The sequence below is a fragment of the Scleropages formosus genome, chromosome 22 (genome assembly GCF_900964775.1).
Source record: "Scleropages formosus chromosome 22, fSclFor1.1, whole genome shotgun sequence".
Lineage (NCBI taxonomy): Eukaryota > Metazoa > Chordata > Actinopteri > Osteoglossiformes > Osteoglossidae > Scleropages > Scleropages formosus.
This window is the reverse complement of record NC_041827.1, coordinates 552,204-674,099: the sequence shown is the minus strand read 5'-3', so window position 1 is coordinate 674,099 and position 121,896 is coordinate 552,204. Positions and strand designations below refer to the sequence as shown.

The 121,896-nt window shown below is 45.0% G+C and overlaps 5 protein-coding genes across 8 annotated transcripts; 2 read left to right on the top strand and 3 right to left on the bottom strand.

Annotated features, from left to right (window-relative positions):
* Positions 1 to 928: 928 nt before the first annotated feature.
* Positions 929 to 20,953, top strand: ppm1j (protein phosphatase, Mg2+/Mn2+ dependent, 1J). Of its 3 annotated transcripts, XM_029247805.1 has the most exons (11): positions 929 to 2,160; positions 12,571 to 12,699; positions 13,526 to 13,538; positions 13,842 to 14,168; positions 14,950 to 15,062; positions 15,387 to 15,471; positions 15,806 to 15,924; positions 16,236 to 16,299; positions 17,270 to 17,377; positions 17,626 to 17,777; positions 20,052 to 20,953. In XM_029247805.1, exons 1-11 carry the CDS (start codon positions 1,889 to 1,891, stop codon positions 20,197 to 20,199), a joined length of 1,530 nt encoding a protein of 509 aa, XP_029103638.1. In that variant the 5' UTR covers positions 929 to 1,888; the 3' UTR covers positions 20,200 to 20,953. The 3 variants fall into 3 exon arrangements, with proteins under 3 accessions (XP_029103638.1, XP_018601266.2, XP_029103637.1); XM_018745750.2 differs by lacking the exon at positions 13,526 to 13,538 and having other exon boundaries at positions 12,571 to 12,685; XM_029247804.1 differs by lacking the exons at positions 13,526 to 13,538; positions 20,052 to 20,953 and adding an exon at positions 18,312 to 18,719 and having other exon boundaries at positions 12,571 to 12,685.
* Positions 20,954 to 23,070: 2,117 nt separating this feature from the next.
* LOC108930482 (rho-related GTP-binding protein RhoA-D-like) lies at positions 23,071 to 46,916 on the top strand. Its single transcript, XM_018745749.2, has 5 exons — positions 23,071 to 23,321; positions 40,810 to 40,967; positions 43,824 to 43,944; positions 44,745 to 44,875; positions 45,444 to 46,916. The coding sequence occupies exons 2-5, from the start codon at positions 40,812 to 40,814 to the stop codon at positions 45,615 to 45,617; spliced, it is 582 nt and encodes a 193-aa protein (XP_018601265.1). The 5' UTR covers positions 23,071 to 23,321; positions 40,810 to 40,811; the 3' UTR covers positions 45,618 to 46,916.
* Positions 46,224 to 62,522, bottom strand: mov10a (Mov10 RNA helicase a). 2 transcript variants are annotated; one of them, XM_018745746.2, is made up of 22 exons: positions 62,226 to 62,522; positions 61,920 to 62,019; positions 60,330 to 60,541; positions 59,909 to 60,150; positions 59,516 to 59,765; positions 58,406 to 58,546; positions 58,130 to 58,292; positions 57,870 to 58,021; positions 56,982 to 57,152; positions 54,613 to 54,760; positions 54,169 to 54,330; positions 53,874 to 53,977; positions 52,517 to 52,614; positions 51,377 to 51,475; positions 50,812 to 50,920; positions 50,599 to 50,716; positions 50,094 to 50,285; positions 49,922 to 49,993; positions 48,700 to 48,825; positions 48,174 to 48,262; positions 47,981 to 48,099; positions 46,224 to 47,689 (listed from the first exon to the last, which is right to left on the bottom strand). In XM_018745746.2, the coding sequence occupies exons 1-22, from the start codon at positions 62,504 to 62,506 to the stop codon at positions 47,628 to 47,630; spliced, it is 3,210 nt and encodes a 1,069-aa protein (XP_018601262.1). In that variant the 5' UTR covers positions 62,507 to 62,522; the 3' UTR covers positions 46,224 to 47,627. The 2 variants fall into 2 exon arrangements, with proteins under 2 accessions (XP_018601262.1, XP_018601263.1); XM_018745747.2 differs by lacking the exons at positions 53,874 to 53,977; positions 54,169 to 54,330; positions 54,613 to 54,760.
* Positions 62,523 to 70,612: 8,090 nt separating this feature from the next.
* On the bottom strand, positions 70,613 to 83,537 carry capza1a (capping actin protein of muscle Z-line subunit alpha 1a). The gene is made up of 10 exons (XM_018745753.1): positions 83,455 to 83,537; positions 77,819 to 77,882; positions 77,047 to 77,098; positions 75,248 to 75,311; positions 74,867 to 75,073; positions 74,255 to 74,334; positions 74,083 to 74,161; positions 73,693 to 73,764; positions 73,476 to 73,538; positions 70,613 to 71,725 (listed from the first exon to the last, which is right to left on the bottom strand). Exons 1-10 carry the CDS (start codon positions 83,491 to 83,493, stop codon positions 71,585 to 71,587), a joined length of 861 nt encoding a protein of 286 aa, XP_018601269.1. The 5' UTR covers positions 83,494 to 83,537; the 3' UTR covers positions 70,613 to 71,584.
* Positions 83,538 to 96,721: 13,184 nt separating this feature from the next.
* On the bottom strand, positions 96,722 to 107,551 carry LOC108930479 (protein Wnt-2b-A-like). The gene is made up of 5 exons (XM_018745743.2): positions 107,247 to 107,551; positions 101,558 to 101,778; positions 98,101 to 98,378; positions 97,295 to 97,559; positions 96,722 to 97,033 (listed from the first exon to the last, which is right to left on the bottom strand). The coding sequence occupies exons 1-5, from the start codon at positions 107,438 to 107,440 to the stop codon at positions 96,804 to 96,806; spliced, it is 1,188 nt and encodes a 395-aa protein (XP_018601259.1). The 5' UTR covers positions 107,441 to 107,551; the 3' UTR covers positions 96,722 to 96,803.
* Between the last annotated feature and the right edge of the window lie 14,345 nt (positions 107,552 to 121,896).

The following is a 121,896-nucleotide window of genomic DNA, read 5'->3' as shown; positions in this document are numbered from 1 at the left end:
CTAAGTCTTAGAAATTCATTGTGATTCCGCTGATTCTTGATTCCTAGTGATTCAGTGATTCTTAGTGATTCATAATGATTCATACTGCGTCATGGTGATTCATATTGATTTGTAGTGATTCATAGGGATTTCTAGTGATTCCTAGTGATTTGTAGGCATTCTTAGTGAATCATGGTGATTCCTAGATATCCCAAGCGATTCATAATGATTCTGAGAGACTGCTTGTGATTCCTACTATTTCCAGCGATTCATAATGATTCCTAGTGATTAATTATAGTGATTCCCAGTCATTCTTAGATATTATGATTCCAAGTAATTCATTGTGATTTCTACTGATTCTTAGGGATTCCTAATGATTCATAATAATTTGTGGTAATTAGTAGTGATTCTTTGTGATTTGTAGTAATTCCTGCGGTCCTAGTAAAGCCAGATGATGGACTAGGTGAGCTTTCCATAAGGGTCTGGATGTGAAATCAGGGTGTCTTTTTTCTACAGAATGAACATACAACACAAGGGCGCTTAATGAAGTAATAATTGTGGATTAAAAACGACCTTTATCTTACTGCCTAATAATATATGTGTATTTTTTGCACTAATAATGGTCATGTTTTACACTTCTGATGCATGTAACACCCATTTAAGGGTGAAAAATAAACTATTCAGTCTGAGATCTGGGAGCTTAACTTAATGACAAAGGGCATGATGCGTGTTTATAATGGTTTAATGAAGTTGTCCGGGTCTTGGTAATATCATATGACATAATTAAGGCATCATTGTGTGCTGGTGAAATATCCCAGTAAAAGACCTTTCCCACTTCCACAGACTTTTTTTGTTGTTTCAGTGCTTTAAAAAACTGCTGACTCACGAGAGCTATGCATAGATTAGGGAGAAAGTGTTATGTATGAAAGAGATCCCCAATGGACCGGCTGCTCATGAAGAATCAACAAAGGGATCATATTCAAGCAAAAGAACCTACTTCCCACAGGACCCGCAATACGTACACACTGAGACATTTGTCTAGTTTTCCAGACTGAGAAGGGAGCGCGCGCCACATGCCGACCCCGACTCCCCCCCATCAAGCTCCAGCCTCGTTTCGCACCAAACACACCGGTTCTGTGTGTCAGTGGTTGATCCTGGATAAATCTCTCAAATGGACAAAGGAACACCCCCCGATATTCACGTTATGCACAGTGTCGTTTTCTTTATCATTGTTATGATACGGGGGCGCAGTGGTTAAGGTTAGTGGCTCGTGGTTCCAGCAACGCCACTCCTGTTGTAACGGAGTTGGTCAAGGTCCTCAAAATCAACTGCTGCAGTAAGAATATAAAATAAATGACATCAATCAATAAAAAATGTAAAAAGTAAAAAAAATGTAATAAACCAATATATAAAGCGGATTGTACAATAAGAAACAGTGGACAAAGGCGTTACGCAAAGAAACGGGGGAGTTTGTGGGAAACGATGGGCGATAATTGAGTCTCATTAGATGCGGAAATTTCAGAAAAACACAAGAATAAGGACGCGTCGCGACACGGCTCCCTTCGGGTTTCTCTGCACATTCACTCGGCGGGTACCTTCACTGCTGTAGCTTTAGGGGGCACTCATGTGGTAATACAGTATTAATGCTGTCACGTTCACGGGGAGGAGAAGAGCAATAAAAGCCTTTCCGCTCCGGCCGCCTCTTCGGTGACGCGCATGTTGCTGTGAGAGATTTTTTTTTATTTACAAAAAAAAAAGACCAAAACATTGTCTGTCAAACGTCACATGGGGTCAGAAGCAAAACGCTTCCTGCATCGTTCGTCGAGCTTTGCCGTCGTTGACTTGGCACACACGCACGCGCGGGCATCTATCTAGCAGCATGCGTGCGTGAGATGGTCGGCGCGTCAAGATGATCAGCAAGGTGAAGAATGCCATGTCCAGCCTGGTGGGGGGCATCATGCCGCACGGATCCCACCACCAGCACGGATCGGGCGGCGCGCACGGTGGGGGCGGTGGCGGCGGCGGTGCTGCTGAGGCTCTCCCGCCGCGCTTCGCTTACTCCCGGCCCGAGTTCCTGGACCTGACGCCGGAGCTGCTGCAGTACTCCACGGAACACGCCTCCCGACCCGTCCTCACGCCCAGGCGGGACACCCGGCTGCCCTGGCGGACCGGATACGCCGAGTGAGTGTCAGTGCGATCCGCTCCCGGTACCACCGGTACTGGCGCTCCGCAGTATAATTAACCGTGTCGTCGCGACCGCTCGGCGGAAGGAGATGATGTTGTGTGTGTATCTATTCGTGTGTGTGTATCTATTCGTGTGTGTGTGTGTGTGTGTGTGTGTGTGCGTGCGTGCGCGAGCGAGCGCGGCCCTTTCGTTTGCACCTTCGCTGTCCTTGGACCCCCCCTCGCGCTCTTCTGTTCCGCTGAGCGCGTGCCGGACGCGGTAACACCCCCGCGATGCAGGTGATCCACACTGCGGTCGTACAGCCCGAGGAGACGCGATGCGCGCGTGACAACACACGCACACACAATGCAGCAAACATCTTACCTACCGGGATCTTTAGGCTGTAACATCTTTACCGTTCGCTTGTGTCCTAATAATAGCCTAGGGACGAACTGTACAACGATGTAACCATTTTTACTCCAGTATATTCTGACTGTATCCATTCAGCCAGGGTGAGTACCTTGATCAGATGTACTGCAGCAGTACTCGGATTGAAACCAGCAACCTACAGACAGGATTAAACGCCACACACAATCTGCTGTCGCCTAATCACAGTGACAGTTTGCACTAAAACCTGTTCAGTTGTGTGACAACTGAAGCAGAGTATACATGTGGTAAAACAACAAGGGTTCAAGTTAACATGTGGTGCTTAAAGGAAGTTCAGGTCGCGTTCACACCCATCTTAGCATGCTTGTGCAACGATCAAGGACTTTCTCTCTCTCCAGAACTGCAGAACAGACTCCGAAGGGCAGCTTTTGACTTCTCTCAGCAAACAGTAAAGTGGTGTCCACTGAGGTGTTACTGTGGTTTACTGCATCTTTTTAGCCTTGCACTGCGCTGAGACAAGGCCTGTTTTGTCTCTGGTGTGGTGCAGCTGCAAACCCATTTTGAAGAGTCTTCAATTACTTTAAGCTGTTTAATATTCATACTGTACTGTGTGAATAATAAATGCAGGCCATATTCATATTTCTTCTTGGAGATCATTTTTGAAGATGCAGATGTGCAAAGGAAGGAAGGAGACATTCTTGAGATGCACAGAGCGATTTCCTCGTGTCCCTCCAGGTCTACGTTCTTGCGGAGAAGGTTGAGATGACAAGAAACCTTCAGTAGAAGCTGCTTGTTGGAGCTCAGTTCTCTATTTGTGTCCTGTCGGGGACCACGTGGTAATCTTGCAGTACATTTCAGTAATCTTACTTTGACTCTGAACGGTTGTGGTGCAGTCAGATCCTTAATTTCCACCACTCTTTGTGTACCGCAGTAATCAGAATACAGATTTCTGTAGTTATTTTCTCCAGTGAGCTCGATGTGCATCTCCGAGGTCAAGGTACGGGGGCCATCACTGTAACTGTTGGGACAGCTGGTAGCGTAGTGGTTAGAACTTCTGCCTTCGGATCTTAAGGTTGCAGCTTTGATCCCCGTCTCTGGCTGTAGTACCCTTGAGCACAGTATGTACCCTAAATTGCTCCAGTAAAATTACCCAGCTGTATAAATGGGTAAATAATTGTAACCTTCACATTGTAAGTTACTTTTGAGAAAAGTGAAAATCAAAAAAATGGATGGAAATTACTGTAACCATCATAGATCTAGAAGACAGTGTAACATTTTGCAAAACTGTGTCACTTCTTAATTACCATTTGAAGCCAAGATTTAAATTAATTTTATAGCTCCAGTGTCCCTTTTGCCTTATATAACTGGTTAAGACTTTTGCTATCATAGCCGAGCGCATGGAGAGAGTTGTTGCTTCCACCCATTGGTGGCGATCTTAGTAGTGTTAAATTGACAAAGATGGTGATAAGCTGCCATATGACCAGCAGGAAATGTTTGTGTGTTGAATGCACACTTTTTGTTAATGTAGTCTTTGCATATCATTGACTAGTACAGTAGTGACACTGCATAAAATGCAGAAAGGAACAAATCAGTGGTTTGTCAGGGAACATGTCACTACCGCTATAGCGTAGACTTTAACCATGTTCACGGGATGGACAAAGATGTTTCAAGAGCCCTTCTTCAAAAGAGGTTAATTGGATCTTAAAATGCCACTTCTTTAAATTCTGCAGGTTCTCTTGGTCTCCGAGATAACTGTCACAAGTCATAGAACTTCAGGAATGCCCAACCGTTTAAGTAAGAACTTAACTGGAAAAGGGTTACAAACTGCAGCTACGCAAGACCACAGCAGTATCTCTTGGGCCCCTTAGGTGTACCCAGGTACCAGGTGTGGCCCTCGTTTGCCTCCAGAATAGCGCAAATTCACCAGCAAGGCAATGGATGCATTCCACAGGGTTCGCAGTGGCCTGATGGTTTCACACAGATTCTTTCTGCTAATATTGTGTTTCACCTCATCCCAGAGATGCTCTGTTGACTTCAGAGGTGGGAATTGTGTTGACGTAAAGGCCCTGTCGTTTTTGTGTACTTTGCAAGATGGTGTATTGTCCTGCTGGCAGTATTAGTGTGAAAAAGGCTGGCCTGCTCGACCCTAAACCTGACCCTGATCCCTAGCACCTAACCGTAAGGTTGCACAAGTTTTCTACCCAGTTGTACTGAGTCACCTCATTCCCCGTAATAAGTATGGATATTTTCCTCTGACTTCTCTCAATAAGGTTTTTTTGCCCATGGAAGAGCTGCCGGCTAGGTGTCCCCCTCCCAAACTGTAGCGTTGCTGTTTCTGATATGCTGTAGCCAGTGTTGCTGGCACCAGTGATCACGCCATGTTCAAAGTACTTAGATCACACATCCTGTTGATTGTAATGTTCATTCAAACACTGACTGAATGTCTTGATCCTATCTACATGATTTATATACTGAGTCACAACCATGTGAGGAGTGGACTATCTGTGGACGGGCAGGTGTACCTAATTAAAGTAGCTGGTGTGTGTGTATGACAGACCTTTAAAAGTTGCGGTGAATATTTCTGCATAATATTTAGAGGATTTTGAAAATAGTTAATTTCACTCAACAATACCCATTAATTTGTTTTACATCATTTGAAAAACAAAATACTGTTTGAGATGACCCCTTTTTACATTTTTTCACTTAGCAGACACTTTTCTCCAAAGTGACTTACAGTGGATACTATGTAGTGTTACCAGCCCACACACCTTATTCACCAAGGTGACTTACACTGCTAGATACACTACTTACAATGGGTCACTCATCCATACATCAGTGGAACACACTCTCTCTGTGTCATTCACACACTATGGGGAGACCTGAACAGCATGTCGTTGGACTGTGGGAGGAAACCGGAGCACCCAGAGGAAACCCACGCAGACATGGGGAGAAACATGCAAACTCCTCACAGACTGAGCAGGGATCAAACCCACATCCTCTTGCACCAACCAAACGCTGTGAGACAGCAGCAGTACTCGCTGTGCCACTACGCCACCCTTTTTGCCCAGACTCTTTGTCTCAGTGTGTTCTCAGCCTGTCCATATGGACATTGATGTTCCCACTTGGTTGGTCACTTCCTTGGGACCTTTTGTGTCTTTGTTGTCAGGCTCCAAAGCCATAGTGAGTTGCTGAGTTGTTCTCTCCATTGGGGATGTGGTGGTGCAGCAGGTTTGGCTGGGTCTTGCTCTTTGGTGGGTCTGGGGTTCAAGTCTTGCTTGGGGTGCCTTGTGACAGACTGGTGTCCCATCCTGGGTGTGTCCCCTTCCCCTCCTCTGTTGCTGGGTTAGGCAATACTGGACTGCCACAACCCCTCTCAGGACAAGTGGTTTCGGCCGGTGTGTGTTCTCTTCGCTAGTGTATGACCAACTAAATGAAGAGCAGTAAAGACTGTCTGCAAGATTCTGAGGTCCAAATGCCAGGAGAACTTATAATGGATCTGGTCTATTAACAAAGAATTAAGTCATTGTCTGGTCAAATTCAGCATAATGTCACTGCAGTAAAGGCTTAGTTGAAACCTTTGAAAGCTGTCTTCAGAAATGTGTTATTAATGATAGCTTAGAAACTTTGCCATCGGGTGACATGGTGGCGCAGTGGGTAGGTTATCTGGTGACTCTAAATTGCACAGTGTATGAGTGCACAAGTAAATATGGCGTATGAACTGCCACCCTGTGTAAGGTGCTCCCTGCACTGCCTTGTGCCCCCCACTTTTGGAATAGGCTCCAGACCACTGCGACCCTGACGGAGACGAGCGGTTGTGGAGAGCATGCAAATAAACTTCCTCATTTCGCTGCAACATGTTCCATTAAAGGCAGTGATAGCACTTGGTTGCGATGAATATATATTCCAGACAAGACAGTATATTTGAAGAGGTACCGTGCTTTATACAGCAAAAGGAACTGAATGGACACAGAAATGACTGATATTTGAGCTGTCATGAGAGTTTTGTGAGAGTAGAGGGTAAGAAGTACCGCATGCGTGCGAGCGCAGGCACACACACTCAGACAAGGGCAGAGCAGAGTGGGGGTAGCGGGTATGGGCGTGACTACGACGACAAGCGCAACCACTGCACATCCAAAGGTGTTTGTAAGAAAAATGACGAGACACAATACTGGTTTCCCCTGTATGGCGGCGCTGGGCGGAACATCCAAAGAGCCGCTTTCCCTCCATATGCTGTCCGTCCACTGCCACTCGCTGCTCCATTAATACAACAAGCAGAAATTGTGCCGCCTGAGTGATTCCGTCTTTGGGACACGAATTATGGGGTGGGGAGGTCAAGCTACTGGCAGGTGCAGCTCAAGAGAGAAAGGGGCTCACTGGAGCCGTGAGGCTTCTGGGCCTGGGAGGCTAGGAAAGTGCTGAGTCATACTGGGCCCAAAAGGTGAACATTTGGGTCACCATCTTAAGGCACAGGGACTCGTAGTTTGGCCAAACCAGCAAAGCCTCATTGTCCCTCTCCCTGTCAGTCTCTTTCAGTGAGTCAGAAGGAAAGTTCTAGAAGGAGTGAGGCGCTCTATTCTTTTCCTGGTTAGACACTGCTTTCTGAGCCCGTCAGGTCCATGAGAACTTTGTTTGCTCAGTCTGAGAGAGACTGGTAGTAAAAAATCAGGGGTGGTGTGGCACTGCACTCCGGCTGGAACATGACTTGAAAGGCATTTCCTTCGTCTTGTTAAGTTGGTGGAGCTCCAGTGTGTAGGCCACAGCACAAAGACTTTAAAAATTAAGTTTTTTTGCTAAGATGATGCTTACGGAGTTTAGCCAGGCCCCTTCGCTCATCTGCTTCTGCTCACTTGGTGGTCCCACCCACGAAAGGCAAAGCTCGGAGGTTCTCGGTTCTGGGTCCGTTGTGGTGAAATGACCTTCCCCTGTCACTCAGAAACTGCGGAAACTCTGTCTGTTTTCAAGAAGAGTCTGAAAACCCACCTTTTCCAGATCCACTTTGCCCAAGATCTCTTCAGATCATCTATGGCGTAACCGTTCACGCATCGTAACTCCAGAAGCATCCCCAGATACAACCTTTATTCAGCCATTACTCTGGTATTGTACTGCTCATTTGTGTATCTTATAATTTTTAATTTAAAAAAAATGGTGTGGGTATCAGGGTTTGTCTATCCTGTGTCTTATGCACCTACTTGAACGATGAACCTTGGTGCAGCAAGTGGTAGGGAACAAACTAGGTTTGCTTGAGACTTTCATGTCTGCAGCTATGTCTCCTGCTCTCAATGTAATGCATAAATTGTACTTTTGCTGAGATGTACGTCACTTTGGACAAAAGCGTCTGCTAAATGAATAAATGTGAATGTAAACTTCCTCTCTAATTTTGAGTGGAGTGACACTCTTCTTGCACCACTGTAACCATGGAGCTGTTGGACCGAATCAGGTTTGCTTCTGACTCTTTACCATGATCTTGTTCGCTGGCTTGTAAATTACATTTTAAATTGCACCTGACAGCAGGCTTGTGTGTAGCTGCCAATAAATGACCTGAACCCGAGTATAAGGGACACAGCGAGCCCGACCTGTGTGACCTACATGTGCTGTAATAACACATCTTACACCATACTTCTGTCGTCTGTGTCAGTGCAGTGAAAGTGTTTGACGTACGCAGTTTCTTTCTTCTCTCATTAGACACCCGGTGAAAATGAATGGTTTCACTCGTCGGTGTTTTCACAGGCGAGGTACACTGATGGAGTGGGTACTTTCCACTTTCCTGCTGCTCAGAGCACTTCCTCTTTCCCTTCCCCTTCTCGAAGCTCAAAAGAGGCTATGCTCGTGGTCATGAAGGAGGTGCTTTCTGCTCCATCCCTCACCCTCTGACCGTTGCCTTGTCCAGCTGCAGCCGGACCCTGAGTGGGTAGAACCGGTGCCAGCGGGAGTCGGCTGCTTCCTGGGTGTGTGTCTGGCGCTGTGGAGTGTATCCATGATGTCAGCACAATCCAGCTGAGGGAGCTACTAATGCTCATGTTCATGCCTCTTACTGATGGACCAAGGAGATCTAATGGGTCCAGTTTGAAGGTTTAGCATATCATTAGTTCATTGTTGTTCCTCAGCCCAGAGACAGTAAATTGCACAGTTTTACATTTTATATGGTAACAATTTTTTTTTTTTTTTTTTTTTTTTAACTGAAGCAACTCAAGAATTGCACCCTCCCCACCCGCTCCTCAGATATACTCCTTCCTGTCCGGTTCCTTAATATGGCTGCAGAACCAGCCCCTGGTCAGAGCGGGCCGTGCGTAGGTGTGTACTCATCCTCAAGTCCTTCATCGGCATGGCAGGTGCACGTCTGTTATGGAATAGTCCGAAATGTGTTGCTGAAATAATTCTATTGTCCCAAGTCACTTTCTGTTCTCGGACTCCATGTAAGGTTATTTCAGCCCTTTACTGCGTCGTACACCGAAACTTTGCACACGGGCTGTTGTCTCCAAATATGTTCACAATCAGAAATATGCGCTGCAGAGCTGTGCAAAACCAGATGAACAAGACCGGGCTCTCCTTTGACCGAGCCGACCGTACTGGCACATGGGTGCGCCCTGCTCCGCCCGAAGCCTATCGGGTTTTACGGGTTACCTTGCATTGTTACCTTGGCAAAAGAGTGCAATACAGTGTCTCCGGCCGCATCTCTGCTCCTCCACGACCTTGTTGGTGTTCGACCCCAAAGCCTTTGCTCTCTGCTGTGTGGGTGACCACATCAGCATCTCTTCTCCAAAGTGCCTCCAACGTGTTGAGTACAGAAGCATGAGGGTAAACCGCGCAGCCTGAGAAAATATGAAGTCCTTGGCACATCAAGGTGACCTCTGACCCCTGCTTTCCGAGTCCAGTGACACAGCAGTGGAGTGAAAGGTCATGGCAGCATTCCAGAATGCATTAAGGGCTTTGCAGCGGATTGTGAAAGAGCAGTGCAGCGATCATCATGTGGCTGGGCCAGCTCACAGCACGACGCCCGACAGGAAACCTCAACGCCGTCAAAGGCAGGAAGTGTGAGCAGCGTGACCATTTCGCTGTAAAACAAATAGATGCTATCGCAAAGCTCTGCATCGTCACAGCGAACGCACTTGTGTGCCCCGAAATCCACATGCCAGTTTCGCTTTCACTGTCTTTGAGAAGGAACCAAACCTGGGAATTTTCGCCACTTCAGGTTCAATGCCCCGTTCCTCTTCAGTCCACCGCAGGACCTTTCCCTCCAGTCCCAATTAAATGTGTGGCTGAAAAAGAAACCGAATCTGTGAAAAGGCATCATTTCATCAATCACAACACATCTGCGCTTTTCATTCCTGTGATTTTGTGTGTTGCAGTCCATATGACAGCAGTCATGCGAGGGCAAGAACAGTCCGAGCCCTGATTTCTCCAGCTGGTTGCCTTCATCCCAGCAGCGTGACTTCAGTGCATCACAGGAACAGGACCACGCCGCCTCTGTCACAGCAGAAAGCACTATGGTGGTGCTCACAGTGTCCCACTGCACAAGAGGGCTGTGTTACGAAGTAGCAGGGATTGTCTTGCTGTTCCTCAAGAAACGCTAAAAACGATGCAGCCGACTTATCTGTACACACTTCCTCCATTTTTCTGAAACCGAGGACAGAAAAGCATGTGAACCACAACTGAGGGCACTTTTCCTTTGCTCTGCATCCTTCAGTACCAGTACATGCAGTAATTTACCATGTTTTGTGAAAGCCACACTTCCTGCTGCTGCACAAATGTTGTTGAACACACTGCCGTTGGAGATCAACTGACTAGTTTTGGTCACATGTGATTGGGGGGGGTACATGGGAGGGACTTAAATAAAAAAATGTATAGTTTACATGTACTCCTTCTATGCACAGCTAGTGTTTACCTCACTCCTTTACCTAAGAAGTCACACTGCTACACAGGGCACACAGAACTCCTTACAACCTTTCAGCAATGTCTACAGCAGTGCAATATACCACGCACGCACAGTAGATTCACCAGTTCACCCAAAACGCGTCTCTGGCCTGTGGGAGGAAACCTACAAAAACACAGTGAGAATATGTAAATGTACCATGCAGATGCTACAGAGACTGAGCTGGGATTGAACCTCCATCCAGTCGCTCAGCCCAGGAGTTAGGAGACACCAGCACCACCCGCTGTACCACAGTCCCCAGAACAATAATGAAAAATATATTTAATTTCTAGGGGGGTCTGGTGGCACAGCGGATTTGACCGGGTCCTGCTCTCTACTGGGTCAGGTGCTCGAGTCCTGCTTGCGACAGACTGGTGTCCCACCCTGAGCATGTCCCCTCCCCCTCTGGCCCTACACCCTGTGTGCTTCTGGGTTGTGCTCTGGCTCATCACAACCCTGCTTGGGACAAGCAGTTTGAGACTTTGTGTGTGTGTGTGTGTGTGTGTGTGTGTGTGTGTGTGTGTGTGTATTTAATTTCTAGCAACCAGAACTGTGCAGAACTTTTTTTTTTTTTCACTACCTGCATGTTAAAAACAATTGGAATTATCTGCACGTTTGCTTTTGCTTTTGCTCACATCACAAAACAAAATCCGAAGCCATTTTGAGCCACACCTCCGACACCCAGAGCTCATAATATGTTATATTTTTTATATATATATATATATAACATGTATTATAATATATATATATATATATATATATATTTATAATTACTTGTTAAACACTGGCTTACAAATTGTTACTTTCTAGAATGCCCAGGAGGGGTGGGCAACCACTGGCCTGTGGACCCCAGAGGTTTTTTCAAGCGCACCGTCCTCAGGAGCTGGTGCTGTCCTGAATGCATGGATTCTTTTCATTCTTATGCATCTCAGTGGTGGTGATCGTGCCCCGGCTCATTGCACTCCACTCCATGCTTTTGGCTCATGGCAGCAGACAAGATCGCTTTTTATAAGCTAGATTTGGACTCCCCCCACCCCACCCCACAGGAGGGTGGTCTTATGTGAGCACCGTGACGTATTTGAACTGGACCAAGCTGTCGCTCCAATGCTTTCTCCTCCAGGCTACAGTGACAGCGCCATGGGTACGAGGGCACGGTCCCAGGCGAGGCTCTCGGTCCCTTGTCTCTTCTGTGCTTGCGCCGTGGTTCTCCGCCTCCTTGGAGCTCTTGACCTTTACCGTGGTATAAGTAACAGCTCGGGCTCTGTTGCTTTGGCAGTGCTTGCTGACAGCCAGCTGACAGACAGTTCATGTGGCTCTAATGGCTGGAAGGAAGTGATGGGACTTGACGACAAGTCACAGTGCCTTTTGCCTTTCTTCCGCATATATTACACATCCTTGCACCGTCACATCCAGCCGTTTGCGGCCCCTGCCGCACACACACGGTGCGACACAATATAGCACAAGCACAAATGGGGACTATTACTTTACAGTGTGTAGCAGAATCTTCTTTTGTGCACTCTGCTCTTTATGAAACATGTACAGTCCTGGAATACGACAAGCAAATGTAGAGGGAGCATTTACGCTGTTGGTGTCAAAGGTCATTTCTGCTCCGCTCTCCTTCGTCTGTAGATACGGTGACGGATGTTCTGTCCCAGCCACAAGCCACCTGATTCTTTTATTAGTTCACTCCTGATTCTCTTCCATTTCTTCCAGTTCTGTCTCTTGTGTTCCACCTTCCCACGTGAACCAGGAAGCTGAGTGCTGTTGCCACCTCCTGGTTCGCACCCCCTGCAGGCCCAAACCAGCACCCCTCAGCCGATTACCATGTACCGCTACACAACTTGCAGTGACAGTCAAACCTTCCACAGAAGCCAGACATGAAGCCCACTTTGCTATGTGGGGTTTGATCCCTGAGTTCATGCACATTGCTGCTGTGAGACAGGTAGCGGAGGATGAAGGAGGAGGAGCGCTGCTCTGATACTGAACTCCTCAGCAGTTTGGGAGCAGTGGAGAAACTGACATATTAGGGAGCTCACACCGTCCACCATCCACATGCTCTGCGCTGCTGTCTGTTAATCGGAGCTGATGATGTTGTCCCCTTGGGGTGGGGTCTGTCCGCTGTCTTCTGAAGGGTCATCAATGCTGGGAAGAGCATGCTGAATGAGGACCAGGCCTGCTGCGAGCGCCTCTTTGTGAAGAAGAGCAGTGGCAAGCAGCGCAACTCTGTGCTGTTGGAGGACCACGGGGTAAGAATTGGCCTGTCTGCATGATGCCACTCCCCTGGAAGGGAGCCCCTCGCTCTTCTTTTTCTTCCATTTATTGACACCACCCCCCTCCATGTAGATTTGCTTGTAGAAAAACGTGCTGAGTCGGGTCTGATGCTGCTTTTCCCTCAAAACACTTGAGATGCCAAAACGCTCATAATTGAGGCCACACACAGTTGATGTTTGTATTTCAAGCAGCTTCATGTTTTTTAAAAATACCTCAGTTTTTCTTGTAATTTGGATCAGTCTGAAACAAACCAAGAAAGTGCTTGTGTTAGTAAGTGATCACCGATCATTTTCTGAGTGAGAAGGAAAGGAAACCACTGGAGGTTATAGAACACATTCTTTGGATGTGACCATTTGTTAAACACACCTAAACTTAAAAAAAAAAAAAAAAACTTTTACTAAAGAATAATTCTGAATTATTCAACTGACCAGAACCTGCGAATGACTGAGTAGACTTTCATTATTTGCTGTGTTCTTATTAAACAAATGATCAGTTAGATCAAGGCACATTTATTACAAGGTCAGTTTGAAGAAAAACCAGCATAGAGTGGGGTCCACAAGCAAATGATGGAGTCTGGAAGGGGGGGTAGCAAATGAATAAATAATATACATGGTTTTACACTGTTCACTTCATGTCTTCACCTGCCGCCGAAACCAATGACATCATCAATTAGCTCTCCAGCTCTGGGGCAGTCGAGGGATAACCCCGGCCCCCGGGGCACCACTAAATATGTTGTTATAGATTTTTGCTCTGTTTCCAGCTGTGTTGTTGCCCCCTGCAGCTCTGTCACTCTTTGCCATGGTGTCCTTTGCCAGAGGGGAGCACAGTGTCACAGGAATTAGTGAAAAGACACACCCTGATGTCTTTGAGAGAAAGAGCAAGGATAACTGTAAACTTTTTGTTTTATTGTATTATTATTTGCATTTTCTTTTTTAATCTAAGCAGTATTTTTTTGTCTGGTATGACTTAGTTACCCCCTTTTTTTTTGCCTGAACCATTTGCCAGTACAGCACCCTGTATTCTCCATCTCCACAAACAATGCTGCTGAAACACTGGGGATCCTTCACCTGTGGTTCGCTTTGTCTTACACAAAGTGGACCTTACACTGTGTGTGTCTGTGTATGATTGAAGGATGGCACAGGCATCCCACTCCATTTCTGGGGAGTCTTCGATGGCCACGCAGGCTCCGGCGCCGCTATCGTGGCCTCCCGGCTCCTGCACCGCCTCATTCGGGACCGACTGTGTGACATCGCTCACCTGCTGGAGAACCCGGCCCAGGCACCCCCCATCTGCTTGACCAAGAACGGAAGCCCCTACCAGGTGGACTCCAAGAAGGGAGCACCACTGGAAGAGGACCCAGACTCGCCAAACGACCCCTCAGCCCACTTCTACATGGAGAAGACAGTCACCCTGGAGTCGCTCGTGATGGGCACCATTGAGAATGCCTTCAAGCAGATGGTAAACACAGGGCACTACTGTAATTCACCATGAAATTTGTCTTTCACATCACAGACTTCTTATGTACAGGTCCAGTTACAGTCCTGTCATTCCTAACGAGCAGCTGTGTTTCATACTAGCACCTTCGCTTCCAAATGGGGCGGTAGGATGCAATGGACAGAGGTTAAAATCCCACTCCTGCTCTGGTACCATTGATCCACATGCACTTACCTGGTATTTGTCCACTGGAAATTATCTAGCTATAAAAATGAATAAATCATTGTATTTACTTTGGAGAAAAGCATCAGCTACACAAAAAAGTGTACATGCAAACTAACTGCTCACATTGCTTGATTCAAGAATTTACTGCATGTCCAGCTTCACAGCTGAGGTTCTGTAGGCCAGCAGATAGTGCTTCCGATGCTCTTGAGAACTGGCTGCACTGGGGGGGCCAAATGGGTTTCGGTAACATGAGACAGGATTGAACTGAATCAATACATTTGCTGAGTATCTGAAACAGTGCTCTGAGTGCGACACAGCCCAGTACAGTTAGCTTTTCTTCTTGGGGTGGTCAGCGTGGAAAGGACCAGAACGGTTCATTGTTCAGTCTCTGTCCAAGTCCTCCCGTGGGTCTAGATCAGTTACTGTTCATAGTGTGTGTTGCTGTAGGACTTGTTCATGAACATCCAGCCTGTTTACCTTGTATCTGTAGCCGTGACACCTGGATACGGTTTCAAGCTGCCGGTGTGGAAAGTCTTGGTCTGTCTCGTCTCATCCATGTGTTTCTTCACCACCTTTAAAGGATGACTTAATTGAAAAGGAGAAGAGTTCCTACAGCATATCTGGGGGATGCTGTGCCTTAGCAGCTGTGCATTTGATGGGGAAACTTTACATAGCCAATGCTGGAGATAGCAGGTAAATGGCTGGATGCACCTCCACCCCTCACCCTGATACGCCTTTTTGTCAACATACAGTACTTACCCATGTACACTGTTTGGTACCATCTGGGTAAATGAACAACAGTATCCAGGATCACAGAGTCCATACAGTGTCAGTCACTGCAGATTCAGTCACCATGGCAATGGGTCAACTGCAGGACGGGCCGTGTTACAGTACCCTCTGCTGACTTGCCCATGTACTACACCACCACTCTCCATCAATGTCTTCTGTCCAGCCATTTCGGGCCCTGCCGCTAGACATGAGCTCTGTGTCCTCATTGGCTCCTGTCCGTCCCCGCAGAGCCATCATCATTCGCAACAACGAGGTCATCCCCATGTCCAGCGAGTTCACGCCTGAAACAGAGAGGCAGCGTCTGCAGTATCTCGTAAGAACTCGTCGGGTACCTCAGAGCTTCCATGGACAACACTGTGGTTTTAACCTGATCGTAGCTCATCGGGTTTATATTTAAGCTCTGAGCACCAACTCTGTTCCCCTGAAGTAGAGATTTAGATGCTGCCAGAACGGGATGATTGTTATTTTAAATTGAATGAAGCAATATGCTGTATGTTGCTCAATGCTGCAAACTATTTTCGGTTTATGCTTAGCAGTAATACCTCACTCTCATGGGATGGTCATGCCTTGTTACTGCAATCTTGTCCTTGCCCCGCATGTTGGCATTTGCTGAAATTATCTGTCTCATTGTCTTCATGCACCTCTAGGGCTTCCTGAGGCCCGAGCTGCTGGGGAATGAGTTTACCCCCATTGAGTTCCCCCGCAGGATCCAGCAAAAGGAGCTGGGCAAAAAGATGCTGTTCAGGGACCACACAATGACCGGCTGGTATTAACCTCCCTGATGCTTTTTGTGTGTGTGTGTGTGTGTGTGTGTGTGTGTGTGTGTGTGTGTGTGTGTTGACCCTGTATGTGCCCTGCTCATGCATGTTAGCCAGGTTGATGTGGCTGCCTGTACCCTTATTAGAAATATGTTTGCTGACATTGTGGACATGAGTAACTGTACTACTATAATGTCTCAGTCAAATAATATATTATGAAAAAACTAAGAAATAAAATAATGTATGAAGCTTGAAATGAGTTGAGAGCTACAGTAACATCTGCTATATTAAAATAACGTGATAATGTTTTTTTCTCCAGGGGTTACAAGACAATTGTTGAGGAGGATCTCAAGTTCCCGCTGATATATGGAGAAGGCAAAAAAGTAATTTTTTATTTTTTTTTTAATTTGTCAAGACATTTGCACACCATCTTATATTGCACTTCCAAAAAACATGGTCAGTAATTAAGAGTAGGGTAAGTGCCATCAAACTGGATTCGGCTCATGGCAACCATGCACTTTTCACGGTAAGGACGGGTACGGAAGTGGTTCACTACTACCATGCGAGTAAACACTGCACATCCTGAGCCCGATTCGAGAATACCCCTGAACACAGAGCTTCAGTGCCGCACTGATTAGTGTGAACCACTGTGCCACCATGCTCATCAGAAATACGTCCCGTTTCAGTAACTAGGATTGCTGCTCTGGCTAAACTGCCTCTACCTGTATAGAACTTCACCTGCGGTATGCTGTCATTATTTTACTTACTTCAGTGACATTTTATCCTAAAAAGAGTATGTATTGAGTATTTTCTTGTCACAGGTAGCTTAGTTGGGGCCTTTTGTTGAATTCTGAGACACATCCAGCTCCTGGTCTGGAACCCAGCACAGGCTTGGTGTAAAGAGGTGCTGGCAGGATGTGAGGTGGGGATTACCTGTTCTCCTCTTGAGACAAATGAATGCTTTGGACATCGAGGAGGGTTTGGGCGTCGCGTACGGACCCCCCCAGTACAACTTCCCTCCGTTTCCTCAAGCCGTTTTCATTCACTGCAGTCCCAATGTTATGCCGAAAGGCTTCCATTACCACAGTTTCACCTGTACACTCATTTTCTTCACCGTGTCACACACAGATAGCACTTAGCTTCACTAAGCCATTAAGGCAAGAAGCCGGCAGATAACAGTGGCTGTCTGTGTGATAGACAGCTGCCGGAAGCATTGTTTCAGGAGGAGAGGAGTTGCTTCGGCACAGCGCTCCAGCCTCTAATCCCTCACAAGTGGATTTTCCTGGAAGGAGGAACACAGCAGTGACAAGTGCACCTTCAGTGACTTACTCGTTGCATATGTGTGTGTCTCAGGCTCGAGTGATGGCCACCATTGGTGTGACACGGGGCCTGGGGGACCATGACCTCAAGGTGTACAACTCCAACATCCACATCAAGCCCTTCCTGTCCTGCTGCCCTGAGGTGAGCCTGAAGGGGCGAGCTTATGACTGCGTTGAGAAATGATGTTCAAGATGTTTAAAAAAACCTGTAAGGCATTTCAGATCATCTCTAATGTTATACTGTAGATATCAGTGCTGTAATTCATGTTTTTGCTTCTCCTTAAGGATAAACGGACATAAGTGTGATTTACTGGGGAACTGTGGTGTCAAATGAGAAATGCACACAGTGTTTTAATTTTCTCCCCCGTTCCTGCTGCCAACCTCAAACAGGTTAAGGTGTATAACCTAACGGAGTATGAACATGGCCCCGATGACGTTATGGTTATGGGTACAGATGGATTATGGGACGTCACCACGGACAGGGAGGTTGCTGATGCAGTCACAAGCTTCCTGTCATGCTGTGACCCCAACGACTCTATGAGGTACGTGTACAGCTTACTGGTACGGAATAATGTAGGCCTCAGCCCAGGGGCCTGATGGACTCATTTAACCCACAGCCTGCTGGTATATGATGCAAGAGTTGATTTTGATTATGTAATTTACACTTTGTGTGTAGTAGATAAACGCAGAATACATTTTTAAGAAATGCAAAACAAATTCATAAAAATAAACAACAGTAAAGCAGCACTTGCAGTGAAGGGTATGTTCTCTATTTCCAACCTCTCATCACAAATCTGAACAATGAAATTAATACTTTCAATCAGGAGCGTTTGCATCAAGGCAGCGGGGAGCCTCAACAGGTAGTACTGGTGCATCTCAGCTCCTGGGCTGTGGCTTTGGACATGGGCTTCAACCACGCTCAGTCTGTGTGGGTTTCCTCTCACAGTCCGAAAATATGTTTCGTGTGGATCAGGGAATTCTGATTCCAAATTCTGTGTGTGTGTGTGACTGCCCTGTAACAGACTGGCATCACGTCCAGGGTGTACCCTGTCTCACACCCTATGCTTCCTCTATAGGCTCAAGACCGCAAAAACCCTACATCACCATTAGCAGTTGCTGATAATGTATGGATAGATGGATCCATCTATAAGTGTCTGCATCGAACACACACACACTCAGCACTGCACTGCACACCTAAACCCAACCCTGTTTCCTGCAGGTGCACATGTGCTGTCAGTCTGTGGTGATTCTGGAACCGCCTTCATTCGTTTCTCATGCGCTACTCTGACCAGTTTGGTTAAACAGCGGTGCCTGTAAACATAACGAATGTGTTTCATGGTCATTTTATTGCTGATGTTACTACATGGCAGAAAAAATTTATTCATTTTGCTGAATTGTGTACCAAACACTGCAAATTAAACTTTTCATGAGTATTATGATGTGAATATCCCCTTTATTCGCTTTAGCGATCAATGTGTGATGCTCTGAATTACACGGTAACTGACTCTGGAGATTTCTCTGACATTTCATTGTCCCGCTGTGTTCGTGCAAGGAGTTCCTCTTGAACCGTGAAAAGGGATGCGTTTTCAGAAGCCCAGTGCAGATGGGACTCATAATTTTGTTATATTCTTGATCTGCAAACTGAGAAGAGGATAACTGTTGCTCGGTGTCATAGTGGCTAGCAAGGAATAGAACAATGTAAGTGGTGGCAGTTTGTCTTCTATCAGTGCTCTTGGAAGTTTAACAAATTCTTGCCAGGAGACCCAGGAGCATTTCAAGTGGGACATAGAGGTGTCTGCAGTCAATCCTTTATTTAAACTTCTTTTGTTTTTGAAAGACTACACATTTTTTTTTTTAATTTTCTGAACTTAGAGTACCATATAGTGTGATATTTGAATGATATTTTATTTCGATATTGTAAATCAGAAGTATCTCTGTCACTAAAATGAGAATCACAGGAATTTTAAACCATTTTCATTCTCACATTGCGTGTATGTTGTACAGAAACAGCAATATTGTTGATACAAAACGTTTTAAGTTTAATGCTGTAAATTTAAGAACTTCACAAATGAAATGAAAGGGACATATTTGATCAACTCATCAAATTAAAGGTACCACTAGGTGGCACAAACAGGTCAGCTGAATCCCACATCCTGCAAGTACAGACACTCCTCACTTAACGACCTACCTGTTTAACGACCGCGCGGACTTCCGACCAGCTCTCCGACCAGTCGGTATTGTATGTTCTATGAGAACTTTGGTCGTGGAAACGGCAGCGTGGCATCTCAGCACGTGAGCACGACAGCACGTGACTTGCTGCAAAATCAGTATCAGCGGTGAGGCGGCAAGCACAGACGTAGAAGCAGCAGAAAAATTTGTTGACCAATTTGATGAAATCATCGAGAAAGGTGACTACTGTCCGGAATAGATCTTCAATGTGGATGAAACTGGACTTTTTTGGAAGAAAATGCCCGAAAGGTCCTACATACACAAAGAAGCTAAAACAATGCCTGGTTTCAATGCTTTTAAGGACAGGGTCATGTTGTTGTTGGGAGGAAATGTCACTGGGTTCAAGTTAAAGCCTTTCCTCATCTATCACTCCGAGAACCCACATGCATTGAAGCAGGTTAGTAAGCGCACACTACCAGTACAGTATGCTTGAAATATCGGTAAGGGGTGGCTCCTCACTTATCGACCAATTCGCTTAACGACCTAGTCGTAGGAACGGAACTCAGTCGTTAAGTGAGGAGTATGTGTTTTGAGGAGGAAATAATTTTTACACCCTGTTTGGTCTTTGCTCCCCGCTCCTTGTCTAGGTACACGCTGGCAGCGCAGGACCTGCTGATGCGCTCGCGAGGAGTGCTAAAAGAGCGCGGATGGCGACTGCCTAACGACAGGCTTGGCTCAGGGGACGACATCACTGTGTTTGTCATACCCCTGGTGGGGCTCCGGTGGGAGACATGACAGACCCCACCGCAGACTGCCAGCTGAGGAGGAGCTCCTGCACACACAAGCCAGCAGTGTATACCCCCTTGCTCCCCTCCACTGGTCATGGAGGGGCAGGAAGACAAAGTACTTACTATTTAAGTGTAACCATCCTAACTGACCTAAGTTGTCCTCCTATGCTCCCCCCCACCCCCAACAGACTCATGCTGCAGGTGTTAGATTACATCATTAGCTGCCCACCCACCCGCATTTGTTGTTTTTTACAACCTTTTCACATATGCAAAATCACTGCATCTCTGAAAAGACAAAACATGGCTCGAACAGCTTCCACAGAGTAGCCACATTGTGACCAGAGTGCCATCTGTGCCGCTATTCCTGTGTTCAGGCTGTATGGAACGACTGTCAGGATCCCAAACTTATGACCAGAAGGCCGTGGCCTCCAGTCACAGTTGGAGTGGCCTTTCATTAAAAAATAAATAATGAGTTCCTTATTAGAGTGACTAAGTGGTAAACCCTTGAACCCAGCTCCAGATACAAGACCCTGATGGTGAAAGGTAATCTTGTAAGAACCTTAAATCAGCTTGGGTTGTTATTAAAATAATGACCATTATTTCTTTCCTTACTGCTGCCTTCAGTTCTGATGAGTGTTTCTCTTTATTCACTGTGCTCATGTTCTCAAATCTGGCAGTCTGTTAATGTGACTGATGAATAAAGGATCTCATAGACAAAAGGCACATGATGGGATTAGCTAATAACTTGACCTGCACGAAGACCAAGACAGCTGTGGATGTGGGGACCATGCTTGCCTTCCTTCATTCCTTCCTTCCTTCCTTCCTCTTAGGATGGCATAAAGGAGTCTCCCTTTTTCCCTTTGACTATCCTGGCAAACCAATTGTCAGTCACCCCACAAAAGGCAGACACTAACAAACACTCGATGCTTTTAGGAAGCTGAAACAGAACAAGAGCCTGCCTTGCACAAGGCACACACGTGCGCATCATATGTGGTACATGCACCCAATAATTTGGAATGCGGTTGAACTATGACGTTGACTTTCTTACTGCTGTCTGACATGGACCTAAGTAGTTAGTTGGGCACTTGTGGGTGTGTGTTTATCAATGGCTAATTCAAGTGTTCTTCAGTGGGGTCGTGACGTGAGTTACGCCAGTATGAAAGTTATGGACCTTTTGTATGCTGCTTTGAATTCTCCAAAAGATGACTCTGGAAGGTAGTAGTATAAACTGTTGAAGGTGATGTCTGTAACATTACACAAGACTGCCTTACTGAGTTATGGAAATATAAATATGACCAGTGTTTGTGATAAGTCCTAAATGTGTTTTGGTGAGGAGGAAAGGAGTATTCTTGATTTTAAGTCAGTATTTCCTTCATCTGTTTTCCAGCCTCACATTTTAGGTGTTTTACATGTGCAAAGAATTTAACCATAGCATAAGCTGTTGTCAGCTGTTTCTCAATGCCAAATTTTTTTTAAATAACTGTCACAACCATTGTATATCTGTACAGTGTAAATTTCAACCAAATTATTATTTGATATTTATCAAATGGTGTAGCATAGACAAACTCTGTAGCTGGAATGAAAAAAAATAAACCTTTTATAAGGAAATGCATTCACGTTTTGTCATTTGCCTTGTCAGCATCTGTAAACATATAAACTTATTCATATTCCTTTTTTCCTGGCCTCCTTCAATGGTTAAGGCTCCAGCAGTTTCACATGTCAGACCAGCCTGTACTGTTAACTGTGTATGCAGAACCACAAGCATTATGATTATTTGTGATATTGCACAGCTGTCCTCATTTAAACACTGTGTACAGGAGGCATGTCACACAACATCAAATATTAATCACATAATGATGAGCTTAGTGAGGTAATGAGTGCATTTCACATTTGTCCATCATCTCCATTTTACCTCTATTGGAGGACAAAATCCAGCTATCATTCACATTTAGTGTGTGGCCTATGAGTTATGTGTCAAAGAGAAATGGGAAAACAAAATGTATCAGTCACTTCATTAATTTATTTTTTTATAAATACTAAAGACAAAAATTGAATTATTTGTATTAAGACATATATGCAGAATTTTAAATGAAGTAAGGAAAAATATTTTCTCCACACATGTAATTGCACAACTGCTACTAAGAACAGAACATATGGGAACAAATTAAAGACCTGTAGTTTGCAGTTTGTTTTGTATGACCTGTTACATTGCTGGTTATACAAAACAAACTGCAAACTACACATTTCTAAAGATATGTGTGTCTAAACGGTACAAACATTCATCTGGAATTTAGATTTTAGTTCCTGGTTCAAAGAAAACTCAGTAACCATGACCAAAAGCAACTTTATATAACCAATGTGAATGGTCTTAATCCGATTCCTTTTCTTCGAGTTAATCTGCTTCCCCAAAGTGGAGAATTTCGAAAAATAGATCCAGTTTCTACACAGGACAAATTTACATTTATTAACTAAAGAACGAGGTCAAGGTGAGATTATTTTTTGGTGTGTTTAAACACGTGCGAGATCATTTTAGGGAGTTAACATATTTAATAACTTAATTATTGTGTTCGGTCGCTTACTTACTCACTTCGCACCTTCCTTAAAAAAAAAATTACTTTGTTTGGTTCCAGTCCTTCCATTAAAATCAAGATATGAGGAGATCGAGTAACAGTATCTATTCATGTTGTTATGCAACTTTAAATTAATGCAAATCAGCGGGCGTTTATAGGAGACATCGACGCCACCCCGCTGACCAACTCCGCGTGATGAATTTAACGAGAAGGGATTTAACTTGTGAAAGAAAGAGATAACGCGAAGGACGGCCGGGTCCGACCGCCCACCCCCACAATCCCCGCCCCCGCGGCTCTCCGCTCGCTCAATGATGTCATTACTTCAGTGGCGGGGAAGGGAGGAGATCCGCGCGGCTCCAGGGATGCACGGCCCTTCCCGGGCCAATGGAGACCGTCTGCGAGCACGTCTAGCCGCCTCTCCGTAGATCTGTGGGAGGGCCTTGCGTGTGTAGTGCCACTTTGGCTTTAAAACATTGACATACTGCAGCAAGCGCGGCACTGCACCTGGAGAAACGCTGGAAGTGTCGGAGTAGGAGATCCAGCGCAGCGCACTGTAACGGTAACACACGCTCCTTCTTACAGTGCTCTGGAATTGGACGCGCGCGGCCATCGTAACCGAGCCCCCTTGCTCGTAGTACTTCGCTGCCAAGGAAAGTGGGTGTTTGTTGTTACCGTGATTCGTCTTCTTGTTGCGCCGACTTTGACTCTTTCAGCTCAAGTCACGTGAAGTTCCCGATAAAGAACGGCAAGTTTATGTAATGTAACGTGCGTCTTTTTCGCTCCCAGTGAAGCTGCAGTTTAACTCGCCGGGAAAAGTGGTGTTTTTCACTAGCACCTGTTTCCTCCGCGTACCTGTGCTGGAGCCACGGTCGGCCGACGTCTTGCAACCCGCGCACCACCGTTACGATACTATTTCTCACCGGAGTGTGTGAGCCGCCCTGCACACACTTCGATTCTCGACGTCGGTGGCCTTAGTTTCGCTCTCATCGGTGCAAACTTTCCCGACTCGTCTCGGGGAGTGGACTCAAGAAGGATGAAACGCGCTCTCATCTTGTGGCCAAGTAGTAGCTGTAATGCAATGGCTAGACGGTTATATTTGTTTAAATAATACCTGATTAAAACAAACGTGTCATGATCTACCTGGCTGAGGCAAGTTTATGTCCTCGGCAGTCACGTGTGTGTGTGTGTGTGTGTGTGTGTGTGTGTGTGTGTGTGTGTGTTCTGGACTGACTGAGCGTTCGGTTTAAAACATTGTTTGCTGCATCCAGCAATCGACTCGTCTCGTGCCCGAACAAGCAGTCTGCTTGTCCTCTTTAACTTCGCGTAGAGAAAAGAATGTGTGCATTTTGCTTTAAGAAATTTGAGTTTCCTTTTCGCCTTTGTGCCCGAGAAGTTTGGCGGAGGGGCTGAAAACCTGTTCGGCTGGGAAGGCGGTTCACCGCTCTCGGCTACAGCTGTACTGACAGACGCGTAATCTCCGATTTGGTCCGAGAGTCTAGGCACAAGTGGGAGCCTTTCTTGTGATTAAGCCCTTGTTGTGTGGGCGTGTGAAGTTTTTATCGCGACTGAACGTGATCGCGGACTCCGGGGCTCCTGTGCCAAATTACCACACCCGTACTGGACCCCGCCGGCCTCGCGCCTACCCAGCACACGTATAAATACGCTCTGGCAAGGCGAGGCCTTCTTTAGTCTTTGTTTTTGAATGAAGTGTGTGTGTGTGTGTGTGTGTGTGTGTGTGTGTGTGTGTGTGTGTGTGTGTGTGTGTGTGAGAGAATTTATGTATATTATATGTACCTAAATTTATCATAAATTCAGAAATGTGTTGGGGAAAGTAGGCTGAAAGACAGTGTACTGAGGTAAATGTGGGTCATGGTGCTGAGATACAGATAGCCGTTGAACCTTTCCTTCCCCAGATTTTTGGAAAGAGAAAGTGAACATTTGTCAAAATTGGCATTAATATTGCTCCATAGTTAACTGATTGATGGAAAAGAGAAGTGCAAGTGTCCCTATTGCCTGTGTTTTTACATGTTCTTGAAAAGGTGCCTTTGTGCTACAAAGGGAGCACTTTTGGCCCCTGTTCTCCAGTGGCTTCTTCCCCTTCGAAGGCCATTGAGGTCCCCACACGTTAACCACTTCACCTCTCGATGACTGGAGCAGCATTCCATTTGCCTACCTGATCTTGCATGTCAAGGAAGTCAGAATTTGTCCACAAAGAATGCAAACAAGACTAGCAGATATCTGGAACAAACATTTGACCATGGAAGTACTAGTTGCAAAATATGCGACTCTTAGGTTTCGCCTCTAGTGTCTTGTGGGCCAAACCCTTGAGGACATGTACAGCCATAAGGCAAACACTTTATTAACAAGCAACCCTTAGGCAGTGGTGATAAGGGGAAAATGCTATCATTAGTGGTTATTTGCTTTATTGGATAATCTAATCTTTCTCTTTGCCACTGGCATACAAAGTCTGTCACTTGTTCCTAGCCTAGTGTTCTAGAATTTCTCAATGCTTTTTTTTTTTTTTTTGCCCTGACTTCCAAGAGCTAATGTTTAGCATGCATTGGCCACCTTATAATGCTAAATATAATACTATAATGGCTTTATACAGTGCAAAAACAATAGTGTGAAACTGGTGCTGGTAAAGTGGCTACAGTCAGTGCTTCTGGGCTTGTTAGAATTATCTGGTGTGCAAAATAATCCAGAGGTCAGGAACTATTTTTCTTCTGTATCAGCAATTGTTTGAATTCATCTATTTATCTGTGCATGTAGTTCCAGGTTTATACTGATTGTCAGTAGTGATGTGTAATTTGTAGAAGGACCTTGGCCTCATGTACAAGGATTAGTTTTTTCTGTGAAAATTGGGTTGCAAACCATAGTTCAATGAAAAGAGACTTTGTATCAAAGTTTGCAAAAGCACTGCAAAGAATCATAGATGGAGGCTCCTTGTTTTGCACATGACACCTACTTTGATTTTTTGGAAATAGATTTAGAAGGAAATTAAGTTCTGGCAGTCTGTGGGTGTGTTTTGGGCCAGTGAGACTGTAAAATGACAGATTGTGGCCCCATGGATCTGGATTTTGAAGCATGTTTGGTACAGAGGTGTACTTGGCTGCCTGGATTTTGTTTTGTAGAGCATCAGGCCACCCCTGGTCTTCTAATGAATTGTATGAATGCCTCAAGTATGTAGTTAGTTCAAAGTATGCATTGTTCTAGGTGTTGCCCTGTTTTCATCAGAATAAATGAGATTATAGTTTCATAATCTTTCATGTTTACTTCTATTACTTAGATGCTTTAGATAATGTAGAAGTTGTACACTGAAGTGTACAACATCAAGAAATCATATTTTGAAGTTCAGGTCCTTCACCATTACACTTCTGCTGCCTCTTATTAAACCTTAGACATTGACATCTATGTTGTACAGTTAAATTATTCATTTTAGTTCACCCAAAAAGTGGTGTAACTATTATGAAACAATACAGAAGTGTGTTACATGAACAGGAGAGATCTGGGTGCAGACCCATTAATCTTGAATACAATCTATATTATAAACCAGTATACACACAGGGATAGCTGTACTTCTGTTTTTTAAATTTTTATTAAACAGACATATTGCACATTCCCCAAACCCATAGATTGGGGACAAGCACATTTAAGAAGGGTCTTAAGTTTTTTGGGTTCACATCTACATGTATTCATTGCTTTTTTCCAAAGTGATGTACAAATTGAAGTTATGCATTTTTTTTTTCTCCTTTGAATTTAGCTTTGGCCAGTCCTTGTGGTGAATTGTTCAGAATGTTTGTTTGTAATCTGTGTTTTTCCTTACCAGTGATCTTTGATTTGACAAATTCATTGTTGCATAATTTTCCAAGGTTACTGCTGTCAGAATTTCATTCATGATTTCTGTGCAAAACATTATTGATGCACCTGGAGCCAAAGAACTGTCACCATTGCAAAGGATTACATTTGGCCTGTTCAATACTGCTTGGCTGACTGGTAACTGCTGTAGCTAACTGGTGAAAGTCAGTAACCAGGACTCCACAGCACTGAGTCATCCAGCTGACTTAAGTACTTTACTGTGACACAAGAATGCAGCAGAGATGTGGTTCTGGAGATGGGAGTAACTGAGGACAAAGGTTAAGCACGTAATAGGACTACACCCTCAAGTAAGGGAGGTCAGCCACTGGCAGTGGGAGGCAGTGATAGTCTGGCAAGAGTCTGAACACAATGAGGGGTTAACCTTATTCAGCTGACCAGCTGGATTTATGGTGTCTGAGAATGTTTTGTTGGGGTTCTGAATTTGCATTTATTCATTTAGCTGAGACTTTTCTCCAAAGCAGCTTACAATGTTACAATTTACCCTTTTATACAGTGGAATAATTTTTCTAGGGCGATTTAGGGTAAGTGCTTTGCTCAAGGGTACCATACCTGGCAGTGGGATTTGAACCTGTGACCTTCACTACCAGCTGTCCTGAATTTGTGCTATTATGAAGAATCAGCACAGTGGTGTGGATCAGTGAGGAACTGTTTCACAGGGAATAGGCTTTACTCAGGCTGGGTGGTCTTGAACCCCCATGTGCCCCTCCAAGTCTTTATTTTTAATCAGTGTCTTGGAAATAATTAGAAGACCTGTGTTTGTCTTGCTGTAGTGTTATGGGTCCTGCACTTGGAGGGTCACAGTTGGAGACTGAAGGACAACCAGCTTGCACAATATCTGATGGGGATTCGATGAAAGCATCCTTTTGTTGGACATTGAAGAACCCCTGGTGTGTGTAACACAAGCAGTCCTTTAGCCCTTAAAGGAGTGCATTGTAAGAGCAAACACCCTGTGTTTCAAATGTCTGTAGATGCCCATTCTGGACATGTAGAAAGGGTTCTGCTAAACCAGGGTGAAAATCAGGTTGTGCAGGATGGTACAGGTTGAAGAGCATTGCAGCATTCTGCAGAGGACTGGCTCTCTCTCGTTGTATCGCTCTCTAGGACTAAAATTCTGTGCCAGTGAGGGACGAGGTGGCTTTGCTGACATGTGAAAGTTTCTCTATGATAGCCTGGCTCCCTCAAGTAGAGGGATATTTATTTCAGGTCATCGTGCACTAATCGACTCTACCCGGTTAATGTGACTCCCAGGTTTCTTTGTGTCTTTATTTGAGATTACTGTATGGCAGTTCTGTGGATACTGGGCTGCTTCCTGACAGGGAGCCTAGGAGGGTGGTGTTGGTTTAGTCATAGCTCTTCCTCAGAATGTAGCACAGGAAATGGGAACACATGGAGGCACTCCTCATGGGTGTGTGCTATTTTCGGGCTTTGTGCTGTGTCTCGGGGGGGGTGGGCATTCCAGCATGATTGATATATGGGAAGCTCATGCGTTCCTGGAAGTTGTCCTTGGCTTGCTTTGGTTTAATGGGCATTGTCACTACACAAATAAATCCTAAGGCTGTGAGGTCCCCAGGTGTAAATGGTGAAATAGGCCATTTCATACTAAATCATCCTGAATCCTTTACTTTGCATTCAAGACCCCAGATGTAATTTTTTGGCGATCTTGGTTTGAGCTTTTTTCCATCTCTTCTCATGGGTTTCATTTGATTCATCTTAATGGGAGTATACTCGGGCTTTGCCTGGACCACCATACTTTGACAGTGACACCTTATTCTATTTTGGTTTGCACAACTGCCTGAGTGGGAGTGAGGGACTGCTTGCTGTCTCCAAGAGCACTGAGTCAAACAGGAATCCTGGCTCTTCCTGTGAAACCTGCTCTGCCTGTACTTCACTGTTAGGAGCCTCAGGTGGTTTATTATCTTGAATAAATTAAGTCACTGGACTTGAAGTTGAATGTTTGAGAAGTTCCCATCAGGATATCTATCATTTATTAATCGGTAGTTTGTCTGCTGCATGGTTGTGTGAGAATGGGTAACCAAGGAAGTAAGACTAGTATAATATTGTGTAACTTAAAATACATGCATAACTTCAAACAGTAAATTGTTGCCATGCATGGGTTGAGCATTGGCTAAACATGTCAATATTCAAATCTTGCCTTTTTTAGGGAAGCAGTGTTGGGGAATCATAGCGTCGTTGCCCTTTGTACAAGCAGCATCCTCTTTTGTGCTTTTGGTAATGACAGACCAGGATAGCTGGTGCATATACTACTTGCCCTTCCACAGGGAAGAATTGCTATGTATTTATCCAGTGAGGTGGAGAACTTTACCTCATTAAGTTTTCTGCTCCATTCCCTTCAGGCTCCAGTTTCATTGGCAAAACTGTCCTTCAGTAGACCTTCATAGGCCTCTGAACAACAGGTGGTAGAGCTTGCATCAATCAAAGCCATAACTGTCATTTAAAACCTGTTAATTGTGCTCTGGGAACCTATAGTGTTTTCTGGGCCTCACACCAGTGCCTGTCCAGAACTTTATTTTATGAGCTTTATGTAATGTGGCAGTGTTAGAGAGATTGATAACGATGAGTTAAAGGCCTCCTGTTGCAGGGCTGTCTTTGGGGCTGTGAAGGTAGGTTAAGAAGCTCTCTGTCAAACAGATGATCATGTGCACCTTCCACCCAAGTAACAATGCAGCTTTTGTTTGCTTCACAGAATGTTTCTTGCAGTCTGTGAGATAGTTTAACACTGCAATGCCAGCATTATACTTTGACCTTCTGGCCCAAGTAGATTATTTTTCTTCTCTGTTCTTGTGAATAATTGGATTTAAGGTTCAAAGATATTCTGTCCTTAAATTCATAGGAAAATGAACCATTCATGCACCCCATGATCAATTTGAATTTAAGTTGTGGCTGAAATGTTGCTTTTTTTTTTTTCTTCCAAGTAAGTGTTGAATTTAGTGTTCACATTTATAATCAAGACTGGTAGGTTAGCAAGAGATGGGAGTTGTTGGGCACTTTCTTAGCTGAATTGCTGAGATGTGGTGTTGAGCAGTCCATAATAGTCAGTTTGTCACTGGTGGTGGCATTTGCATTTCTTCATTTACAGAAGCTCTTCTCCAAAGGGACTTATTTTTGAGAAAAAGACAGTATTATTCTGTCTTTGTATTCATCTGTTCAATAGGAGAGATCTGAATAGATATGTGATTTTATAGTATACCTATAGTTAATTTGTCACATTCCACCATATGAGCTGGTGTACATCACACAAATAGCTGCATGAAGGTTTATTTACATTTGGTTTTTCTCTTAACCCAACTCAAGAGTGGTAAAGAGCATGGTGTCATTTTTTTGGGTATGAAGATATTTTTTTTTTTTTTTTTAAGGGTGGCAGGATGATGGCTGAACTGATTTCATAGTACTTTTACGTATTTCACATTCCTTGTACTACATTTTGTCTGATTTTTCTTTTAGCAAAAAAATTATAGTTGTATAATGTGACAGCACAATTAACCCCTCTTTTTCACACTGCAAGGAGTCCCTTGGGAAAGAGGGAGAAAAAAGTGTTCTCCCTGCCATCTTTGAAGTGTGAAAAGTGATTTAAATGATAAAGAATGGACTGATTAATAAGCACTTTTGGTAATGAGGGTGGGGGACGTGTTCAGTCGTCTCTGGGCAGTTACTTGTCCGATTTTGAAGATGTATATCTATACAAAGTTATTGTGCCAGACTCAAAGGCATTTGATTTTGGAAGTGACATTTATATATACTTGCTGCTGAAGAATTGAGTTTGGTCAAGGCAGACATCCTGTGGCATGAATTTAGTGTTCTACACAAGAAAGAGTAGGTATGGAGAGAAGTTGCTTTACATGTTCTACTGTTGAGGTAAAGTTTGCCCCTTTTTGAGGACACGGCTACATTGTTTCTGCTAAGACAGGAGGTTATAAAGACAAAATGAGGACATCTTTTTATAATCTATATATGAAAATTCTTCTGCAGATCTTACTCTTTATGAAGTCACAGCACTGTCCTGTGCAGTGAAAAATCACTAACAATTCTTTGACATACTGTGTGTATACACTTCATATACTGGGCTATGAACTTCAGTGCAGTGTCAGTATTGCCCTTCATATAGTCATTTTATTTGAATAAATGTGTTATGTGATCCTAAGACTTGCCAGAGTCTAGCCTCCAACACAGACACATACACATGTGTACTCACCATATAGGTGGTTCCTCACAGCACAACTCCTTTCCCATACATTTTTTTTTTTTTTTTGACTGCAGTCTTTCAGCAAAAGAGCAAACAAGTAAACATGAAATCAACTTGCTTACTGGAACATTTTACAAAATCGAAGGGGAAAATGTCTATGTACAGAAGCTTAATTATGCTTAGCATAAGACAACAGGGGAGAAATGCATCTTTACATGCTGGTAATCTCAACCATTGATCAATGAAAATTTACATTTTATTTATTTAGCTGGCACTTTTTTTTTCTCCAAAGCAACTTATAACATTAGGGTGCTTACAATTATTTACCTGTTTATACAGCTGGCTAATTTTACTGGAGCAATTTAGGGTCAGTATTTTGCTCAAGGGTACTATAGCCAGAGGTGGGACTCAAACCTGTAACCTTTGGGTCCAAAGGCAGTAGCCCTAACCACTACAACAGCTGTCCCAATGTATATAACAACTGAAATGACAGGTTATTGTGGCTTCATTTAGCTGACGATTCTCTCCAAAGCGGTGTATGATAAGCTACTTACAACTTATGTATCCATTTATGTAGTAAGGTAATTTTTACTGGAGCAATTCAGAGTAGATACTTTTAATCAGCTGTACTGCAGCAGGATGTTAGATATAAACCTGGATCCCATGCTTGCTTATTTGGGGGGCTACAATAAAAATGTAGCTAACTCTCTACTTCAATCAGTTTCACTGTGTATTCTTCTAGGGAGGGTCTGGGAAGTGTTTCCCCTCACACTATTACACTTTGTAGTCTCATTCTCAGGGTCACACACACAGGCCTAGTTTAGAGAAAGCTTTAAGTAAACTGATAAACACATTGTCCTCTCTCGTTCCTGGCTGATGCCATCCGGATGGTTGTGGCCACACACATCACAATCATAAATGGCTTTAACAACATGAGTATCCTTACCTTATTGTAAATAAAGCCTTAATATTACAATCAAATGAAGGTTGAGCAAGACCAAAGCGAATGAATGAATGGTAGTATAACTTCTCCCTTGATCTTGTAAACACACATTTATCATGCATTTAACTATTAATTACTTTTGTAAGGAAAGTTTGTGGGGAGGGGGCGCAGTGGGTTGGACTGGATCCTGCTCTCCGGTGGGTCTGGGTTTTGAGTCCTGCTTGGGGTGCCTTGCAACGGACTAGCGTCCCGTCCTGGGTGTGTCCCCTCCAGCCTTATGCTGTGTGTTGCCGGGTTAGGGTTAGGCTCCGGCTCCCCGTGACCACGTATGAGGACAAGCAGTTCAGACTGTGTGTGAGTGAGAGCTTGTGTGCAGCTACTTGTGTGATGTATCCTGGTTTATACTGTGGTACATGACAAGTGGATTCTACTTTACAATCACATGTCTGCATCCAAATCTCTCAATCTGTTGATGTAATGAACTTTGTATTGTATTGGAGATTTACTAAATGAATTAGTGAAATGTAAATGTAACATTAAATACAAGCTAGAAGTAATTTTGTTGCAAGATAAATTGTATATAAAATATATATTATACACAGTACCTTTTAGTTAGTATATTTTAGGTGACATTTTAGTCCAGGACCTAATTATTTTTCTCCCATAAGACATTATGTAAATTTTATCTGTCCCCTCACATCAGGAATTTGCCTAAATGAGGTGATTTCCCAGAACAAATTAATCAGGGATGGGTGTAATCCTTTCCGTGTCCATGTTTGTATAGCAGGGCTTTAATGGTGGGCTGTTTTTAGGCATCACTGCTTGCGTTCTGGGCATCGGGGGGGGGTATGTATGTGTGCATGTTCACATGTTGTCCTCCTCTGTCAGATTGTTCTGTAATTCTACTGACCCTGCAGCACGGGTGACGGAAACCTGCCCATGCGCTGCTGTGATCTCAGATGGCATGCATACACCTGCGTCTGCACAGAATTGGCGAATAGTGGTGGGGGTGCTTGCTATTTATCTCTCTCAGATCTTAAACTGAGTCATTTGTAGTGTTACTTAAGAAGCCCAATCTTGCTCAAGGTACTTTTTTTACATTTTTGCTCTTTTTTGTGAGCTGTGCATTCTGAAATTTAGAGTAGCCTCCCTAGCAGTGTTCCCAGTGCTCACAGTTGGGTGGTAGGAGACTGGATTGCGGATTATCTTTGCAGTAGATGGCTACATGAGGGAATGATGTGTGGGGTGGAGAGGTGCTTCAGGTTGTGCAGTTTCCTGTCTTTCTGGTTATGTTGGACAGGTGCTGGGTCCAAATGGATCTCCTGTGTATTGCACATCTGGACTCTCAGCTGCAACTGGAGAGTAAGTTGGAGCAATGTGGGGACATGGTGGTAGGGTGTACGGGGTGCAGCTACGTTCCTTTCAGCTTATCTTCTGCCCTTCCCAAAAGTCCCGAACCCCTCCAACCAGCGACATAGCAATTCGATGAGGGTAATGAATCACCGAAACATAGCAGAGACATGGCACCAAGTGATTCGACCCAAGATAATTGTCGCACTCTGGGGCACTTTGCGTACTGCGGTATCTGGTGAATGTTCCTGGTTGCATTCTGTCGAGCACTGAGGCGTTGAAAAGAATGACGGATGTACTTTGCTCTCAGTTTTGTATTCTGATCAAGTTCTTGATTGCTCAAAAAAACTAGTTGATGGTTCCTGTCTGAAATGTGGTGCGGTTCAATATTAATGCCAAAAAATAAATTTTACAAGAAATTAAGTGTCTGCATGTTCAGGATGTCCACATTGTCAAACTATGTAAAACATACCCTGCTTGTTTTAGTCTTTAATTCTGCTCCTCTAGTAATGGTTTTGTCATCGTGTACAATTTATTTTTCTATTTCTCCCCCCCCCACAACAAAAGTAGGTAAAAGCTTGAATTTACATAGAAGGCTTCTTAAAACTACAAATTTTTGAAGGTCAAAAGCTGAAATTGGTCTATTGGTCCCCCCTCCCGATGAATTTTAATACCCGTAATCCTAGTTTATAGCAAACTTCAAACATTAAATGGTCTGGTAGGGGAAAACCTGACAGCTGCCCCTCCCAATTTCTGTGTCCCTGCAAACATGTTTACCTTTTACTGAAAAATGTTATTTATGGCATTGTGCATCCTACTGCACCCTTTGTTTTAAATCAAATTTAAGGGTGGACAAATAGCAGCAGCTCTTATCTGTCTCAGGCAGCTGTACTTCTGTGTTTTTTTTTTAATTAAATACTCAATTATTGTCCCAGTTTAGCAAAGCCTTATCAGCCTTTGTACAGCATCACCCAGGTCACTGTGGCTAAGTCCTGTCAACCCACCTCTGTTGCCCGCTGATGGGTCATGGCAGGACAGCAGTGGCTCATGAGCAATGGAAGGTTTTGTTTTTAACCATCTTGTTGATAGGAAAGAAGAGAATTGCTGAAGGGAAGTGGTGGTGGCCTTCCCTCTGCCCCCCCCCCCCCCCCCCATGTTTCTTCAACAGCCACTGATAATGAAAAGTTCCAGCTAAAAGGCTCTGAGCTCAAGAGGAGGAGTAGACAGGCATCGCAAGGTGTTCAGGCTGTGTGACACGGCAGACCTCCACATGTGATTCCTGTTCTTTTTTGCAGTGCTTTCAACGGGAAACAGACCCTCCAGCCAGAAGAATTGGTGCCACTTCGTGACATTTTCATGTTAGTGACTTGAGTGTAATGTGGCTTTGAGTGCCATGGTGGCACAGCAGGTAGCAATGAAGACTCAGTTGCTGGGCTGTGCTTTTGGATCTGGGGTTTGATCCCTGTTCAGCCTACGTGGTGTCTGCATGCTCTCTCCATGTCTGTGTTTGTGTTTTCATCTCGCAGCCCAAAGACATGCAGTGGACTGTAGTTCACACACTTCTGACCCCCCCTCCCCCATGGAGCCAACTCCAACTTGAGGGCATTTAGCCTTACCTTGCCCCCCCCCCCCCCCCCCCCCCCCCCCCCCCCCCCCCCCCCCCCCCCCCCCCCTTAGGACTGTATGATGTGGTTGCACAATGGCTTGCAGTGGTATCTCAGTGCCTGGGCTCCCTGATTGGACATGGCTTTGATCCCCATGTTTGTACTGGTTTCTTCTGGGTGCTCCAGTTCCTTCCCAGAATCCAAAGACAAGCATGTCAGGTGAGATGGTGACTTTAAATTCCACTATACAAAATGTGTGGCATGATAAGGGATCCTTGATGTCAAGGAAACTTAATGGACTCCCCAGGAGCCCCCCAACAGTAATGCAGTGCAGCTGTGGAGCAGCAAGGGGTCCTGGGTAAAGCAGGACCCCAAGTAAAGCCCCTCTCATGCTCAGGAAGTGGATTGTTCTCCACTTTTTGCCAAGCGTTAGCCCACCTCCCACTTACGCTTAGTACAGGAAAGAGCAACCAGTGCCCCACCACCCCTCCAAGCACATGGTGGGGGGGGGGGTAGATTTCCTAGCTGTGCAGCCACCCACCCACCAGGAACCCCTGCAAAGATAATGATCTCTGTCTTGACAGAACTATCGGTTGTGTGGCAGCCCCGCAGCACCACTGTCTCAAGATCCTTGGCACTCACCAACTGTGCAAGAAGACTCTTCTCTGTTTTGTGGTGTCAGTGTTGCTGTCAGGCGCCTTCAGCCTTCTGCTCAATATGTTGATGCTCCACCTGTGTGTTTTCCTCTAAGTCCATTTAAACCTTTCCCTGGTGTGTCCAGAGATGTAGTGTGAGCTACTTAAACTTTTGGGGACAGGTGGATAGTTTGAACGGGCCGTCCAGGGTTAAGTGCCCTGCTCAAGGCTACTACGGAGGTGTTGGAATCCAGTTCTTTGTAACTGCAAGGTGGTTTTTCTGACAGCCATGGCACCTGCTGCTCTCAGTTTAACAAGTTAATTTAGAGGAGACATGTTTCCACAGTGTGTGTCAGGTCAATTCTGAATGAAGGTGAACTGTAATGTTTCCGTTCAGTGATGATGCAGTTAGCGATTTACTTTCTATCGTTTTCTGAGATGCTCGTCGCATTGGACAAACAAAGCAAGAAAATGATCTCGTTGTCCACAGATTAGACAACAGTGCTGCCTTTTGGCTCCATATGTTCCAGTAGGTGTGTAAATGCTCTCCAGGAACATGCTGATTATGGGTGTATCCATGCACATACACACAATGTTTGGAGCATGTGCTCCCCTGTCAGAACTCCATCAGCGCACACACCCTATAGAGCTGGTGTGACTGGTTTCTTTATTTTCTCACCTGACATACCACAGTCCGTCCATCCATCCATCCTTCCTCCGCTTTTATCCGGGACCGGGTCGCGGGGGCAGCAGTCCGAGCAGAGTCCTCCAGACTTCCCTCTCCCCGCACACCTCCTCCAGTTCCTCTGGGGGAACCCCAAGGCATTCCCAGGCCAGCCGGGAGACATAGTCTCTCCAACGTGTCCTGGGTCTGCCCCAAGGCCTCCTCCCAGTGGGACAAGCCCGGAACACCTCCCCAGGGAGGCATCCGGAACAGATGCCCGAGCCACCTCAACTGGCTCCTCTCGATGCGGAGGAGCAGCGGCTCTACTCCGAGCTCCTCCCGGGTGACTGAGCTCCTCACCCTATCCCTAAGGGTGCGCCCAGCCACTCTGCGGAGGAAACTCATTTCTGCCGCTTGTATCCGCGATCTCGTTCTTTCGGTCATGATCCAGAGTTCATGACCATAGGTGAGGGTAGGAACGTAGATCGACCGGTAAATTGAGAGCTTCGCCTTACGACTCAGCTCCCTCTTCACCACAACAGACCGGTACAATGACCGCATTACTGCGGATGCCGCATGGATCCGTCTGTCAACCTGCCGCTCCATTTTTCCCTCACTCGTGAACAAGACCCCGAGATACTTAAACTCCTCCACTTGAGGGAGCAACTCCCCCCTAACCCGGAGGGGGCAATCCACCTTTTTCCGACTGAGAACCATGGCCTCGGATTTGGAGGTGCTGATTCTCATCCCCGCCGCTTCGCACTCGGCTGCAAACCTCCCCAGTGCACACTGCAAGTCTTAATTCGATGAAGCCAACAGGACCGCATCGTCTGCAAAAAGCAGACGAGATCTCGCGGCCGCCAAAACATACACCCTCCGTTCCCTGGCTGCGCCTAGAAATTCTGTCCATGAACAGAATCGGTGACAAAGGGCAGCCCTGGCGGAGTCCAACATGCACTGGGAACAGGTCTGACTTACTGCCGGCAATGCGAACCAAGCTCCTGCTCCGGTCATACAGGGAACGAACAGCCCGTAGCAACGAGCCCCGAACCCCATAATCCCAAAGCACCTCCCATAGGATGCCACGAGGGACACGGTCGAATGCCTTCTCCAGGTCCACAAAACAGATGGACTGGTTGGGCAAACTCCCACGAACCCTCCAGCACCCTAGTGAGGGTATAGAGCTGGTCCAGTGTTCCACGGCCAGGGCAAAAACCGCATTGCTCCTCCTGAATCCGAGGTTCGACTATCGGTCAGATTCTCCTTTCCAGTACCCTGGCATAGACTTTCCCAGGGAGGCTAAGGAGTGTGATCCCCCTATAGTTGGAACACAATCTCTGGTCCCCTTCCTAAAAAAGAGGGACCACCCCCCCCCCCCAGTCTGCCAGTCCAGAGGCACGGTTCCCGAACTCCACGCGATGCTGCAGAGGCATGTCAGCCAAGACAGCCCCACAACATCCAGAGACTTGAGAAACTCGGGGCGGATCTCATCCACCCCCGGAGCCTTGCCACCAAGGAGTTTTTTGACTACCTCAGCAACTTGAGCCAGGGTAATGGACAGGTCCCCCTCCAAGCCCCCAGCCTCAGCTTCCTCTATGGAAGGCGTGTCGGAGGGATTGAGGAGATCCTCAAAGTACTCCTTCCACCGCCCGAGGACATCCTCAGCTGAGGTCAGCAGCGCACCACTTCCACTGTAAACAGTGTTTGTGGAACACCGCTTCCCCCCTCTGAGTTGCCGGACGGTTTGCCAGAATCTCTTTGAGGCCGACCGAAAATCGTCTTCCATGGCCTCACCGAACTCCTCCCAAGCCCGAGTTTTTGCCGCGGCGACTGCCAGAGCCGCGCTCCGTTTGGCCCGTCGGTACCTGTCAGCTGCTTCAGGAGTCCCATGAGCCAGCCAGGCCCGATAGAACTCCTTCTTCAGCTTGACGGCATCCCTTACTTCCGGTGTCCACCACTGTGTTCGGGGATTGCCGCCGTGACAGGCGCCGGAGACCTTATGGCCGCAGCTCCGAACCGCCACCCCGACAATGGAGGCGCCTCCATAGTCCATTCAGACTCTGTCCCCCACCTCCCTCGGGACCTGGTTGAAGCTCTGTCGGAGGTGGGAGTTGAAGACCCCTCTGACAGGGGCCTCCGCCAAACGTTCCCAACAGACCCTCACTGTGCATTTGGGCCTGCCAGGTCTGTCCAGCTTTTTTCCCCCGCCATCGAATCCAACTCACCACCAGGTGGTGATCAGTTGACAGCTCAGCCCCTCTCTTCACCCGAGTGTCCAAGACATATGGCCGAAGGTCAGAAGAAACGACTACAAAGTCGATCATCGACCTCCGACCTAGGGTGTCCTGGTGCCAAGTGCCCTGATGGACACCCTTATGCATGAACATGGTGTTCGTTATGGATAAACCGCGACCTAGCACAGAAATCCAATAACTCACCGCTCGGGTTCAGATCAGGGAGGCCGTTCCTCCCAATCACGCCCCTCCAGGTATCACTGTCGCTGCCCACATGGGCGTTAAAGTCCCCCAGTAGAACGACGGAGTCCCCAGTGGGAGCGCTTTCCAGCACGCCCCCCAGGGACTCTAAAAAGGCCGGGTACTCTACACTGCCGCTAGGCGCATAAGCACAAACGACAGTGAGAGACCATTCCCTGACCCGAAGGCGTAGGGAGACGACCCTCTCATTCACCGGGGTAGACTCCAACACATGGCGGCTGAACTGGGGGGCTATTAAGTCCACACCTGCCTGCCACCTCACCTTGGGCAACGTCAGAATAATGGAGAGTCCACCCTTGATCGAGAAGAGTGGTTCCAGAACCCAAGCTGTGAGTGGAAGTGAGCCCGACTATATCTAGACGGTATCTCTCAACTTCCCGCACCAGCCCAGGCTCCTTCCCCGCCAGTGAGGTGACATTCCAAGTCCCAAAAACCAGAGTTGGCGCCCGAGGTTTGGGTTGGCCGGGCACTCGGCCCCGACCGCCGCCCAAATCGCAATGCACCGGCCCCTTACGGTTTCTCCGGCAGGTGGTAAGCCCACCGAAGAGCAGCTCCACGTCATGGCTTCGGGCTGAGCCTGGCCAGGCCCCGTGGGCATAGACCTGGCTACCAGGCGCTCGCATGTGAGACCCCCAGGCCTGGCTCCAGGGTGTGGCCCCGGTGACCCCATACCGGGCAGGGTAAATGAAAGCCTTGGGTTTTTTTTTTTTTTGGGTCTCCCCCCCCCTCCTTCACAAGGGGTTTTTTGAACCGCGCTTTGTCTCGTCTGTCATCCAGGACCTGTCTGCCATGGGAGACCCTACCAGGGGTATATAGCTCCTTGACTCATTCAGGCACTCAAACCCCTCCACCATGGTAAGGTGGTGGTTCACGGAGGGGACATACCACAGTATGACTTTTTTTTTTTTTTTTTTTTTTTTTTTTTTTTTCTCTCCCCCCTCCTCTCTCCTTACCCGGTAGCCAGTTTTAAAACTTGTTGTGAAGTGTGTGCGCAGAGTGATCACCGGACACACGTGTCGTTTCTTTATCATCTTTCACTGCGTTTCCATCTCAGGTGACCTTGCTCTCTAACCCTCCTTCTTGGTACGAAGACTTCTCAGCTTCCAGACATTGTGGTGACAGCAGGAGGTGTGTTCACACAAGGATGTCCCTCTCGTGTCTCTGCCCTGCTTTCCTCGTACCCCAGCTCTTGGTGTCTGGTCCTCACAGCACTTACCCAAAGTCCTCAACCGTTTTTTTTTTTTTTTTTTTTTTTTTCCTTCTTCTTCCCCATTGACATACAGGGAGACCTGGTGAGGGGAGTAGAAGTTTACAATTTCTCTCTACTTTCATTTTGTTGCCTTTTGGCTTCGAGTTGCTTCTCCAACATCTTCCAACTCTTGTTCAAGGGTCTCTGCTCTGAAGTTGGTGTGAAGCTTTAGGGCCAGAATAAGTGATGTGAAGCAGGATGAATCTGGACAGGGGTTGTTGGACCTCTTGGCTCTTAGCGCTACTGTGGTGGTGGTGGTGATGAGGAAGGTGGGTTTCCTGTCCAGTATTTGCTCTTTTCTGAACTTTGGAAGGGAAAGGGTGGGGTTTGAAAACAGCCTGAGATCTCCTTCCTGTTTGTGTGACACCCAGCCCTCCCTCCCTCCCCCAATGGTGTTTCCTTGAGCTCAGGGACTCTTTGAGCTAGTCTACCTCCACATTTGAGAGCCACAGATGTCCAGTGGAGTCAGACACAGAACCAGGGTTGTCACAGTGACTTTCTCTTTTAATTGTTCATCTCGCTTCCCCCCCCCACTGCGTCCAGAAAGCAGGCACCATGTAGACAAAGCTCTTGTGGCCCTCGGGTTTATCTTCTTCCTGCACTTGGCACATTTTCTACCTTCTACCTTTTCCTGGTGACCAAAGCCCTTTACTGAGATACTGAGACAGCAGCACTGACACACTGAAACCAACACCACACAGGACTGGACTCTGCTGTTTTTTTTTTTTTTTATGCATTTATTTCCACTCTAATTTACACTCTCCCCCCCCCACAGCTGGGTAATTTTTACTCTAGCAATCGAGAGTCAGTACTTTACTCAAGGGTATTATAACAGGTATGTACTTTTGAACCTGAATCTTTTGCTGGCAAGGTACTGTAGTACACTGTACTTTATCAGACTGCTATGTATTTTGCTCGGTTTCACTTTACCGTGTTTCGCTGTGGACTGGCGTTGCCCCGCTTTGGTCCCCGAGGGAACTGTGTACCTGTTTGCTGCCCTGACTTGTGCCGTCCTGTCCTATTCCTGCAGGGATGGCAGCCATCAGGAAGAAACTGGTCATCGTGGGGGACGGTGCCTGTGGGAAGACCTGCCTGCTCATCGTCTTCAGCAAAGATCAGTTTCCCGAGGTGTATGTGCCCACTGTGTTCGAGAATTACATTGCCGACATCGAGGTAGACGGCAAGCAGGTGGGTACACGTGTCTATTATCCCAACACTGTCTGGACAGGGACATGTTTCCCAAGTTACCCTGTGAGTGTTTCTCTTGACTGCGATGGACTGACATCCTGTCCAGGGTATGTGCACGTGAGTGCATTCCCCCCCAGGCTTGTGTCCAGTGCTGCCAGGATAGTCTTTAGAGCACCACAACCCTCAGGTGCTGAAAATGGATGGCTAGGGAGATGGATGCCATGGGACACTTTGCGTTAAGTGTTGCATTGGAAAGCAGGTCTGAAAAGATCCTCTGGAATGCATCAGAGCTGTGCTTTCAGTTTGCGTTAGACTTCACCCCCACCCCATCCTTGTCTGCTGACTCAACCCAGGTGTTAAGGGACGGGAGGGTCGAGTGGAACCTGGAACTTGAGCGCAGCAGAGTAACCTGTTTACAGAGCAGTAAACATCAGTGTGTTTTCAGCAACAAACAGCGAACATTTGCCTTGGCATCCATTTGTGTCATGACGATGACGAGTATGTTAGCCATCTTCACAGGATTCAGTCCTTGTGAGCCACTCAGGGTCCCTGTACTTCCTGTTCACTGAAGCAATGCCTTGGAAAGAAACTTCTGGGGATAGGGGGTTGGAGGGTGTCAGTATGATGTTTGGGCCCTGCTGAGACAGGAAATGGCTCTCTGCCCCTGTTTCCTGTGGGAACTTTTAGGCCTGTACCCAGCAAAGCCTGGACTGCGGGGGGGGGGTGTGTGTATTTCCTGTTTGGGAAAGTAGACCCAAACCAGGAACAGCTGCCTGCTGGAGAAACGCCTTAAAACTAAACGGTTTCTTGGGGGTGGTGCAGTGGGTTGGACCAGATTCTGCTCTCTGGTGGGTCTGGGGTTCGAGTCCCGCTTGGGGTGCCTTGCAACAAACCAGCATTTTGTCCTGGGTATGTCCCCTCCAGCCTTACACCCTGTGTTGCCAGGTTAGGCTCTGGCTCCCTGCGACTTCGAATGGGACAAGCGGTTCAGAAAGTGTGTGTGTGTGTGTTTCCTGAGGGGGTGGTGTGGAGGGTTGTCAAGTGTCACTTGATGCCACACAGAAGAGCCAAGTTGTTGGGATTTTCCCCGAGTTCCCAAGAGAGGAACCAGAGCTCAACTCTTCATCCAGTGTCTCGGAAGCAGGCGGCATGTTGGAGTGACTTCACACTCGGGCTCGTTTGTGTGTGCAGTCACCCATTGTTGAACCTTTAACTCTGGGGCACTGAAGCAATGGGATGACCTTCCGTCCTCGACCCTGAAAGGGCATCTAATGACCTCACAATGTAGTGCTCTGATTGGATGAGGCCTCACGCTGCCGCTGTAAAAATGGCAGCCCTCGGGATCAGACGCTTGACCTAGATCTCGTTAACTGACTGGAGGTTTTGTTTTTCTGGATTACACCGTGTCTGGAGCATCAGTGTCAACGTTTCACTTCTCTTGTTGGAAACATTGTCAGGGTGTGACCCCATCTTGTGGAGGTTAAATGTGAAATAGCATTTGACGAGAGAGGGTGTATTTATGGACGGGCACGAGGTCGGAGGTCATATTGGGTGGTGCCCCCACTGTCTTTTGTGCTCTTTCCTTCATATCACTGAAACGGGTTTTAATGAGAGGCGGCCGGGTTGTTGTCAGGCCAGCGCGAAGATGTGAAATGAGTGGTGTCCAAGCACTTTAAAGTATGAAGCCCTCTTCCTGATTGAAATTGTCAGGGTGCTACTCTCTCAATTGCCTCCCTCACTATGCAGCTCCTGTAACCAGGCACAGGTGCCAGCACTAGTCTCCTCGAAGCGGATCTCATGACTGGTTTGCAGTAAATGTTCGGCCACTGCTGAGTCGATGTTGTTCCTCGTGGCTCTTATGTGTTCTTGGAGACATGTAGAGATGAGCTGACTTGTCTGCCCGATGTATGTTTTTCCACAGCTGCAGGGTATTGGGTATACTCTGCTGGTCTTCAATGGCAGATTATCTTCAACTCCGCCGAGAAGTCTTTGTAGTCGAACCAGTGGTGAAACGTCGGCACCAATCTCCCATACGCGGTGTAATCCAGAAGAACAAAACCGCCAGTCAGTTGACTAACCGTGGAAGCCTACGGATTTTGATAGATCCTGTTACTCTGGCAACCATCACTCTTTGGCCCCCCTACTTCTCTCCACGTGGCTCTGAGCAGTTGTCACTGAAGGATGTGAAATGTCGCAGCCAATTGGATCCATTGGTCACATGGCACCTGGTGACCAGGAGCAGTGATGGGTGAGGGAGGAGGACCAAAGGAGGGGCATTCCTGCTGACAGCCACAAGACCCAGTTCTGGACAAGGTTGACTTGCACTAGCTCAGCTGATGAGTGAAGGAGTTCTTCGCCAGGGTGCCACCCACCTTCCTCCTCATGTAACGTAGCCTTGCTGTCCAGAGGTCAGAGAGGAGCAGTGTACCACCTCTGCACAGTGACTCCATTTTTCCACAGTGAATCGGAGCACTGAATGCAGGGGGGTCTCTGAAGTCACTCTCCCATCTGGGTGTTACTGACTGGAGGGTCGCTTTGAAATTTCCCACTTTTGGGAGCTCATTCATGGCTTTTGTTGTTAACACACACATACTGTCTGAAACTGCTCATCCCAAGCAGTCGGGGCAAACTGGAGCCTAGCCCACCAACACAGGGCTGGAGGGGAAGGGGACATGCCCAGGATGGGACACAAGGCACCCCAAGCAGGACTTGAACCCCAGACTGGCCAGAGAGCAGGACCAGCACACTCCCACTTGTTAAGAGTAACCATTTATTTTTCTGTGGTTTGCTGGTTGATGGCTGTGTGGTTTACACAGTTTCCTCCACCTAACCGTGTTTGTGGTACCCCTTTGGCAGGTGGAACTGGCATTGTGGGACACAGCCGGACAAGAGGACTATGATCGACTGCGCCCCCTCTCATACCCCGATACCGATGTCATCCTCATGTGCTTCTCCATCGACAGCCCTGACAGTTTAGGTGAGGCTGGAGGATGGCACCCTTTCCCCATAGTATGCATACAGTATAAAGGTATACTTTGTAAATACTCTATATACTTAATATAGGAATGGAGTGTTTTTCCAAGTTTCATCTTCTGGAGGACCCTCCATCTGGTTTCTCTTCCTGGAACTCAAGTCACTTTCCTGACTGCTGCGCTGCTCACAGCTGTTGTTTCCCGTCAGGCAGAGCCGATGAGTGCAGAGAACATAGTCACTGTTCATCACGGGGAGGGTTCTTTCCTTTCTAGCTCAGAGTAGCAGTTGGAGGAAGAACAATGTGATGCTGGGGGCAAAGTGTCACTCAGTTCAATGAGACTGTGGTGTGAATTGTGGGTTCTGCATGGTGTGCTCTCGGCACCCCGCCCCACTTGTCTGTCATGAGTGCTGACGGTGGCCAGGTGGGGCCCTGCAGTCCAGTCCAAAACGAATAAGCTCCTGACTGTTACCCTCACTATGAAAACTGACTCCCCCCCCCCATCCACTTTTTACACTGATACCTTGAGCACACCGAGGGGACACTCCACATGGACACTTCACAACTACATTGAACTGCGACGGGGACTGAGGTGGCTGTTATTGGACCCTCTACTAGCACTTTTGTGGGGGGGGGGGGGCGCTATGACGGCATTGTCTGTGTCTGTCGTATTACAATGACTCCTTAAGCGGTTTGATTTTTGCATCGAACTTCCCCAAATGGCATGACTAAACTATGAGCCATGCAATGGTGAAATAATGTGATAAACGTAAGAACAGGGCCCTTGACCCTACCTCTCCTCACAGAGAACATCCCAGAGAAGTGGACCCCTGAGGTGAAGCACTTCTGCCCCAATGTGCCCATCATTCTGGTGGGCAACAAGAAGGACCTGCGGAATGATGAGCACACAAGGAGGGAGCTTGCCAAGATGAAGCAGGTATGTGGAGTCCAAGAGCAGCGTTGGCATCATGGTGGGGGTCAGCAGCATCTTGCGCAGAGACACGTGACCTCATGATGCAGACTTTTAGCGTGTAGCTGTGCTGCCACTGTCCATGTCCTCTTGTCTTATGCTGCGTGGTCACTTTCTGTCTCAAGGACCAGCTGACTGCTTAAGGTACCTTGTGACACTTTCAGCAGTGGAGTCCCTGCCCTGGACATCAATCATGGAGCAGAACTCTAAAGGGACAGTTGGGATGCACTGGTCCACAGCTCTGTCACTCAGACCTGTTCAGTGCCCTCCCCCAATGAGACTGCACCTGAGCTCAGAACATACCCCTCCCCTTTCCCACACAGATATATTTTCATGTTTCATGAGCTGGCACTGCTGTCCAGCTCGATACACATGGTTGATGTGATGCTCAGCACAGCCCAGGAACATCGCTTATGAAACAGGAGCTGTGGCCATGTTGAGTTTTGACACAAGTCAGGGTTCTGATATCCAGTGTGGGGAAAAATATGGGGGGGGGACAATGATTGCTGGGACTGTCTCCTCACACCCCTTGCAGGAACCAGTGAAAACAGAGGAGGGCCGGGACATGGCCAACCGCATCAGCGCCTTTGGGTACCTTGAGTGTTCAGCCAAGACCAAGGATGGGGTGCGGGAGGTGTTTGAGATGGCCACCAGGGCAGCACTGCAGGTGCGCAAGCGCAAGAAGAGGAGTGGCTGCCTCTTGTTTTGAAGGGCCCCTGGAGCATGTCAGCCGGCAAGCAACCCTAGAACCCGGATTGAGAGACACCACAACGGAGGAGCAGCATTGTGCTGTATCTTACATTTCACGCCAATGAGATGTAGGAGAAACAAAACCCAAAAGTGGGTTTTCTCAAGGGTACAAGTGGGTGTTTCTTACTACTTTCTCCTCCCCTCCACACTATAGCCCTCCCCTTTTTAAACCAGCATATCTTCCATTTTGTACAGTGAGGAATGGAGATCTGTATATATGTGAATAATCATACATGCGTTCTCTCACATACACCGTCTCCCCCTGTGCTATACAGACCTGTGCCATTTTCAGCGTTTTTGCTGGTAGTGTTTGCACACACACATCCATTCCCCCACAGGCACAAGGTCTATAAACCCCCTTTCCTCTACAGGCCCATTTGTTTCCTGAGAAGGCTTAAGATCAGCCTGAGGAACCTTAGCCAGATCTGTTGCCACTGCATCTGTTAGTGAACCAGCCTGCAACGCCCTTCCCAGAGCACTGTGCCTCAAGACAACCCACTGCCAGTGGGTAGTCTGAAAATACCTTCCCCACATAACACACCCTAGGTGTTTTGAGTTTGTACTTAATGGAAACATGACCCAAGTTCCTCAGTGAAGGAAGTGTTTGCTCTGAAATGGTCATCCTTTCACCAGCACTACACATCATTTGTATAAACATATATAATCAACCTCAACTTCTCTATTGCTTGTTGGGATGGCACTACTGGGGTTTGGGCCTGTGAGGTGACCTCCTGGGGGTACACCCTAGACAAAGATCACTATGCCTCACTGTGTGTGACTGAACACACATGTACCAAGTGCTGGTCAAACCCCTCCTGTGTGTCAGTGCTGTTGTCCTTCAATTTCCATTGTCCCTGGAGGTAACTTCCTCTCCTCCTTCATGCATCACACAGCCCAGTGTAGCTGAGGGGGTCTGCAGGCATTCAGGTGTGTTTTGTATTGGAGTGTGGTGGTGAAGTTGGCCTGAAATGGGGAATTCTTGACCTAGATCTCTTCCCCCCCCCCCCCCCAGTAAGCTCTAAGGCAGGCTATTGGGGCAAGGCAATCCCACAACTGAAACATGAATGAACCTGTGTGTACATGTATACTTTTAAGCTTACAAAAATACACATATCCCTCACTGCTGTTTTGTTGCTTTTGCTAGCAGCTCTCTTAAAGTGAGTCACTATTGTGGAGTCTTCTTATGCTCCTGTTTCCCCCCCCCCCAATTCCTTCCAGCCTCACCAGCTAGCACTGGTACACACCCATGCACATGCTGTGCACCCTTCATATTAAACAGAAGGTGAGGAATTATTTTTGGAAAATTAAATATGCTTTTCAGTATTTAGTCTTTGGCTTTTTTTTTTTTGGGAACCCTATCAGTCATGCTTCACACACCAATGTGGCAGCAGGATAAAGTGACTCGCTACCACCCATCATGCCCGGTGTAGAACTTGCACACTTTGCGCTTACCAGACCTGTGCTCCAGGCTCTTGTTGAAACAGCAGAAATGGTACAAGTGGTCTGACAGTACAGTCACCACGCACCTTCACTTAAATTGTACTAAACCCTGAGAAGTTCCAAAGGTGAGCCAATAAATTGTTCCTGTGTTGTCATGAAATGCACCACTGAAGAACAAAGTTTTACTCAGTTTGAACAGGGCTAATATACTGGGTCTCCTTTAAGATACATCTACAACCTCATGAAGGCAAATGGTGTCTAGGAAGCTAATGAAGACTGTTCACCATGCATGCTGTAAAGGAACACTGTGCGTCGGCTTTTAAATGTGGGCAAGTTCAACATGAGGACTTTGGAAAAGATCGGGAACTCCTCTGGAAACCAGGGAGCAGTCACTTCATCTGTGCTTCAGGGTTCCTCAGTTTATAAATAAAGCACTCCTTTTTATAAAACTCCTCAGCATAAAGGAAAAATGTATAGAAAGTGATTTGATTGAAGAGTTCAGCTACTGCACCAGCAGAGGGTCCTTTGCTCACTGCTCATTCCTCCATTGCGGCTCCATGTACTGCTGTATGAGGCTCTCCTGAGACAGCGCTATAGAAAGGAATGGACACACCACTTAGTGGCTCAGGAGGTGAAGTCCTATACAATTGTCCCCCTAAAGATCTGTTTTTATAACTAGCTCTCGTGATCTAGTTTTGGTTACAAGTAGAGTTATTCAATCAGCACAGTGCCCAACATCAAAGGAAAACTGACCCATACTGAGAGCACTAGGCTGACCAGTAGGTCCATTTGCTGCCTGTCCATGAAGAGAAATAGACACTGACTGACAAAGCAGCATCCCACAGTAGACCTGATGCCCCAAGAGACTAGCAGCACACCCACCTTCCGCATCCTCCTGGATGTTGAGAGCAGCTAATCGGGTCACTAGGTCGTCCTCCTCCTCTATGTCAGCATAGTCAAACCCTGTGTACCCACCCTCTGCCTTACAATAGTGAATGAACCTAGAAGTAGAATGCAAACCTGTCAAGCTTTTGGGCGTAGAGCAACCATCCTCTCTAGACCTTGACAAACTCACCGCTTCCAGATGAGATCCTTGTTCAGGATAACTGGGTTTCCCACCACAATCAGCAGGGCTTTGGCTCTGGTCATGGCAACATTAAACCTCTGAAAGACAGGAGTACAGCATCAGTCACTTACCATATCGATTACCATGTTGCCGCTACAACTTCATTACCCCCTTGTAATGGCACGAGTACTAGAGATTAGACAGAAGCATACTTAACCAGAAAAAAAAAAAAAATTTCAGCTCTTAAGGTTTGCGGAACAGAACCTCACACCAGGAAAAGACAGTTCTCAATTATACACTGTAATAAGGCTTTTATACAATAAGGAGCCCCATTTACATTTCATTTATTTGATGCTTTTCTCCAAAGTGACACACAATGTTAAGATACCTACAATTATTTACCCATTTGTACAGCTGAGTAACTTTTACTAGAGCAATTTCAGGGTAAGTACCTTGCTCAAGGGTACTAGGGCTGGAGGTGGACATTCACCCAACACAGATGAAATGTGTGGACAGTGTGTGCTGGGCAGCAAACCTTCTCATTGGTGAGGAAACCCAGGTTGAATTCTTTGTCCATCTTGACATAGGTGGCACTGCTGCGCACGGTAGAGACCATGATCACCTTTCTCTCCTGGCCCTGGAACTCCTCAACGGAGCCCACCTCGAACACAACACACCACAGAAGTAGTGAGAAGAAAGGCTCAGGCAGACCCTTGTACAGTATATTATAGTGAAACTGGATTATTTCTCGTGACAGATAAAACTGATATGAACAGATGAAACAAAACAGTGTTCTGGCAGATAAACGTCCATCCATCCATCTTCCTCCGCTTTTATCCGGGACCGGGTCGCGGGGGCAGCAGTCCGAGCAGAGTCCTCCAGACTTCCCTCTCCCCGCACACCTCCTCCAGTTCCTCTGGGGGAACCCCAAGGCGTTCCCAGGCCAGCTGGGAGACAGTCTCTCCAACATGTCCTGGGTCTGCCCCAAGGCCTCCTCCCAGTGGGACAAGCCCGGAACACCTCCCCAGGGAGGCATCCGGAACAGATGCCCGAGCCACCTCAACTGGCTCCTCTCGATGCGGAGGAGCAGCGGCTCTACTCCGAGCTCCTCCCGGGTGACTGAGCTCCTCACCCTATCCCTAAGGGTGCGCCCAGCCACTCTGCGGAGGAAACTCATTTCTGCCGCTTGTATCCGCGATCTCGTTCTTTCGGTCATGATCCAGAGTTCATGACCATAGGTGAGGGTAGGAACGTAGATCGACCGGTAAATTGAGAGCTTCGCCTTACGACTCAGCTCCCTCTTCACCACAACAGACCGGTACAATGACCGCATTACTGCGGACGCCGCACGGATCCGTCTGTCAGTGCAATGTGTTCTGGCAGATAAATGTGTACAAAAATACCACCAAGTGAACAACAACAGTGACCAGAACCTCCACTGTATAGGAAAGCAGTGACTGATGATTATACATTTGTTTTATTCAATAAGATGTTCTTATACAGTGCAACACCCAACACAGCAAAGGAATAGTTAGTGCTGCTGTTGGGGGGCTGTGGTAGATTTGAGTTTTTAAAATTTTCCATTAAAAGCATAGTGATGCAGCAACTGGGGAACACGAACACACACACACACACACACACACACACACACACACACACACACAAAGCCCCATAACACAAGATGCTAGCCCCTTTTGTGTTATTGGTACAATTATGCTATACAATAGCCCTATTAACAGAGATAGAACATACTGTACCTTGAGCTCCTTAATGTTCTTCAGCTGATTCAGCTCCTTATCTATTCTTATAGCTTTATTAATTTTCTCAACCTATGGAGAAACGCAACAACACTACATCACGGATCGGTTAAATGCAGCCTATGCTATTCATAAGAGCAAACATGCATGACCTCCATGTTGGTGTTCTCACCTGCTTCCTGTAGGGGGTGATGATGCCAATCTCCTTTGGTGATAAGGTGGCCAATCCTTTCTTGCCCTGTGTCTGCAGCAGCTTCTTTAGGTAGTCCATGAGGATATGAATCTCGGTCACATTAAAGAAGGAGGGGCTGTTGGCTTCCCGCTCATCCCGCCCCATTGCACCATGGAATACCACAGGAAAGTCCTACAAGGAGACCATAAGAGTCAGCAACAGAGCAAAGGTCACAGGTTGTGGGTAACTAAATTGGGGTTAGGGGGACTGAATTGCTTTCATGATTCATTCTCCCCCCTGCTAACCAACACAAATCCTCCTAGCTTTTCTGCAGGCAAGACAACAATTCTGCAACACACAGACAACTTTGCAACTACCCAGAAAAGATCTGATGTTCACACGCAGGAATAACTGACATCAACACAAATACAAGGACATGCAGAGAACTTAGAAAAGCCAGGCAATGAGCAGAACATGACAGATGGACATTTCCACCTCCAGTCACCTTCTTGGGCAGGTGCTCCCAGGTGCAGCAAGACTCACGGAGGTGGTGGTCAGCAAACACTTGCAGCTCTCCGTCGTAGAAGAGCTCATTGGGAATCCTGAGGATGGCTGGGTGGGACCTTAAAGGGTCAAGTGGAAAGAGAGGTCAACACCTGAATTCTTCTCTAGGCAGGATGCCAGCAAAGCAGTGAAGGGATGGGAGATGAGGAAACACCTGTAGTTATGCAGAAGCTTGCTGACAAAGTGCTCATCATAAGCTCCTTTTGGCTTGGCCTTCTGGTACAGAGGATTGTCCAGCATCAATCTCTCCAGCAAGGAAAGCCCTGGAAACACAAAAGACAGACAAATAGTTACTAAACGCAGAAATTGTGACTGTTCTCACCTTGAACCTAGCTAGTGGTTCATTTAATAAATTTATGGACAATGGATGGAGCGACAGGATGATGGATTAAAAAACAAAAAAAAAAAAAAAAAAAAAAAAAAAAAAAAAAAAAAAAAACACAATAGCTTGTTCAGCTTCTACATAAAACAAGCATGAATCTTTTTCACCTCACTGGGTAAGAGGGGAAGCGCTCTCCTCCTGCACCGCAGTCCAAAGAAGTGTCACTTACCTTCTGCACAGTGACACATTTACACGAAGGACTTTCATTCTCACTTAAAATCAACCAAGAAGTGGCCATCATGACCTGCGACAGACCCCTAGCTGCTGTCCCCAAGGAGCACTGGGACAATATTGGAGGCCTGGAAAGAAAGGGACCATTCAAGGCTTGGATCCTCACCCAGTCCATGCTGTATAGCCAGGGGTGACCGCAGAATAGGGCCCAGCTGCTTAGGGTCTCCTGCCAGCACTAGCTGGCCTGTTCCTGGCTGCAGCAACCCTGAAGAGTCAGGAAGCAGTAAAGCAGGAATCATTGCTCTCCTGCTCAGTTTCAAACATCACTATTACAGACTTTGCCAAAACTGATTTCCATATTTCTTACCATTTTACCGGTCTTATACTACGTTTCTTTCATCAGTGATTCTGTTGAGGCAATTGCTATAACTTTCAAGGGTACAACACTACAGCTCACTGGGATCTGAGCTCAAAACACAGCAGAAAAACGTTCCATAGCATGGAACAAAAAATGGTTGTAGCTTCCAGGAAATGTGCTGGAAAAGTATGTTACGTATAAAGGCTACCACTGTCTATGGAAATGCAAACTGCTGTCTTCTATGTCTCCACTCAGATGAGCTGGGCTTTTTGCCCCCCCCCCGTGTCAGCTTACATAGGACACATGATGAAGCAGTAAAGTTGTCCTCAGTCTCCCAGCACTGCTCCTTTCCCTCATCTGAGGGGTGCCACTCAGGAGAGCTGGTATAGCAGTTTATTCTCAGTCAGTTATAGCTGTGACCACTCTTCCTATGTTGAGTGCTGCGCAGTGTGTGGGTTCCACAATTTTACTTATGTTTTTCCAACACTGACAGAATCGAGCCTCGGTCCAGTAATAACTCTCTCTCTCTCACACACACACACACACACACACACACACACACACACACACACACACACACACACACACACACAGAATCCACTTGCCCCAAGCAGGGCCACGGCGAGCTGGAGCCTAACCCAGCAACACAGGGTGCAGGGCAGGAGGGGGAAGGGACACGCCCAGGACAGGCTGCCAGTCCATCGCAAGGCACCCCAAGCAGGATCTGAACCCCAGACCCACCAGAAAGCAGGCACAGGCCAAACCCGCTGCGGCACTGCACTCCCCCCCAATAATAACTGTTATTCTATTTTATAATGTAAGGACACACCTTCCGGACACACAGAGCTAATCTGCCTTGCCTACCCACACATCTGTTCTCCACTCCTGTTCTTTACTCTTTTAGACGTGGACAAGTTAGCAGAAGCTCCTTGCTGATGAGGCTCTTACCTGCAACAGCGATGATGCACTCGGGCTCCATGGCATGTCCAGCTTCATCTATAAATATATGGCTGAAGTGTCCCACAGGAATTCCCCCAGAGACCAGTCTGCAAGGGGGAGGTGACATGACAGCATTTCACCTTCAGACCTCTTAACAGTTACATTTATTTATTTAGCAGATGCTTTCCTCCAAGACAACTTCCAAACTATGTAGTGTTACCAGCCCACACACTTTATTCACCAAGGTGACTTACACTGCTAGATACACTACTTGCAATGGGTCACTCATGCATACATCAGTGGAACGCACTTTCACTGTGTCACACAGTATGGGGGAACCTGAACAGCATGTCTTTGGACTATGGGAGGAAACCAGAGCACTCAGAGGAAACCCACATAGACATGGGGGGGAACAGGCAAATTCCACACAGACTGAGTGGGGATCAAACCCATGTTCTCTCACACTACCCAGGCACTGCAAGACAGCAGTGCTACTCGCTGTGCCGCCTTGCTGCCTGTTACCCACAAATCTCTTGTGCTGACTTTCAGTACTGTTGTTTGGAACTCACACACCGTCAGAAACTGCTTGTCCTGAGCGGGGTCGCAGCAAACCGGAGCCAAACACGGCAACATGGGGCACAAGGCCAAAGGGCAAGGGGACACACCCAGGACGGCACCCCAAACAGGACTCGAACCCCAGACCCACCCGAGAACAGGACCCGGCCAAACCCACTGCGCCACTGCACCCCTCTTGTTTGGAGCTACTGGTGGTAAATCAAGATCAGCACTATTAAGTAGGTAGGGGCAACCTGTAGTGTAGTGGTTACAGCTATTGCCTTTGGACCCAGAGGTTGCATGTTCAATTCTCACCTCCAGCTGTAATACCCTTGAGCAAGGCACTTAGCCTAAAATTGCTCTAGTAAATTTATCCAGCTGTACAAATGGGTCAATACTTGTAAGTAACACTGTAAGTTGCTTTGGAAAAAAGCATCAAATGAATAAAAGTTAACATGAAATCAAGGGTAATGTCAGCTCTAAGTAGTACAGTTAAAGCTGTATTGCCTTTATTTTAGACATGTAGCTCATACATTTGTGAAGGGCCAAAACTATTAGCTAAATTGTTACCAATTTACTTAGATGGTAAATTGTTACTTTCTCAAGAGAAAACCATGGGATCTTTGAGACTGACAGACAGCCTTCTCAGCTGCCACCCAACTCCTTACTTTGTGCTTATTTTTGCCCATCCCGTTTGATCTGTTGCCGATTTTCTAACCGGATCATTTACACCAGAAGGTGACAGCAGTCATTCCCCGGCCATGAGGCCTCCTGGCCACAGCGTGATCTACAGTGTCCGGGAAGGTCCTACCTGCCAGCTGTCACCAGCGTGGAGACCAACACTTTGTATTCCATCAGCGTATTCTTCGAAGGGAGGACGAAACAGCCATTACTCTTGTCCAAGTTACAGCAATTCTGGAGATCAATGAAAAACCAGCAAACACTTAGAAGACAACAACCTCTTTTCCTCCACACCATCCCCACACGCTCTGCACTGATCAACTCACTGATTGTGCAAACAACAACCAAGCCTCTGGAGCAGAAGTTAAGACAAGGTGTCCGGTGCCCCTCGCTGCACATCAAACACACTTGTTGTCTCCTCTCACCAGCAGTGCGGTGGGCACGCTGCCAGGGTCGCGGCTCCCAGCATAGAGGCGAAACACTGTGTGGCCGTCGCCATGCTCCCTCACGCGCTCACACAGGAGATCTGAGGCACTGTTGGAGGGGGCGCAGGCTAGCACACGGGCCTGGGGGTCCAGTTTCCGTACCTGAGACACAGCAATGGAGAGCTTCAAGGCTGCATTCATGCCACACCCTTGGGCCAAGCGATTCTATGAAAGGGTTTGGCAAAGTTATGCAGTACATGCAAGCTGCTTAGAAGCTAAAATGTGCTCAACGAAGATGCATATGGAGCCGCAGCACAAATTCATCTACGCAGCAATCTTAAAACCTGGCAGCATCCATAAAATGCAGATCTAAGGTTCTTGTACGGGGTGCTCTTAGCAGGTGTACAGCAGCATAACAAACCCATACTGAGCAAATTCCAACACCTGTTTGATGGCTTCAACTATGGTGACAGTTTTGCCCGTTCCAGGTGGTCCGAACACTAGGTACGGGGCAGGCTTTGACACACCAGACAAGATGTGACGCACAGCTGCACACTGCTCTGGGTTGTTCTCCAGCTTCCTGTCATACAGCCTGGGGACATGGGGCATTACAGTCGATCACAGCACAGGCCCTTTACAGTCACAAGCTTTCAGACTTCCATGTCTGATGTTAAAGCTTTTCCCAAATTCCTGACAGCAGTCAACTCCGCAGCAACGATTACAGCAGGCATTGGAACACCGGGTAAACTGTCCTACAGATGGACAGTAAACTGTGTTCATAGTAAACGGACTCTAATGCTACAATATGGGTCACCAATAAGGGCCTCACTAACAGAGAGCTGAAAAACATGATCGATACATTGACCTGATGTAACAGCCAATAGGTGGATGGGATTCACAGCATTACCTTCTATCTCTCTCTCTCTCACACACACACACACACACACACACACACAATTTTCTGAACCACCTGTCCCATACGGGGTCGCGGGGAACCGGAGCCTACCCGGCAACTCAGGGCGTAAGGCCGGAGGGGGAGAGGACACACCCAGGACGGGACGCCAGTCCACCGCAAGGCACCCCAAGCGGGACTCAGTAACCACTTTATCCTCAATTTGGGTTATGAGCAAAACCATGTCTGGGGCAGGCAAGAAATTAATTATAATTCAGTGATCAGTGTGTGTGTCTTCTAAGTAGGTTCCTCAGGAAGGTCACAACTGAGGCATCGGCAGTTTATCATGGCAAAAATTAAGTCACACAAACATCTTTGTTAAAACCTTAATTGTTATTCACTAATTTAGCTCACACTTTCAGGTTTTAGGTTTGTACGTTCGCCTGTCTACATTTACCCATTTATACAGCAAAGTAATTTTTATCACATAAATTCAGGGTAAGTTCTGTTCTCAAAGGTCCTATAGCAGGGATTCAAACTCTGTGTCCTTTTGATGGAGGGCAGCACTACAATGCACTACAGTACTGAAAGTTTGTCCAAAGCAGCCAGTTCAATTGCAACACAGCTACAAAACTGAAATCACACCAACATCGCCAAACATGTAGAGCAGCTGACATGTTTGTCCCATGCAGGCTAATTCCACAGGAAAGAGAGAGACTGTTCACAGACAAATGGCTCAGGTGTCAAGTGCAAGCCCAGCAGATACCAGACCTTAGCCCAACCCTACCACAGGCTCATATCAGTTTGTTCTAAAAACATCAGCCTCCCGGTACCCCAGCAGGCCCAGCTCCCCAGCCAGTGGAACCCAGCGTGCTCCACATGCACTGGTGCCTCTGGCTCAGCCGATCACACTGCCCTGTCCACCAGTAGCAGCACAACCCTTTCCTGCACAAATAAACAGTAAAATTGACTGGCTGCAGTGCAGTCCCATCTGCAGACACAACGAGTGAGGATCATGTAGCGCAGCACTTAGAGCTGCAGCCTTACAGTCAAAGGACCTGGGTTTGAATCCCTGCTCCAGTGAGTACATTTCAGGATGACATTATATGCATGTGTAACACTATACCACACAATGACCACTATACAACAGTACCATCTGCTACCAAAGCCTTCTGAGCTCAGGTGAAGGTAAAATTAAAAATAAATATTTATTTATTCATTTATTTATGAGGGGGCGTGGTGGCGCCGTGGTTTGGCCAGGGCCTGCTCTCTGGTGGGTCTGGGATTCGTGTCCCGCTTGGTGTGCCTTGTGTCTCCTCCCCCTCCAGCCGGGCTAGGCTCCAGCTCGCCACAGCACCCCAAGCGGTTTCAGACTCTCTGTGTGTATTTATTTATTTATTACAAACACATTGTGACATTCCTGAAAAACCATCATCGACTTAAATGAGAGCCAGTTAGAGCTTTATTTCCCCCCAGATTATTGTTTCATTGTTCTGTCTATATGAAAGAGCCACATTTTACATTTACAATTATTCATTTAGCTGAGTTTTTCTCCAAAGCGACTTAAAATTATTTACCTATTTATACAGCTGGGTAATTCTACTGGAGCAATTTAGGTTAAGTACCTTGTTCAAGGGTACTACAGCCAGAGGGGTGGATCAATCCTGTGACCTATGGATCCAAAGGCAGCAGCTCTAACCACTACGCTACCAGCTGTCCCCAAAACCTACAGCACCTGGTATTCCCAAGCGGTCTCCCATCCAAGTACTAACCAGGCCGGATCCTGCTTAGCTTCCGAGATCAGCCGTATTCAGGTTCTTATGTTTCAGTTTCTACACTGGTTCTGTGTATAATGGTAAGATCACATACTGGAAGGACAACACACTGAGGCCTGTATGTGAAATAAGTTTAGGAGGCAAACCTGAGCTCTGGTAAGGATGAGCCCCAGCCACTGGTGGCACTGGGAAAGAGTACCGGGCCAAGCTGGTGCCTGATGGCCAGCTGGACCGCACGGTGCTGCAACCGCAGGGGAAAGCAGTTAAGAGTGAACTCCACATTGAACTTCATGTTATCCACAAAGTTCTGCAGCAACCTAGGAAAATAAGAGAGAGAGTAAGGTGACTGCAGTGTTCCAGTTCTCAAAGAGCGTGATCAAGGTGGGGAGACATGAGTGACAAGAGGACTGCAGAACTGCTATGCAGAACACACACTTTGCACAAGGACAAATGGCACACCTCAACTCCACCTGGGGGGGGGGAGGGGGGGATTGCAGTGATGCAGCAGGCTTGGCCAAGTCCTGCTCTCTGGCAGGTCTGGGGTTTGAGTCCCACTTGGGGTGCCCTGTGATGGACTGGTGTCCCGTCCTGGGTGTGTCCCCTCCCCCTCCAGCCCTGCATCACTGGGCTAGGCTCCGGCTCACCACGACCCTCCTCGGGACAAGCAGCTTTGGCCAGTGTGTGTGTGTGAGAGAGAGTGAGAGCTCCACCAGGCCATCCAAACAATTTTTTTTTAGCAACTCACTCAGTGCGATTCAAATGTATTTCCTCTCCAGCACCAGTCCTGGTTTCAGCTTTCAATGGATCACTTTCAAGCTTCAGGGATTCCTCTGCACTACATTGTTTGCTCACTTTCACAAGACACTTGACTGGCAACATCAGAAGTTACAAACGCTGAAAACCATTAAACCATTAAGGACAAGAGCAAATTAAACAACATTTTGAGACACAAACCAGCAAACAGAAGCTATTGTCCAGCAATAATGGACAACGATGGCATGAGGGTATAAACATCTCTATGAGCTTGGTCTTACTTGATGGAGAAACCCAGTTTGACCTGCTCCAGCTCCACTCTATGCACGTAACCCTTGTACATGGTGATGGGCTTGCCCTTGTCCTCAGCTCTAGACACCATCAGGTGGTCTCCTGTTAAGACAGAAGGTCTATTCTCTGCAACGCCAGGAACCTGCGGGGGGGGGGGGTGACACCAGTGGCATTTAGATCCAGACATTCCAACCTGGACCTCACCAGGAGTTTTAGATGTGCAGCACCACTCATCAGACCATGTACTCACCTTGAGAACAAGTAGCCGCTGGTTCCTTCTGTCCCGGGTCATGAGTTGGCCCTGCATATCGTATCTCTTGATGTCCACCTCCATCTGAAGCTTCTCCAGGTGGAGCAGCAGTTCAAATCTTTCTGCATATCTCTTCGCATCCAGGGGTGCCTCTAGCAGGGCTCTGGTAAAGCCACAGAGGTGCTGATCAGTATTTTAAGTAACACACCTCTTTTGACAGACTGCAGAACCATCCAATTCCAGTACATCACCATCATCACTCCGATAGACACTTACTTGACTGATGGAAGCTTTTTTCTCACAGTGGGCTGCAGATTATCAGAATCCTGCAGCCTTTCTTTCACCAGAAGCTTCAGGAAAGGAGGGTATTTGTACAAACCTAAACTGACCATGTCTTTTAACTGCTGTACAACCAACCTACAAGACAGAACAACAGAGGACATATGACCCCATATATAAAACAGACAATTGTCAGAGAGAAACAAGGCATTTAAGCACATAGAGAAAACTAAACACTGCAGTAAATTTCAGCATAAGGACTACCAGTTTTCAACTGAAATACTCCATGTAGCTACAGCTAGTATAGTTTACAAATTCCTAACGTAAACCTGTTAATGACAGTGGGAAACATTTACATTTATTCATTTAGCTGCCACCCCCCACCCCAGAGTAACTTACAATGTTAAGGTACTTACAATAAAATTACCCATTTATACCGCTAGGTAATTTTACTGGAGCAATTTAGGGTAAGTACTGTGCTCAAGGGTACAACAGCTGGAGGGGGAAATCAAACCTCTGACATTTGGGTACAAAGGCAGTAGCTCTCATTACTACGCTACCAGCTGTTAGTTATTTACTAATTAGTTGTAGCTAAAGTACCTTCATGAGGGTTCTTACCCAGAATTGCTGCAGTTAAAATACTTAGTTGTATAAATGGATCAAATACTGTAAATTGCATTGGACACAAGGCTTCAAATAAGCAACAACTTAAGTTTTAGTCGTGTAATCAATTCAATGTGTTTTTATAGAGAGCTCGTCTCACACAGTAACACAGAATGCTGAACAAAGAACTAGAGGCATAACACAAATAAAAGGTTGGCCATACAGTAAAAGCTGCAACTAAGTTTACTGGCCATGGAGGAAAGGAACCAAAGAAACTCAGAGCCAAAAGGCAAGGGAGGAGGAAGAAGAAGGAGGAGAGAGAAAAAAAAAAAAAAAAAAAAAAAAAAAAAAAAAAACTTCTGGGGGTCCATGTGCCAGTGGCTGCCCACCACTCCTTGGCATTAAAGATTTAAGAGAGACTTAAGTCTACTTACAGCTATTTGTAACTCATTGGAATTAGTGTCAGAGAGGTTGCAGTGCTGAGGTCATTCCTGCTCGCCTCACCTTTCTGGAGGGAAACCCTCCTCTACAATGGTGTGCACTGGCTGAGATACTGGGGCCTTATACGGCTTGTATGGGGCTGTGGGTCCCAAGTCCTTTGCCAGCGGAGTCTGCAGAGTTGCCTCAATATCTCGCACGATGTGTATGAGCTTGGAGTTGCCCTGGGTGCAAGGTCTGAACTCGAAAACAAGGGTGGCTGGGAAGTAGCCGAACTGAGACGATCTGAAGTGAACCTCAACCTCATAGCTGTCGCCTATTTGAAGGAGGAAAAAACATGCACATTATAAACAAACTTGATATCAGCAGAAAAAGACTGACAGACTAGGATAAGGCATAGAAAAACCACACCAAGCTGTAAGTGACCAAGACACCTTCTCAGCTGTACTCTTTCGGTACCTGGATTGAGGAGAATGGGGCAAGCAGGCGTCACCTTCTTCTCATCCTGCAAAGAAAAGCAGCACATCCTGCATAGGAATGTGTATAAGGTGAAGTGGATGGAACCGCCAGCCTTGTTCTGAATGTTGAGCTTCACCACATATGTCATTTGGATGGACTGAGTAGTGATCTTGATCTTGCCATTTTTAATGTTATGATCTGAGGTGATCACAATTCCTTCCTTGTCAGAGATGTAGTGCTGTCTGTTGGGAATCGATGAATAAGCAGCAAGTTGATGAGAAAAAGAAAACTGCAACCTATCACACACATTCTGGCAATTAGGGCATGCTGTAAAGATTGAAAGTACAACACAAGAGATGAAAACACATGAAAGGAGACATAGTCCTCTGGGGCAGTCTACACAGTAGGTACTTGTACTCACCTGTTCTCATGCAGCCCTCTGATGATTGCTTTCACCCGCTTCCTCACACTGCGAGAGGTCGGCTCTGATGCAGCACGAGCGGTGGAAGACGGGTCAGGTGGAGGTACTGCAGAAGCAGACGACCCGGAAGATGCACAACTTCTCCCGGGCTCATTAGCAGGCTTCTGTTTGTGACGGGTCCTCTGCCACTGGTCTCCAGAGAGGATGCGCACCTGTAACCGTAGTGACGAACCGCCTGCTTACGGGGAAATGAGCACCAGGCACTTTAAGGAGCATGCCAGCATCGGTGTGGTCATGCCAAACTTCTTAAAAATAATCTGTAGAAAACACTAATGAGTAGCAGCTACCTGATGGAAATAAAAAAATAAATAAAATAAAAATAAATAAAAACCTTTCAGAACTACAGCTTCCTATGTGGTACAATGAGCACTGAGACCTCAACTGCAATTTAAATTTACAGCCGGGGGGATTGCTTCCAAACGTGTCCACAAAATCCACCAATACTCACTCTCTCTCTCACACACACACACAGGCTGAAACTGCATTGTCTCAAGTGGGGTCGCAGCGAACCACAGCCTAACCCGGCAACACAGGGCCTAAGGCTGGAGGAGGAGGGGACACACCCAGGGCAGGACACCAGTCCGTTACAGGGCACCCCAAGGAACCAGCCAAACCCGGTGCGCCACCGTGCCCCCTTTTCACCAATACTGCTGTGGATTTTGTCTTAAGTCAAGTCTGTGAAATTGGCTTTTTAACAAAATTCTAGAATGTGTGGTGTGCTAATTTTGGCTAGAATGTTTGTATCACCTATCATCAATGACTTCTAAAGGTCTTTTTGACCTTCTGCTATGTGTTCTACTCTAGTGCCGGGCTGCTGGTGCTGTCCAACACAAACAGTCCAGTTCTCGAGAGTTCTCGTCCACCGGGGGACAAGGGACACCAGGTGCACTTCGTACCAGAAGACGCAACACTTGCGCCAATGAAGAATACAGACAGAAAACACAAACATAACCTGTCTGTACACCTAAAAAAAAAACGTTATTTAGAATATTTCAGTAACAGTAATTTTCACTACTATACTTTCTGATGTTACCATTGCCCACGTCCTTTCCGTGGGACCCTGAGTTGATGCCCATCCCAGGGTCCCAAGATGTTTCAGATGAACTGTTTAATTGAATTTGCCTGTGGTGGTGTGTGTATGAGCAACTACATTGCAATAATTCATACTGAATCAAACTTATAGGCACTGATAACTAACAATGTAGCCTATGAGGCTTTTAAATGTAGTTCATGAGTAAATCGCTGTGAATGTAGTACCATCAAACTTGTAATAAAAACACCATCATTATTTACGGGGGGGCAGCTGGTACTAGCCTAGTGGTTACGCACTGCTGCCTTTGGACCCAAAGGTCACAGGTTCGAATCCCACCCTGAGCACAGTACTTACCCTAAACTGCTCTGGTAAAATTACACAGCTGTGTGTATGAAAATGAAAGTGGCCAAATAAATGTATGTGCCCGTATTGTGTCTGTTTACTCGGTTAGTGGTCAGTACCGCTGTGACTGTGCGCAAGGAACTCGGCGTCCTTACCTGAGTGTTCAAGTACACTTTCTTGCCCTTTGTGAACACTTTGTCGGAACATTTCAATGCGTAGACAACGCTGGAGAAAGCGGGCTCTTTCACCCCGTTCCTAGTGAGATGAAGAGTGGATTTTTAACACCAGGCTGGCTGCTGCGTAGTAGTGCTACAGCCGTGGGCCCCTCGTTTATCAGCGCTACCTTACCGTACGTACTAGTTAGCTTCTCTTACCCTTACCTTACCTTACGACTTGCTCTATTAGGCTAGATCATGTCGGATTAAGCGTGTGTGCGCACACGGGTCAGTGCACTGACACACCTGTTCCTGAATTCCTCGTCGTAGATTTTTTTGAGTTCGTCCTTGTTGGTATTGGACCTCCTTTCCCCGAGGAACTCGATGAATTCAAGTCCGATTCGGAGACGGGCTTTCAGACTAGCCATTGCTGCACCCGCTCGTTCGCGCGCACAAACACACAACACGGAACACGACACGGCGCGCTGAAATGAATGGGGGACGGACGGACGACGAATGACGGCGCAGGGTGGCGGGTCCGCGGACCAATGGCCGCGTGGCAGAGAGAAGCGCGGCGGAGCCGCCATTCCCGGGAAACGAAACTTAAGCGAAAGAAGCGCGTGGCCACGTGGCGAAAAGATAAGTCTACATGGTATGTAGCGATAAAGAGACACATGGAGCGCCTATTTGCTGGACACTAAGAATACCTGCTCCGCTAAATCGTAATGATTATCTGTAAGTTGTCGTGGGTGTCAGTTAAATAAAAGGAGAATAATCACTTCCCCTCCCCTCACGCATGTACATTTATTCATTTAGCAGACACTTTGACTTTTCTCCCAAGAGTGACAAAGATCTTAGAAAACAATGTGTACATTACATCAGCAAAAAGAGACAGATGTAGACTGTATTCTTAAGTACAGTTAGTTTCTGTCCACCATATGAACCAATATTCATCACACGAGACGAGTAGCTGCATAAAACTATCAGAATATCCACAATTCCTGATTACCTTCCGGTATTCCTAGTACATAAACACGTACATAGATATTCCTAGTACATATAAACACTCCACAAATTGACACTTCAGACACATACCGACCCACACTCCCTGGGGCCTATACACCTGCTCCATTCTTCTGCTCCCAGAACCTTAAGCTCTCTTGCACTTCCACATAGCATGTTTACACACACCTGTGTCCTATATTGTTACACCTATTTGTACTGTAGACATTAGGGTAAATAATTAATCTCATTAACAAAACTCAAGCCACAGCTCAGATGGCTACATGTCAGACGTGCACTGAGAAGAAAATCGTGTGGAAATACAACATGGAGGAGAGGAAAAAGGAGGTCACACAATGCAGTAAAACAGACTTGTTAGCTTCTGGTAAAAATAAAGACGAAAGGGTCCCCTCAGCATTACATAGGCCCTGGGACTAGCAGGCCTCATGGCGCCTGGATGGTATGACTGGGCACGAGATCCATCTCTACTCGGTCTGTCTGGAGTTTTAATGTTCTCTCCATGTTTGCGCGGGTTTCCTCACTCAGCTCTGGTTTCCTGACACAGTCCAAAGGTATGTTTCAGACAGGCTTTTGACTAAGCTACTGTCAGTATGTTTGTGTGTGTAAATGTGTCACAGTAATCTGTCATATAAATAGGTGAGCAACTGTAGGGACTTTGGTGCAGTCTAGCACTGTAAGGATAAAGTTAAATAAAAGGTTGATAAAGCTAAATACTACATAATTGTGTGTCCCTTTCAAAAGTGCCAAATAAGTAAACATGCTTATTCTTCATAAGTACATATGTAAAGATCCATCTTTCTTTGATCCTCCTGTACACAGTACAGCAATGCAACTGGCAGCAGAGCAACAGGCTTAGCAAAACTAAAATCAACACTTCAGTCAGTTGAGTCAGGAGTTTCCTGAAGAATGAAGTGACACAGTAGTGAGGCTGGAATAAAAGCCTAGAGCCTGACGGGAGCCTGGTGGACAGAGCTCTGACAAATGAAGGGTCTTGTGCTGAGGATTCCTTTCCTTAGAGTAGTTTTTAGTGCAGTGCACAATAATGTGCAAAGTAGCAGTATGCCAGCAAAGTTCCTGGTAGTAGAAATAAGTCTCATGTGCCAAGATCTCATATGATTATGACTCAAATCACATGCCTCATCACATGTACACAGTCACAGAAGTTCCAAGCCCTTCCTGTTGCTGAGTAGTATCATTCTTATTTAGTATGAGGAATGAATAAAGTAAAGCAGAAGGAGCTCAAAAAATCTGATGTGTTACTGAATATTTCAATGCCCTCTGGCCTCTAACATTTTCAAACTATGGTGAAACAGACAACCATCAGCTCAACAAACAATTCACTTGCAGAGGTGGGTAGAGCAGTCAGAAACAATACTGAAGTAAAAGCATTAATTAGTGAAGTAAAAGTAGTGCTCCAAAAATCAGTACAGCCTTTAGGGCTGGGTTTGATGAGTACATTGTACAGACTTTAGAATTTTTACTCAATGTGAGCAGTGAGTCATTCTTTCAGGGTTATGGTGTTTGTGTTGCGTTGTACAGGGTTAGGATTATGGCAAATGTGTACACATCTTACCTTTTAGGGTTAGTATTACTGTGGATGTGCGGCAAGTGTCGGCTGAATGACCAATTCAAGACCAAACTATTGCTTCCAATGGGAATAAGAAGTGTGTCAATAATGACAAAGAACAGGAGTGAAGTAGGAAAACAAACTAGTTAGCTTCATTCTAAAATTAATAAGTGCTCTTGTTTGCACCCACAGTCATCCCTTTCAGATAGATTTATGACTCAAAATCACCTGTAGTGTGCATCCATGTGACTGTGTGCATAACTACCCTGAGATAGTCAGGCATCCCACCCAGGGTGTGCCCTGTTAGCCTTGTTTTCTATGGAGAAAGGAATGCCCTGTTTAGCCTCATTTTCTTTGGAGAAAGGAAGAAAAAAGGTTATTTAACAGAGGTTTTTAAATAAAATTAGCCAGGTGACTTGGCGTTTTGTTGTTCTGGAATAAAACCGGGGGGGGCGGAAGCGCAGTGGGTTGAACCAGGTCCTGCTCTCCGGTGGGTCTGGGGTTCGAGTCCCGCTTGGGGTGCCTTGTGGCGGACTGGCGTCCCGTCCTGAGTGCGTCCCCTCCCCCTCCAGCCTTAAGCCCTGTGTTGCCAGTTTAGGCTCTGGCTCCCCCCGAGCCCGTATGGGACAAGTTCAGACAATGTGTGTGGAATAAAACCGTGTTGTGTGGGACACTGGTTCCAGCGTTTCGCTTCTCATGTTGGAAGCATCATCAGGGAGCGGCCACACCTTGTAAAGGTTAGGTATGAAATGGAGTGTTTGACGAGGGTGGGTGTATTTATGGGCGGGAACAGGGTCGGAGGTCGTAGTGGGTGGTCCTAATAGGTGGCGCCCCTGTTGCATTTTCCTTTTGTGCCATTTCATTCGTATTACACGACGGCTCGCTGAACTGAGTTTTAACGAGAGGTGGTCGGGTTGTTGTAGGACTGGTGTGAAGACTCAAAATGAGAGGTGTCCAGGCAGATAGTTTGAAGCCCATCTCCCAATTGAAATTGTCAGGGTGCTTCTCTATCTTGATTGCCTCTCTTATTACGCAGCACCTGTATCTGGGAGCAGGTGCGAGCACTGTGGTCTCCTCAAAGTGGATCTCATGACCGGTCCGCAGTGAGTGTTCAGCCACTGCTGAGTCAATGTTATTGTTCCTCGTGGCTCTTATGTGTTCTTGGCGACATGTAGGGATAAGTCTACTTCTCTGCCCCAAGTTATTTTGTCTGTGGTGCCTTTATGTATGGCAGGTAGGCAATTCTGGCTGGTTTGATCGTTGTGTGTAGGTTAGTAATACGATGCTTCCAACAAGAGAAGCGAAACGTTGGAACCAATGTCCCATACGACATGGTTTAATCCAGAAGAACAAAACCCCAAGTCACTTGACACCAACCGCGGAAGCCTACAGATTTTGATAAAATTAGCCAGCGTTTAACAATTCTTTTCAAACATTTAACTTAATATTCAGGCAGTCCCCAGATTATGAACGAGTTCTGTTCCTAAAATTGTCTGTTGGATTTGTACGTAAGCCAGAACAGGTAGGTATGGTGGGTATCTAACGTCAGTTAGGCAAATGTTTGTCTTAGTATATAGTATATTGTGTACCTTTCTATGCATTAAAAAAAAAAAAACATTAAAAAAACACTTCCAGATATACTAAAACATCTAACATAATACAGTAATAATAAAAAAGTAACTATAGTATTTATAATTGAGATAAATGTTACTACAGTATTCATAATAGCAAGACAGACATCAGGACAGAGCCTTTAACACGCTACATTATTTTTGCATTGTCCTTTAAAATTGTCCCGATTGTTGACCGACTGTAGCCTTTTCAGATGTTTGTTGGCGTCTCACCTTTTTCGATCGCTTTATTTCCACTTTAGTTTAAATCGTCATCATTTTCCTTTTCTTTGATGCATCACCATCACTTGCATCATATTTACACTTTGGGGCCATTGTTAGGAGGGTAAAAAAAAAAGCAATTAAAGCCAAATACAGTAACGCACAAGACATTCGGGCTCATGCGCTGACGAGCCAATGAACTGCTGTAGACGCGCAATGTTTTGATGTGTGTTGCAAAGTAGCATGCGTTTATTATTACGAACCACTGTATGCAACTAGAATTTTTAATATAGTAGGCTTTACGGGGGAGGGGGGTGGTTCTTAACTATGGGTTGTACGCAAGTCAGACGTTTGTAACCTAGGGACTGCCCGTAAACACGCAAATTCGTATTTTTGTTAGCACAGAACATGCTGAAGTCACTGAATAACTCTGCTCAACTAGACAAACAAAAAATACAAAGCTCACAATATGGGGTAAAGCATTAAACTTATCTAAACATTTTTCCTCTGAGTAAATAAACTAGGCCATCAGACAAGGCAGGACAAAATTGATAAACTGATCAACAAACTATGGGAAAGAATATCTAAAAATTGATGGTATTACTAACCTACAGCTCATACCTATATTAAACAAGTTAATCATGACACATTTTTGGGACAGTCCATAGTCATGTGACAGTAAGCAATGTAGGGATGACTATGTACTTAACTGATCACTGCTGTATTTCTGCTTGAGTAATGCACTTACAGCGATCTGCTCCAGTGTAAATTACCTTGTTGTAGAAATTGTCAAGCCATTGTAATTGACTGTGTCACTGCATGAGAAGAGCACTCTATAATTAAATTGAACTCCAAATTTTGTCAGCTGTGTGACAAGTTCAGTTTACATGTATCAAAATACTAAATTTCTGAATTTTCACCTTAAACCACTTGGTAACTCCTCCATGGTTCAAACTGTCTCAAACAGAAAGTGCACCCTATTGCGGAAACATTTCAATTGTCCTTCCATAAAGAGTTGGTGGTGGTTGTGATGACACTGGATTCTTTATAAGGAAAATTGCAACTCACAGCCAACCAGTGAAATTTACAAAAGAAGTCAGCTGACAGTGAAAGGGTCGGTCTGCAGCACAAATACTCAATTAGTTTTATGGAAAGAAAATAAAATGTGAAAAGTTTGAAAGTAAGAACAGTGAGAGAAATGTAAATGAACAGAAGTACATTTATTTGCTCATTAAATTACTTTAACAGATATGAGTAAATGTAAAAAGCATAATTTCACTAAGCTGAACAGGGTACATAAGAGTAATACAACTTGTTACTCACTTCATCTTCTCAGGGGCACCTTTTCCTGCACTCAATTATGGGCAGGATATGACCTGCATACATTTCTCACAGGACCGTCTTACAGTAGTGCAACTACAGCCTTGAATGATTTCACAACCCAGGTGCAAATTTGCACAACTAAACCCAAGTTTAATAGTCATCAGTGCCCAGTATGGGAACTACAAGGTTTCTGACCACAAGTCCCTACAACGGACAGTGAACATTACAGGAAGAATCATGGGTGTCCCTCTCCCCTCCATACAGGAAATCTAGCATATATGGTGCACCCACAAAGCCATCAGCATCACAACTAAGAAAACTTGTGTGAGAGATCTAGCAAGATCTCCCAAACTTTTGCATCAATCCATATAGCAGTTTGCAGTATACAGCTGTAACCAGGGGTCCATTTCATAGCAAATGCACACCAGTAAACTATTAATGGTTCCACTCAACTCACCTACTGGAGAGTCAACACTGTTTCTACAGCATCACCAGGTGAGGACCACCCTGAAGAAAGTTAGCGCAGGCAAGGCAGCAGGCCTGGGTGAGTACTGAAAGCATGTGCCGACCAACTTACAGAGGTGTTCACTAAAATATTCAACCTCTCATTACAACAAGCTACCGTTCCAACATGCCTTTAAATCCTCCACCATTATTCCAGTGCCCAAGAAACCAACTGTGAATTATCTGAATGACTATCACCCAGTAGCCTTAACACCCATAGTAATGAGGTGCTTCAAGAAACTCATGCTTTCATATATCAGAACCACCATCCCACCTGATCTGGATAAGCACCAGTTTGCCTACTGGGCAAACAGCTCTCCACACTACTTTGACACACTTAGATGAACCAAATAGTTATGTGAGGATACTATTTGTGCACTTTAGCTCTGCATTTAACACAGTCATCCCTCACAAACTGGTCAGCAAACTGGAAAGCCTGGGCCTAGGTTCTTCTCTGTGTTTGTGGATCATGGACTTCCTCAGAGACCAGCCAAAGCAAGTTAGAATTGGTAACCACACCTCCTCCACTCCCATCCTAAACACAGGAACCACTTACGGCTGTGTGCTGAGCCCCACACTCTTTACCTATGACTGCATCTCCCTCCACACCTCCAACTCCATAATGAAATTCACAGACACCACACACCCCAGTAATTCCGTTTGAACTGCTGCCCTGTGGCAAATTGTTCAGGACAATAAAATCCCGCACCAACAGACTGAGGAACAGCTTCTTTCCCAGAGCTGTGGCCTCCATCACACCCCTGTGCTGCCCCACCCAACCAGATAAATACTGATTACAAAAGCCAGCTGCCACATCCACTCCTCCACCCCCGCCTCTAAGGCTGGTAAGGACTGAGGACTCAAGTTTCAACCTAATTCTTATTTATTTCAAGTGTTCTTTCTGCTGCTGTCCTTCTGAGAGTTGCCACACAAAATTTCATTGTATTGTATACAATGAGTGTATCATATATATAGACACACACAGTATAACATGTTATGGAAAAGCATAGGGTGACATTACATTGGTGCTATGACAAAGGCTGACAGCCAGTAGGAAGGAGATGAGTGCAGAAATAAACAGTGCAGTGGCACTACACAGTGATGAAAATACAGCAGTACAGCTACAGGTCACATCTGCCAGTTATTTGGGATATACAGTTTTATCTGAAGAATGAGTACTGGTCACTGTAAGCCTTGCCTTCTGTCAGCATCTGCTGCCTCTCATTAAGGAGGCACTTATGAAACCAGATCAGTGAGTGCACTACGTACGTGACATATCTGTGGCAGATGCCAGCTGGGACATGCCTGAGCACGGGGTGCACTATTTGTCAGGGAACAAGGCCTTAAAAGGGAAGACACAGTAGTACTGAGAAGGAAAATGTTGGTGACTCCTTTGTTTGCCCTCAGCAGTCTGAACACAGCTTCACTCATCGTAACCTAAAGAATCCCCTCCCCCCATTTGCTTACCTGTCTGCTGGATGGACTTCTTCCAAAGTGTTTTATCTATTGTCTGAGAGTGATCAATATAAAGATGCAAAAGCACTCCAAGAGGGGAGGGGGGAAACCCCCCCCCCCCCCATCAGCACTGCATAATAAAGGAGAAAATGTATCCTCTTGTGATTGAATGACCCTTCTGGTCATTAACGCATTTCTTTTTTTGCCTATGAGGCACATCAACATTACTCCAGAACAGACCAGTCAATTCAATCATGGCATTAAAGAGCACGAATGAGCCACTTCCCAGGAATTATACATTAAAAAAAAAAAAAAAAAAAGCCAAAGTTACAAACAAGAAGGGACACATGGACCAAGAGTGATGTAGGTAAGAAGACACAAAGAAAATGGCAGAGTAGCAAAGAGTATTGAGAAAATGGTTGTCTCTCAAACATGTACACTCTATTACAGTCTATTGTGAAGCATGTAAAGAAATGCCTTTCCAGTTGTGCTTTAAACCAGTTTTAGAGTAAATATCCATTTAAGCCCTTACTCTTCTAGAAGCTCTCCAGATGGAAAATTGGATGTACACCACAAAGCCACAAGCTCCAAGGCCCTTTAGAAGCACAGGTACACTTAACCCGTTACAAATAATTTGTTGTAATTAAGTACACAAGCAAGTTCAGTGGAAATACTGAACAAATGTTACCTGCTGCTTCATCAAGTAATTTATTTTACTTGCAGGGAGCCTATTGTAACATAAAACCAAAAATATTTGATACGTGTTCTAGCTACATGTTGACTTCCCCTTACCACCACTGGCTCTCAGAGAACACATACATACACTGGACATGAACTGAACACACAAAAGGGTGCCAGTGATTTATATTATAAATTGTGTTTCAGATTACAGTTTAATTTATTTGAGTAGTGATGGAAAAAAGACTTTATAACCCTTAATGAAACTACAGAAAAATTTGACATCTGTTCTACTGGAACATTTTGGTGCAAATTCTTTATTCCTTTCTGAAGTACATCTTTGTTGTTTTGTTAAAAAAAATTATTTAGCAGTAAAAGCTGAGGACAAGTGTCAAAACAGGAGCATCACGGACTAAACCACTGTGTAACCATAATGTGTAATGTCTCCTGTTCACCAGAAGGGGGACCCAACGTGTCAGTTATTGTGACTGTGGGTGCCCAAACCACACCTTGCACCCTTCACTTACCTTGTTGGCTGTCAGTACTGATACCTTCAGCCCGTAAAGTGTCACCCAAAACACAACGGGGAATGTTAGGGAACATTTAATCAAAAACAAAAAGCCCTACAAACATCATGTATGCTCATTTGTACAAACATGCACATTTACAGATGTAACAAAAACATACATTTAGTAATGAATTAACAAAAGCTTATTGGAAGAGAACTTTACCATGGGAAGAAAACTGCTGAGGAAAAAAATTGGCTTGGTGGAGTTTTTGTTCCCTTCCTCTTTCTTTCAAAAGAAAGTGATTTTACAGATATGCAGTAAAGTCGGGTAAATGAGGTCTGGTACAAATACAGACAAACCGACCTTCGTGCAGAATGCCTCCATTTGTTAACTGACAAAACAAGCAGTTGCATACGAGGACTGACGGGAAAGTGTGCAATCTAGAAAACAGGTTTCAGTTGGTCGCTAACATGAGACTGGGGAGTTGCTAGCATTACTACAGCAGTTTGTTCAAAATCCGAGAAGTCAAAGATTTACTGATAAGTCAGTGTCCATCCCAGCTTCAGTAATGGAACACTTGTCAGCAGGCTGAGGGAGCCAAAGCCCTTCCTCTTTTTCAAACTAAATCTGAACCTTGTGCCTTTATCCACAATGAAAAGGAACACACTAAAGCGTACATTCTGGGAGAGCACACCTTCTCTTTTGCCCTGTTTGTTTCATTTTTTTGTTTGCTCCTCTCCTTTGTAGACACTGGGAGCATGTTGGCTTATGCATCTATGCATTTTGCATCTCCTTGCCAATCTTGTAGCTGAGGATCTTGTTCCAGTCAATCTTGGTGCGGGTGACAGGGAGCTGCCGGCGCAGGGCCTTAAACGTGGTGTCCGACATGGTCTGGTAGTTCTCGCTGATCGCTGTCTGGGAGACACAAAGTCAAGTAGCACAACAGGCAACATGAGGAGTACTGCTGAGGAAAATTAACTTTTGAGCGAAAGGTCGCCACATCATTGTATGATAGAGCACTGGACAGGTCATCAGATCAAGCATGCATTTGGCATCATGCTCAATCCAAATTGCTTCAATGACACCATGAAGCTGTATCAATGAATGTTAAAGCTACAGGCGCCTAGTAACCGTGGCACATCCAAAGCATTGAAATCATTTAACGTAAGCACATGCTCCGTTTACTTATCCTGGTACTGTGAGATCTTCCGGAAATGTCATCCAAGGTCAAAGCAAATGGCAGCTTTAGCTCAACCATTTGTGACCTGACAGCAGTTTAAACTCTTCAATCATCCAATTTCCTGCACAAATGCTGCTGTAGTTTTTATGAATTTTAAGGCCTGAAAAGAAGAAGTTGTTCCTTTAAGTGGGACTGAGCACTGTACATTAACAAAATTTGGACTTCAGTTCTTGTAGTGATTACTAAATCACTAGAACTAGGAAGTATGACCATGTAACACTGGTACTGAAATCACTGCATTGGCTCCCAGTTACACTTAGAGTTGATTTTAAAATCCTACTTCTGACCTATAAGGCCATACATGGCATTGCTCTGGGTTACCTGTGTGAGTGATTCTTATATCCCAGGACGATATCTTCGTTCACTGGATGCGGGTTACCTTAAAGTACCTATGTTTAATAAGACCACAGTAGCAGGACGCGCCTTTAGCTATAGAACACCTAAATTGTGGAATAGTCTACCATTTACCATTAGGAATGCCCTGTCTGTCTCAGTCTTTAAATCCAGACTAAAGACTTACATGTTCACTTGGGCATATCACTATCAAATGTCATTCCACTTGACTGTGTTTCTGTTTTTCCACCTCTGTATTAAAATGTATTAAATTGTCTAATTTAAGTTATATGTGACTAAATTTCTTCTTGTTAAGCATTTCCCTACAATAAGACCTGAGGGAACTGGCTGGCCATTGCAGAAGAAACCCATGCTGACTGAAGTTGATGACCAACCATCATAATGGACGAAATGTACCTTGGTGAACTGAGAAATCGACTTACACAGCAACAATGTTATTATTACCACCTGTAAACTGACTTAGAAGCCTCGTTTAATCTAGAATGCCCGGGAGGGATGGGCAGCCACTGGCACTTGGACCTCTAGAGGTTTTCTTTTCCTCCCTTAACTTTCAGTTGGAAGTTTTTTGTTCCTTTCCTCCGTGGCCAGTAGGTATACTTATAACTTTGATAAATGCATTGATAATGTGTGCGTAGTCAACTGTCTTCTTTGTTGTATTTCTTTGCCTTTTGCCTTTGTTCAAGCGCTCTGTAAAAACACCACACACACACACACACACACACACACACACACACACACACACACACACACACACAGGCTGAAACTGCTTGTCCCAAGCAGGGTTGCAGCGAACCGGAGTCTAACCCGGCAACACAGGGTGCAAGACTGGAGGGGACACACCCAGGATGGGATGTCAGTCCATTGCAAGGCACCCCAAGCAGGACTTGAACCCCAGACCCGCCAGAGAGCAGGACCCGGCCAAACCCGTTGCGCCACTGCACCCCCCTCTCTATAAAAATAAATTTAATTGAATAAATATTCAACTCATTCCAGAGTGAAGACATAAAATGATGTGTATATTGCTATTGTCAACAAGCAAGGAAATAAAAATTGCAGGGGGACTTCACTTACCTGGTATTCGTTTTCTGCTTTTTCAATGATCTTAACAAATTGCTTGGATGTCTCATTTTCATCCTAATGAAACAAAAAGATTGTAATCGGAAACACGTACAACACTCCAAATATTCAAGAAGGCTGAAATGAGCTAGTTTTGCACACTATAGCAAAACGACATTTTCTTTCTGGTGTCCAGGCAAGACTACAAGAGCACCGCAGAAGGGAAACTCACAGTCACGGTCAAAGTCTCTTGTACGTCTTTGTGGCTCACCAGCTGAACGTTGCCATCCTCGTAGTAATGCACCTGAGGTGGTGAATGACAAACACTGGTACAATATGCTGAAACTCCCAAGACCAGAAGTAGACACCCCTCTTCTCTAGGTACATTATTACAATGAGAGACTAAAAATGCTCATGTACCACAAATGCTGAAAGGCCTTGAGACAACTGCTGTTACGATATTATGATTGTGGAGAGAGAAGAAAAACTAATGTCATTATCTGACATACATATACAAATACACACCTTTATGCAGGAACGCACACACACATACTATATCGACAGGTAGAGAACTGTGTGTTACACACAAGAAGCCATCTGATGAAGATGCTCGGGGCCCCACCTGAATCTTCAGTACACCCACCACCTGAGAAGATGACTGGCTGATGTTGAACTTCCACTCTGATCGGCAGCGGCCGTTCCTGGAGGACGGGGGGGGGGAAATTACTGCAACTACAAAAACCGCAAGCAAACATGTAACCAGGACTTACAAGGGTTCCCTTAACAAATCTCACCAGAAGTTCTTGGGCTGGAACTGGTGACCCTCAATGCAGGCAATGATGGTTTGCTGGCCATCTATGGTTTTACCATAGACCTGCAACAAAAGAAGTAACCTATGTGAATCTGGCCAATTACTCAGTGACAAGGAAAGTCATGTGAACTGTTGCAATCGATACAGTTGCTTCAGAGCAACAAAGGCATCCTCATGTGAAGCTATGCTGTATACTCTTCAGAACTTCAGGAATAATGACAGTGACTGTGAGGAATCATGGGAACTGGCTCCAGGCATTAAACCAAATACTCCAAAGAGGAAACAGAATTAAAAGTAAGTTGCAGAAGCAGGGTTGAGGATGCTTTCATTTACCAATTAAGGAATTGCTGATTTTCAGTATTTAGTTTAAATAAGAATTGCACGATACTGTGGCTTCATAATGTAATGTACAAGTGTACAGTACCACAGACAAGTATGAATGTGCCCTGTATACATTACAACAAGAACTTGAGAGATAAGGTGTGGCAGAGGTGGCATGAAGTGTCTTTGTGTGTGTGTCAGAGAGCCACAAAAAGGACACAGGTTATGAGAATAAAAGTAGGGAACACAGACAAAGTGGCAGAATGGGACGTACAGTACACACGCCATTGGGATAGTGGTCCTTGACGTAGGCCCGCAGGGCAGTGTCACTGGCATCCCGCCATGGCTGCAGTGCCACCTCGCCTTCGTGGGGCTGTGGGTCACTCGCTTCTTTACGAAGGTGATCAAAGCGGAAGGACAGCCGGTGCCGCGGGTCAAGAAAGCGCCCCTGGCCCAAGTCTCCATGCTCCGTAATCAGAACCTATGATACATGGGGTGTGAGCAGTGAACACTGTGTGTCTGGTAGTCTCTCTCTGCTAACAGATGAGTATACTTAGCCTAGCTGCTGTGGTTTCCATTAAGTATTATATTACAAACATTATATACCATTTAGATATCTGTATCGACAAATGTAGTGTGGATCTTAGACATTTACCTGATCATCATACCCTTCAATTTTGGAAACGATGAACTGATCCATGTTGTATTGGGCAAAGGCACTGGAAACAGCACAAGACAAAACAAGTACAAAATGTTAACTGTGGTGAATGCAAATCATCTAGTTCAGGAAACTGACAATGACAACTCGAGCTTTCATCCGTTTTCACTAGTGAAACCAGCTGCTTCATGTGCCTGCTGGGGACAGCACTGACAAAAAGATTTTGTGATATGATTATTTTTAATTATCTTGAGAATAACAAATTTCTCAATAAACCCTTTTGAAAAGTCAATTCTGTGTATTCTTAAAGCATAAATGGATAGGATTCAGTTTCTCCAACAAGCTACAAAAGGAAAAAAAAAAAATCACAAAACAAACTGGATTGAGCACATGTCCTAAGGAAACGGAACAGAACAGTAGTCCGTGCAGGAGCCATTTACAGTTCACAAACTAAACACTAAGATGCAGCCAAGAGTACAACAATGCACATGGACTACCATTTAAATTCTCTGTTGGGTTTTAAACCACAGCGAGCACATAACAATCCTCCTTCTCCACTGGTTATTATAATGAACTTCACTTGACTCAATTCTTGTAGTAAAATAGAAGGTGCATTGTTTTTAGTGACTGATCGACTGCTTCACTTTTTTCACACTAATAGCATATCTGCAATAATTTGGTGTTGACATTATGTACTACAGACAAATACAGTTTTAGGAATGACAAAGCAGATTAATTAAAAATTACAGAAATCATGAATAAGCTAAGCTGTGTGAATGCTAAGTGTAGTGTTATGCGGTAACTCGTGATTTCTGCATAAAGGTGTACTGAACGATATGGCACACAAAGGCTTCACCCTCAACGGAATTAGCAGAGAGTGAAGTTCCACAATAGATCATCAGACACATGACTAAAAGAAAGCCTAGAAGACCTCAAAGTTATTCCTGTCAAAAATAAATAATGTTCCTGGTGAGAGCGCAAGTGGAGAAAAGACAAAAACAAAGATATCCATGAAAAAGAAAAAGAAAAAAAAAAAAAAAAAAAAAAAAAAAAAAAAAAAAAAAAAAAGCTCAAAAAGAAAAACACCCCTAAAACAAAAAAAGAGAAATGCTAATGGAATGTTAACAGCTCAAAAGCAGAGTCTCACTTCTGAGAAATGTACTGAAGGGTGACTGTACTGCTCCACCACTCCAACTGTGCAAAAGTGTGAAAGAATAAATGATTACATATTTTGAAAATACCTTTGGAAGGATTCACAGGGCACAGACAGGTGCGAGAGAGCAGAAACTTCTATATGCATTCCTGTACATTACACCGCTGTTGCAGCTGCTGCTGCATTTTGTAATATTGCAACTATTTATACTGTTTGTGCACCCTGTCACCAGTCTTTGTGCAGCATCTGTGTGTCTCTGTATCAGCTACTGTGTGCAGCTGAATTTCCTCCCTGGGGATCAATAAAATATCTGTATCAAACTATTCACAGACTTGAAATAACTGAAATGAAAGCAATCACCCAATTGTTACATTTTTAAGTTACCACTGCTTTACTAACAGGACATTTTTAATTTTTTTGTAGCATCATCACAGATATTTCAGAAAACTTTTTACACATTAATACAATTACTATGAGCCCTACCATTTTTTTAAAAATACATTTCTAGATTGTCTTCTAGAATTGAGGATGGAAACATCAAGGACCACCTCCTGAAGTTTTAACACATTTTATTATGGTAGGGTAGAGGCCACAAAGTGAAAGGAGGGTGGTTTCCACAGATGTGGAGCTAAACTGTACTCACTGTGCTGCTCCTTCCCTGAGGAGGTTGTCATTGTTGAGGAGAAGCCGCACATCTGCAAAAAAACAACAGTAGGACAAAGTGTGACTTAGTACAGTACCAAAAACCTAGTAGTATGGTGACCCCTCAAACCACCACAACCCAGCAGCAGAATCCCAGTAAATCTCTGCAATTTGATCATAAGAAGCACAAATGTTTCTATATCCAGTCAAGATTAAAACCTTAGTGTTACATTAAACAAAAGTCCTTGTCACAAGTGAGACTTCTGTTCTCATGAGCAATGCACAGATGCTCATTTTCCAATGGAAACAAACAGCAATACATCATTATTAACCATAACTCATGAAATTACCACCTATTAACACACAGACACACTGGCTGAAACCGCTTGTCTCGAGGGCTTGCAGCGAACCGAAGCCTAACCTGGCAAAACAGGGTGCAAGGCTGGAGGGGGAGGGGACACACTATGAAATATGTATAAATGGATTTATTTCACTACTCAACCATAGCTGGTAAGATTCTTTTTTTTTTTTTTTAATTTAATTTTTTTAAAATATTTGTTTTTAAAATTCAAAAATGTGTAAGAGTGTGATTTAATACAATTAATAGTAAAGAACTGTGTTGTGTAAAGCTACGTGGGGAGGAGGATTCACCCCTCTGTAACATACCACCTTATGTATTGCCTACAAGGGGTCAAAGTGGGGGGGAACCAAAGCATTATTGCAAATGACACACATTTACAATAGCGGTCAAGTTTAATAATAAAAGTTCTTACCGTTGAAGACTTCATTGAACTCTCCAGGGGGAGCACGGAGGACAAAGTTGGCAGCTACGCGCACCTGAGGAAGCCAGAGAAGAAATCATGAGCTTATCATCCTTGTCGCACTGGGATGGTTCTTTTCCAGAGATGTTCAGAGCTCTTGGGTTGATTCTCTATGGTACAAAGGGACAGTTTCTGCCCCAGAGGAGTTCAGGGCTATGGGTTTCAACCTAACGGTCAGGAGGTAAAAGGGAAAATGGACATTTTCCTTTCACAGGACTGGATCCTTAACTAGATGCCACCTATAGGCTAATACAAATGAGACATAAGTGAGTCCAGGTACAGCAGGTTTAAACTGTACCCTTAAGAATAGAACACCAGCAAAGAAGAAGGCCTGGTTAATCACTAGAGGCCCAGTGTCATTTATATTGGAATACAGAGCTCCCCCTTACCTGTAGAGCAGATATCCCCACAATGACACCAGCCTGCCTTCAGGCTATGACCAACTAAAGATGGTGAGCTGTCTTTTCCCGTTTTGCTTTTCGCCATTTCAGGTAAAGATCTGTATCTGAGTGACATCCTGTTTAAAAGATGCAGACAACACCACAGTACAACAAGCTGTGGCACAGAAGAGTGACAACACAGTACAGACTGTTTACTCAGTGTGCAGTAAGCAACGCAGTATTGAGATTTTCTCCAGAATGGTTTTAAAGCTGGAGCTTGCAGTGCTTGTAGTTGTACAAACTGATGTCATCCAAATATTTTTTCTCCCTCATAAAACATTCAGTGCTTTATCTCCTACATGATAGATGTTCAAATTCCTGAAATCCAACACAGAAGATACTGGGAAATATTGTGCCAGTGGCCTTTCAGTGTGACATTTTTATGTTAACGGTTATTCATTCAGTTGTCGCTTCTCCTCCAACGTGACTTAGAATTAATTTACCCATTCATACAGCTAGGTAAATTCACTGAAGAAATTTGGGGTGAGTACCTTGCCTAAGGGTACTACAGCTGGAGGTTGGATTCAAACCTGCACCATTTGATCTTAAGTGAGCTGCTCTAATCACTACGCTACCAACTGTCCCCAGCAGTTACGTACTTACGTGAACCTTCTTTAACAAAAATACGTAACACCACCGACAATCAGAATATATTTAAATTCATGAATATCAGATGCTTTTACCCATAAGATTTTATGAGATATTTAATGTTAAGTAATGGCAATAGCCATTTATGCAGACTATAGAACTATCATTCTCCAAGACCAAAAACATGATTCAGAACTTGAAAGACAGTGTCAGCACCCAGGAAACAAGGAACAGAAAAATTCAGAACTATGACTCCAAGCAATGCATGACTCGCGCAATATTCTTTCAAAACACTTTGCAAGTATGAAGCATTATCAGCATACAGTCTCACTGCAAGTCAGTTTCACTCAGTCAGAATGCCACACCACTTCCTGGAACTGCCTTCCAGGCTAAATATTGCATCCCTGAAGAACACTGCCAGCTCCACTTACGGCCAGCATTCCTCTGCTTTCCTGCTTAAGCAAACACAGTTTGGACTAAAACATCACTGATCATGACCCTAACACTGCTTAGCACTCCAAAAGATTCCTGTCACTGTGTACAGACTCTGCTATGAAAGTGTTCTGTGCATGAGACCGAACAGTTAAGCACTGGAATGCTACATGCAAACTGAACCTTAGTAGTGGCGACCCAGAAAGAGGAGCACTGTCGGTATAGTACTGTCAGCAAAGCTGCGAAAACATCAGTGTACTTGACCAAGTGTCTACAGCAGTCCTGCCCATTGCTGCAAGGGTTCAGAATTCCCAAACACATCAAAGCCATACCAAAGTGATCTTTAGTCCAGGGGAGTTGCAGCATATTACCAGTTCTTCTGAAAATCCCAGTAACCTCAGCGCACACGATCACCCATCAGGACCAGGGCTGGAGTACAGCTCTACTGGTTACCCTTTGTAGCCAGGGACACAGTTTTCACATGCCTAACAGTTCAGCACCTACATTCTGCTCAACAAAGCCTACCCATGACCCTCCCCATCGCCACAGCAGCACAACTAGGTTTCCACTACTTTCATCACCTACCTGCTGTGGTTGAATACCTTTCAAATCTGCAAACTTCCCCCCCAAAGTTTAGCTGGTGATCTGACTGTGTGTGTAGTTATAAAAGACTGAAGGATATGCAGTGTAACAAATAACTGAATTACAGTAACTGCAGAAAGAGAGAACTAAATCTCAAGTCAACCAAAAAACTCAACCAGAGTTCAAGTTGTTTTTATTGTCATTCCTCTATATAGCTTGTACACAGTGGACCGAAATGTAATTTCTCCAGAGACCATGGTGCAACACAGAACAGGAGTACAAGACAGTAAATAAACACACAGGACAGGATGTGGACACGGATATGGGCTGCAAACCACAGGCAGTTTGTAGTGTATGGAGAAGAGGGATGAAGGAAAGTGGATTGCTGACTTCAGGCAATTACTTCACATCACAGAGCAGCACACAAGGATTCAAATGTAAAAAATGCCAAATCCACTGGCAAAAGAAATCACTGACATTAGCAGCAAAAATAAAGTTAAGAGTATAAAGAATAGAATGTGTGACTAGATGAAGTTCACAGTGATTATTTCCATTTACTTCAGCTGCTTCCCACTCTCTCATGGTTTCCTTTCGGCCTGCAATTCATGTTGTGCCCAGTAATAATGCTCAATTTACATTTCATTAATTTTTCCATCCATTAGCAATAATAGCCTTTTCCACTGCAGGGCTGTGGTATTTCTTTAATTTATTCATGGCTTCATTCTTGATAACTGGGAGGGATTTTATAAAAATATTGAATTTTGGTAATGGCAGGTCATTTATGATGGTATCCAACTTCATTCAAGTTAAACCTGAGACTCTAAATTCAATTGCATATATCAAATTTTTAGCAATCTTACAAGAAGATTAAGTTTTGAGAACAATGTGCCTCACAAGTGACCAGCAGTATCAGGTTCCAACATAAATGATTACATTCACAGATATATTAATACACTTTTCTCTGAGTAGTCATTTAATCTGTAGATGAAACATTCAAGTATCTGACAAATGTAGACATCACAGTGCACTGATCAGTGTTCAGTTTGCTGAGGCTGCAACATTTCCCAGTAAACAGAGTGAAACTGGGATAAGAAGTTCTTTCCACCAATGAAGACCCAGCTCACCAAAACCAGGGAACATGGCTATGAGCAGCAGAGTGCCACATCACGGCATTTCAAACATCTGCATTCAACGGAAAGGGCGTGCAGGGGCCACTAAGAGGGAGGAATATTTCACCAGCCCCAGGAATGGCATGGCAGCACCCTATAATGCCATCAACACCACCCTGACCCTCATCAGTCATTGGAAGTGTGACTAGAGCTGGGTGCAGGAACTCCCTCACATACAGGTGGCAACTAGAGGAATTCACTCCATTTTGTCAATATGTACACAGACCAGAGGATGGATGACACAAGCACCTTGAGGACTGACAATAGACAAAAAGAGCTCTGAGAGACCCAGGACACTCCCTCTAGGAACTCACACTGCACAAACAGGATCTCATTTTTATAGACTGAACGTGTGTAAGAACTGGTCTCAACCACAGTTTCACATATAACATGTTTGGTTCCTTTAATGGAAATGATAATTCCACAAGCAGGAAAAAAGTCACAAATAAAAGTTCATGAAGAAAATGTAATGCAAAATTTAAAACTATGTTCATGTCTCTTCCACAGAAATTCACAAAAATTAAGCGTTGCGCCTATAACGTAGACAAAACAAAACATGTTTCAGAAATCCTTGTTGAACAAGGTGCTAGAAAGGTATTTTAACTAAAAAAAAGATCAGTATTATTAGGACAGGAGACCATAATTTACATTTATTTATTTATTTAGTTGAAAATTTTCTCCAGACCGACTTACAAGGGGACTACAGCTGGAGTTGGAATTCCAACCTGCTGCTTTTGGGTGCAAATGCAGCCACTCTGCTACCAGCTGCCCCTAGTTCATTAGCAAGAGCAAAGTTACACTTGGATACCACTACAGTTCCTTTCCTGCAGTTGTATGCTTAAGCAATCGCCCCCCCAGCATTAAAAACATCCGAGTAAAACGGAACACGTGTAAAATTAAGATGTACAAGCTGATCCGTATGAAAGCACAGCCCACAGATAAGCAGATCGGTGTCATGAGAACAAAAATGACAATTAGTGTCCTTGAATTAGAGTAAAACATCATTGTTGCAATGAACTGGAGAAGGGTTTTAAGTTAATTTAAATTTATTAAAAAAAATAAAAAAAAAAAAAAACCACACACACAGACTGAAGCCGTGTGTTCCAAACAGGGTTGCAACAAGCCGGGGCGCAAGGCCAGAGGGGCAGGGGACACACCCAGAACAGGACGCCAGTCAGTCACAAGGCACCCCAAACGGGCCTTGAACCCCAAACCAACCAGACAGCAGGTACAGGCCAAACCCACTGCGCCCCACACCCCCTACCAAAAATAAAACATCTTAAATCAATATTAAGTCAATGCCTTTGTCCAAGGCAACTTACTATGTTAGGCTTGTATACTGAGCTACTTAAAATGATGTATACAGCATTTCTACTGTAACAGTTCAGAATGCTACAGTAGGAACAGTTCTTCTGAACACAAAGCAATAGCTACCGTTTGTCCCAAATAAAAAAAAACACATGACCATTTAGACCCTCCTCTATGAATGCAGAGAAGAAACATGGTAAAGGCGACTGGTGTATGCCAGTGCACACTCCTCTCTCAATCAGTGTCTGCATGCTGCCACGGGAAACTGATTGCAGAGCACTTGTGACAGTCACACACACACACACACACACACACACTCTCTCTGATCTCAGCAGTTTCAGTAGGAAATGAGCTTCACATTCCAGTGTGTAACATCATGTGTGACTTACTGTGTCACCAAGCTGCCCTGGACCAACACGTAAACTCACCAAACCAGTAATTATCATCATCTTAACATGCCTTACACTTTGTACAGTAATGTGCTGCATATGTTTACACCCCGTTACACTGAGTGAATATGACAACAACATAAGCGGGGGATGAGTGGAACACGGTCGTGGCGTGGTGAGACGAGTCAGTGCAACTCTTACTATGTTTTACGTCACTGCGAAGTGCAGAGTAAGTCAGGACACCCGCCACACCGCAGGGGAGCAACACAACACCAGCGCAAATAAATACACACAACGCTGCTGGTTCGAACCCACGTTACTAGAGAGAGTCGCCCTGCTGATACGCGGCGCCGCGCTGTAAATCAGTAAAGTGACGGTGAGTAGGAGTCGCTGTGTGATGGAGCGAACACCAGGTCAGGAGACTAACAATCGCTCTGCATCCGATCGCCATCCTTCCAGCTGACTTTTAGTTACAAATACATTAATAAGTATAAATAAAGTTAAATGAATCATTGAATGAGGAACAAAGCGACTGAAACTACCACATTCCACTTGAACAAAGAAAATAAACGTACGACACAAAATGCTTCGTCACTCAGACGGACTTTGCCTCAGACTAAGAGCGCAAACAAGCAAATTCGCTTCCTTGCACGGATTCGGCTAGAGAACACAAAGTGTACCTTCTCCTCATCGGAAATTGGCTCCTCAAAGTCCGCCATCTTGGCTCTTCTGGACCAGGATGACGGCGCAGTGCATCCTGGGTGCGTCCTTCGTTTCTTATGGCACTCGGACGAGATGTCGTGCCCCCTGGCGGCGCACAGTTGCACTGAGTCAGAGAGGGAGCGTTTCAGGCGCGGCACTTTATTTATCAACAAACAAAAACAAAAAACCTTCATACCTCAGTCTTTCTGACTGTTGTCAGCCCGCATTCATTTTCGTGAATAAATCAAAAGTTGGCTCAACAAAAAGATTTTTAAACCAGTTATGTACACCGCCATTGAAGCAATACACATTTGCCTTGTGTTCCACATCTTATTATTATTATTATTATTATTATTATTGTCTCAAATGCTCAAACGTAGTTCCCTGTATGAGGCACAGTCAATTAGTTCTAGGACTGACCACCATGTGGCGCTGCTTTGCCACATGTGTTGATGGCTTGTAACCACTTATTGACTGTGCCTCGCATTAAGAATGTGTAAAGATGTAGCCTCTTTGTTAATAGATATACAAGAAAGGTATTTGCTTCTTGCTCATCATTTTATGTTCACAGTTTCTATGTTTGTCAGATATTTTACAAGTGAGTGCAGTGATCAGCACTGGCACACTGCAGTTTCCTGATGTTGTACTGTAGACAGCAAGAGAAAGAATACCCTGCTCTTTCCACGTGTAACTCATAGAGATGTTGATTATCCAACACTGCCTTGGACAAAAGTGTCGGCTGAATAAAAGCTAATGACATACTGAAGTGGTTGTAATGTTAACATTCACTATTAAAAATGTATCATTACGCCTTAAGAACCCTTTGTATAAAAAGCATGTTTTCAAAAAATATCCCCCGGACTCAGAGTCCTCTTGTCTCGACTCCACTAGAGGGGGGCACTCACCTTTCATGACAGAACAAGAAGTGCCATGGTTTTGAGAAACAATCTTCAGACTTACATTTACATTCATTAACAGAAAAAATGGGTGAAAAATTGTTTTAATTTCCCAGGGGTTTTTACACTTTTGCCATGTGGTACAGGATGTTCAGGGAAGTAAAAGATGAAATATGTGACTTTCACCATGGGAAATAGTTGCAGTTGATTGAGTTCCTGAAAACTGTAGGGCCATTTAGAGGCCTTCAGCTGCAATTTGCAATGCAAAGGGTATTTAATGGTGTAGTGATTCCAGCTCCGGCCTTTATACCCAAAAGTCATGGGTTCACATCCCACCTCTAGCTATAATTCCTTGACTAAGGGACTTACCCATAATTTCTGCACTAATATTACCCAGCTGTATAAATGAGTGTCAGCAGTACCTTCACACAGTAAGTGGCTTTGGAGGAAAGTATCAGCTAATTGAGTAAATGTAGTTTAAGTGTGGGGGGTGTGGTGGCACAGTGGGTTGGACCACAGTCCTGCTCTTTGGTGGGTCTGGGGTTTGAGTCCTGCTTGGGGTGCCTTGTGACAGACTGGTGTCCTATCCTGGGTGTGTCCCCTCCCTCCCTCTCTGGCCTTACACCCTGTGTTACCAGGTAGGCTCCGGTTCCCCGCAACCCTGTATGGGACAAGCGGGTGTGTGTGTGTGTGTGTGTGTGTGTGTGTGTGTGTGTGTGTGTGTGTGTGTGTGTGTGTGGGTGGTTTAAGTATTGTTAATGTCAGGGGTGATGATGCTAAGATATCAGTTGGAGCTCCCGGTGTTATGGGATCATCACTACATGTCTTTTGAGCAACTTAATATCCAAAGGGCATCTTTCAAACCCAGGGAAATGACAGTGCAGTCATGGACAGTCTTCAGATTTGTAATGTTTTCCACCTGATCATCCACTCAATGTCCACAGGACTGTAATAGGAGACTAAACCTGCCTTTTGTGGCTCTTTCTGGCTTTTCAACCTGTCAGCGTGTAACATGGGAAAAAGTCCTATTCGGCTCCGACTGGGCTCTTGCTGAATTTTATTACCAGTGAAAGACAAGATGCCTCACCACATACCATATTCACACAGCAAACTACACACTAGTGTCATTAATCTGCAGTGTGTAATATTGTGATTATTATGGTACACTGGATTTAGCATTTTTACAAAATGAAGATGGTATGACATAAAGGCGAAATTGTTATTTGAGAGAAGTAAAATTGCCCAGCTGTTTAAATGGGTAAATAACTGTAAGTAGCATGATGCTGTAATAAGAGAAGCTTCATATAAATGAATAAATGTGAATTACTGATTTACAGAAGTAACACACAGTGATTCTTAAGAAGTGCTTATGTGAGGAGTTTTGTCTAGGGCAGTGCAACAGCAGATAGAGCACGTTAAATTCCCTGCAGATTGCTACAGAGAAATGTAATGTGCGCCTACACACACACACACACACACACACACAGAGCGCATTAGAGTCAGCAGTCCACCTGAAACACATCTTTAGGTTGTGGGACGAAGATGCAAACACACATAGCGTGGTAGAGAGACACTTTTGTCCAAAGCAACGCACATCAAGATGTACCTTGGTGAACCGGGAAATTAAACTACCATACAGCAAAATACAAGTGCCACATTGCATGCTAAAGGAAATTGCAGTGCTCCACTCGAGAGATTTAGATAACAGTACACTTGTGGCTGAAAGCTTTTTTACGATCCAAGACATTAAATTAATTAATTTCTCAGTTTTTTTTTTCTCCTTACTCTAGTACTCTTTAACAAGGGTTAGTAGAAGGCAGTGAAAACACACATTTTCTGAACCACTTGTCCCATACAGGGTCACAGGGAACCAGAGCCTAACCCGGCAACTCAGGGCATAAGGCCGGAGGGGGAGGGGATACACCCAGGACAGGACGCCAGTCCGTCACAAGGCACCCCAAGCAGGACTTGAACCCCAGACCCACTAGAGAGCAGGACCCGGTCCAACCCACTGCACCACCACGCCCCCCAGCAGTGAAAATAGTTTTGTGCAAATGGATTTTGATTACAGGTCCTTTATCTTTTCTAAGCCACAGACATATTTAAATTTCTGATGAAAACTATGGACCCCCTCAGAAAATTAGACAAATGTCCATGAATAAATTTGGAGAAAACATAGCACTCCATTTACAGCACTGAAAGTTAATTGCAGAAGTTGTCACAGACAGTCATAGCACAACAATGTTTTCATTTTATTTTGCACTTTTATTTGGTTAAACATTATTTCAAAGGAAGTTTTTACTGAACCTCCAGAGCCCATTCATGGACCCCAAAATGGTCAGTAAATCCCAGGTTAAGCCATCTATACCCTCACAAACCCTCATTTTAGATAACAAAATAAAACATTCAGTTTTTCCTAGTTTTTTAGCCCCTTCTTTTTGTTCCATCCACCTGCTGATGCATCACTTGCTTGTGCTGCCCCCCTTTTTCCTTCTCACTTCCTTCCAGGATATCAGTTGAAATGTTGACATTTACATTCATTTATTTAGCTGATGCTTTTCTCCAAAACAACTTACAATGTTAAGGTTACAAACTTATAATTATTTTGCTATTTTTATAGCTGGGTAATTTTACTGGAGCAATTTAGAGTAAGTACTGTGGTGCACAGTACTAGAGCTGGAGATCAAACCTACAATCTTTGGGTCTAAAGGCAGGAGCTCTAACCACTATGTTACCAGCTAGCCTGTTAAGTTGAAGTTCTAATAAATGTCCCACAGGATAATTGACAGAACTGTTGTTTTGTGTTAACTTGCTGTCTACTTGGGTGGGGTGGGCGGGGCAGTGGGCTTGGCCAGGTCCTGCTCTCTGGTGGGTCTGGGGTTCGAGTCCTGGTTGGGGTGCCTTGTGACGGGCTGGCGTCCCATCCTGGGTGTGTCCCCTCCCCCTCCAGCCTTGCTCTCTGTGTTCCCGGGTTAGGCTCTGGTTCGCCACAACCCTGCCTTGGACAAGTGGCTTCAGACAGTATGTGTGTATGTGTGTGTTGCTGTCCACTTCGGAGGTGCGGTGGCGCTGGGGGGTAGCTGTGTGATGGGTCTGCAGTTCCAGTCCTGCTCGGGGTGCCCTGTGGCAGACTGGTGTCCCACCTCTGCCTGTACTACCGTTGAGCAAGGTACTTACCCTAAATTGCTCCAGCAACATTAACCAGCTATATAAATGGCTAAGTAGCTGTAAGTACCTTAATTGTAAGTTGCTTTGGAGAAAAATGTCAGATAAATACAATGTAAGAAAATTATTTTCTCTTTTTAAACCCATTTCTATTTTTGGCACTTTGCACAGGCTGTATCTCTGCTCACCTTGTCTTTACAACTTCACTCTTTACTCCCCTCCTCTTTTGAGCAGCTTAAAGCAAATTCCATGGTATTAGCTGTAGTGAAAAACAAGAATGTTGAGTGGCTGTGTGCGTGCACTTTGTTTTGGGAACGTGTCCTGGAGATAGTGTTTTTACTGCCACATCGAGGGCCTGGCTTTTGTAAGTCTCAGATGAAGCGGCGGTTTTAAACAACACTTGTGTGTGCAGTGTGCAGCTCCGGGTTTGAGGAAAAGCAGATGCACCGCTGAAAGAACCAAAGACCTGTAAATCTGCCCTAAATAGGGGCAGGAGGGCAACCTGGCCCTGACCTTTAATTGCCGGCTCACCCTTAATTACCACTGTTATCGGCCAGCGGGCCGTCAACAGCGGCTTACCAGCAGTACTCTGTGCGTTCGCAGTCGAGTCTCTCCTGTCCTCTTGGTTGATGATGGGAAAAGTGCCAATGGTTGCAGGTTCAAGTGTCTGTCTGTGCTATACGTCTCCCTTCACTCAGGGTTCCTTGTTGAGCTGTGTAAGACAGAACACCATGCTCTCGGTCCCAGCACCCATCAGAGGTGGGGAGGCTCACACGCCATCAGCTTCCAGTACTTGAAACTGAGTTGCACAATATGGGGGGGGTGGGCGCTGCTGGTTTGACAGCTTTGCGTGCCCTGGATGATAAGATGGCGGACCTGTGCTATCTTCAAAGGCTTGCTTTGGTCCTGACCCTCTCCCCAACTGCAGTCTGTGGTCATTTCTCAAAAGTCCCTGCACCAGGCACCCAACAGTGAACATGGCTTCCCCTCCATGGGGCCAAAAGGGCTGTTGGTCCATTCTCATGAGTCCCAAAACAGAGAAACCCCTGCAGCGAAGTGAAGTTTACATACAGGTTGCCAAAACTTAAGAGTCACACATCTGCAGCTATTTCTCTTTCTCCTAATCTGATATACAGACTGTATTTTCTGTGAGATGCACGTCACTTTGGAGAAGAGTGTTTGCTAGATGAATAAATGTAAATGTAAAATGTTTCCTGGAAAATACCGTTTACAGAAATGTATTCAAGCACAAGTAGCAAAAAATGACAAGCTAATTCCTCTTACAAGGTCTATTATTTGCGACAATTTGATTGTTATATCCCAAGACAATATCTTCATTCATTGGATGTGGGTTAAAACACAAACAAACACACACACACACACACACTTTCTGAACTGCTCGTCCCATACGGGGTCGCAGGGAACTGAAGCCTAACACAAGCAACACAGGGCATAAGGCTGGAGGGGGGGAGGGGACACACCCAGGACAGGACACCAGTCCATCGCAAGGCACCCCAAGCGGATTTCAACCCCAGACCCACCAGAGAGCAGGACCTGGTCCACGCCACCATGCCACCATACCCCCCCGTGTTAAAACACACACACACAGACACAGACACACACACACACACACACACACACACACACACACACACAGAGAGGCTGAAGCTGCTTATCCCAAGCAGGGTCTCAGCGAGTCGGAGCCTAACCCAGCAACACAGGGCATAAGGCCGGAGCGGGAGGGGACACACCCAGGATGGGATGCCAGTCCATCACAAGACACTCCAGGCAGGACTCAAACCCCAGACCTGCCAGAGAGCAGGACTCAGCCAAGCTCGCTGCACCACCGTGCCCCCCTTATTAAAACATATTAAACTTATTTAAGTTATAAATTACTAAGAATTTCTTCTTTTGAGCATTGTTTCCCTACAATAAGAACTGAGGAAGCTAGCCTGCTGTTACAGACGCATCACATGCTGACTGAAGATGATGACCAACTGCCGTAATGGATGAGATCTACCTTGGTGAACTTGGAAATGAAGCTACCATATAGCAACAATGCTATTATTACTTACTTGTTATACTGGTCTAGAAGTCTTATTTAATCTAGAATGCCCAGGAGGGGTGGATAGCCACTGGCCCTTGCATCCCCAGAGGTTTTTTCTCCCTCAACTTTCAGATGGGAGTTTTTGTTCCTTTCCTCTGTGGCCAGTAGACATAATTATAACTTCATAAAACATTGATAATGTATTACACTAGTTCTGTAATTTCTTTGTTTCCTTATCTGTTGTATCTGTTTCTTTGTGTTATGCCTGTGTTCAAACCCTCTGAATTACTGTGTGAGAAGAGCGCTCTATAAAAGTAAATTGAATTGAACTGAACTCTTGCTGGGGCATGGTGGTGCAGTGGGCTTGGCCTGTGCCTGCTCTCTGGTGGGTGGGTCTGCTGCACCTCCCTCAGGAAAGTACAGATAGTTAAAAACACAATTAGATGCCCAAGAAGTTCTCTGTAAGAAGAACCTTTAAATGACGTCTCCTAATACAGAGTGCTGAGAGAAGGAGTGAACGGGGAAGAAGTGCTGTGCCTTGAGCTCTACACGTGCTGGTGAGTGTCTTCATAAAAGGCCACCAAAAGATGCACTGTGTCTTGGCGCTGTTTACGTCTGTGAAGTGTTCCTGGATCCGTCCCAAACGTTTACGAGAGGGTCTGGCATTTGAAACGAGGGCTCCTTCCCGATGCCACTAAGACTGAACCCACTTCAAGTGTTTCCTCTCTTGGCTGCCTGTTCATACATTTTATGGGGCATTTTGAACATTTCCAAGACAAAGGCCAAAACTCACGTCCATTTCACCTGAAGCATGTACACCTCTCATGTGTCCCGGTATTGTCTTTCTAAACTCTGTCAAAGGCAGCCGCTGGCATGTGGACCATATAGGTTGATGAGCACTTGAAAGTGTGGGTTCCAGTGTGGTGAACCTTCTGAAGTGGTTCTACTCATTATGAATACTTTTAGTTAGAAGTCAGAGAGTGTTAACTGCAGAGCAGTGATTTCACGTTTGGTATTTTCACAGCTACAGAACACAATGTGTGCATGCCATCTACATTTCAGGTGCAATTTCAATTAAAAGGCAGTTTTACCAAGATGGTGCAGTGTACGTAAGTTAAAATGTGGAGTTGACAGAAAATTACAGGGGAGGAGAATCTTTTCTACTGACTTTACTTTTCATGGAGGGGACTGAAAATGACATGGCTTGATCTAGTAATGTCACTTACTACAACCTCTTTTAATTACTACAGCCTCTTTTAGTTTAGTTACTACAACCTCTTTTAGTTACTCCACCTCTTTTACTTTACTTACTACAGCAGTTTCTCTGTGTCAAGCCAACAATGGCCTTCAAAGGCTTCTAAAAAGGTCTCTGTTGCTCAGTTTAAATCTCTAGAGATATGAAGGCCTAGAAATAACTTCATCTGTGGAAACACAGAATGTAGAAACATGTGATTAAGTTTTCAACACTTCCTCTCCAAGGGTAAACACACAAGGTCCTTACCCTTGCTGACGGAAACAGACCAGCAACATCAGCGTGGGATGTGGACTTGGACATGGAATAAGAGCACAATAAGGGCCAGTATTGTCGAGCTGCTAATGTCTTGTGTGGTGTTTCTGATCAGAAAGGATTACACATAAAAGGATTGTAATATTGCCACTTTCTGCAAAACTGGTTAATACTACAAACTGAATAAAACTGATGGCTCATTAAAATCATTCCATAAAAAAATTAGTCTGCTTCCAAGTAAGGCTTCATGTTCATAACACAACTTTCCATCCTCAAGTCTGAATGTGAGCCTGTTTTAAATAAGGACTTGTTTGATCACCGCACCTGGCCAATTTTACCACAGTTCTACTTTCCACTTTCTTAGTTTGAGTTTTGCACTGAAAAACATGCTTCAATGTCTTTTTATATCATATATAACATATTAAATTTTGTAAAAGTATTATATATATTATGCAAATACATTATATACAAATATATTTATGTCCTTTATTATACTTTTATTAGATTAATTTTTTAACTGGAAATTAAACAATCATTCACAAAGTATAATTATTCCCTGCTATAGTTACACAGGGGATTGCACTAAAAAGCTAAAAATAACCTTTATATTTGACTCGGTATGAGATGTTCAAGTTTTATGATTTGGGGTTTGATAACTAAGTTGCATGGGTCACAGTAAATACCCACACCAGACAGGCCTTTCAAAATTGTAAGTTCATCCAATAAAGACATAAGAAACAAAGTTTGACCATTAACACAAAAAATACAAAAAAACAATAACATTTCAAATGAAAGATTTTAACCTTCAAAATAAGTTTTTACAAAGAAAAATAAATGAAATTCTTTCATAACAAGCTTGACGACACTTCCTAAACGAAAACTCTGAAAACGACGCAGCTGTGTGAGACTGTTTGCAATGACCATGATCTTGTCATGCTTTCATTTTATTTCCCATGGTCTATGGTGACCTCTTGCCCTCCTGCCACCACCCATGCTGGAATTCCCAACTACTGGGCCAAGTCACTGTTCATAGTACCCCAACAGGATTCTGTAAAGTCCCACTCAAAAGATGGCCAAATATATTCAGCATCATCTGACAGTTTTCTGTGTGGTCCATCTGGCAGCCTGTCCTCACACCCAGTGGATTGTGGTTCTTGGACAATATGGGGTATTTGACTGCTTGACCAGGTGTACTTCCGGCATCAGCTGGGTCATTTAGAATTAGATGGAAGTGTTCAGACACCCGGTGGACACAAGCTGATGTCTGCTACAGGTTATGAAAAACCAACACATACTTTCTAACTTGTGAAAGCCTGAATTTGCAGAAAAATACAGGGAAGGGCAGCAATGGGAGAACACTTGAAAGAAACTCACCAGTCCAGTGTAATGAAAAGGATGTGAAAATTAGGAAATTCCCCAGAACCTCATGCAAGTTTGCTTTAAAAACCTGAAGGTCCCTGTCCTTAGTTACCCCCCCATTCAAAGAGAGTGAGCTATCGCTGAACACTCATTTTTACACGCCCCCAGTCCTGGGGCCCAATTACTCTTCATATATGGGGAGCTTACAAAAAGAGGCATACTTGACCATTCAATCAACAGAAAAGGACTTTCATCATGTATTAGTGCCCTTCAGCAGTGATCACCTCATCTTGGCCAGACCCTGCTAGTGTTAACTATCTGACCTTTCATGGGACCCTCCCATTTGGGTCTGAAGAGGTCATGTAAATATTAGTGCAACTCCTCATTAAAGCTTTCCCATCTACCCTCCCCACAAGATTGCATTTCTCTGTCCATGCCTTCAGTTTTACAGTTTTGTTGCTTTGGTTTATATTTAGTATATGTCAGTGTGGTACAAGCTGCGATGAAAAAAATTTGCACTGGACAAGAAGACCAGACGAGTGTGAGGTATTTCAGTGGAATTCAGCTCAGATCTGTTTCTGTACAGTAATCTTTCCAAAAGGGTTGAACAAGTTCAATACACCCTCTAGTGATCTGAAATTTGATGGGCATGGAACAAGCCATTACAGAAAGTACATTATGGAAAGTTTACTTTTACCATGCAAGTGCTCAGAGGAAAATGAAGGGAAAAGGATTGAGTTAAACTACAAATGACAACAAGTGGGACAGCAGCAGGGTTGCAGTACGACAGGAAAAATAAGAGATACAAATACATTTTCTGACATGGCAATCCTAACAATGGCTGGTAGAATATTTCACAGTACAGAGGCCTTATAAGTAAACGGGATACAACGAGCAGCTGAATGACATCAGAGATGACAAGAAAACCTGTATTCTGCAACTGCAAAGTGCATTCTGTCTTTTGCATGTAAAGATTTACCATTAACATGTTGGGGCTAAAGCCTTGTAGGTTAGAAACGTGTTGGAGCAGGACACCATTATACTGTGTGTACCTCTCCCTGTTCATCACACACCCAGAGATCCCTGCTGGTGTTTTCTCCACATCCCTGGGGAAATGGGTTGACAGCCACTGTAGTAATGAAGATGAATTGGGGTGAACATCACTTTTTCCATACTGGGATCTAGTTTATGATAAGGGAGGCCCACTAGGGAGACACATCTTGGTCACAGTGGCTGACTGCATATGTAATGTATGCTATCATATTTTCCCTATCACTTAAGCATTTGGTTGAAATAATAATTTCTCTAATTAATGTAATTTACAATAATCCTACCCTTACAATACTACTGAGAATGATAGTGGCTTTCAGAGATCTGTAGAATTTATAGATACTGTACACTAGCTTGCCAAGACCAGGTTCCGGTCCACACAAAAACATTTTAAAATGTCATCCTTAAATTAGCAGCTTTAACAAAATATTAACTTTCTCATCACCTTGTTTTGTTTGGATCGTTTCGGTGAGAGTGATCAACCAAGGTTGAATAAACAACCTAATATCTGTGAAAGGGGGTGCGACATAGGTCTTAGTGACTCATAACAACAATAACTAGCAGGGATCAGTTGTCCTCAGACTACTCAGCTAATTCAAGCTGGTCTAAGGTGTTCTGTTTCATTAAAGTGCTTTGATTGCTGGATTTAAAATACAGAGGAGACTCAGTTCCCGGGATGGCAGTGGAAGATGGCAGTGGAAGAGGGTGGTGGAAGAGGGGGTGGAAGAGAGTGGTGGAAGAGGGCGGTGGAAGAGATCAGTAGAAGAAAACAGTGGAAGATAAGCCGAATCACGTAGCTGAGAATTATTTTTAACAGCTAGAATGCAAGACAGCAGGTATAAATTGACATTTTGCTGATAAGGGACAGAAATTATTAAGCACTTTCCTCAGGACCATTAATCATTTTCAACATTTATATATAAATGTCACAAACTTACTGCAAACAGCATTAATGAGCTGTAAAAACCTGTACTCTAGCAGTTTTTTTTTCTTGCTTAGCTGAATTGCAAGTTTATAATGGTTAGGTTGGAAAGGTTAAGCAATAGGAAAAACTGATTTTTTTTGACCCAGAAGAACCTAATAAAATTTCCATTTGGTCTCGCCTTAAGGTAAGAAAGGAAAATTAATGGAAATTGGTGAAAGGGAATCACTGCTATTGTAACTGCATTTTTACATCAGTTTTTAGTATTTGACTTCTGGCATTAATGGAAATCCACACCAAACAGAAACTGTCTGAAACAACCACTATGCAGGCTACTCTGTACCCTTTCTCTTTGCAATTTAAATGTGTATTGCTGATGGGGCTCGTTTACCTAAACACTAAGCACTGAGCCTGAACTAAACTGCCTCAGTACAATAAATGGTAATAATGTAAAATCGTTGCCTGAGTGAATGAAATGAATTTCCAGCTTACCAATGATCCTATAAAATGACTAGAATCTTATGAGACCCTTCCTGTACTTACAGAATCCTTAAATAGAACCCTATGGGGGTTAATAAAAGTGCAAAAAATGAGATATTAATTTTCTCTAATTGTTTTAAAGGTGGGGGTGCGGTGGCGCAGTGGGTTGGACCACAGTCCTGCTGTCTGGTAGGTCTGGGGTTCAAGTCCCACTTCGGGTGCCTTGCGATGGACTGGCGTCCCGTCCTGGGTGTGTCCCCTCCCCCTCTGGCCTTACGCCCTGTGTTACCGGGTAGGCTCCGGTTCCCCGTGACCCCGTATGGGATAAGCGGTTCTGAAAATGTGTGTGTGTGTGTGTTTTAAAGGTTCAGCATGTTCCAGTTTAAACATACTGTATGAGTGTTAGACTGTGCTTTTGCCTCAAACGATTGATGAAATTCATCATTCATGACAGCTGATAGACAAAGAGCTCAGACCCTCCCTGGTGCACCACAGCAGAAACTATCGCCTTGCAAATATTATTCCCGAACTTTATGTGTGAAAAAATCCCAAGTAAAGCGCATGCAGTGTTTCACCGAACACTGTGTACTGTGTCTGCTAAATTTCTGTGTGACCCTCACATGTTGTGTTTAAGGACGAATACTGAATGTCCAGACAAGTGAAACCTTCTGTGCCAAACCTGTATGCTGTATGGTCCTGAGGACTTAGGAAGTCCTAAGAAGAATCCCCAAATTTCCAAAACCAGCAACAGAGAGAAAAGCATGCCGTGGCCAAAAGAAGGAAGATTTGAAAGGCTGCATTTACTTCACATCTTGGGCCCCAGGTCATCATGTGCCTTAGGTCATGACAGGCCCTTGGTCATGTTCATGCAAGCGTGCTAACATTGAGACTATACTAAAAACTTGTACTCATTGCCTGGGCTGAACTGTAAATGACCATAGATTTTCATTCAATACATATTTAATAAATTTAAATGCAATTTTGTAATGGGACAGAGGTAAAAAACAACTCAATAAATAAAAAAAATGTTACACTATCAACATGTATTTGTGTGAACATCTGTTGAAAGGTCATTTGCACAAGTTACATAACCAAGCTGGGAAGAAGGAAAACATCCACTCTGATCCCTTATCTCTCCAATCAGAGAAATTTTCACAGTCTGTTACTCAATTTCCATTTGCCATAATCAATATGAAGGATATGTGTATGTACACCTTTGTTTTCTCACACATTTTTTTTTGTCAGAAATGTCCATAGTGCATATTCATCTTCAAAAATCTTCTGGTTTAAATACAATACTTCATTATCCATTTTATAAGAAGCAGCAAAAATAGATTGCACTTCTGATGTTGTATGTATAATGTACATACAAATGAGGGAGTATGAAATAGAGGTTACATCCAGTTATATGCTGGCCAGCAACAGCCAAGCTCTGCTGGGAGACGATCAACATACTGAGCCGCATTGTGGAGCACAAACCAGAAGGATCCCAAGAATTCCAGTGGTCTAGAAAGAGAAACACCGCAGTACTGCAGCTGGTGCTTGATTCACTTCTTCAAATGGTGTCTTCGAAGCAGTGCTCTTTTTTGCATTTAAAAGTTCAAGCCACTTTCTTGAACACTTCATCCCAGCTGTCAACAGTATCAAAGACATTAAGACATATAAAACATTCCATTACACAAATTTAAATATCTAGTCTTCAACCTATCCAAAACAAAAATAATGAGTTTGCTGAGCCAGTTTTGTACTGATATATGTTGTCATAATTTGAATACTTTTTAAACTTTATGTCATATGACAAGGAATGGAAAGTGTGGAGTTTGGAGGAACATGGAATGGACAAGAAATCCATGGATTCCCGAGAGCAAGGCTGAAATCTGCGAAGGCAACATTGTCCACCATCAGGTCTTGTCCTGCCAATCGGCATGCTTGGGGGCTTTGCAGGAGTGGATGTCTACAAACTCCTCGCAGTTTTTGCACTCCACAGCACAGCACCATCGGAACTTGCACTCGCACTGGGTTACCCGTCGAATGCGGGTGGTGTCGTAGCCCCTGCCACAGCACATGACCTCGCAGCCATCAGGTCCATGAGAGGACTTGTTGCACACTCGTCCTGCAGTGCCTAGAGACCCTAGCATGGACAGAGACCGGAGAAATATGCATTAAGTGACTTGGTAGAGTGAGTGCCGCGTTGACCAGCACTAATGACACTGCATGAGAAGAGCACTCTATAAAAATAAAAATAAATAAAAGAAATAAATAATGACAATGGTATTATTGAGTTTGTGTGAGCTTCATTTTCATGGCTGCCTGTGTTTCCGGGTCAGCTCCATCCAAAGAGAAACTAACAGTATGGCTTGGCAAAAGCCGCCCATGGCTCCTCTGCACTCACCAACTGCTTTGTCCATGACACAGTAGTCAGGAGAGCTCTCCACGTAAACCAGATCATTCTTAGTGGGCCTCCTCAGGGCGTTACTGGGCACCGCAAACCCTGTGCCGTCCTGGTTCAAGGTGACCTCTATGGCTGCATTGTACTTCTTGCGGAGGAAGTCCCCAGTCCTCCGGAAGTCAGACATTGCTGACCAGCAGGTCCGCAGCTCACAAGAGCCACTCACACCATGGCATTTGCACTCTAGCTTCACAAAATGCTTCACAGCCTGCAAGGCAAAGAAAATTCTTCCTGTTTCCAAACAGTTTCCCGACTTTCCATGTTCTCCAGCTTTAGATCTTTCAAATAATTCATATAGTTCCCGAGAACAGTATCTCTAAACTACATTATGACAAAATGCCACTATACTACCAGCTGTAGTTTGGATACATTTATGACATGTGGTTCAGGAAATTCTAGATTCTGTTGTTTCTGATAATGAGAGAACAGTCAAAACAGTGCTTGGCATCAATTGTTTGGGGCATCTTTTGACTTTCTTGAAGGAATTTTAGATTTCATTTCATTTTACTTAATTTTTGTCTCAAGCTGAGCAAATTCCATGTCACATGTGCCAGACATTTTGCTGGACTGATGGGAACGTTACAGGGCAGTAGCTCAGAGCACTTATGTACTGGGGTGTACATTTGTAACAAATGGCAGATTATTGTATTGATACATTAGTGCCTCTGTACAACAAAGAGGGCCTCCTAGAAATCCGAACACAATGAAACCCCTAGTATACCGATTTAACTACTAACAGCAAGGCTCACCATCCGTCCACAGCGATTATTGTGCAGGTTCATCAGGGCGTGAGCATCCTTGACTGTCCTCTCTCTGGCATCAATGAAGGCCTTGGCAAACTTGATCCCATAATCAACATGGTCGCTGCAGCCGCCCCAGTCAAAGTTGCCCCTTTCGTCTCTCCCCTGGCCCCTTTTGTGGGGATCACAGTTGCAGGATCTGAGCTCCCCCTGGCTGCAGGCCTGTGTAACAGCATACACCACACCGGCCGAGGAGATGGCGTACACAAACGCGGCCTCGCGGCTGCCTGGACCATAGTAATAAAAACATGGGGTTTGAGAAGCCTGACCTGACTAGACCAGAGTTCAACAGGTCTCATATCTCACCAACATATTTTTACAGCAGATATTGCTACCAGCAGATTGCACATTGCATGGCTCTTCTCTGGGTATTCTGGAAAAATCAGATGTTCCAAAAACATGCAGTTCATGAGAACTGCTTAGTAAACCGTAGACGCAATATAACAAGGACACTGGGAACAACATATTTGACCATGTTGTATGAGGTATGTGAGTCTAGGATAGATTTGTGTGCAGCTTTGGATCACTGCTACCCTGTGTGAACAAGCTGACATTGAATATGGACACATTGTAAACACAAGGTTGTAACAGTAAGTAAAACGTAAAAAAAAAAAAAAAACCCAGTTCACTAAATACCATTTCTCATAAGATAAAGAGTTAAATTCATAAAGACTTCGAACTCAGCAGAGCAGGATATTGTAAAGAAAGAATATTATTATGCTTTGATATACCTTCCATGTTTTTATAGATTTTATATGCTTCCTACATTTAACTTAAATATGCTCAATTCCATGTGGATTCTGTGAAGCACAGACCAGAACACTGCACTCACAATTATGTAAGTGAACCAAAACAGAGGATTATTTAGTGTGTTACATTCCAAATGAAAGATCCTTGCCAAGCTACTATGTGTCAAGCTGAAGAAGGGTTTGTAGATAATCTCTCAAAGAATCACAGAGCATTTACACTCCAGTCAGTTTTTTGGCTGTGGTCTATTTTTTTTCCACAATTGCTACATGAAACAAAAAATCAATTTCTCATAGCTCTGTTACATTTTCGTTTCTATTTTGAATCCCCAAAGCATTCCCAGCTGAAACTGTTGAACTCAAAGATGCTGTCTGACCTCACATGGTCTCACCTGACCTTATCAGCATTTGGGTCTAGCACTTCAGTGGTACAATACTTTGGTTTACTAGTGTACCCTAAAATTTACTCAGTGGCCTAGCAAATGGCTGCTCTGTGAGCTTTAATTTACTCTGCTAATCAGCATCATCTCACGCCATTAGCATTTGGCTCAAGGCTCTAGATTTGGTACGGTAATTTCTGTTACTTGAAATTGAAGGGGAAAATGTCCCTTGATTCTGAATCTATGATCGTGGTTGCACTTTCTGTACCTGCAGAATATGAACTGTGGACACACACATCCAGAGGCTACTGTATGCACTGCAGATGACAGGCTTTAGAAAGATCGAATGTGTGTTTTCATTCAGGAATGAAGGGATTGTGGGCTATTCAGTCTGACCTGGCCTTTTGCCCCAATCTCTGCCCTTTATAAACTAAAATGTAACCCCAGTGATATGTCAAGGACTGGAGTTTTGTCTGCAAACCAGAAATATCTCTGCAAATATTTACATCTCCCATTACTGTTTACATGTCTCTCATATGCAGACAACTCCCCATCAGGTCAACATTTTGGAAGCCTGCACCCTGTCACTAAACTCTTTCACTGTGAAGAGGTAAAGAAGGCCATTTGTATCATGTACAGAGTATACAGTATACATATTAGAACTCACAATCATTTACATTTACATTTATTCACTGAGCAGATGATTTTGTCCAAAGCGATGTACATCTCAGCAAAAGTACAATTTATGCATTACATTAAGAGAAAGATACATAGCTACAGACATGTGACTCAAGTAAAGTACAAAATCTACAAAAACAAAGTCAAACTACTTAAAACATGGTTTTGAGCATTTTATTCATGGCAAATGCTTGTGCTTGTATGTGTCATGTGGCTTCCAGTGGGCCATTTTTTTCACCCCAGTGATACCTTAAATGAGGGTTCAGGTGCTAAACCCTCAAGGAGAATTATCGCGGCAACACATTTCACCATTGGCTCTCCAGTGTGCCCACTGTGCTCATGCAGCCTGTCTAAGAAGGATAAACGTTCAGGAGACAATGCCATGTTCCAGGTCTTTGCAGACACTTACTGTTACACAATCTGTTGAATTAGAGCGACATGGTGGCACAGCGAGTACTGCTGCTGTCTTACACCACCTGGGTGGTATGAGAGGGTGTGGGTTTGATCCCTGCTCAGTCTGTGTGGAGTCTTCATGTTCTCCCCGTGTCTGTGTGGATTTCCTCTGGGTGCTCTGGTTTCCTCTCACAGTTCAAATACATGCTGTTCAGGTTGCCCCATGATGAGTGAGTCACACAGAGAGAGTGTTTCACTGATGTATGGATGAGTGACCCACTGTAAGTAGTGTACCTGGCAGTGTAAGTCACCTTGCTGAATAAGGTGTGTGGGCTGATAACACTACATAGAGTTCACTGGAAGTTGCCTTTGAGAAAAGTGTCTGCTAAAATAAATAAATGTAAATGAATTAAGCTTGATTTATAAGGTGCAATCTTTGAGAATCCATGGAATATGTCATGGCTCCTGTCACCAAACCTTCCATGAGCTAAGTATGGCATTTGACATCACACACATTGTCTGAAGCCGCTTGTCCCAAGCAGGGTTGTGGTGAGCCGGAGCCTAACCCGGCAACACAGGGCGTAAGGCTGGAGGGGGAGGGGACACACCCAGGACAGGATGCCAGTCCATCGCAGGGCACCCCAAGCAGGACTCGAGCCCCAGACCCACCAGAGAGCAGGCACAGGCCAAACCTGCTGCACCATTATGCCCCCCACAGCATTTCAATGAAACACAAATTATTTTCCCTATAAAACACAAGTGAGTGAGAGCAGCAGATCTTGGAAATCCTCATCCCACAGATTTGGTTTGAAGGACACAGTGAAGCAGTGGAACAAAATGCAGACAGCTAATTCAGGGGCCACAACCTGTGACTGGTAACAGCAAAGTTCTGGTTCACTACAGCTAGTAGTGTAGTGGTTAGAGGTACTGCTATTTGGACCCAGACATTATAAGTCAGAATCTCAACTCCAGCTGTGGTATGCTCGAGCAAGGCCCTTACCCTGAATTACTCTGGTACCAATTACTCAGCTGAAGAATCTCAGATTCCTCTATCCTTTTATTGAGGAAAGCTTAAATATGTAAATCTTAGCAGCTCTAACTGTAATAAAGGAACGCACTGAAATGATAAATTAGACGAATAAAAGAAACAATCAGACATAGATAGTACTAGGGGTCCCAAGGTGTTAAAAAGGCACCAAAAGCACTCACTGCGCTGCACAACACGGCCGAAGACAGCGTGGTGACGGTGTAGTGTGCTGCAGTTCCAGCGGTGGTAACGGAACTGGTGCTGGCACTCCCGGATCCATTCTTGGGCCCCATCACCCACTGACTGCATGAGGTCCGGGTGCCTCTGGCACAGCTGTCTCTGCTTGTTCACCAAGCCGGGGATGTTGTCACAGATCACTCGCGCCCCAAGTGCCCCAATGTACCTGTTAGAATGGGTGAACAGGGGAGGGACACATTACAAAAGAATTGTGCTCCAGTGTGACACACACACGCTGTCCGAAACCGCTTCTCCCCGAGGAGGGTTGCAGCAAACTGGAGCCGAACCCGGCAACACAGGGCGCAAGGCTGGAGGAGGAGGGGATACACCCAGGACGGGACTCCAGTCCATCGCAGGGCACCCCAAGCAGGACTCGAACCCCAGACTCACTGGAGAGTAGGCCCTGGCCAAATCTGCTGCTCTACCGCACCCCCCCCCCCCCAAAACAACACATTTCATTCATATTTTTTCTCCTGGCTTCATCCAGTTTGAGCCGCAGGGTCTGAATTTTACAGTGACAGGGTGACAAATTTAAATCAACCTGTAAATCCAGATCTCAATATGTAGAGAAGGGCAAAATGAACAAATGAAAGGCACAGGGTGGGTGCGGTGGCGCAGTGGGTTGGACCACAGTCCTGCTCTTCGGTGGGTCTGGGGTTTGAGTCCTGCTTGGGGTGCCTTGCAATGGACTGGCGTCCCGTCCTGGGTGTGTCCCCTCCCCCTCCAGCCTTATGCCCTGAGTTGCTGGGTTAGGCTCTGGTTCCCTGTGACCCTGTATGGGACAAGTGGTTCTGAAAATGTGTGTGTGTGTGTGTGTGTGTGTGTGTGTGTGTGTGTGTGTGTGTGTGTGTGTGTGTGTGTGTGTGTCTGTCTCAGAGAGACTGTACAGCAAACCTCACCCCTCTGATGTGGCCAGAGTGAAAAAAGAGCAGTCTTCACATGCAATCACAAATCATGTTCCACTGTGGTTGAAACATGTTTTCAATTGATGAATACATGTAGCTGTAATGATTGTTAGGGAGGTGTAGCATGCTGAGGTTGAGGCAAAGCAGCCACAGCTGGGGCTGATTTCACTCCCTATCTCTTCCCCAGTGCCCAGCAGTAGAGAGAGGAGAATGAGGCAAATCCGAACCCGATGCCTGTGTCCCGACTGACCCGACTCTCCCAGCCCCCCTGACCAGCACGAAACCTCTCCCTACCTGGTCCCCCTTTCCCGTCTCCTTCCTTCTCCCCTGTCTAAGGGCAAATAAAAGCCCACAGCAATGGATGACCGCATCTCCTGTCTTGTCTCTTACAGGAGCTTTTAAAGGTAATGGGAAATGATGACATATATTGTTTCAAAGTGAAGAAAAATGAAGAATTAGAGGACGAACTGATCCTGCCAAGATGATATGTCATGATGCAGGGAGCCACCGATAACCTATTTGTGACCCCAGGAGTTCCTACCCAGTCCTCTGGTTGAGTCGCGCCGATTAACGGCGACTGAGGATGAGGAAGAGATTTCCACTCCTCTTAAGGCTGTTTCTCTCCCAGTCCTTTACAATCTCCTCTGGCAGTCATACTGTGCAGAGTCCACATGTTTACCCTCCTGTCACCCTGAAATGGCCATGGTTTCTCCTGCTTCAGCCATGGCTGGGAGCCTGTGCTGTCAGCCCTGGACACTTTGCTTATCCAAAGCATCAGCAGGGTGACTACAGTTCACTGACCCTGTAAATTATGACCACAGAAATATTTATCCTCTTGGCCAGCACAGTGACAGCAATGTATGTGTAATTATTATGAAAGTTTATCCATTTTCTTGGAATGCTGGATGAAGCAATTAGATTATTTAATATGCCGTTTTGCTACATTGCAACCTGATAAACTAATGACCTGGTCTTTCTTAACCATTTCAAGCTAGAGGGAATTTCCTTTGAAGAACAAGTTGTTTTCATCACAGGTCTGGCCGACTAAATTGAAAAGAACCTGAAATTGCGAAAATTTTGCTGACTGAATGATGGATGACCCCGTCCAGGACAATACACAAAACAGGCTAACAGATCTTCATTGAAAGAGACAGCTGGTAGTGTAGTAGTTAAAGCTGCCGCCTTGGGGCCCAAAAGGTACATGTCTGACTCTCACCCTCTGGCTATAATACCCTGGAGCAAGATACTTACTCTAAATTGCTCCAGTAAAAGAAATTACCCAACTGTACAAATAGGTTAGAGAAAAGAATCAGCTCAATGAATAAATGGCAGTGTTGAATGAAATGGAAGCACACATGACTTGCATTGGGGAAGCCTGTCTTGAATAATGAGGAAGACTGACTGAAACAGCGACCCCACATGGAACGGAAGGTGTTCCACACATTGGGGAGGCAAAAGAGCACTATGATAAAAGAGGAAACTATGTTAAATGCAACCCTTCTGACACTGTTTTTAAAGGATTTTAGATGCAATCTTACACAATTTTTGAGTTTACAGTGTTAAGCTACACACAATTTGTACAGCTGGGTAATTTTTACTAGAGAAATTTAGGGTAACTACTATGCTGGAGGCTACTGCAGGTGAGATTCAATCGTGAATCCTTGGAGTGATACGGAGCAGCTCTAAGAGCTGCACCTTTAAGATCCATCCATCCATCCATCCATTTTTTTGCCTGCTTGTCCTACAAGGGTCGCGGTGGCAATAGGGAGAGCAGAGACGCCCAGATGTCCCTGTCCCTCACAACTTTCTCCAGCTCAACCCAGGGGATCCCCAACCGCTCCTAGGAGATATAATCTCTCCAGCGAGTCCTGGGCCAACCTCGGGGTCTTGTCCCAGTTGGCCGTGCCTGGTATACCTCCAAAGGGAGAAGACCTTTAAGATCACTTCTATAATTCAGTAGTTAAAAACTAGATGTCCTAAAACTTAAAGTGTAAGGAGCTTGACATTGAAAAGCGCCCTAGGAAGCACAGTACATCTTGAAAATCCACAGGGTCAGAGGTTGGATGCTTTTATACATTTATGGATATTTAATCCAGCAGTGCACACTTAGTCCACTAAGTGTCAGAACACATGGACTGCACCACTGTAGTCAAACTGCACCAAGAGACAGTGAGTATGGACCAGGACAGTGTCTTTGCTAAATAGAGTAGGATGAATGCCAGGAGAAACCCTTGTGGCTATGCATAACTGGAGCAAGCTTGATGCAAGGGGACTCTGATCTATGATAATGAACCTCAGTCCAGGCCTTCGGATCCCCACACTGTCAGTTGGTGTTAACTGACTCATTGGCTCAACAGAGTTTTAGTGGTTTCTGAAGGTCCTTGTGTCCTTCAGGTTTAACTGAGACAAATTACTGGAACCTCACTCTGTTTTCAGGGGCAATTTGTTATTAATTAACAACATATTTGCTGACACATTAGACAACACACCTCCAGACATGTTTCATTTCACTCTTTAGTCCCCAGATGTTTTACTCAACCTGTCACTTACTTTGGGTTGTCTTGGGTATGTTCACTAATAGAGGGTAACACAAGTGGCACCATTCAAAAGCCTTTCCATGCTATTTACATTCCAGAAGTGCTCATTCATTTGATCGATGGCAGTGTCGGTGAATGAAATACCATATTTTCTCCCCTTTGCTGTCAACAGAAGCTACTGGCTGACTGAGTGCCTTGAAATAAATTAGGCTTTATTAATAGATGATAGCAGGTGGTGTGGTGACGCAGTGGTGCAGTGGGTTGGACCGGGTCCTGCTCTCCAGTGGGTCTGGGGTTCAAGTCCTGCTTGGGGTGCCTTGTGATGGACTGGAGTCCCGTCCTGGGTGTGTCCCCTCCCCGTCTGGCCTTACGCCCTGAGTTGCTGGGTTAGGCTCTGGTTCCCTGCAACCCTGTATGGGACAAGCGGTTCAGAAAGTGTGTGTGTAATGGATGATAAAATTAACAGACATAGGGATTTTTCTTGACAGAGTACAAGTGTATTAAAACCACTTTAGATTCCTCTGTTTAGCAATGTGTTGGACTTCACCAGCAGAATGTCCAGCCAAATCAAGAGCAAAATGACACAGCCCTTATTTATCCAGTGACAGTAAACAGCAGTTTTTATTGCTTTACTGTATAGTATATTGTTTGTGAGTGACAGAGAGAGTGTTCCACTGATGTATGGATGAGTGACCCATCGCCAGTAAAGTTTCTAGCAGTGTAAGTCACCTTCGTGAATAAGATGTGTGGGCTGATAACACTACATAGAGTTCATTGGAAGTTGCTTTGGAGAAAAGCATCTGTTAAATAAATAAATGTAAACGTAAAATGTACTGTTACCTCGGCTTTTGAATTCTAATGATAAAGCAGTGAATGGGAATGAGGACAATAACTTAATAATAAAAGTTTATTATACTATTACAGTCAAATCAACAACTAAACAGTACAGGCTACCTGTACAGTATAGCCTACCTATCACTGACGTTTCCAGCTCAATAGCCAAGCGAAGTACAGATGATGTGTGTAACAATGAAGAAACTCATAACCTCAGATACCAAAACTGCTACAACATCCAAATGCATAAACTGTACTGTACACTATTAAAAATGATTGCTGTATAGGAAAAAATGTATTGTCAACATGCTTTGACACTCTTTTAGCAGGCAGGTAAGCAAATGGTGTAATTGTTTGAGCTACTACCTTTGGAGCTGAAGTTTGATGGTTTAAATCTCACCTGCAGCTGTAGTAGTGCCCTTAGGCAAGGTCTCTGTACAGGGTTGTGGGGAGCCAAAGCCTAACCTGGCAACACAGGGCATAAGGCTGGAGGGGGAAGGGACACACGCACGACAGGATGCCAGTCTGTCGCAAGGCACCCCAAGGGGGACTCAAACCCCAGATCCACCAGAGAGTAGGACCCAGTCCAACCCACTGCGCCACCACACTTAGGCAAGGTACTTATGTTAAATTGCTGATCTAATTAAATAGGTAACTAACTGCACAGTATGTGACTGCTTCAAAGACAAGTGTCAGCTAAATGCTTAAAATGGTTTTTCTTGAACTTTAAACACTTTTGAAATATTTAGAAATGAGTGATAAAGTGCAAACAATGAGAGCATCATAATAAACCACTGGCATAATTCAACTTCCTTAAACAATGCTACTTTAGTGCAATAAATTTTTGTTCATGAAATTATAAAAATGAATTGGTGGTTTAAATTCTACTGTCCCAGTTGTTCTGAAACTAGTGTTTTTTGTGAGATGTCTTTAACAAACTTTACAGATTTTAAAAATAAGGCTCAATTGCTTATTTTTGTGGAAATGAAGGAGATCATGTACAAACCCATACTGTGATATTTGGACTGTTTCACATGAAAAAAAAAAAAAAACAAAAGTTTAGCTGTAATTCTTCACACTTTTCTAAAATTAAACTTTTGAAGGTGTATTTTAATAAGAGCTGTTCTGCATGTCTGTGCCCCAGACTGTTTGTAAGTAAACTGTTTCCATGGTAGAGGCTCATTGCTCTCGATAATTTAATGCACTGGAAAAGCAACCCTAAACACCAGGTCTCTGATTATTATCCACTTATTTTTTAATCTGTTTTGTCCAAGGCAAATTAAAGTGATTTACCAATTTATACAGAAGGCTATTCTTACTGGAGTAATCCACTGTGAGTAGCCTTAACAATGACTCACCACCAGGACGAGTCCACCTGCGGTGTGAAGAGGAGCAGCAGTAAAAGGGAGGCGGCGAGGATCCCGGAGGCGACACGTAGACCGCGCGGATGGGTCCCTTTTCTCGAGACACGTCTGAGGTGTGTGCGCGCTTTGCTCAGAGACACCCTGCAGTGTCCTCGCGCCCTGTTTTCCGCTCCCCGTTCGCCGCGCATCTTGTTCGTGTCCAGCACAGCAGTTCCGGGAGATTTGCGTTCCAAGCAGCGTCGGCAGAACTCGTTCGCTCGCTTCCTCACCCGCGTAGCCTCCTCAGCCCCTGAGCCCCGGAGCCCCCCCAGCCCCTCTTTTGATGGCCCAGGGGTCGCATCCCGAATAAGGACAGGTGGTGCTCAGCTGGTGTGTAGCTCATCGAGGAGTGGAGCACAGAATGTGCCCCGAACCTTGTGTCTCGTGTCAGCGAGTCCAGCGCTGCAGTCTTGCGTGAAGGAGCCAAAGAGCTTTGTTTTACTTTTATTACTGCTACTCCCTTTCCCGCACGGTTTTCGGCTGCTCCTTTCTGTGTCTCCGAGTGGAGTGCGATATGGAGCGCGAACGTGCGCGGCTCATTGGCCTCTCCTGGTTCTCATTGGAGGGATGGGCAGGGGCACTGGAGGGGGACTGTTCTGCGCTATCGAGATGATGCGCTCGGCCATTTACATTTATTCATTTAGCTGACGCTTTTCTCCAAAGCGACTTACAACGTTAATGTCACCTGTCCAAGCGGGAGGACAAAAACAAAAAAAAAGTTTTGGCGCAAACATTCTTGCAGTAAATAGAACGTGCCAGAGTCACTGCTTTGCTTACAGGACTGCTCCCTCAGCTCTGAGGACACTTGGCAGGGACCATACAGTACAGCAAACTGATTTACACTGCCCATTTTACACTGTGGTGTCCAAACAGTGCTGTTTGTCTTTCCAACAGTGTTGTAAAATAAGCAAAGTGTAAGGTCAGTTGTAAAACGTTTTAAAAAACTACTCACAGTTCAAAAGGACATAAATGTAGAGAGAAAGAGCAGTAAAACAAACTGCAATTAATGTCTTATAAGAATATAAGAATTAATCAGTATATGGTAGAGACATTTTGGTAGAACATTGCATGAAGGAGTAATGCTCCTTTTTTTGCATCATGACTTGTTCAGTTTTTTCAGTCCAGTGTCAGATTTTCAAAAGCAGAAGGCAGAAGATGAAAAACAGCAAGAAGGTCAAAAAATGCTGAAAAAACTATAGCTCAGCTGGGTTAAAGGCGAACATAGTTCACAAAAGAAATATTTTCATATTGCCTTCAGGAAGCGATAGGTGACAAAGGTAGCAGGAAATATACGATGCCTTCCTTCATGTAAAACATAAAATGTCTGATAAGTCATGATTTTCTGTAACTTACCAAGTTTTCATTTTTTAAATAAATATAAATAAAATACAGGGGGTGCGGTGGCGCAGTGGGTTGGACCGCAGTCCTGCTCTCCGGTGGGTCTGGGGTTCAAGTCCTGCTTGGGGTGCCTTGCGGCGGACTGGCGTCCCGTCCTGGGTGTGTCCCCTTCCCCCTCCGGCCTTACGCCCTGTGTTACCGGGTAGGCTCTGGTTCCCCGTGACCCCGTAAGGGACAAGCGGTTCTGAAAATGTGTGTGAAATAAAATACCTTTCCTGGATCACAGCCTTGTCGTGGCTGAAGGGCTTATGTGGTCTAGAGATGTTCAGAGCTATATCGTCGGGAGCAGTATGCTCCAGGTAGGGTCTCCCAAGCGGCCAGGTCTGGAGTGAAGATCCAGACTAACGTGATCCAAAAACCCCTATGGCAATTTGGAACAAGAAAATGTTTACACTGCCTGGAATAGGGTCACCGAGACCTACCCCTGGAGCCAGGCCTGGGGGTAGTGTTCCTCAGCAAGCACCTGGTGGCCGGGCAGCCCACGTAACCTGGCTGGTCTCAACCCAAAAAGGCAACTTGGGGGGGGCCATGTGGGCCCACCACCCGCCAGGTCCAACATGGGGGTCAGGTACGATGCCTTTCAGGCAACAGGAGGGGGCAGAGTGGCGAGTGGCGTCGCAGCCCCTCGAGGCTGGAATGTAATCTCACTGTAGGGAAGGAGCAAGAACTAGTGCGGGAGGTTGAGAGATACCAACTAGATATAGTTGGGTTCACCTCCACTCACAGTGTTGGCTCTGGAACCAAACTCTTCGACAGGGGGTGGTGTCTCTCCCACTCAGGAGTTTCACAGGGTGAGAAGCGCTGGGTGGGTGTGGGGATACTCACAAGGCCCCGGATGGCTGCCATACAGTTGGAGTTTGTCCTGGTGGACAAGAGGGTTGTCTCAATGCGACTTAAGGTCATAGAGAGGAAAACTTTGACTCTTGTGTGCTTATGCACCAAACAGCAGTTTAGAGTATTCAGCCTTCTTGGAGTGAGTGGGGTTCTGGACAGGGCCCCACCTACAGGCTCCCTAGTCTTGCTGGGGGACTTCAATGCTCACGTTGGCGGTGAGTGGGAAGAACGGCCTGCCTGATCTGAACCCAAATGGTGAAATGTTATTGGATTTCTGTGCCAGCCATGATTTGTCCATAAAAAAACTTCATGTTCGAACACAAGGATGCTCATAAGTATACTTGGTACCAGAGCTCCTTGGGCCAAAGGTCAGTGATTGACTTTGTAGTCGTTTCATCTGACTTGAGACCACATGTTCTGGACACTCGGATGAAGAGAGGTGCTGAGCTGTCAATCGATCACGATCTGGTAGTGAGCTGGATCAGATGGCGGGGAAAACTGACGGACAGACCCGGTAGACCCAAGCCTGTAGTGAGGGTGTGCTGGGAATGGCTGTCAGAGGACCCTGTCCGGAATGATTTTAACTCCCACCCCCGTGAGAACTTCTCCCATGTCCTGGAGGAGGTAGGAGACATGGAGTCTGAATGGACCCTGTTCAAAACCTCCACTGTGGAAGCAGCCAGGTGCAGCTGTGGCCAAAAGCTTGTTGGTGCAAGTCACGGTGGCAACCCAAGAACCTGCTGGTAGACACCGGTGGTGAGAGAAGCCGTCAAGCTGAAAGAGGAGGCCTTTAGGGCCTGGTTGGCTCTGGGGACTCCTGACTCAGCAGACAGGTACCAGCAGGCAAAAAAGGCAGCAGCAACTGCTGTCACAGAAGCAAAATCCAGAGCATGGGAGGAGTCTGAAGAGACTGTGGAAAATGACTTTTGGTTGACCTCAAAGAGGTTCTGGAGAACCATACGGCAGCTCAGGAGGGGTTGGAGGAGCTTCGCTCAAGCTGTGCTCAGCAAAAGTGGAGAAACTCTGACCTCAAATGAGGACATTGTAGGGAGGTGGAAGGAGCACTTTGAGGAACTCCTAAACCCTAGAGATATGCCTTCCTTAGAGGAGTTAGGGCCAGAGGCTTCCAGGTTATCAGAGTCCATTTCCGTAGTGGAAGTCACTGAGGCAGCTGGAAAGCTCCACAGTGGCAAAGCACTGAGGGTGGATGAGATTCGCCCGGAACTGCTTAAGGCCATGGATGTTGTAGGACTGTCATGGCTGACACGCCTCTGCAATGTTGCATAGACCTCGGGGACAGTGCCCTTGGATTTGCAAACTGGGGTGGTGGTCCCTATCTTTAAGAAAGGGGACTGGAGGGTGTCTGCCAACTATCGGGGTATCGCACTTCTTGGCCTCCCTGGGAAAGTCTATGCCAGGGTGCTGGAAAGGAGGCTCCAGCGGATAGTTGAACTTCAGATTGTAGACAAACAAAGTAAACAGCGTCCTGGCCATGGAACAGTGGACCAGCTTTTTATCCTCTCACTCCCGGGGCATGGGAGTTTGCTATTCCAGTCCATGCCATGTTCCATGTCTTTGCGGACACTTACTGCTACACAATTGGTTGCATTAGGATGGCATGGTGGCACAACGAGTAGCGCTGCTGTCTCATAGCACCTGGGTGGTGTGAGAGAACGTGGGTTCAGTCCCCTCCTCAGTCTGTGTGGAGTTTGCATGTTCTCCCTGTGTCTGCATGGGTTTCCTCTGGATGCTCTGGTTTCCTCCCACAGTCCAAAGACATGCTGTTCAGGTTCCCCTGTAGTGTGTGAGTGACACAGAGAGAGTGTGTTTCACTGATGTATGGATGAGTGACCCATTGTAAGTAGTGTATCTAGAATTTTAAGTCAATTTAGTGAATAAGGTGTGTGGACTAGTAACACTACATAGTATCCATTGTAAGTTGCTTTGGAGAAAAGCTAAGCTAAATGACTAAATGTAAATGTTTGTGGAAAAGAAAGATGGGGGTTGTGCCCTTGTATTGACTACACATGCTGTCTGAAACAGCTTGTCCGAAACTGCTTGTCCCACGCAAGTTAACAGTGAACTGGAGCCTAACCTAGCAACACAGGGTGCAAGGCTGGAGGGGAACACAGCCAGGATGGGATGCCAGACCTGCCAGAGAGCAGGACCTGGCCAAATCTACTGTACCCCCACTTGTATTGACTGTTGGGGCTAAATGTAATTAATGTTAAGGATCCTCACCCTTTGGTAAAGCTTAAGTATGATTTGTGTATGTGAACTGAAACTGACCCAGGCAAGTGTAAACACAGCTCAGGTATATGCCCTGGGATGAGGGTAAGTTTAAATCAGTAATAACCAGTCAAGGGGAACCCTTGAAGGCAGTTGTACCTGTAAAACATAATAGTGGAGTAATGAGAACAGCACACAAGGAAATAGAACCCCAAAGTAACGATCTGTGTCAAGATAAGAATCAGGCAGACTATAGTAGGTGCCACTGTGACTAAAGAACTATTAACCAAAACAGCTGTAAAAACAGTGGCCAGATCCAAGGGGGATCTGGACCTTGTAAAAAAAAAAAGTGTTTGATTAATCCAAAATTGTATGAAAGGTACTGTTTGCAAGTTGTCTGGCAGTTGCTCTGCAGACCAACTCTGCTTTGTTACTCTGTAATAAAGTCTACTTGCATTTACAAACTACCTGAAGAGTCTGATGTGTCGTCTCTGGAAACCACGACAACTCCTTACCCCTTATTGCCTCTGGCCTTGAACAGATCTCGGGAGCTAAGATATTCACAAAACTGGACCTCAGGAACGGGTACAATTTGATCCATACTCGAGAGGGGGGTAAGTGGAAGACTGCTTTTAGCACCACCCTGGGCCATTATGAGTATCTGGTCATGCCTTTTGGCCTGGCCAATGTGCCCTCAGTATTCCAGGCATTTGTTAACGAAGCACTACAAGAGATGATTAATCAATCAGTGTTGGTTTATTTAGACGATATTCTGATCTTTTCTTGTCTTATGAGGAGCATATAGCACATGTAAGGGAGGTTCTACAAAAGCTGGCAGCACATAAGCTGTATGTGATGGGAGAGAAGTGTCAGTTCTATATGGAATCTGTGGACTTCCTGGATTTCATCCATACACACAATGGGGTTACTATGGATCAAAAGAAGGTCTCAGCAGTCCTGTCCTGGCCACAGCCAAAGACTATAAAAGACCTGCAAAAGTTCCTAGGGTTTGTGAATTTCTACAGGCGCTTCATAAGGAACTTCAGTTCTTTTTCAGCCCCTTTGACAGAGCTGTTACAAGGAGCATCGAGGCGACTGAGCTGGACTCCTGATGCTATTTCGGCCTTTGAAAACTTGAAGCAGCATTTTACCTCTGCCCCAATCCTGAAGCACCCTGATCCCAAGTTGCCATTCGTCATAGAAATCGATGCACCGGAAGTTGGGGTAAGGGCAGTGCTCTCACAGCGTCAGGTAAATCCCTTAAGCTCTATCCATGTGCCTATTTTTCACACAAATTTTCACCCATGGAGGGGAATTATGATGTCGGAAACAGGGAGCTCTTAGCCATAAAGTTAGCCTTCGAAGAGTGGATGCATTGGTTAGAGAGTGCCACTCACCAGTTTCCAGTGTTGACCGACCATAGGAACCTGGAGTATCTACAAAAGGCAATGAAGTTCAGCTCCAGACAAGCATGATGGGCCATGTTCTTCACCAGGTTTCACTTTAAGGTGACTTATCGCCCTAGCTCCAAGAATGACAAGGCTGTTGCGCTCTTTCGGTTTTTTGAGGTTTCGCCTCATCCTGTCACCTGCGCAATTTGTAGCTCCCATCTGATGGGCTTTGTTGGACGACATCAAAGCGGCCCAGCTCCAGGAACCCGGTCCCAGTGAGCAGCCACAAGACAAGGAATATGTCCCTTCCGCCGTCCAGTCCAAGCTTTTATACTGGGCCCATGATGGTCTCAGTGCAAGGCACCCTGGAATCAACCAAACATTTAAGCTCTTCTCTGAACGCTTCTGGTGGCCGTCCACGAAGCAGGACGTGAGAGACTTCGTCCTTGCTTGTAGCATGTGTGCCCAGGCCAAGGTTCCACGACAGCTTCCAGTGGGGCTCCTTGAACCACTGCCAGTCCCAAATTGCCCATGGTCCCATATAGCGGTGGACTTCATTACTGACCTACCTAGTTCAGATGGGAACACTGCAATGCTGGTGGTGATCGATCACTTTTCCAAAGCCTGTTGACTTGTTCCATTGAAAGGTCTGCCCACAGCCCTGGAGACTGCTGAATTGTTGTTTCAACGCATCTTCTGGTTGTACGGTATACCAGAGGATGTCGTCTCAGACAGCAGACCCTAGTGCACCTCAACAGTCTGGAAGGTCTTCTTTTCCTATTTGGGAGTCAGCCTCTCCTCTGGCTGTCATCTGCAGTCCAATGGGCAAGTGGAGCGTCTCAACCAGGAGATTGGGTGTTACTTGTGGAGCTGCTGTAGCCAGAACCAAACTGATTGAAACAGATTCCTCCACTGGGCAGAGTATACCCAAATCTCCCTGGTCCATTCATCAACTAACCTAACCCCATTCCAGTGTATGCTAGGATATCAACCTTTATTGTTCCCATGGACGGCAGAAACCAGCAAGGTGCCAGCTGTGGATGACTGGTACAAGAGGAGTGAATCGGTGTGCAAGCCTGCACATGTCCGACTCCAGGAGACGGTGTCTTCCCAAAAGGGGAAGGCTGACAGAAGGCGTATGATCATGTTGTATCAACTGGGGCAAAGAGTGTGGCTGTCTACATGGGACATCAAACTGCCTCTGCCTTCAAGGGAATTAAGCCCCTGCTTCATTGGCCCTTTCAAGATACTGAAAAGTATCAACCCTGTTTCTTACCACTTACAGTTACCACCTCATTACTGTATCTGCTCCATGTTTCATGTCTCACACCTCAAGCTCCACTGTCTTTGCACCCTGCAGAGCCCTTTCCCCTCCTCCACCTCTGGAGGTAAACGGTTCCCTCCTGGACTCCAAACGACGAAGAGGCACACTGTACTATGTGATTGACTGGAAGGGCTATGGCCCTGAGGAGCAATCCTGGCTGCCGGCACGTGACATCCTAGACCCGACTCTCATTGCGAACTTTCATAGATCTCATCCGAACCAGCAAGCTCCTCAACAAAGGGGCAGCCACCTGCTTGTTTGCATGGAGTGGCTGGAGCCGCTCCTGGGGGCAGGAGGGGTATTGTCATGACCCACAAGGATAATACCCCTACGGGCCTGAGGAGGCGTCACTCAGTGCTGCTAGCCCAGACCCATGGACCTGTTCACAGTCTGGTAGTTGCTGAGGTATAAAAGGAGCAAGCAGTGGAGGATAGATTGCGGATTCTTAATCAGCATTTCTATTGTGCTCTCCTGGCGATCATTAGTTCCGTTTCCTCAGTTTGTTCCATAGGTGTTTATGTTCCAGTCCCGAGTGTCCGTCCTGTCTACTCTTGCCTGTTGTTCTCCAGTCCTGGTCTAGTGTTCCAGTCTGGTATTTTGTCAAGCCTCTATGTTCAAGTCCTACTCACAGACACACTGCCTGAAGTCGCTCATCCCAAGTGGGGTAGCAGTGAGCTGGAGCCAAACCCAGCAACACAAGGCGTAAGCCTGGAGGGGGAGGGGACACACCCAGGACATGACGCCAGTCTGTCACAAGGCACCCCAAGCGAGACTCAAACCCCAGACCCGCCAGAGAGCATAACCCAGCCAAACCCGCTGTGCCACCGCGCCCCCCTACTCACAGACTCACGTTTCGCTTTTCACCTTTGAATACATTTTGTGTCTCCTTTCCCCGCATTCATTTTTTCACCTCTGATCGGTATTTTAGTTTCCACTGTGCATTTATAAATTCACTCTGCACGTGGGGTCATCTTACTTTTTGTCTGTGTTCGGGCGTAACAGCAACATGTGTCCGTGTCAGACTCCCATTCGGATGCAACACTATAATTACATTGACATTTCTATAAGCAACTGTATGTTTGAAAATTTTGTGCAGTTCACTTTACATTAATGCTGATTCAAACATCTGAAAAAGAAGTCTGAGCTCAACATTCAAATGAAAGAGCAGGAGGAAAATTACAGTTCCGCAGAATGTCTTTGCCATGGAGCATAGCTTGCAGTTTTGACCATAAATCAGAAGGAATTTATAAAACCAAAACATCAGTGATCAGGTCTCTCTCAGCAGGATGGGACTCAGAAAAACCTGTCAGGGGAAAATCTCTACTTAAGAATATCCTAGATAAAAATATCACCAAAGAGTTTTTTTCTTGTTTTTCTCAACCAAAACAAAATCATGTGATATTGCAAAGTCCTGTTCCAAGAAAGTCTATTCACCTAAGGTGTTTATAATCGAAAAAATACAGGTATATTATAAATCTCATACAGCTGGATTGGAATGAATTATCAACAGGTCAGTTTAGTCAAAACTGGAAAGTGGCTTTATACAATTGTCCAAAGTGATTCAGTGTGACACCCTCAGAAGTCACACATACATTATTGCATTTTCAGTGTGCATGAATATTCATTCCACATCTGTTGAAGCAAAGATCATTTGAAAACCCAGACAACCATCTGCTAAAGGTGGAACAATTAGTTATAATAGATAATTATCAAAATGTTTCTGAAGTATTACAATTCAAATACCATGGCATCCCAATGTAATGGGCAAAAACAATTCAGAATTCTAAAAATACTGGCTAGAGGGGGTCAATTGTTGGATGTTTGGTTGACCGTCTCAGCACAGGGATCTACCTGGAATCTGCATGAAAAGAAAGTTCTATTAACTCTATTTTTAATGATAATGTAAGTTGATGTTTCATATAATGACACTGAAAGATATTTGAAAGGAGCGTTGAGAACAGCAACTTCATAGACGACGCACAAGTTTTAGTTTGCAAAATATATGCAATCAAGTGCAAATTTTTCCGTAGCAAATATGAATTCCAGCTGTTCTATTATCATATAAAGGCAGGACAAGTGTAAGGTATCCAGCTGCCAATGGTGTTGGCAATAGCTGCGTTGAAGAAAACAATGATTTGAGTACAATTTCTTAGCAGACACACACACAATGTCTACAACCAATTATCCCGAGCGGGGTCACAGCGAACTGGAACCTAACCTAGCAACACAGGGAGCAAGACTGGAGGGGGTAGGGGACATTCCCCAGACGGGACGCCAGTCCGTCGCAAGGCACCCCAAGCAGGACTCGAACCCCAGACTTGCCACACAGTGGGCCTCTCAGGAGACAGTGATTTTGTTTTCAGAAGGAGCATACTGTCCAACTCCTGTCCAGCTCCTAGCTGAAACTATGACATGAGTGGTTGTGTAAGGTATTCATTGTGAATGCCTTGCTATTTTAAATTTATGAAAAACAAAAAACAATGTCACTGTTATGTTCACAAAAGGAGCCTGCTACAGTTGGTAACTGACATTTGAAATAGCACTGCCTTTCTTGTTATCCTGTACTGCAGACAATATTTCTGTGCTTAATTTTGAAAATGGTTCAATTATGTGAATGAGTCCGAAAAATCAAAACTAACCTTATAGTGTTTGAATCTTATTTGCAGTGTCGATCATCAGTCTGAGTGCATAACAAAAATATATGTTATTGTCGGAATGTATAAATAGCTTTGTGTCTCAAAAATATGGGACATATGTATGAATTTAATTATATTGTATCTGTTTATTTTTATGAGAGAAATGGTCAGATTATTGTACATGAAAATAAACCGCAGTGACTGCAACTATGCAAGTTGCATAGCTTGAGTAAATATGTTGGTTTTGGTGATAAATGCACTATTGACCAGCCCTGCAAGGAATTTGCTTAGGATGGAAAAATTTGCGTAGAGGAAGACCTTATTATCCCCAGTTGTGGCTTCATGTGCGGTCTGTGGGGTGAGGGGAGCTGACGAAATAAGGACACTAACGCTGTCAGGCCTCAAATGCTGACATTAGTGTCCCGGAAGGAGAACTCACGGTAAGTTAGGGAACTGTTCCTCTAAGTTAAACGATGGGTGACATCTAAATTGGTACTTTATGAAATATTTAAAGCCTTCAGTTAAATCAAGCAGAATGACATGCAGAAGGTGGCTATTCTGACATTCATTGGCGACATATTGCAGCGATGCCCGAGTTGTAGTGCCAGTGGTGCCTGTTTGTTACCCTAGTGCTTATGAAGACACGCTGGACCACTGGTAACTTAGGCACAATGTTTGCTGTGACCACTGCAGGTGTCAACATGTCGGCCCATGACTTTTTCAATTTGCTTTGTTTGTGCTGCAGCACTAACCCAAACCAAAACTTACAGGAAGTTTTTTTTTAATAAAAAAACGTGCAAAACTGTCATTTTTTTCTATTTTCACAGTAACCAGCCATTTCACATCTAAGATGTGGGTGCAGTTAATTTTAAACATAATATTCCAAGGGCTCTAAGATAATAAGGCAGATCTGGTAAAACACATAGTAAGCATAGCTGTCATATCGATTTGGAATCCTGGAGTGCTAAGTCACTCCCACCACATACAGAAACATGACCCATGATTGGCCTTGCAGAAGGAGGGGCTAAGTGAAAGGAAATGACTGGGGTGGTAAATCACTAACCTTATTTTTATTACTATGACTGTAATTTTAAAAGCAGGTGCTTAACTTCTTACATTTACATTTACCTTTACATTTATTAATTTAGCAGATGCTTTTCTCCAAAACAACATACATCTCATAGAAAATAGAATTTACATTTACATTACATTTACATTTATTCATTTAGCAGACGCTTTTGTCCAAAGCAAAGTACATCTCAGCAAAAGTACATCTGCATTACATTAGGAGAAAGAGAGATATAGTTGCAAATGTGTGATTCTTAAGTACAGTTAGTTTGTTTCTTTCCACTATATTTACATTTATTCACTTAGCAGATGCTTTTCTCCAAAGCGACTTATAATGGATACTATGTAGTGTTATTAGCCCACACTATACAGTATGTACCAATTTTTATCACAGAAGTAGCTGCATAAAACTCAGAATATCAATGATTCCTCATCACCTTCCTACTAATTTTTTTTGAGATACACAAACATCTATGTTACATTACAGGAGCAGCTGCTTAAAGGTTTATCTGGGCATGATCTTAAAGTTATAGTGCATGAAAATTTACACCTTACATGAACTGAAGAGATCATGAGTGAAGTGAATCTGGAAGAGGTGAGTTTTCAGACCCTTTTTAAATGTGGACAGAGTTTCTTCTCCAGCAGCATATAATTGTGTCCAGCACGATGAGTGTGTGTTGAGGCCAGTGACTGCCCACCCTTCCTGGGCATTCCAGATTAAGGAACAATTCTAAGCCAGTTTATAATAATGATATTGTTGCTGTATGGTAGCTTGAAACCCCAGCTCAACATAGTACGTCTCGTCCATCATGACAGTTGGTCATCATCTTCAGTCAGCATGGGGGTGTGTTTGTGACTGCTGGCCTCCTCAGATCTTATGTAGGGAGACAATGCTGAACAAGAAGAAATAGTTAGTAATTTGTAGCTTAAACAAGTAAATTTAATTTGCATTGATCACAGGTACTTTAAGGTAACCTGCATCCAGTGAACAAAGATATCATCCTGGGGTATAAGAATCAATAATCCCACAAAGGTAAGATGGAGCAATGCCATGTACTGTGTCATAGGTCAAAAGTAGGATTTTATAATCAACTCTAAATGTTACCGGGAGCCAATGCAACGATTTAAGTGCCGATACTATATGATTGTACTTCCTAGTTCTAGTGACAATTCTCTCAGAAGCATTTTGTACCAATTGCAGCCTGGATACAGTCTGGTATGGACAACCCGATTGTCCTTTTGACATACAAAATACATGGCAGTGGGTTTAGGGAGATCAAAAGGGTCCCAGACATTCAGATGTTCCTAATCTAGGCACGCATGCTTTGGTGGTCCAACTCTGTGGTGGACTTGTGAAAATCCCCCGAGACCCATAAATCTTCCCCAGGGTTTTGAGATCTTTAAGAACTGCCAACATAATGGTGTTTACAAACTTATCTATCTCAGTGCCGTGCTTCTTAACAGATGCAAATCAGTTTTAGTGACAACATGACAATGCATCAAAATCAGTACATTTGATGTGTTTGCTGCTAAAGTTATAGCATATATACAGTATTTTTAATGAAAACACACTGCAATCAAAATACTGATATATATAAATACAATATGTATATTGTTTGGACTCTGCAAACATACAAATAAATGTTAACTTCTCATTTCCCCTAATTCTCCAAACTTTGTCATGCCTCTTATACAAAATTTTTTAAGTGACTGAACTATGATTAATCCAGGGTACAATTGCTGACTGTGCCTTGAAGATTCTTTAAAATCAATTTTTACAGATAAAGTCTCACATGGATCCTTGGCTTCAGGATGTAAGCTTTCCCTCATGTTTTCTGCTTAAGATCTGGACCAGGAAATATAGCACAGCCTCCTGCCTTTTATCCATGTGCCACTGCCCTTTTGCTGATACACCCAAAATAGCTGTGACATAGAAGAAAACACGCATTGAGAGAATAAAAAGAAATTTGTGCTATATTTACCTGATGCTTTTCTTCAAATCAACTTACAATGTGTAGGTTACAGTTATTTACCCATTTATACAGGTGAGAAATTTTGCTGGAGCAATTCAGAGTAAGTATGTTGCTCAAGGGTACTACACCCAGAGGTGGGGATTGAACCTCTAATCTTTAGATCCAAAGGCAGGAGCTCTAATCAGAGCACTACCAGCTGTTCCCCAATATATAAAATATCTTAAATACTCTACATACCCGTGTTCTATTAATCCTTTTGTCCCAAAACATTTCAAGTAAGGTATAAGGAGGGATGGCATGGAAGCACAACAGGTAGCGCAGGTGCTTCCCTGTGCTTAGACATTGTTTTGATCTCCTGTTTCTCAGTCAGTGTGGAGTTGCATCTTCTCCCCAAGTTCCTGTGGGTTTCCTGCAGGTACTCTGGTTTCCTCTCACAATCCAAAAGTGTGCATTTCAAATGGACAAGTACATCTAAAATTGCTTGCAGAGCATGGCTTCCCTACAGCAGAATGGTGTCCCATCCTTGGTGTACTCTGCCTTGCCTTGAATCCTGTGCTTCTGCTATAGACTTTGGACTACCAAAAATGAGTACTTGACAACAGTGAGTGTAAAATAAAGACTCTGTGTTAGTAAGGAAAGGGTTGCACTGGAAGCTGAATCACAGTCCTTACATTTCACGTAGTAGACACTTCCACTGTGATATCAGAGAGACTTGAGTGCCATGCAAAATGTCACATTGAAAAGGTCGAGCATCTAGGCTAGATACCTGGTCCAGTAATTGCTCTGTCTAATCTTGGATCTAGTAATAGGTCTTGCACTGCCAGGGCACGCAATGTGCTGTTCTTAACAATGGACCGTACATTCCTAGACCTGACTGGCTAAAGTGAAGAAACCCTGGATATTCAGAGGCCTTCTGGATTCTGCATAGTGAGAAGATGCTTCAGGACCTCTAGATCTGAAATAGTGAACACCATGCCTCCGCAGCAACAGCTCATTTATGGCTCTGCCTTTCCAGACTTGACTTCACTGCAGAGAAGGGCTCTTGTCTGGAGATATCCCATGCTCTTCCTCAGCTGCTCCTTGTTCCAGGTAACCTTTTGTACTTTTTTCTTAGAAGAAAGATCCACCAACGCAGCCACAGCTGCAGACCCGATGTGGAGATCTGGCAAATGCCTGCTCTCGTCTGGTTCACCTGACTGTGGACATCTGCCTCTTCAGCGGTCAAACTCACCTATGCTTGTCTACGCCCTGTCTAACCATCTGTCCATTTGCTGTCCAGAAGTGGACTCAATATCCACCGCTAACTCACACTACCCAGGACGCTGGACTGATTGGCTACAGTGACACCAAGTAAAGCTAATGTAAAGTAAACCTGATAAATGGCTTTGGATCTGAAAATTAAAATACTATTTAAGCTGCTGCTGATAAGAGCATCAACCAAATGAAACCAGATTTATGTCATTATCACCTGAATTGAACTGTAAGTTCTTATGTTACTTCTGAATGGCAGAGGAGCAGCACTACCTGCCTCTTCTGTGGAATTCAGGCCTGTTTTCTTCACCGTCTTCCACAGTCAGACCCTCATAAATCAATGGGCATGTGGTACTGATTCCACAACTTGGTGGTCACCTCTCTTTGCTGGGTGTTCATTTATCAGTGCCATTTATCAGCTATGGAGGTAGTCCTTGCATCTGTGTAAAATTAACTGCAAGCAGGTACCTTCCAAAATTTACTGACCTGGGCCTCCTGCGT

What these genes read in the sequence shown, in the direction of transcription:
- ppm1j (XM_029247805.1), top strand. Translation starts at nt 1,889, where the DNA reads ATGATCAGCAAGGTGAAGAATGCCATGTCCAGCCTGGTGGGGGGCATC. An exon ending in GCCAATGCTGGAGATAGCAG is followed by an intron (nt 15,063 to 15,386) that starts GTAAATGGCTGG and finishes CCGTCCCCGCAG; the next exon opens with AGCCATCATCATTCGCAACA. An exon ending in GACCACACAATGACCGGCTG is followed by an intron (nt 15,925 to 16,235) that starts GTATTAACCTCC and finishes TTTTTTCTCCAG; the next exon opens with GGGTTACAAGACAATTGTTG.
- LOC108930482 (XM_018745749.2), top strand. Translation starts at nt 40,812, where the DNA reads ATGGCAGCCATCAGGAAGAAACTGGTCATCGTGGGGGACGGTGCCTGT. An exon ending in CGACAGCCCTGACAGTTTAG is followed by an intron (nt 43,945 to 44,744) that starts GTGAGGCTGGAG and finishes CTCTCCTCACAG; the next exon opens with AGAACATCCCAGAGAAGTGG. An exon ending in AGCTTGCCAAGATGAAGCAG is followed by an intron (nt 44,876 to 45,443) that starts GTATGTGGAGTC and finishes CACCCCTTGCAG; the next exon opens with GAACCAGTGAAAACAGAGGA.
- mov10a (XM_018745746.2), bottom strand. Translation starts at nt 62,506, where the DNA reads ATGGCGGCTCCGCCGCGCTTCTCTCTGCCACGCGGCCATTGGTCCGCG. An exon ending in GGCTATACAGCATGGACTGG is followed by an intron (nt 50,921 to 51,376) that starts GTGAGGATCCAA and finishes TTGTGTTTCCAG; the next exon opens with GGCTTTCCTTGCTGGAGAGA. An exon ending in AAGCTTCTGCATAACTACAG is followed by an intron (nt 50,717 to 50,811) that starts GTGTTTCCTCAT and finishes TGACCCTTTAAG; the next exon opens with GTCCCACCCAGCCATCCTCA.
- capza1a (XM_018745753.1), bottom strand. Translation starts at nt 83,493, where the DNA reads ATGGCGGACTTTGAGGAGCCAATTTCCGATGAGGAGAAG. An exon ending in ATCCCAATGGCGTGTGTACT is followed by an intron (nt 74,335 to 74,866) that starts GTACGTCCCATT and finishes CTTTTGTTGCAG; the next exon opens with GTCTATGGTAAAACCATAGA. An exon ending in TGGGTGTACTGAAGATTCAG is followed by an intron (nt 73,765 to 74,082) that starts GTGGGGCCCCGA and finishes TCACCACCTCAG; the next exon opens with GTGCATTACTACGAGGATGG.
- LOC108930479 (XM_018745743.2), bottom strand. Translation starts at nt 107,440, where the DNA reads ATGCGCGGCGAACGGGGAGCGGAAAACAGGGCGCGAGGACACTGCAGG. An exon ending in ATAATCGCTGTGGACGGATG is followed by an intron (nt 97,560 to 98,100) that starts GTGAGCCTTGCT and finishes TTTGCCTTGCAG; the next exon opens with GCTGTGAAGCATTTTGTGAA. An exon ending in TGTCATGGACAAAGCAGTTG is followed by an intron (nt 97,034 to 97,294) that starts GTGAGTGCAGAG and finishes TGTCCATGCTAG; the next exon opens with GGTCTCTAGGCACTGCAGGA.